This window comes from Lemur catta, chromosome 22, assembly GCF_020740605.2.
Source record: "Lemur catta isolate mLemCat1 chromosome 22, mLemCat1.pri, whole genome shotgun sequence".
Lineage (NCBI taxonomy): Eukaryota > Metazoa > Chordata > Mammalia > Primates > Lemuridae > Lemur > Lemur catta.
Window position 1 is genome coordinate 21,982,515 of NC_059149.1, and position 121,896 is coordinate 22,104,410.

General features: G+C 43.4%; 2 protein-coding genes across 8 annotated transcripts; one reads left to right on the top strand and one right to left on the bottom strand.

Moving 5' to 3' along the window:
- Window positions 1-35,920: 35,920 nt before the first annotated feature.
- Window positions 35,921-40,133, bottom strand: DOK2 (docking protein 2). Of its 3 annotated transcripts, XM_045535343.1 has the most exons (6): window positions 39,869-40,113; window positions 39,262-39,354; window positions 38,605-38,892; window positions 38,318-38,405; window positions 37,442-37,626; window positions 35,921-36,980 (listed from the first exon to the last, which is right to left on the bottom strand). In XM_045535343.1, exons 2-6 carry the CDS (start codon window positions 39,298-39,300, stop codon window positions 36,381-36,383), a joined length of 1,200 nt encoding a protein of 399 aa, XP_045391299.1. In that variant the 5' UTR covers window positions 39,301-39,354; window positions 39,869-40,113; the 3' UTR covers window positions 35,921-36,380. The 3 variants fall into 3 exon arrangements, with proteins under 3 accessions (XP_045391299.1, XP_045391297.1, XP_045391298.1); XM_045535341.1 differs by lacking the exon at window positions 39,262-39,354 and having other exon boundaries at window positions 39,869-40,133; XM_045535342.1 differs by having other exon boundaries at window positions 39,262-40,113.
- A 5,445-nt stretch (window positions 40,134-45,578) lies between these two features.
- Window positions 45,579-120,693, top strand: XPO7 (exportin 7). 5 transcript variants are annotated; one of them, XM_045535650.1, is made up of 28 exons: window positions 45,579-45,699; window positions 85,282-85,428; window positions 87,864-87,957; window positions 88,502-88,668; window positions 90,448-90,540; window positions 92,865-92,969; window positions 94,572-94,737; window positions 95,533-95,606; window positions 97,189-97,308; window positions 98,579-98,725; window positions 99,751-99,923; window positions 101,759-101,952; window positions 102,415-102,520; window positions 104,552-104,687; window positions 105,155-105,228; window positions 106,379-106,459; window positions 107,370-107,433; window positions 107,799-107,907; window positions 108,903-109,009; window positions 111,169-111,257; window positions 111,987-112,094; window positions 113,067-113,149; window positions 113,391-113,605; window positions 113,815-113,953; window positions 115,805-115,965; window positions 117,227-117,325; window positions 117,880-118,007; window positions 118,982-120,558. In XM_045535650.1, the coding sequence occupies exons 1-28, from the start codon at window positions 45,682-45,684 to the stop codon at window positions 119,073-119,075; spliced, it is 3,291 nt and encodes a 1,096-aa protein (XP_045391606.1). In that variant the 5' UTR covers window positions 45,579-45,681; the 3' UTR covers window positions 119,076-120,558. The 5 variants fall into 5 exon arrangements, with proteins under 5 accessions (XP_045391606.1, XP_045391608.1, XP_045391604.1 ...); XM_045535652.1 differs by having other exon boundaries at window positions 90,448-90,513; XM_045535648.1 differs by having other exon boundaries at window positions 45,592-45,699; window positions 120,407-120,693.
- Window positions 120,694-121,896: the final 1,203 nt, after the last annotated feature.

Consider the following 121,896-nt stretch of genomic DNA (forward strand, 5'->3'; position numbering starts at 1 on the left):
TTTCCCTGGTCGGCTCTGGGGACAGCTGTGCAGAGGGGGCCGCTGAGCTTCCGGGAAGCAGCCTGCAGCTGAGATTGCAGAGGCAGGTGGAGGCTAGGAGCCCCTCTGGGGCCAGGAGGGCGGGAGAAAGGCTCTTCAGGCCAAAGAGGAGATAGAGCTGAACACAGCCAACCAGTCTAGGGGGAAATCACCAAGGGCACACCTGGATAATGAGATGCAAATTGCCAGGGCTAGGGGAGGAGGAGAGGCTTATATGCAAACGAGCAGACCCGGCCTCTATCAGATTAAGCTCAGTTATATTTTTTAACCTCCTTTGGACAGAATTAGTCCTCAGGCTGAGGGGCAGGGAGCAGCAGTCTCCATTCTGCAGAGTGGGGAAGTGAGACCTGGCCCTGTCTGGAGAGTGTCCCAGTGGGCTACGGGGAAGCAACCAGGTGCCAAGCTCAGAGGGAGTCCAGACCCCACCGCAGAGCCTTGCAGCCAAAGATGCATGGTTGCAGGGGGCCAGCGCCTGCCCAAGGGGCCAGGCCTGCGTCCGGCAGGAGGAGTGTGGGGCCTGAAGGACAAAAGGACCAGGAAGAGGAATCAGGAAGACTCCGGGGAAAGGAATGAAGTGGCAACCACTATGAAGAGGAGGAAGAAGATAGACAAAAAGGGCAGAAGGCGCCTAGAGCAGTGTCTCATGAACCAGCTGCTCGTCCTGCAGCTCCTCAGAGGGAGTTTGCCTAGAAGGACATGGGTTCCAATACCCCTTCTGCAGTAGGTACATGACCTTGGGCAAGTCACTTAACCTCTGGAGGTTTGGTTTCATGATCTATAAAGTAGGGAAGTGTGATTCCAGTCCTGCCTCCCTCACAGAGTAACCAAGGCTCGAATGAGATAATGGATGTGAAACAGTGTCATCAAGCCACGCATTACTCCTAGACAGGGGATCGGCCCAGGAGCTGGGGCCAGAAGCTAAGTGCCTTCACACCACCGAAAGCGATTAGGCATGCAGGGCTGTGCCGGCTTCACTCCTAATGCTTTCTCCCTCCTGAGTTCCCATGCCTGGTGATTTGGGGTGAGGTCAACCCCAAATGACCTCAGAATCGGCAATCTTAGCTTCTGTGCCGGTTCTGGCACCAGTCACTTGGGTGGCCTTGGGCAAGTCACGTCTCTTCTCTGGGCTGCCCCACATGGAAGATGAGAATGACAACTAGGGTGGTTTTCAAGGGACATCATGGAAACCTGCTTTTTATGCAGAGCAGAGGGTCCCGCTGAACCCTTGGTGGGTGGGTGACCCATGAGAACTCAATTCGTGTTTGATTTTAGTTTCTGCTGCTATAGCAAGAAATTCTCCTCTGCATCACATGGATGGATGGGAAGCACTTTCACTTCCCCCTCAAAGAGAGGACAGGCTCTTGTGTTTCTAAGAACTGGGCCTTTCTTACCCTGAAAAGTGGGTAAGCAAGTGTTTTTTGGTGACATGGAAGCCGGTCCTTCCTCTCTGGCTGTCAAATCCTATCGTGGAAGAAAAACCGGAGGCGCTTGTGGGATGGGCCTAAGGAAAGGTGGGGTAGCAACACGATGCGGGGATGGAGGGAGGAACTGGGAGAAGAGGCCCTGGATATGGGTTTGGACCTCAGGGGCCCATCCCCCAAAGTGCTCCAGAATGGTCTGTGACCCAGAAAATGCCAAGCATAGTGGGCCCAGACTAGTGGTGCTACAGAAACCACACAAGAACCCTGGCTTCCTCTGCGTGGAAGTGACCCAGATGCAGGCCGGCCCCAGCTGCAGGCACGGACACTCTGCCATCACCTTAAAGTGGCATTTCTCCACCTCAGCAATATTGACATTTGGAGCCAGATAACTCACCGTTGTAGGGACTGTCCTATACAGGGGCGTCCATGGCCTCTACCCACTGAATGTCAATAGTAAGCCCCCAGCTGTGACACCAGAAATGTCTCCAGACGTTGCTAAATGTCCCCTGGGAGGCAAGATCTCCCCCAGTTGAGAACTGCTGCCTTAAATGTTCAGAGAGGACAGGCCCAGGAGAGAAGTAGGCTATACCCGCCCACAAGGAAGGCCTGACGTTTGCCGTTGCAGGTTTCCTCTCCCCCAGCCCTCCCAGGCCCACCTTATCGAAGACCAGGACATGTGATGAGTTTCCGAGGGATGATGAAAATCATTCTTCCCCTGGGCACCATCCCGCACTGCAGCGCCAAGTGGACCTTGTGATGGAATCAGCTGGTAGAATCCATGAGCCTCAGATATAAGACATGCTAGAATCCGATCTGGGGGCCAGCAGGGAGAGGAGGACAATTTCAGATCTAAGGGAAGGGACTCAGACACAGAGCTGGCCCCACTCCACTCCTGGGCCCAAATCAGAGCCCAATTTGAGTTCAATCAAGCTGCTGCCGACAGCCGTGTGTCCAGCGGATGCAGCCTCTCAGCAGGAGTCCTCACTGACTTCAGAGAGCTCTGTCTGGGTTTAAGCAGAATCCTAGCTCACGCCTGGAGGTGCAGGAAACAGCCATGGCTGCCATAGAGCTGGCAAAAGTTAGCCAGAGAGACAGAGCTCCAACCAACAAGGCTAGGAATGAGGAGGGCATCATTCCATGCAGCAGCTGAACTGCAAACCAAGACCACAGCCAGCCCACTGGACCAGTCACGCACAGCAGAGCTTGGAGGAAGGCCAGAGCTCACGGGCACCTGGAGACACCAGGGACTCGCCCAGGACACACACGCTGGTGGGGGAGGAGCTACCAATGTCCTAGGTTGCCCCTGATTCAGTGGCTGGACCCAGTCGGAAGGACAGGGCCTGGTGCCGGGCTGTAGGGCAGCGGCACTTACATCTCAGAGCCGTGCCATCAGTCTCGACGCTGCAGTCTGGGGGATTTCCTGGCTGATAGATTGCCCATCCCCCTTGAATGTGGAATTCACAATAAAGTCCTCCACTGTCGCCTCTTAACTAAATCAAGTTTGACATTTATGGGACCCAAGGAAAGACTTCAGCCAGGGAGGCTGCGGGATGCAGCAAGAGGCATCATGACACAGGGCACCTCCAGAATCAGTGAGCACACCCTCCCAGGGCTCTTCCCACCGCCCTCTGGCGTGGCAGTTGAGGGCCAGAGTGCACGTTCCAGACTGCAGCGCCCAAGGTACACCCATTGCCGGAAGCAACCTCAGATCTACAAGGTGATGCCCTCTGGGAGAAGCCACCCAGACAGGGCCAAAGCTTCTGGGGAAGGAATCAGAGCCCTGGATTTGTATTACAAAAGCCCAACCAGAGGACAGTGCCAGCAAACTGCCTCAAATTACCTCCGAGAGGTGGGCATCTGTGAGGACAGTCAAGGCCAAGGCCGCCTTGCAGTAAGAACCCATTGTTCACCTTCCTTTCCTTTTCACAACCCTCATCACGCAGTCTTGATACCCTCCGTCTCCACCACTCAGCCGTGAGCTCCATGAGGGCAGGGATCAGGTCTGACTTGTTCTTTGCTGTATCTCCAGCACTTACCCCTGATGTTTGATGAATGAATATTCATCAATCTATCTTTAGAAGACAGAATGTTACAAAGCATGGACTATCATTAAATCAGGTGATCTGGAAACATTTCATAAACCCAATGAGTATGGTTGATGCTAATGCCTAACGGTTTGCTAAGACTTGGTAGAGACCACAATGCCCTGTGATGGAGGCGTTTAATCCAGTGTAGCCCTGCAATGAATCGACCTCCCCCTCTAGCTGGACCTTGCCTCAGCCTATTAAGAGTGAATCCATAGAAATACTTCTGAGGACCTTCATACAACTGTCACTGACTGAGGGGCATCCACAGTTGGGCACCTTAAAATGTAGGACTTGTGCTGCCCCCAGAACTTCCCCATGCATCCAGAACTCCAGGTGGGGAACCATGGTCTGATATTGCCCTGATCCTGAAATCAACAGAAGACAAACTCATAAGGAGCCTTCATGAAATCCTACACCATCTGCACACAGGTGAAGAGAAAAGAAACGTGGAATTGGACCTCACTGCCACCACCTTAGACCACCATATCGTTGTGCTCTAATTAGCCGCTTCTTGCCTCTCCCACCACGAGGCTGGGTCTATACCATCCATGGTGTGTTTGTTCTCAAAACAAAGCAATAGCTTCCAGCCTTCACGAGGCAACTCCATTTCTACGATGTGTTCCATCCTGGAGAAGCAACAATCCCAAACCAATTTAACGCCTGCTAGGACAATGTCTTGTGGTATTGGACTCACCATCCTGAGGTCACTTCCAGAAATGTCAAGCCATTATGGATCTCTAAGTCGGCACCAGGCTGTTACAATAAACATAAACCATCTCTGACCAGGGACGCTCCCCCCACCCCACTGGGGCTGTACACAGCCACAGGATGCCAGAGAGTTCTGATAAGTCAATTGCTTATGACTTAAGAGCAACATTCTCTGGCCATAAATTGATCAAGAAGCCCTAGAGGTTATTTCCAAAGTCAAGAAGTCTTAAAACTACTTCTATGTCCTTGCAATTAGAAGCGCTTTTGGAAAATCCTTTGCAAGGACAGGCCTTCATTCTTAATTATGCCACAATGTATGCATCCCTGAAATTACAGGCTTCTGCTCGGCACTTATGACTGTATGCGTCTCTTCAGGCTTGAATATGCACTTTGACGTGCTGATGTGCTGAACCATCTACGGCCCCTGAAAGCGGCCTAGAGAGAGAAGGGATGACCGCAAGCAGGCAGGTGTAGATTAGACATGGTGAGGAGTGGAGTAATCACAGTGCGCTCCAGAGAGAAAGGATTAAAAAAGGAACCTACTCCCTTAAAGGAGAAAAGACCCCCTCTCCCAGCAGCATGAACAGCAGAGCAGACTGGGGGAATACTGAGTGTAGGGGCAGGACAGAAGCAGAGAAGTGTAATGCTTGTCCCTGTTTTTGAGGCCCCAACAAGCTTATGGGGGTAGGCAGTGCACACACAGGTTGCAAGTTAAATGTCCAAATAAATGACACAGAATAAGGGCTCTAGGAACGCAGGAAAGGGTTGACCATAAGTTTGGGTGGCCGCAAGGGACTTATAATGAATGGGAACTGGATGAGAGGAGACCAGGAGACAGGACCTTCTAGAAGCAGTTTTGCAATGGAGAGAGGTGATGCTAAGGCCCTGGGGTGACTAGAAAAGGGCCCCAAGCCCGTCCCAGGCAGTGGGGAGAAGGGGAGCACACAGGTAGGGTGGACACTGGCAGAAACCAGCAAAGCAAGACAGAGGGTAAGGACCAGAAATGCAAACTCCAGAAGCAGAGTGACCTGGTTCGTCCTGGTTTGTCTGAGGCAGGCCCAGCTCACTTCTGTTGTCCCACTGTCATTATTAATAGTTTCCCCTCACACTGTCAAGTGTCCCAGTTTGGGTGAAAAATTATATGGTCACTCTAGTTGGTAGGACCTTTGAGCAGCCACCTGCTCTACCCACAGGTCTCTGACAAACAGATCCAAAGGGTCTGAGATCACGCAATTCCCACGCGTCCCTGTCTAGCCCAGATCTAGAACATCCCATTCCAGATCCCGCGTCCTTGTTCCCACAGAAGCCTCCCTCTCCCCAAGCACCCAGGTTCTTTCTCTCTCCCATCACCATCCTTCAGAAGTCCTGGCTTTCCCTGAAAAATGAAGAAGTTTAATTTAAATTTAGAAAAAAAACATTTATGCAGAGCAAGAGACTCCATGAACAAATGAAAAAATAAGCCAGACACTACAGGCAACCGGGAGTGGATTTGTAGTCAGAACGTGTAAGAAATCCCTACGTATCAGTAAGAAAAAGACAAAAACCCCGATGGGAAAATGAGTAAAGAACACAGATGATTCACTGAAGTCCAAATGTCAATAATCACAAAAAGATGTTTAGCCTCACTAATAATGTTGAAATATTTAAAATTTAAAATTTAAGGTACTGTTTTATAGTCACCAGACCAAAAAATAAAATAAAATAATTGAAGTCTGACAATGGCAAGGGATGATGGACTAATAGCTACTCTCACGTTTGACAGGCGGTCACTTGGAAGAACAATTCAGCTCTCTCTACTAACCCAGGAGATGGACGTCCTCCGCACCCAGCAATTCTACTCCTACGAACATGTCCCAGAAAAGCTCTCTCACCCACAGCGTGAGGACACCCCACATCCCCTTGCACGAATGAGCACTCAGGTACCCAAGAGTGATAATGAAAAAAATTGGAAAGAATCTAAACATCCATTAACAGAAAAATGGACAAATTTTGTATAGCCATATACTATATATTTGGTATAGCCGTACGTCATATATTCACACAATAAATATTAATATCACACAGTAGTTAAAATGCATGAACCAGCATCAGAAGGATCACATAGAAAAGTCTCAATCATGCTGAGGGGGAAAAAGCAAGTTGCAGATTTATATAGTATAATACTGTCTATATACATTTTTAAATATGTAAACGTTTATGTGTACACGTATATGTATACCTGTGTGTTTCTATGTGTATATATGTGTGTGTTTATATAATAATAGTTTGTGGAAACAAATATGCAGCAAAAGTATAAAATTATGAGTGGGATGATGAACTCCAAAATCAGAATAGTGATTCCCGAAGGGGAAGAAGGTAGGATAATGGGATTGGGGAGGGGTATTCAGGGGGCTTCCAGTGAATCTGTAAGATTTTGTTTTTTAAAAAAGATCTGGTAGAAATATGGCAAAATGTTAAAATTTAACAAAACTGAGTGACAGGTAAAGGAATGTTCCTTATATTATTAGATGTATTAGTAGCCTCCCCACTCTTCATATTCTTCAAACACTTCACCATTGATAGTGGATATAGGAGGGTTGGGTAGCAGAGGTGTCTTAAGGAACAAAGGTTAGAGGACTAAGAGGCCCCAGGCAGGGACAAGTGTGGATGTTGGAAGCCCCCATCCCCCTGCAGGTGGAGCACCTCCTCTATAAGCCTGGTGGAGTCCAGGCAGGGTCAGGACAGCACTCCAGCCTCAGGCTGAATGGGGACAAGACTGGCAGGTGGGGAATGTGGTCCCCTCAGTCCCCCTTTCCCTCTTCTGTCTTTGATTGGCCCCTGTAGACCCTTTTCCCAGTTGGTCCTCATCACCTCAAAGCAGCTACTGGAACAAATTTCCTCTTCCCATGGTTGTCTCAGGAAAGAGCGCAGTTTTCAAGCCTACCAGACCGACAAAGATTAAAATATTTGATACAGCACAATATAACAGGTACGAATTTGTTCAGCAACACTCTGGTGCAAGAAATGTCACATTATCATTTGTCTAAATCAAACTAAACTCGGCTATGAGGCCCCCTCTCCGGAATCGGCAAGAGATTCAATCTCGGTCATGGTTTGGAAGGTTTCTGTCCCACTTGAAGATCACACTAAAGTGCTGGGAGGATTGCACATTCCAATACAGGCACCACTGAGACACCCATCATCCCAGCTGCCATGGTCCTTTCAAAAGCACCGGCTCCTCTCCCTCCGTGCCAGACTTAGACACACTTATCAGTCTGTCTCTGAGAATCCAGAAGCCTCCCTATCAGAGGTCCAGCCACCTCGCAAGGCCCTGTGTAAGTTGAGTGCAGGTCCCCAGGACTCAAGGCATCCTGGCACTACAACCCCACTGCAGGGAGCTGCCCCCAAGGCCGAGTCACTGTGCCATGTCGAATTCCAAAGCAGCATGACACGGGGGATGACGGCCCCTGTGGACACCAACCCTGACATATTGTCAAGCTTTGGGGAAAAGGGCTAAGTTTGCATGTGAACTACCAGAACTATAAGCCCGGAATCCAGGAGGTGGCTGTGGGGTTTTCACTCTGCTTGACTTTGGGATCAGGTTGACCTCTTTACACTGAGTAAACCCCCGGGGTGGAAGGAGGGGAGAGATACTTGATTTGCTAATATAAGAGAGGAACTGATGTGACCACATTTTAATCCCAAGCTCAAAAATGTCATCAAGGTTTACGTGTGGGCCACGGGCATTATACAGGGATTGTATTTTCTTCTTCTGATTTATTTGTGTTTTTTCAATTTTCTAAAATGAACACGTATTGCTTTTATAATAATAAAAAGAATAAGCTATTCACTTTAAAATTTTCTAAATATTTTGAAAGTAACCATTCTTCTGGGCCCAAAGCTGAAGCCACTTTCTCCACGTGCTGCTCCCGACTGCCGGGTGAGCGCGTGAGCCTCTCCTACTCTGGAAGCCCGCAGGGACGGACATCTCTGTGCTTCCTCTGTCTGGACTGTGGTTACGTATGTGCGTGACTTTGCTCCACCACTAGACGCCACCTCCCTGCACCCCTTAGACAACACTGGCCCACTCAGTGTGGCCCCTGTCCCACACTAATATTAGGCACAAAACTGGACAATATCTATTGTCTTCCCGATTTTGTAGATTAGGAAAGCGAAGCTCAGAGATTGCCAAGCCACAGGCCTTGGGCAGAGGTACATTAGAGGCCAGGCCCTTCTGACCCCAGGTGCTCACAGCAGAACCACAAATGTCACTTGGGATCAGACCCCAGTAGGAGACACCTGAACTCGTGTCTTTAGGGGGGGCATCCACTTCACCTCCCTGAGTCTGGGCCACGCTGCCTGCCATTCTAGGCAAAGAGGCATGGGGACGGAAATTGGGCATGCGTGGCTCAAAGCAGTGAGTGTTCCCTTCCTCTCTCTGCCATCTCAGGCCTGTGTTTTCGAGGGAGATAAATAAATCCAATTGAGGGGTATAGAATTAACAATCTCCCCCAAATAACAGACTAAGGCCCTGTTCTCCAATAGTTTTCTGAGTAATAAAGGAAGTATTTTGATCTCCTGCTGCCTGATTCATGGTCAGGACTTGGGCAGAGAAGACAGGGTGTCATATGAAAACCCCCTCAAACCCCAGCAGAATTCAGCTGACCACGGGGAATGCAGACATCCCTCCTTCTGTTAAACGTGTTGGGTTAACTCCAGGGCAAGGTTTCTCAAGCTCAGCACTATTGATATTTCAAACTGGGCAATTTTTTGTTGTAAGAGGCCGTCCTGTGCATTCTAGAATATTCAGCAGCACCCCAGCCTGCCAAAGGATGCCAGTAGTGCCCCCTCAGTTGTGACAACCATAAATGTCTCCGGGCACTGCCAAAAGTCCCCCAGGAGTCCCCCAGGAGTCCCCCAGTTGAGAACCACTGCTCTAAAGTTCTTTGCTCCCAGAGCTATGCCAGGATATTAATCGGAATATCAGACTGGACCCTTTGCCCTCACACAGCTCATCTCCCCTCGGGAAGACAGATCCTGTGCTCTGAATGGATTTGCAAAAGGTGAGCTCAGGGGCCAGAAAAGGACCCTCTAGATCATCTCGGACTATAACATCTTGGCCTACCCAGAAAGTTACCCTTGCCCCACCCCAGCCGCCTCCCCACCAGGCTCAGAAGTCTCCCTTCGGATTGGAAGCCTGGTTCTGACAGCCGTCACCTGGGACCAGGTAGGACCCGCAGTACTGAGGGTGTGTCAGGATCCAGTTGACTTTGCTCCCAGTTGTAACTTTTGATTCCATTTTGAGCCAGCTAAGGCCGCGGTGTAATCGAATTAGGCAAATATTATGGGGAAGAAAATGGGCCTGTAAGTAGCTTAAAGTGATGGAAATGACCTGAAGGTGGCCATGCAAATGGTCTGTATAATATCCTGTAATAACCCTGTCCAGGCAGCCCGAGGAGGCAGGCTTCCAATAATGAGGTGTCTGATTAGAATAATGTTCGGTGGGAGAATGTGTGAGTGTCCGCATAAATCAGGCCTGGAGAGCCTCCCCAATTAGCCGGGAAGGAGACAGGCAAGGTGGGTGCCAGCTCTGAGCCAGGCGGCTGCCAGGCGAGCTGCAGAGGTGGGGGAGGGAAACTGATCATAACAACCTCTGACATTTTATAACACTTGCCTGTTTATAAACCTTTTTCCTGGGCAATATTTCATCCGATTCTTACATGGTTTTTCGAAGATTAAATAAGATAACTTATCTTAGGAGACAATGTTCAATTTGGGTTGTGATTCCAGCCCCAGCACCCAGCATGGTGCCTGGCACATGGTAGTTGTTCAATAAACGGAAGCTACTGAGGGCCATGAGTTCCAAGCATCTGCTTTTCTTCTCTGCTGCCCCTGGGGGTGGAAGGAGGCTGCAGCGTACAGCCTCAGAGGACTTCCTTTCTCTTCCTCTGCTCCCCAAACAATGGAGGAGAGATTAGCGTTGTTCTCAAAAGAAAGCTGCTCACACAATGTTCCTTTCCTTCCTTCTCCTCCTTCTCCTCCCATCTCCGCTCCAGCTGATAAGAACACGGCCTAGGTATAAGGCCCCACCTGTCCAAGCCTCCTCATTCCATTCAGTAATTGCATTTTGAGTGTCTACCATGTGCCATTCATTCATTTACATATTCAAAAATAATTATTGGATGGGCCAGGCTCAGGCATACAGAGGAAAAGGAAAAAACAAAGGCAGTGGACAGCCACTAGTGGTCACGCTTCCCCTCTAGGTACCAGAGTCAATAAGCCCCAGTGGGTAGGGCAAGGGACTGTCAGTAAGCAGGGCCAGGCCACACAGCCTCGGGGCAGAAAAGCACCTGGACTCTTCATATCTGGGGACAGCTGTCCCATTGACAGGGGTTTTCACACTCCCTCTCCTGTAATCCTCACAGCTCACCTCTAAGAAACACTTCCATCCTTGCTGTTTCACCATGGAAGAAACTGAAACCCAAAGAAATTAAGTACCTTTTGTAAGATAACATAGCTGAAAAGCAAAACATTAGTTTCAACCCAGGGTTTCAGATTCCCAGTCTAGTCTTTTATATGTAAACAAGTGTACGTGGTACTCAAACCCCTGGGCATGCCCACAGCCCCACTGTGCAGATGCCTATGCGACACTTTGTTCTCACTTGTCCACAAACACAAGCCCACACACAGACTCAGCTCCACGTCCCTGTGTGCACCCAAGCAGCTCCCCAGAATGACACCTCACCTCTTGGGCTTTTTTTCTTTTGATGCCAAAGAGTAGTAATTTGGAGGGAATAGTTAAAGGGCCAAAACGGAGGTAGAATAACTGTACGCTAAAATTCTGAGCTGGACACGAGACTTCCGGAGAAGTCTGGACCAAGATAGGAAAAACTTGACACACAGTGACCTTGATGTGATCACCCAAAGCCTAGACAAGTATAAAGACTCCGTACAGGTAATGCACACATACAAATGTGCTTCCTGCTTGAGTGAACGAATGAATGAATGAATGTTCCTTCCTATCTCAGTCAGCTCAGGCTGCCCTAACAAAATACCATAGACTGGGTGGCTTAAACACCAGACATTTATTTTCTCCCAGTTCTGGAGGCTCCAAGTCCATGATCAAAGTTCCAATTTACTTGGTTTCTGGTGAGGCCTCTCTTCCTGACTTGTAGACAGCTGTCTTCTCACTGTGTCATCACACGGCCTCCCTTGGTGTGTGTGCACAGAGAGAGAGATCTCTGGTGTCTCTTCTTATAAGGACACTAATCCTTATCAGATTAGGGCCCCACCCTTACGACCTCATTTAACCTTAATTACCTCCCTAAAGGGCCCTATCTCCAAGTACAGTCACACCGGGGGTTAAGGCTTCTACATATGAATTGGGAGGAGGTGGATGTCACAATTCAATCCATAATGACTTCATCCTGTGAGCTGGAGACAAGCTTTGGAGCACAGGAACACATAGACAGATGCACGTCACATTCACCACTTGAACAGCCCCTGTGGGTTCTTGGATGCTGCAAATCTCAGACACAGCTTCCTTCTGTTCCAGAGCCCTGTAGCACAGGCCCTTGGAGGAGACAGGCTGTCAGGATCCAGGAAGGCTGGGATGTAGACTCTTCCCTGGGTACTCAGAAGCCTTCCCTCCTGGCCCCTGCCAACGTCAGAAGACGGGGCTGGGGAAGCATCTGGTCCAGGAGCAGCAGAGAATTAAACCCCTGACCCCCTGGGTGACCAACTGCAGCCTCAGCTAAGAAGCAGGCCTGAGAAGAGAAGAAATAAATAACCATACCTGGGCATGAATTTAAACATGGGCAGAGAAGCCTGGCATGGTGGGTGGCTCACACCTATAATCCCAGCACTTTGGGAGGCTAAAATGGGAAGATTGCTTGAGGCCAAGAGTTTAAGACCAGCCTGGGCAAGATAGCAAGACCTCATCTCCACAAAAAATGTATTTTTAAAATATTAGTCAGTTGTGGTGATGTGCATCTATAGTCCTAGCTACTCAGCAGGCTGAGGCACAAAGATGGTTCAGAACTCAGGAATTCAAGGCTGCAGTGAGCTATCATGATGCCACTGCACTCCAGCCTGGGTGACAGAGTGAGACCACATCTCTAAAAAAACATAAATAAATAATAAAATTAAATTTAAAAATAAACAGAGGCAGAGCCATTGAATTCTATCTTGCAGGGCTGGAAGAGCCCCCAGAGCTGAGCCCATCCAAATCTCTCATTTTATAGATGAGGACACAGAGGAGAGGGACTTGCCCAAGATATAACTAGTGTCCACGCTAGGTGCTGCCAGCTTTCATCAACCCATACTCCAAACTTCTTTCAGCCTGCACCTCCAGATTGGTGTTTCTCAAAGTGCAGGCTGAGGACCCCTGTGCAGAGCACCTATGGGCTGCTCATTTCGAAGGCAGAGTCCTAAGACCCTCACAGGAGAGTCTGTTTCATTATGTGTGAGAGGCACCCCAGGAATCTGCATGTTAATAAGCTCCCCAGGGGGAACTGGTGTGCTTCAAAACTTGAGAATGATGCCCCAGAGGGTTCTAGTCTGCTGCAGCAACTCAGAAACTATCAAATGACACAGGGACAGGGAAAGGGAGAAGACCCAGTGGCAGCATCTAATGGTGACAGGGGCAGGTAGAGACAACCCTCCACCTGTAACCAGCACAGAGCTATGGACAGTGAGGGCAGAGTGGGACCAACCCTTCCATCAAGTTCAGCCACATCCACCCTAGCGAGCAAGGGGATGCCTGCCCCACAGCCAAATTGCCCTTAGATCAGAAATGCAGGCACACCATTTCATTTTGCAGGGGGAGGAAGGACCCACGATTTGGTTCAAAGAATAGCAATAACCAGCCAAGCATGGAAATCCGAACTCTTGGAAACCTCATATATATAGAAGCATCTTGAACATTTGCACACCGCCTCTCCCAGCCCTCCAGAAGTCACACCAGACCACAACCAAGCTGCGCTGGTGCTACAAGGCCACCTGATGGCCATAAGAGGAACTGTCCAGCCTGACCTGCTTCCTGACTCAGAGATGACGTATGACTCCCCTCCCTTTTCTTTTTCTACCTTTTCTTACTGCTCCTTTCAGTAGATTCCCGTTCAGATTATTTCCCTCATGCAGTCACACCCACATTCTTTTTAATCTCTCCCTCTTACCAAATGACATCACTTGGGGCTTTCAAACTCAAATTCCTACAGGGGCTGAAAAGGAAATATTTTTGTTAAATGAAGTAAGGCTGGTCTGATGAGCAGCTTCGAGAACAGCTGATATTCAGCAACAGCCTGTTGTCATGATGTGAAAGTTCAATACCATAGGCCCACGTTGCTAGGTTCCTCAAAGCCAGAAATCTGGGTATTTTTAAATGAAATTTTTATATCCTGGCAGATCATTTTTTTAAAACTTTAAAGTGGTATGTGAGCCAGCATGGACAGCCCAAAGAGACATGTCTGAGGGTCACCAGTCTGTGCTGTGCAGGAGAATTCTTCTCTCTCCCTCTCCACCTTCCCCTGATAAGCCCAAATCATTGTAACAGCCATTAGACATGAGAGAAAGACTTAAGTCGATGCCATCTCAAAGAAAAAATAAAGTGGTACCAGAGGAATCCTTAAATTTTTAACCAAAATCAGACATTTCGAGAACGTGTATCATCAGCCCTAGTCTAAATCCCTTGAGAGAGCTCAGAAGAAACATTGCAGATTCTCCCCACACACATTTCCATAAACCTCTTCCCCTTTTAAATTAACCTGCTTCCCTCAAGCACCAGGATTCTAGATAAATAAAAAATGAGTTCTTCTTCAATGAAATTGTTTTTCTGTTTTGTTTAATTACTAGTATTGTGGCAGCATTGTTTCCTGCCATTTCCAATGCAAATGTGTAGTGTCTCTGCTTCATTGTGGATTGAGCAGGGGTTTATGAGCCAGCCCTGCAAAGCTAACCACCACTTAAAAGACTACCCCTATGGGAACATATGTGCCAAATTTCAAAGATCCAACTTTAACAGATCAGTTCCGGGAAGCACAGTCTCTTACATGCTTAGGGCTGCCTGGGAACGTGCTGGGTTTTGAGAGGTGCATTTTGCTTTTCACACCACTCTTACTAGCATCACAGACCATGAGGGTGAGAAACATCCTTAGAAATCACTTAGTCCACCCCCTCGTTCTACAGATGAGGGAAATGTTTACATGTGAGAAAATAGCAAGATGAAGTAACATGCCCCAATTCTCTCAGCTAGACAGTGACCTGGGTCCCCAGACAACCCGTGCAGAGACTGCTGCCTGTTCAGAGGATGGAAAACGCCATGGCCATAGGGCAGCCAAGAAAGAAAAGAAATAAGACAAAAGCATCCAACATTTATCGAATACTTGGTATGTGCCAGGCACTATGCTAGGCACTTAGACTCATTTAATCTCGTAGAAGCTCTACCAAGTGGTAAAATTCTCATCTCCACTATGCAGGTGAGGCTCCAGAGGTGAAGCTATCCATCCAAAGCCACACAGTGAATAAGAGCCAGAGTTGGGATGGGAATTCAGGCAGCCACACTCTTAATCAAGACACTGCTCCAGAGTTCCCCAATTTATCCCCCTGCCCCACTGTGTCAGTCCATTTTGCATTACTTAAAGGGATACCTGAGACTGAGTAACTTACAAGCAAAAGAGGTTTATTTGGCTCATGGTACTGCAGGCTGTACAAGAAGCATGGCGCCAGCATCTGCTTCTGGGGAGGGCTTTGGAGAGCTTCCAATCAAGACAGAAGGTAAAGAAGGAGCAGGTGTGTCACACGGCAAGAGAGGGAGCAAGAGAAGAGGAAGGGGTGCCCACGCTTTTTTAAACAACCAGCTCTTGCATGAACTAATAGAGTGAGAACTCACTGATTACCTTGGGGAGGGCACCAAGCCATTCATGAGGGATCCACCCCCCACCAGGCCTCACCTCCAACACTGGGGGTCAAATTTCAACATGAGATTTGGAGGGGGCAAACATCCAAACCATATTACTCCTCATACCCGCAGAGGAAGACCTTTGCAATCCAGTCATCTGGTGGAGGTAGTACATCTTTCTTTCCCTGTTGAAGGAGAGGTGGCTTCTAAGGTGTGGGATTTCTCTGTTGAGAAGTACCAGTAGCACCTTTCATTTTCAGGTCCTATGACAGTCTAGATGTCCAGAAAATCCTCCCAGTAAAGAACACCAAAAATATGATGAGTGAAAATAAGTGACTTTCCTACATGCATAGCTGAGCTTATGAGAAAAATACTCAAAGTCCAAAAATCACAGGAAAGCCCAATCCCAAGATGTATGTGCCTACTGAAGGCTAGGGTGGGGTGAAGGGTGATTCGATGACCCCTGCTGACCTGGAGCTTGAGTTTTAATGGACCAACATGAAGGCAAGGGGTTCCAGAGACAAAACCTGGGGAAACAGATGAGAGAACGTTTGCTCTCACAATCAAAAACTACAGGACACAACAGGAAATGAGAAGTACCTATAGGGAGAAGAAGTGCAGTGGGCTTCAAGCTACTAAAGCCAATTCTAGGAAATGAGAGTAAAACTATCAACAGTTACACGACACTTACTATGAGATGCACCCCATGCTAAAGGCTTTGCATGGACATATCCCTGTAACCTTTAACTGCACATTAAACCAATCAATCACTGACTGGCTTAGAAATAAGCCTAAAATATCAGAATTGGAAATGGCATTATCGATCACTTAATCTCATGTTTTTCAAACTGGAAGTCTTGCAATTTGGGGTTCAATTGAAAGATTGATAAGTCTGATAGGTAGATATATATTATAGATAGATGGCATGCACACATATAAGTATACATAAATGTATATGTGTGTATCCATATATGCACATACAGATATGAATGCATATCCTGGGTCCAGTGTAAAATTTATTTCTTACTACAGATCAAGGTAAAAAAATCAAAAGTCTTAGAAAACACTGATAAAACCCCAAGCCATCAATATCTTTTGTGGGAAACTGAGGCCCAGAGAGGGTGCAGCCAAAGTTCCTCACCTGGTAGAGCAGAGCCCAGATGAGGGCCATTTTTCCCCCACAGCAGTAAGGTGGCACTGGAGCCTTCCCCCTGCACAGCCCTGGGCTGGGAAGCTCCCTGCTGTGCCTCTCGGGGAGGGAACCCCAGAGCAAGTCCAGCTCTGCACAAAACTGAGCAGTAGGTAGTTTGCCCTCAGTGCCTCTAACTCCCTGGTGGGGCCTCCTGCATGTCTTCCTGCTGTCTCTACTGTCCTACGACCAACATCTGGCATCAGGAAAGGATTTAGTAACAGGCACAGAAAGCTAGAAATTACTCCCATGCTATTTTCTCCATGACTGTTTGTTCTTGTCCAAAAGGATTACAAGTTTAAGCCAAGACAAGAATTTCTCATTGTAGAGTCTTTCCCTCATGTCAGAAAACCAGCAGAAGCCTGTAATCCTAGCACCGTGGGAGGCCAAGGCAGGAGGATCACTTGAGGTCAGGAGTTCAAGGCCAGCCTGAGCAAGAACGAGACCCGTCTCTACTAAAAAATAGAAAAAATTACCTGGGCATGTTGTCGTGTGCCTGTAGTCCGAGCTACTCAGGAGGCTGAGGCAGGAGGATTGATTGAGCCCAGGAGTTTGAGGTTGCTGTGAGCTAGGCTGACACCACTGCACTCTAGCCCAGACAACTGAGTGCGACTTTGTCTCGAAAAAAAAAAAGAAAACCAGCAGAGAAGCCACTGGGGCAGCAGTAGGGGAGGGGAAGAACACACTGGCCTCTTGGGTACATGGTGACCCAGCTAGGTTATCAGGTGCCACCAGGAGACATGGGTGGCCCCAGGGGTGACTAAGGGGGTGGCATTATTCTTCTCCCCAGGATCTCCTTCAGTGCTCTTTTCTTTGACATGGAATCTTCTAGTCCTATTTGTTGCAAGGTTGGTAAATAGAATAACAAATAAGATTATGAATCTGCATTTTTAAACACACTTAGCAAAGTTTCTAATTCTAGATCAAGTATGTCCCTTCAAAGCCATCCCCTTGGGGGACACATCACTTATTTCAATAATACTTCCATTCATTTCAGGGTCTCTGTTTTAGAAATATTAATAATTACCTATCACGAAAGGCCTGCTATGGATCAAAAACTATGCCAGGCACTTCGCACACTATACCTTATTAAATCCTGTGAAAGAATTGTCCCCTTTTAAACAAGACAAAGCTAGTTTTATTCTACCTGTATCAGACCTCATCAATGGCCAGAAAAATTCTAATCCCTAATTTTAGTCATCACACTTAGCTCTAAAAGACTTCAGACTGTTTCCAGAAATCAAATCTACCCTTGAAATGCAAAAAAATGATCCCCACAGAGAACAGTCAAGAGAATGTGTCACATGCTCAGTTAGATTTCCCAAAAAGGAGTTCCAGGAATATTTTTGTTCCATGGGAACATCTTTGCGATAAGTTCATGGCCTCCCAAGATGACTACTTTGATGTGTAAACTCGTGTGTGTGTGTGTGTGTGTGTGTGTGTGCGCGCGCGTGTGCGTTTAACCAGCCAAAGTACTTTGGAGATACAGACTATACCCTTAGATCTGCCTAAATGTCTGATCTGGTACTTTGAGAGGAGAGGGGGCAGGAAGAAGGTGTCACAGAAGTTTCTTTCCTGATGGGTGAGAGGCGTGGCCGCCACATCCCTGGTGCCTTCCTGTCTGGTTCTGCACCCTCCTTCTCCTCCCGTGGGCTGCATCTCTGGTGACTGCACACAGCTAGTGACAGAAGATGCTTGGCACCAGGCTGTAGGTCCCCCTCATCTCCTCTTTTCCTTGATATGAACGACTGAAGTTCTCTCGACCTTATGTTGGTGTTTTGTGAGTTCATGGTCAAGCTTCCTTCCTATCAGACCTGTGGCCCCTCAGTCCCTCAAATACAGAAATTCCGGAGTTGCCACTGGTCAGGGGAGCCCTTAGTGCAGCTCAACAACTGCCACATTTCCTGAAGCCACTTTCTCTTCTCTTCTGTCTTCAGACTGCCAGCATCTCCTCCTTCTCAGTCTATGATCCTTGAAAAGAGACGCGACGGACTCCCCAGGCTTCCGCCACTGCGTCTGTCATTCCACCAGCTGCCGAGCCCACTGTCCCTGCTCGCCCTCCTGTCGCAGTGACTGCTCAGCCACACTTAATGAACAGGGTGGATCACGCCCTCCTCCTCCACACACTTCCTCCAGGACCACACTCCCTGGTGGTTCTCTCCCGTCTCCAGCAGTCTTTGCTGACTTGTCCCCATAGCCCTGCTGATGGAAGTGCCCCACGGATCAATCCTTTCTGTGCTTATCTGTTCAATAAACACTCACTTCCAAAGTGAGCTCATTCTGTCTCGTGGCTTTAAAATACCCTCAACACTAATAAGGAACTCGTAAGTTTCTATCTCCAACGGCCCACCCACCACCCTCCCTTGAACGTCACATCTTATCCTGGACTCACCCCACTCAGAACCCTTGAGCTTCCCCCCAGATCAGCTCCCCTAGCCCTCCCCGTCTCAGTAGGTGGCCACTCTATTTTTCCAGTTGCTCCTCCAATCAGTAAATCCCACTGGATATACTTTCCAAGGAGATGCAGAATCTGACCAATTCTCACCATTTGCCACCCACCACTGCCGGCCCCACACGCACCGCCTCCCCTCGCCTGGACATTGTGGGAGCCTCTCTCTGCTTCTACTCTTGCCCCTCAAAGTCTGTTATCCTCAGCACAGCAGCAGGGTGATCTGTTTAAAATCAAGTCAGATTACTAAACTCAACAGCAAAAACCAAACAACCAGTTTCAAAAATGGACAAAGAACTTGTATAGACATTTCTCCAAAGCAGATATATAAGCAGCCAAACATGCACAAGAAAAGATGCTCGATATCACTAATAGTTAAGAAAATTCAAAAAAAAAATGCAAATGAAAACTACGATGATATACCACCACACACTAATTAGGATGGCTACTATCAAAAATAAAAACTAGACAATAGAAAAAAATAAAAACTAGTCGGTGAGGATGTGGAGGAATTGGAACACTTACTTGTGCACTGGTTGGTGGGAATGTAAAATGGTGCAGCCATTTGGTGGAAAACAGCATGGTGGTCCCTCAAAAAATTAAAATATGGCTAGGCTCACATGCCGGTACTTTGGGAGGCCAAGGTGGGAAGATCATTTGAGACCAGGAGTTCAAGGCCAACCTGAGCAACATAGTGAGACCCTATCTCTACAAAACATAAAAACAAAAAAATTAGTTACACATGTTGGCACACACCTGTAGTTCCAGCTGCTCGGGAGGCTGAGGCAGGAGGATCACTTGAGCTCAAGAGTTCGAGGCTGCAGTGAGCTGTGATCATGCCACTGTACTCCAGCCTGGGCAACTAAGCAAGCCCCTGTCTCTAAAATAAAAAAAAAATTAAAAATAGAACTACCATATGATTTGGCAATTCCCGTTCTGGGTATGTATCTAAAAGAATTGAAAGCAAGGTCCCAAAGAGATGTTTGTATACCTATGTCCACAGCAGCATTATTTATTATACAATAGCCAAAACATGGACACAACCCAAGTGTCCAACTATGGATGAATGAATAAGCAAAATGTGGTCTGTGCGTACAATGGAATGTTACTCAACCTTAAAAAGGAAGGACATTCTGATACATGCCACAATGTGGAGAATCCTTGAAGGCATTATGCTAAGTGAAATAAGCCAGTCACAAAAGAACAAATACTGTACAACTCCACTTATCTGATGTGACCCAAAGGAGTCAACGCATAGACACAGAAAGTAGAATACGGGTTGAATCGTGTCCTCCCCAAAAAGATATGCTGAAGTCCTAACACCTAGTGCCTCAGAATGTGACCTTACTTAGAAATAGGATTGTCACAGACATAACTAGTTTAGATGAAATCATACTGGAGTCGGTGGGCCCCTAATCCAACGTGACCACAGTCCTTACAAGAAGACAGCCAGGCGAAGACAGAGAACCACAAGGACAGTGTCATGTGATGAGGAAGGCAGAGATTTGAGCCCTGCAGCTGCAAGCCAAGGGACACCCATGATTGCCAACCAACTCACAGAATCCATAAGAGGCAAGGAAGCCTTTTCCTGTATGCTTTTCAGAAGGAGGTGGTCCTGCTGGCACCTTGATTTTAGACTTCTAGTCCCTGGAACCGTGAGACAACAAATTTCTGTTGTTTTAAGCCTTTCTGTTTGTGGCAGCCCCAGGACACTTAATACCAACCTTGATGACCTCGAGGAGAAAGTCTCATTTGGGGCTAGCAGGTTTTCAACGCCTTTCCAGCACTTTCTAATTTCTCTTTTTACAAAGAGAAAACAGTCCTCAAGCTAAGTGCTTTCAGCAGAAAAGACACCTAACTCAATTTTAATAACATTCTTTTGATTTCATTATATTTATTTTTATGATTGCCATCTATTTCTGGCAAGTGATAGCTGGTTTTCCTTGCACAACAGTAAAACAAAGTTTCCCTTTCAGATAAATAAAGTTAAAAAAATGAGTTGATTTAAAGAAAAATATTACGTCACATTAAAAGAAGTGGCATAAAAATATGGCAAAAATCGTGAGGGCAGGGATGGTAACTGAAGTTGGGCATATACCATCTTAAGGAAAGCCCAGAGTGGATACTCGCTATTGATCTTCCTTTAATGTCCCAAATCATAAATGCAAAATAGATAAAAATGAAAATGACAACACATACACTAATTAGGAAAAATTGTAAAGTAGGCAAAGTTGTCTTCCCCTTAGTGTTGCCTTTTCACACCTTCCCCACCCTCCTTTGCCTTCCCTCACCTGGGGACCCAGGGCCTGCACCTGGCCAGGCTCCTTCATCATCAAAGCAAACCGATCTGATAAACCAACTCCAGCTGAGCTCAGAGCTAGAGGACTTGTGGTGACAGCCACATCATTGTCACTAACATGATAAGTGACTTTGGGCAAATCCCTTAGTCTCTCTGGACTGCAGTTTCCTCTGTACAAGAGAAGACGAGAGAATCTTCAGGGTCTCTTCCTGCTCTGAATTCTACGCTTCTGGGATGTTAGTGATTTAATGTGTTCCCCTCTTAGGGACTCACATTTCACTTTAAAAAAAAAAAAGCCCTCAGGAAAGGGATGAATAAATCCATAGGAATGAGTTCCCAGTAGTGGAATTCCAGGCTCAGTGGCACATGGGGAAGAGAGATTTTTTTTAGGGTGTTTGGGTGGGGTGCTTCTAAAATCACACAGTGGGACACCTCCGCCTCTATGTGAGGCCGGCTTCACTCCCAGATGACAGGCCAACCATCATCTCAGACCCCCACCTCCACACAGGGCCTGCCCCTGCCCCTGGGGTCGCTGCCTTCCACTCCATCAGGAATCAGGACGCCAGACCTCTGACAGGGCTGAATACTACATTTTTAATTTTGGGGAAGCAAAATATAGGTGTTTATTTACATGCATGTCCGAGTACACACACACACACATACACGCACACAGAGTTGGGGGCAGGAAAGGGCCAAGAAGAAAAATCAGCTTTGACAGCCTAATAAATGTCAATTTCTGAGGGGGGCTGAGTTAGAAGATGAATCCTCGGAACTTTAATTGGAGACATGATGCTCGCACTTTGCCAGGCAGCCCCGCCTCTGCGGCAGATCCCGCCACAGATAGCAAGGCCCTGCCTTCCTCTAATTGACAGGAGACCTCTGTCTGCCAGGATTTGGTTCTGGGATGTCAAGAGGCAGGGGGGTGGGCTGGGGGGTGCTCTAATGCCCCTCAGAGAGGAGAGGAGAAGGGCCCCAGAGGACTTGGGCCCAAAGGCAGAGAGCCCAATGGGCTGACCCGTCACACACTATGCCTGCCCTGCATGAGACCCAGCAGACAAAGGGTCCCCCCTGACTAGTGATGTCTGCTTCCCACCCAACAGCAAGTCAGGAGGCTCCTTTCTGACGCCATGATGGTGCCCTAAGCCAGGCGCAATGGGAGGGGGAGAAAACACGCGAGAGGAGCCCAGGAACCAAGGGTTCTACCTGGAGACACAGTGGCTGGGAGGATTGTTCCAGAGCCAGGCTGCCTGGAATTATGGCTCAGCGCCACCACCACTGGACCGGGTCAAGTGCTTGTCCTTCCTGTGACTCAGTTTCATCCCTCAAAGCACTGTGAGAGGATCTGAGGGGCTAATCCAGGTGGTGTGCACACTCACACTCGCACCAACACAGCATTACTCAACAGGAGAAAGCTCTTCTTCAGCGCACCGTGCCTCTCTCTGCCAGAGCGTTGCAGCCAGCACTCCTGAGCTAACTGTGGAGCCCCATCCCCATGGCCCAAACAAGCTGGATGTCATGCCGGGGACAGCTCAGCTAGGACAGACGGCCACCGTAGCAATCTAGCTGGAAAAGCAGCCATCGCCACCAACTCCTGGGCCACCACCACGCTCTTACCAACCACTGTCTAATAAAACACCAAGGACCATGTTTCCTTCCAGAACCCCCAAGCATTCTCTTTTTGGCCACCTGCAGCCCCTATCCTAGCCATGCAATTTTGTTGTGTTTATATTAGTAACTAGCATCTGCACAGTCCTTTACAAAGCAATTTTTAATTTACATGTTTGAATTGATAATGCACTCACATGGTTCAAAAATTTTTAAATCTATATTAAAAGGCAAATAGTGAAGAATCTCCCTGTTATTCCTGTTTCCTACCTTTCCAGACTCCACCCTTGCCCCCCCCCCACCCCAGGTAACCACTATTATTAGTTCCTCAGAGATCCTTTTAGAGTTTCATTCTGTATGCAAAGGCAAATATTCCTATGTCTCCCCTTTTTAAATACAAAATGTAGCATACTATCCACACTGTTCTGTACCTTGCTTTTCTTCACTTGATGATATGTCTTATATGTCAGTACAAAGCTTTCTTTGCTTTTCCTTTTCACAGCTGCGTAATACTCCATTATGTGGCTAAAACAAAGTCTCTTAAAGAGACCCCAGTTGGTGAGCATTTACATTGTTTCCAACTTTTCCCATGGCAAGCATCATGTAACAAATAGCTATAAACCGATCCCTTGCACTTATCCAAATATATTTACAGGATAATATCCCAGAAACAGAATTGCTAGATCAGAAGATACTTGTATTTAAACTGTCGAAAGTATTGCCAAATGGCCCTCCCTAGAGGTTTTACGAATTTATCTCCCCATGAGAAATACTAGATGGCCAGTTTCTTTACAACTGCACAAGTATTACAGGGTGTTATCAACTTTCTGGACTTTTTCCAATCTGTTAGGTACAAAAAAAAGTCTATCGGTGTAATGTTAATTTACGTTTCTCTCATTTGGAATGAGGTCGAGTGTTGCTGTATGTTATACATTTAAGAGCCAGTTGTATTTCGTTACTTTAGATGGACTTTGCTATCCATTTATCTCCCTTGTCTTCACAATCCCCCTGCGAGATATGTGAAGTAAGTATTAATAACATGTGCACTTTAAAATGCTATAGCTAAGACTCGAAGCATTTAAGACACTGGCTCAAAGCCGTAGGCTGGTATGGCAGAGCCAAAATACCATTTTGCATTTTTTTTCCAATTGTTTTATGTTTTGGATCTTCCCAATTGAGCAGTACACTTCTGATCCGCCTTTGAATCAGCCCCATGAACCTAGAACGGTGCTGTGAGCTGGGACCAAGTGTCCAGACCCGGTTTCCTGCTGTGGCACTGTGAGTCACTGGCTGTGTGCCTCAGGGCCAGTCCCTTCACTCTCAAGGCAGACTTTCCATATCTATAAAGCCAAGATTTGAACTAAATCACCAAGGTCTCTTCCAGGAAATGAGTATAGTGGGAAGCACTCCATGAATCTTTTATTATTATTTCTTTTTGAGCGGATAAAATAAAACAGTTTTCAGACCTCCCAAGTTGAGATCATTCACATCATCCCCATTGATGATTAATCCCAGTTTAACCAGAGGTGGAGGTGGAAGGGACTAGGGGGGCTCCAGGCCATGTCAGGACGGAGAGTGCCTATCACAGTGGTATGCTGCAGTCAGCCTGTCCTGAGAGCCGACCGTGAGATCTTTCCAGAGTTTTGCAAGCCAAATGACGTCCAACTGATAGTTTAAAACCGACCATAGTGGGAAAATTTACACCATGGGAATCAGCAAACGCAACATAGGAGAGCATCCCTGTCCCCCAAACCCAGAGCCAGCTGTTCGCTGGTGTTCATTTGCCCCCATGTCTCCTCCAGAAGGTCTACAAAACATCACAAGCAACTGGGTCACTGGGGAATTGGCAAGACTTTCAGGGAGCATGGAGGGTTCTAGGACTGAGAAGGGCTCACCCAGGCCAGAACCCCAGCCCTCCACGTCACCTCCAGGGGTCAAAGCACGGACCCTGCAGCAAACTGCAGGGTTCAAATCCCTGCTCCCCACAGCCCAGCTATGTGACCTTGAATACAGTTGCTTAACTGCTGGGCCTCAGGCTCCTCACCTGAAAAATGGGGAAGTAATAACCATGGTGACCACCTCAAGGGGATTTGTGAAAATTAATGCATTAACACCTAGAAAGCATTTAGAACTGGCACAATTAAACACTCAGTAAGCAATTGCTATTGTTGTTCTTTTACTGCTCTACAGGCCAAGAATGGTGGCTGAGAGTCTCAGGGCCGGGCTTCTGGTCCTCCCCGGTCTGTAGCTGTGGGATCTTGGGAAATCTCTTCATCCCTCTCAGCCTGTTTCCTTATTTATAAAGAAAGAGAGCGGATAACCACTAGGATCTGTTCTGTCCCTCCCGTCCTGTCATGCTGGAGTCCCCTGATCCCACTGGGTTCTCGTTAGGGGTGGCTGCTGCTGCATCACCCCTCTGGGAGCCTCCCCGGGTGCCCTGGCAGAGCCGGGCCTCCCTCCCCTGGGCTCCCGCGCCCCAGCACTGTGCCTGCTGGTGGCCCCACAGCCCTTACATGCCACACTGTGGGTGACTGTCCACCCGTCTCCCCACTAGACACTAGGGATGTGCCTCTATCTTCTCCATCGCCTTCTCCAGCAAGAGAAGACCCTCGATAGTGGAATGAGGAAGGGAGGAGACCAGGCACCTTCTGAAACAAGCCCTTACCCACCTAGCCTGTACCCTCCCCAGCCCTCACGACACCAGCCCAGGTCTGGACTGTCGGCTGCAGAGAGACCCCCGGCCAACCGGCAAGGCTGCACTGCTCCCCCTCTTTCTTGGTGTGAAGAAAGAGAGAAGCCGCTCAGATTAGGGCTGGGGAATGAGCCGGTACCACATTCCCCACTGGCTGGTCCAGAGCCTGCCAGCCCAGGGGACATTTCCAGCCGGCAGTCTGGCAAGGGGCTGGCTCCCGCATGGATCCCTCTGCTGGGACCCTTGAGCTCTCTAACTCCTGGGCTGTTGGGTGGAGGAAGGGGATGGGCAAGTGCAGAGGGCAGGTCCCAGGGCACTTGTAGCCCCTGAGAGCGGGCGAGGATCCCCTCAGTGCTGGGTCCTGGGCACCTTGCCCACTTCACCCTTGTCCGGGTTCTAGCAGAGATGCAGGGGCTGGTCCTTCCTGCATAGCCACGCCCTCCTCTCTGGAGACCTCCTCCCTCCCTGCTGTAGTTTTCTCCATGGCACTTACTGCCATCTGACATACCATAAATTTTATTTGTCTTTTGTTTATTGTCCTGCTCCCCACCAAAGAAGGTAAATTCCACAAGGGCAAAGGTTTTTGTTCTTTTCTTCACTCTATCGCCGGGACCAAGAACACTGTTTGGCATTTCATTAGCGCTTGATCGATATCTGTGGAATGAATGAAAAACTACATCTCCAACCCTCAACCCAGAAACACACACACACACACACACACACACACACACACACACACATACACACACGATACTTCTATCCAGATCAAATTTCTCGCTGTCACCTATTTCCTGCTCCAATGATAATAATTGAAGGGTTGACTGGTAATGAACTTAAGGCATGACCACTTTACAGAGGTATTTGCATTTTATAAGGGAGGCTTTTAGAAATGATAAAATCATTCAGGAGCCAAGGGAGTGAAGCTCTAATGGGTGAATTATATGAAGGAGGTATTTTGGGGCCCCCTCCTGCCCAGCTCAGATCAGCATGTAGGAATCAGGCCCCCAAATCACACAGCCACCCGCCTCACCCCCTCAACACAGTTCAACTGTCTCTGATTCCTGGGGAGGAAGTATCAGCTGTCCTGACCACTGGAATCCCCCGCTGGCTCCCCTGCCCCAGCCCAGCCCCTGCACATAAGGACTCGTTTTGTCTTTGTCCAAACGGTCCAATGGAGCTGCCAGGTTTGGCGTTGGTATGCCAGGAAGCATGGCTTTCTGACACGGGGGTTCCCGACCAGGGCAGGGATGGCCAGTCCTCAGCTCCCAAAGGCCACCTGGCATTTCAGTGATGTGTCAGGCACCCACCCAGAAGAGCCAGCATGCTGGCGCTCTGGGTGTCAGACCCCACAGCACAGGCCAGAATGATCGGGGATGAAGCAGGGGCCCCTACAGAGTGAGCGGTCAGTGGGTCTATGAATGGAGTTGTCCCCATCGAGCATCTTGTACATGCAGAGCATGCGTTTAGGCTCCAGGCAGAGGAACATCTCCAGGTCCCTGTCTCCTACCCCCATAGCTCTCATCGGCTCTGATCTGGCTGGACATGGGCTGCTTCAGTGGAACCAATCACAAAGCTAGTGTTGGAGAACCCCTGAAAACAGAGGGTGTCCTTCAGATTGTCCCTGCACTTAGAAGAACCTGCATGCGGGCCAGATGTCTGAGCTTTCGCAATGGGGACCCCAGCCTGCTGAGCCAATCCTACCCCACCTTGAGGGTGCTCTGAACAGCAGGTGGAGGGAGTGTTCTGAACGGAAGCGGGGACATTCTCAACAGTGGCTGGTCCCGGGTCCAGACCTCCTGAAAAAGGAGCCCATGGTGTAGCAGGGCTGCCCCTCGGCAGCCCCATCCTGTGGACAGGAGGAAGGCCCAAGCCAGCAGTGACCTAAGGATACCTGCAGGTGCCAGCAATGACAAGCCTGGGGACATTCAGAATGTGACCTCATGCAGACACTGCAATAGGAGTGCACCCTCTCAACCCCACCTGCTCAGTGTTGTCGGGGCCACACCTTAAACTGCCAGCACATTCACTCAGATCACAACCCACAATGTCTTGGACAGAGCCTAGCTGGGGTGGGTTCAGCAGGGAGGGCTTCTGGGCTGTCCTAAAGTCAGGGCGAGGGCTCCAGCCAGAACTGTTCTCGTCTATGGGGGCAGGGCAGGTATAACAGGCTCCAGGGAGCCCCAGCACCAGCCGCCGGCCCCTAAGTGCAGGCCCTCCAGCCAGATGGTCTCCATTGATCTGCTGGAGATTTTGCAGACTGGTCAGTTCTCCGTCCCATTCTTCTTCCAGCTCTGATCCCCTCCTCCTCTGGCCATCCATCATCTGTCCACCTGCCTGGATCAGCAGGAAGGGGCAGCCTCTTTTATTTATTTTTATTTTTTAGAGACAGGGTCTTGCTCTGTCGCCCAGGCTACAATGCAGCGGCGCCATCATAGCTCACTGCAGCATCGAGCTCCTGGGCTCCTCCAGCCATCCTCCTGCCTCTCAGCCTCTCTGCCTGGCTAATTTGGGGGCAGCCTCTTAAAGGAGCCAGAGGCCAACCCTCGGGTGCCTTGCAAGCTGCCTACAGACACCAAAGCCTCCCTGTGCCCTGGGTCACTTGCACATGGTCTGTGCAGCCTCTGGCAAGCACCAGAGGAAGGTGGCTGAGCTAGCAACAGGTAAGTCTAAGACTCTCATACCCCGTCCCCTCGGTGGGCCCGTCCTCTGTCCCATCCTCATTGCTCTCAGTCTGATGCCTCGTGGAAGCTCCGATGACCCCTGAGACGTGAGCTGAGAAAAATGTAGGCATTTGCTTGCCATCAGCGACTCTGGAGAATGACAATCACTTACAATTGAATAGAGGTGCACAATTTCCACCTTCCTGTGATCTTATTTAAGCCACAGGACAACCACATGAGGTCAATGGGTGCCACTAACCCTATCTCCCAGAGGAGAAAACCGAGGTTCAGAGCAGTGATGTAACTTGTCCTGTTGCACAGTGGTCAGGGACAGAGGCCCTGGAGGCAGTTCTCTTGCCACCCTGCTACACTGCCTCTTGGAAGTCAAGTCACAAAGGAACAAGCAGCATTGGCTGGCAGGCTGCCTGCTGTGCAGGGAAGGGCTTGGCCGAGTCCCAGCATGGCCGCTTATGAGCCTGGGTGGCCAGGGCCAGGAATCCTGTCTCTCCAAACTCAGTTTCCTCATCTGTAGAACCCAAATAACACCCATGTCTTGAACAAAGGAGAACGGAGGATGCCCTGGACCCTCAGAAGCCCTGTGCCCTGGCAGGGGTCATGGCCACTGCACCCCCAGGCAGCCCTCTGAGTGTTGGGGATGATGTGACATTCTGTGAAAAAAAGCAGCCTCCGCAGCTAATTGTGACTTCCATGAACAAAAGCTGCTGTCTCCCTCTCCCTTCCTTGAAGAGAGACCTCTGTGTCCATGACTCCCTTTGTAAAGGAACAAAGAGGACCAGGCCCAAGGTGGAGAGGAGCGACAAGGAAGAATGCTGTGTGAAGCCGGAGAAGGGTCCGGCCAGGGATGATTTGTACTTGGAGACAGACATTCCTGGTAGCTGAAGGACGGGGAGCCCAGCTGGGACAGGAGGGAGAAGATGCAGCTGGACTGGGGGACAGCTCTAAGCCCAGCTTTCAAGGAAGGGTGAAGCCTGATTTCACAGCCACCTGCAGGCACCTGCTAATGAAGGACTCTAGTCCATGAAAAATGCCTCCCAGGTGTTTGTGGCTGTCCCCAGGGGCTGGCTGTCTGCCTTCTGGAACTGGTGCCACCTCCACCAAGAGCACCACCTCTAAACTTCTATGTCCACCAGGCACCACAAACTCCCAGACTCCTGAGGTTGCCTGAGCTTGGATCTACTGACAGTACCTCGAATCTCGTAGTAAAGTCAAGAAATTGTCACCTTCCCTTTTCTGTCTTAACCTCAACTAGAGGAGTGCCCGAACATGCAGCAAGTGCCCAGAGGCCTTAAGAGCTCTAAGTGAAAGAGGGCTGCTGAGAGACAAGTCCCAAAGACAGAAACCCAGATACAGCTCCACTGTGGGCTAATGGTGCCTCCTCGGTTTGTGCAGTATACAGCTCATACAGTTGTACCTGGTGGCCCTATAGACACTATCCATCCTCAGGACACCCCATCTCCCTGACAATTTGCTCTTTATTCCTTGCTCAAGTTTGTTGTGCTTGCCTGAGCCCTCATTGCAAATGGCGCCTCCTAAAGTTGTTCATTGTTCAACCTGCATAAGCATGCACAGAGAACCTGCAATGCTATCTCCTTCCTTTAGGATAAGTTCTTTCCCAGGGAGCTCCTCTGTCCCTCACGCTATTGGACCCACCCTACCATTTCTCCAGACACGTCTGAATGCCACCAGTGGGCCCCAGTACATGTTCAAATTAAGACTCTGAACCCATATTTTCTACACTCCCTCCTGGCAAAGTCATTTCTGCTGCCTTGCTGTGCTGATGAGTTCCCCCAAACAGAGAACTAACCATAGAGTTAGCCAGTCAATTTTGCCCGGGTTACCCCGAGGGCACAGACCCTGGAAGTCTGGCTCTGAGACTCCCATAGGTGACACCCAACCCATCACTGTGGGACCTCTGGGGCCATTCCCAGTCTCTGCCCCAGTTGTTCCTTCATATGTCCACACCTGCCTGTTCAACCAGACCTGTCTCAGCTCACCTCTGCGCCCTCCCATCAGCCCCAAGCCCCAGCACCCCATACATCCTGGTGCACCAGTCTTTCCTGTCTGAAGGTGGAAGCAGGAACCGGAGCTGGGAGCTGGCTGCAGCACCCTGCTTTGAAGTTGCCTGCTGAGGAAAGCTACTCCCTGGGGTCAGGGCCAAGAGCCACACGGGGGGGTAGTTATCAGAGGCAAACGGAAAGAGTCCGCACGGCTTTCCTTCCAGGATGGGTCAGCAAGGTAACCAGCAGGAGGAGAGCAGCTCGGTCTCAGTGGCCCTCGACTAACCTGGGCCCCTCGCTCGCTCCCCCAGGCACCAGCTCCCAGACTTGCAGGGCTGGCATTGAGGGGAAGGAATCTTTGCTCAGAGCTACTGGCTCTGGCAGGAAGGTAGAGTAGGCAATCTGGAATCCCCTACCAGTCTGCTCCTCCACTATCCACATAAAAGGTCAAAAATGATCTCCCTGTGCATGGAGGAAGCCTCAAAATCACTGATTTAGTCCTTTGTGTCAAGCACAACCATAAACAAGTCTTCATAAAATGTAAATACATCCAAGAGGGATTTAAAAAAGATTTTTAAAACTTGGCCTCAGTGTCCATAGTGGAAAATAAGGACTTAGTGTTGCTAAGGCCCCTTCTGGCTCAAACATCTAACTCTTTGAAATCTCAGTGATGAGGGGGTTTCTCAGCCCTGGGGCCCCCGGAAGGCCCAGCCTGTGCAGAAGGGGGCTGCAGCGAGGAGATGGGCACAGGGACAGAGGGGTACACAGGCTGGGGAAATGTGCCCATGCCCAGCCCCTGTCGGCACCTCCTCTATCCACAGGCTTGGCTGCCAGGCTTTTAGGGTATACTAGAGGTGCAGCACCAAATGGCCCCAGATTCCAGGCCCTGGTCAGGGCCATTCTCACCTTCAGCCCCTCCTGGGGACCCTAGGGACCTCATTTAATCCACTCATGCCCCACCCCAGGTCATTTGCATTTTAAAAGGGAGGGAAGGAATCCCACCCAAAATACAAATGGTGGGATTCTTGGCGTCAGCAGGGCAGATGTTTCTGGGTGGTGGGGAGTCTCCAGGGCACTGGCCACAAATCATTCCACATTGGAGAGTGCCTGTGTCCCCCAGCAAGCAAAGTGAGCTTTGTTTATTCTTTCAATCAAGAGCCACTTATTTGTGCCTACCTTGTGCCAGGCATTGTGCTAAGTGTCAAGGACATAACGATGAATTATGTAAAGAATGAAGCCTGCCCTTTGGACATCTGCAGTCTCGTGGGGGAGATGGCAACCCTCCTTCAGAATGTTCTCTTGGCTCCTTTCTGCCTAATTGCTCCCCAGCTTCCTCCTCTTAGAACTGTTTGTATTCCCAGAGCTCCTCTTGCAGGTGGCAGGGCAGTGGCTGCAGGGGCAACTGGACCAGGTGCTCCTCCCCAGCAAGGAGCCTGCGTCCGTGCCCTGAAGTGCCCATTGCCAAGCCAAGAGTGGATGTGGCAGCTCAGATAAGGAAGGAGATGTCCCCTGCGGCTGCCTGTTCTCCACCCTTGCCTCAAGTCCAAGGTCTTCTAGTCCATGAAGCAGCTTCCTGTCCAAGCTCACCCATTTTGGGGCAATCGAGCATCGCCTTGTCCAGGTGTGCAAACTTGCCCGAGATAAGAGACCCCCCCTCCCTGTCCAGTAGCTAAAGGGCCATTGACGTGGCCCTCCTCCCCTCCCCTGCAACACCCTTCTGCTTTTCTTCCTTCCCAACCTAGTCCTTCCACCTCCACAAAGCCTAAGTTCACCCTCCAAAGACAAGGAGGAGCTCTGCTCTCCACCCCTCCCTTGCCTTGTTGGTAAAATGCGGATGTCTCACCCTGAACCCCTGGCAGAGCTGTTGGAAGTAAAATGAGACCATGAGTAACACCAGAGCTCTGTGTGTGTCAGGCTCTCTTCTCAGAGCTGTGCATTTATTCAGTCATTTCACCTTCCCCCCAAGCCTCTGAGACATGTTATCATCATCTTCCATTTTTGTTTTTTTTTTAAGACAGAGTCTCCCTCTGTTGCCCCGGCCAGAGTACCATGGCGTCAGCCCAGCTCACAGCAACCTCAAACTCCTGGGCTCAAGCGATCCTCCTGCCTTGGCCTCCCAGAGTGCTAGGAATACAGGTGTTAGCCACCGCCCCCAGCCCATTGTCTTCCTTTTCCACATGTAGAAACAGAGACGCATACCCAAAGACACAGCAAGTAGCAGAACCAGATTTTGGATCCAAGCAGCCAGACTACATACAGTCTGTGTGCCTAACTGTGGACACTCAACTGCCCTCAAAGCAGTTTGCAAACAAGGTCATGCCATGCAAGCTCAAGAACACTCTTTTCATTTTAAATGCTGGTGCCCCTTGCAAATACCTCTCACCCCAACCCCACCCACGCCGCTCAGCTCAGACACCTGGATGCCCAAGGCTGACCCTGCCCTGGGTGCCAGTCTCAGAATTACTTAGCCCAGCACTGGCACCTCAGCTCCCCCACAAATCCAGCAAAACCCAGCGCTCCCCTAGCCAACCCCCTCGGCCCCCACCAGCCTCTGGCCCAGAGATCCAGGAGCTAGTGCCAAGAAGAGGGCTCCAGAGGTGGGGGCAGGAGGGGCAAGGAGGACGGAGGCAGGCCTGGCCAGACCCTGGGGAGCAATGCAGTCTGCTCTGCGCCGGCCAGCATGGGATCTGCCTGGGAGTGGAGCCGGGCAGTGATGGACAGCGCCTGCCATGGGCAAACCAGCCTGACACCTAATCAGATCAGACCCCCTCTCCCAGCTCCTCTCGTCCCTCCGCCTCCTCCTTCCAGCTCACTGGCCTCCCCACTAGCATCCCAGCCCCACCCTGCCTGAGATCCCCAGCTGCCCAGTCGGTTTCATAAATGGCCCTTGCAGGAGGTGGGCACCTTGGCTAATTGAATCAGCACCCGAGAGGCAGGAGGCCGGAGGCTGGTTAGCATCACAGCTGAAAAGTGGTGGCAGCCACAGCTTGAGTGGAGCTATCAGGGAGGAGCCTGGGAGGTAGGGGAGGGGGAGGCCCCAGCAAGCTTGGCCTTTACAGATTCTGAAGCTCCAGGTGGGAACTCACCAGAGGGCCTGGCCACCCCCACTGTCACAGGCTTACCTGGTACACCCCAGCCCCACCCCACCCCCACACACCACTCATGCGCTCTGGAAAAAGACATTCCAAGGGGCAGCAAGAGAGACAGAGAAGAAAAGAAACAAGAAGGGTGATGTAGCGTGCTCGTGTGTGCACACCTGCTGTCTAGGAATCTGTGCGAACGTCTCTGCTGGGTACCAGGTGTGATGCATGCTTACCTGCCCGGATGTCACCTGTGCCTAATAATTAGCCAACGAGACCAGGTCGCAGGGAAGCTTCTCATGGTATCAACAGGTGCCAGGCAGCAGACCCTGGAGCCAAAAGGCCCTACCTGTCACTCGATCTTACACTGCCCTGTGCCTGCGGAGGACGGTCTGTCTCCTTACCTGGGGACTGGCCGCGGCCGGCCTGGGTGGCCAGAAACCCGCCAGGCAGGGCTTCACCTCCGGGCGTCTGTTTGGGGACGCTGACCCCTCAGGGGAACCCCTTCGTCCGCAGACATCCGCCCTGTGGGCCCCCTGAGGGTGGGGACGGGTCTGTGTCGCTCCCCAGCTCCTGGCCGGGGCTGGTCCACGGGAGATGCTCCTAGCGGCACTTGTTGAACGAAGGAGTGACGACGGGCACACGGCGGGTGACAGCAGCGTCTGCGGTGGCGCTGACCCCCCACCGGCCGGCTCGCGTCTTCTGAGGGAAACTTTGACGGCATGGTCAGCGTGTCCTCCACAACTGTCCCGAGAACTTTCATTCCCCGCCCCCCAACTTCCCCAAACGTCCTACTTCCCCCGTCCCGGCCGTACCCCACCTTTCCCGCGGGCCCCAGTCCCCGCTTCCCCTCCTGAGGGAGAACGCGGAAGTCCCGCGCCCCGGGCGGTGGGGGAGGGGCGCGAGGGGACAGGTCCGGCCTCGGCCCGCGCCTCCTGCAGGCGGCGTCCGCACGGCTGCGAGCGGGAGTCGCAGGGTCTGAAGGGACCAGCTCCGACAGGCAGGTTCCTCCGATTATCCCCGAGCCCTTCGGGCAGCGAGTCCTTCCTTCCCTCGGGCCGAGCCCCCAGCCGCCCCTTCCACAGGCGCACACTGCCCCCTGCTGGGCAGAGCCGGGACGGCCACGTCTAGCGCCGCCCGAGGAAATCGGAAACGTGCCTCGACTTCCACCCCAGGCCTGAAGAGGGGAAAGACTGAAATCCTTGGAGGCATCGGGCTTTCCTGCCTCCGGGGTGTCCTGGGCTGGGAATGGACGGTGCCAGCAGGGGCAGCCTTTCGGCAGGGACACGAGATCCAGGGCAGGAGACCGCTCCCTCCAGCCCACTCACCCACTGCTCAAATTCCTTCGAAGAGGGGCAAAGCCACAGTGGGAGACAACACTTAGGTCACGGCACACCTGAGAGGCTGGAGTCAACCTGAACGTCTACACCTCACTCCCTCCTACGCTCTAGCTCCTCTGTCCGGGTTCTGCCGTGCTCCTCTGGCCGCATGGATCCCAGCCACCCTCACCTTGACACGCCAGAAACCAAGCTCATCTTGGCCTCGAAACCTGAGTCTCTCTGGAAACCCTCTTTCTCTGTGTTCCACATCCAACATATGACTCCAGACCTGCAGGTGCCACCTCTATGACATCTTTCCACCCTGTCTTTTCTGAATGTCCCCCTTTAAATTCAGCCCCAACCTACCCTATCCCACCCCAAGTCTATCTTCTCCAGGGCTATTGGGGTTACTGCCCCAAAGCTCAGCTCTTACGGGACTCCCTGTGCAAAAGCCATCGCTGTTCCTTCCTCCCCTCTGATGAAGTACAAATTCCCCCGAAACATGGTCAGAATCTGCATGCCCGAGATTCTTGCACGTTCCCTCCACTCTGAGCGCAGAACTCCGTCCTGAACATACCTGCACCTCCTTCGTGGCTTCTGTCTTACTTCTACCCAGAACACTCCTTCACACCCCCTTAATCTCCATTGATTTCCTTCCCACCCACAAAGGTCCATGTTAAATGCCACCTTCAATATGAAGACTTTCTAATCTTGAACTTAACACATGTAGGGAAAAATGAAGTCTCTCTTGGGCTCCCAAGAAATTATCTCTCTAAAGCTCACAGCTCTGTTTGGCCTCTCGTGGCACTTAGGTCCCCCTCTTGTGACAGACACCTGTGCCTTGTCACCTCCCTTTCTGGGCTATATGCAGTCTAGCCTCACACAAACAGTGCTGTATTGGCTGGCCGGGCTGACAGCAGAGGTCTGTGGGAATGCCCTTCCAGGAAAGCAGGTTTTGACGAGGAGAGACAAGGACAGAGGCTGACCTGTGGCAAAATGGGACATGCTGGGACCTGGGATCCCCTATAGCTGATGGGGAATCACAGAGCTGGAAGGGTTCTCAGGACCCACACAGTGCAACCCCCTCCTTTTACAGACAAAAAGGGGGGAAAAAATCTCAGGGCAGGGAAGGGTTGGCCCAGGACCACCCAGCAGGTGAGCCCCATTCCTAGCACACAGAGAATCAATAAATCCCAGTTCTGTCCTTTCTTGCAGTCCAACTTCCCCCACACCCCACCCCCGCCATTTTTCTGGCGTTGACCTTGTTCTAGCACAGAGCAGACAAGCTTGAATACCTTTCCCAGGGCACCCTGACTTCCACAGGCCTCCACCTCTGCGAACAGATGCTCAGGACCAAGCCGAGGCCCAGGGAGGACCTTGCAGCTGGGAGAGGAGGTGATCGGGGGTTGATTGGGGCCTTCGCCCCAGGATGGTGTGGCTGTCCCATCCCCACCCCCACAGCACTAAGGCTACATGAAAATGTTTCAAAAATGCTTTAATGTCACAGAGAAATCCAAAACCTGCAGAAAGCTGCAGCCATGTCCTGGGTGCCTGGAGCCAGGGTGGCCCCCTGAAGGGGCCAAGAGCAGGCAGGAGGCCTGCACAAGCCAAGGAACCAGGGCGATTTGCTGACATCCTTGTGTCCTCTGCCCTAAATGCCCCAGCTTCCCTCTAAGCCCGGGGAAAGAAAGAGAAGTGGGAAAGGAGTAGGAGGAGGGTGGGTCTCTCCAGAGCATTCTTCCTGCTTCAGGTGGTGACTCACCCAGCCGGCCCTGGGAGGGACGGCCCATCAGACCACACCACACTACAGCAGGCCCAAGAAGGAGCAGAGGAGGTTTTTCTGATGCAGTGGCCAAGAGAAGTCACCAGAAGAAGACAGAAGGGGAGGTGGCTGTCTCCTCCTCCCCGGTGTACACTTCAGTGTGGCCTGCATCTCTGTCACTTTGGGCCTTTCTTAAGTACAACATTGTCATACTCGGTTCCCGGCTGCCAGCCAGAGAGAGAGAAATCCTTCCTGGCTGGGTGGACATGCTGGAGGCCACTAGGGTCCCCTTCAGCTGTGGCCTGCCTCCTCTTCGCATTAGGCCTGGGTGCCTGCGGGCTGTCATACAGGGACAGAGCAGCCACTCCCTCAGGCTCATCATAGATGTGGTCAGGTTGAGGGCGTGGGTCCTCTTCAATGCTGTCGTACAGAGGGTCGGCCGGGATCTGGGGAGGGCCTACCACAATGCCCCTGAGGCTCTTCCCCAAGGACCGGGCCACTGCATCGAAGGGCACCGCGTACTCTCCCTCTGGGCCTGGAGGCTGTGGGGCAGGCACCAGTGTGTTGGGCGAAGGAGGTGGCAGCGAGTCATGGGGCCGGGGCAGCGCGGTGGGGATTGTGGCTGGCTGGGGGTGGGGCCCAGAAGGGGCGGCATTCTTCTGGGCAGAGATGGCCTCTTCCAGGGCCAAGAAGATCTCATTGCCTTGCCGGGTTTCAAACTCAAAGTTGCCTTCTCCAGAGACGCAGCGCCGGCCTGCCTCAAAGGAAAACGTTACCTGGGCCCGGGGGGAAAGGAGGTTACTAACCGGGACACAGGCAGGGTTGCTTTCCCCGGGCCCCACTCCAACCACAGGCCCTTGGTCTCCCGCTTACCCTGCTCAAGACTTCTCCCTCCATGGTTTTTCCTTCCAAGCAAAGACTTCCCTCTCTCCCCCACTCATGCTCCCTTCCACTCGTTCAAGTTCAAGTTTGCAGCTTGGCATCAGTTCAGCCACCATTCACCCCTCTGACCTCTCCACCTCTGTTCATTCACCTTCCTGCTCTCCAACCTGCAGCACCTCATCGCTCTGCCCTCCCACACGTGTGTCTCTCCTTGGCCTCTCCTCTTTCTCCCTGCTTCTTTGCCATCCCCTTCCTTTCTTCTTCCCTCACCTGCCCCCTCTGCCCCTCTCTGACCACCTCTCTTTGTTCACAGCTCATCCTTTCTCTTGGCCTGCCCCTCGCAACCGCCCCTCACCTTGTCCCTCCCGAAGCGCCGCAGAAACCTGTAGGGCCACTCGTACAGCCGGGAGCCTGGCTCAGGGCCGCCCCACAGCTCCAGGGCACTCTCCCCAGCACGCAGGGTATAGGATCCCCGGAGGCGGCATCTCTCACTGGCTTCTGTAGGTCTCATGATCACGGCAAATGCCTTGCAGGGGACCACTGGGGAGGAGAGGAGAGAGGAGAAGGCAGTTAGTGGGAAACAGCTGGCCTGCCTCATACCACCCAGTTCTAAATGAGCATGCCAGAAGGTTTCTAGAAAAAGTATTATCTGTGTGTCCATGACCCCCAGCCTCGATGTTGAAGGCCGAGCTGCTCCCTGCCGGGTCACATTCCCCAAAATGCCAGGTACCTCTGCCCCCTACCCAGGTAGGTACCATGCCCCTGGCCACATCCACCCAAACTCAAGCCCACATCCTTCCTGCTGCTGTCGCCAGAGCCACAGCCTGTCTTCTCCACCCCACCTCTCACCGCACAGCAGCCGCCTCCCCAGTCCCTACTGCCACAGCTGCGGGTGAAGCCTGACCCTGCCCTCCCACTGCCGATGCCCATCATGTCCCCTGTGGGTTGAGCTTGGGTGGAAGGCTGGGGACAGTTTCTCCTCTATCCACCAGCTCCTCACCTCTCTCACCAGCAGGGCCTGAGCAACACGGGGTGCACAGTGGGCAACATGCAAGGCAGGCCAGGCTCCCTGACCTTGGGCCACACCCGGAAGTGAGGGGGAGAGGCTGAGAAGAGGGCTGGCCCCAGGTGGGGGCAACCACAAGGCAGGAAGACCCAAGCCTGACACCTCCTCCCAACCTTGCCCCGAGGACAGCGCCCCAGGGAGCACAGGGCAGCCCCTGCCCCTCACCTGAGACGGCACTGCTGTACAGTTCATTCTCCTCCATGCAGGGCTGGCTGCTCCTCCCCTCTGGCCCCAACAGCTCCTTCCTCTGCCCCTGGAGAGGAAGCCCCAAGTCTCACCACCATCCCCAATCCCAGGGCCCACCCCAGGCCCAGGCCTTCTCTCAGGACACACCCAGCCTGCTGGCCCTGCCACATCCTGACCTTGACTCTCCTAACCCCTGCCCACAGGAAGTATCTAGTGCTCCCACCCCGCATGCCCCCGTCCCCTTTCTGCAGCCCTGGTTGACTCACGGGGAAGGCCAGCAGGCAGATGGCCTGCATCCAGTCGCCACGCTCTGCAGCCGGGGCCGCCAGCAGGTACAGGCGCTCCTTGGTCTCCAGGAAGAAGGCGCTGGTGTCCCGGGGACTGCTGGCCTCTCCATCTGCCTTGGCCACCCGCAGGCAGTCACTGAGGCGGATAACCCTCCGGGCAGCCTCTCCTCCCCGGCGTGGTGGCTTCTCCGGGCTGTCCTGGAGCTCCAGCCGGGCCAGGGCACAGCCCGACCCTCCGTACAGCACGGCCCCGAACCGGCGCCATTTCTGAGCCCAGACGCATGGGCGACGGGGTGCCAGGAGGGACACCCAGAGAGGGAGCAATTGTGAGCAAAAAGGAGAAGAGGAGCTAGGGGAGAGGGATGGACAGGACACCCACGGAGGAGGACAGGATGACAGGGACCACAGGAATTAGAAAGTGGAGATCAGCCGCAAGCAACCACGAAATAGAGCTGCAAGAGCAGAGAGATTGCCCAGGATGCGACACAGCACAGCAACGAGCCCCACAGGTGCAGGCTGCAAGCCGGCCAGGCAGGCCCAACCCCAGCAGACACTAGTCTAGAGGAGAAAAGCCAGTGAGTCACCGAAGCCCGGAGGAAGGAGGGAGGAGGGCAGCGTGGGGCCCAGGCTGGAGACCTCATTCTCGATCTGTGTGAAGTCCTGAAGGGGCCTCATCTCCAGGGCCTTCTCTCCACCCTCCTGAACCGTTCTGCCTCACTGCGTGACAGACTGGGCCACAAGACAGAGAGAAAGAGGTTCCTCCCTGTGCGTGTCAGCTGAGGGACGAGGACTTCCTCCTCCAAGGAGGCCAGGGAAGGAGGAAGGAGGACAGGCTGGGGTCCCGGCTCCCAGAGGCCCCTGCCCAAGCTTCACACCAGCCAAATGCATCTCACAGAGGTGGGGAAGGGAGAGGGAACCTCCACTGTCATCCCAAATTGTACCTCCAGCTGTTCCTTCCATTCTCTTTAAGTTGCCCCCATGAGAAGAAGTCAACAGAGCAAGAGAGCCAGACAGAGGCAAGAGGTTAAGTCACTACCCTCCCCCCACCCCCTAGGGCAAACAGCCATCCGTAAACAGCACAGTTTGGGGCCTAGTTTGGACCTGGTTTGGAGGCAACATCGGGTAAGGAAAGAGCCCTGCTGAGGTGTCTGTCTAACTCGGTGGAACCTATAAAGGTTCTGGGACACCCAACTCCCTCTCCACCCCTAGAGGTTTCTAGCAGCCCCAGCCTCGCGGCTCCCACCTTTCCAAACGTCTGCTGCTGCTGGAGGTACAGGCAGCCGAGCTTCACCGCCTCCTCGCCCATCCTCTCACCATCTCGCTGCCCCGGCTTCAGCTCTGTCCTTCCACTCCCGCCCTCTTTCCTCTCTCTTCTCTGCTGTGTGTTCCCCTTCTCTCAAGTTCATTTCCTCTCTGCCTAGAGTTTTCTGCTCTATTCTAGTTTGCTCGATGACGACAGGCTGATAGGCCCTGTGGTTTCTTGTGTGTGCGCCTTTTTTTTTTTTTTGCTGAGTGAGTTTCATGCTCAAGCTTCCTGCATTTCCAGTGAGTTAGAGACAATTTCCAGAAAGCCAAATGCCAGCTCTTCAGTGAGCAGCAAGTCCAGTGCAGAAAGCCAGCACGGGGCAGGCGCCACCAAAGAATGGCTGCACCACAGGGAGGAAGAGACCCAGAATGCAAATTGCACGGTAAAGCCACTAGCAGAAGTCCCCTCCCTGTGCCCCCAGGCTGGATGCTGAGCAAGACAGCTGGAAGGGACAACCACCCAACACGCTAAACTCAAAAATGAGGAAGCCAGGGCTCAGAAAGGTCTACCTGAGGGACTTACCCAAGGCCACCAAATTGGAACCCAGGTTTCTCAACTCTAATAGCTGAACCTCACACACAGCACTGCACACAGAGACACATGTGCACACTAACCAATACCACTTTCTCTCACACTCACACACACACACACACACACACACACACATACACAGATGCAACTGTTTCACTGCCTGGGAGCACCCTCTGCCTGCTGATGGCAACATACACTTACACCACCCCTGTGAAGATTCTAGAAACATGAACATCCCTTCTGGAGAAGGGATTTACTCCCAAGTACATCTAAACTTTTGGATTTTGCCTTCTTTCCAGCTTTCCTGAGCATTAGAAAGACACTTGGGTTTCATCTGGAGATTAGCTCCAGTTACAAAAGCAATGACTTTAACACATGAACTGTCATGTGAGTTGTATTTAACTCACGCTAGTTTTGAGCCCGGAGCCTCGTGAAGCATATGTAACTCACACATCTCTTCACCTTGGGAGCCTCCTGAACTATGTTTCAAGTTGCATATAACTCACACACAGAAAACAAAGTAACAAATTTTTCATTAAACTAGAAAGGATTGTTTTGTTTTTGAAGTTTTTATTCTATTTTTGTAATTAAAAAACACTGTGGCCCCAAGGAAAAAATTTTTTTTTCTAGTGTGGCAATGTGTTAATATATATTTTTAAAATGCTTCATAGTTACTGAAACAAAAGTGCTTCATCGTTACCAAAGCTTGCAGACTCACAGTTTCGCCAGCCACACTATTCCTTGGCAAAGGCAGGGCAGGTATGAACACACCTGTTTGCAACTTCCCTGTGGGCACAGAGCTCGTGATGGGCAGAGGAGAAAATAAAACTCAGGGCTCCTGGTCTTTAGTTCAACATTTTGCTTAGTGGAATCCCAACTCCACACAAGATACGTTGCTTTGGGGACATGCAGGCTCCTCGAAGAAATTTAACTTAGAGCCAGACAGCTTAGAGAGGCAATCTGGATGGAGGCACAGTGTAGAAATGTTGGGGAAAACTGAGAATTAGACCCACACTCTTGGGGTTCATCCCATGATGGGTGCTTATATTAAAGGGCCCATTTCCTCTACCACAGGGGTTCAGTTGCCCTGGTGAGGAGAGCAGAGCCATGCACATCTCAGGCCTTCTGCTGCACATGCTATGTGCTGGACCAAAACAGCTTGAAAAGATTAATGTTATGAGCCCTGGGAGTAGCCAGCTGAGTCACTTCAAGCTCACGGCCCTCAGCCCTGCTGTCTGGCTTTCAATAGGTTGATCCAAAGCCCAAGGGAGTACCAAGAATGTTGTTGTGGGAAAAGCACACCTTGGGAAGTGGTTTGGGGTATAGAAATGGGACGTGGCCTATTCTGTCTCTCTAGTCCCTAAGGACAGCCAAGTATGCCTGGGCACTTGCATGGTCTTTAGCTTGTGGACCGTCCTGGGGGCTGCCAGAGCAGTGCCTTTCAAACTGTAATGTGCAGATCTCGTTAGAAGTGCAGATTTCAATCAAGTAGGTCTGGAGTGAGCCCTGAGATGCTGACGCTGCTGCTGGGTGGGCCAGACGGCACTTTGAGTAGCAAGGCAATAGCGGATGTTCCCACCACTGCTCAGATCGCCTTCCCTGAAGGCAAGCTGGGCATATTCCACCAGGAACCACAGGGGGGCACCCGAGCTTACCAGATTACTTGAAAACTGTTTAAACCTGGAGGCCTGAACCCCAGGCAATCCAGACACCCCCCACCCCAATCTCATCCCTTGTCAGGAGAAGCTGGAGAAGTTCTCCTCCTGTAGCCATAGTCTACAGAAGATACGATAGCAAGAGTGTACCAAGAGCAACACCCTTGAGTCCTTCAAGGCCCCTTCCACTTGCCCTAGCAGGATTTATGGGGACTCTGAAGTGGAAGCACTAACCCCAGCACTACCTGCCTAGCCACGGGGGAGCCCTGAGAGCAGGGGCCCAGAGACACTGCTCCATGACACAGCAGAGGGGCAGAGCATTAGAGGTCCTTAGGATCCCCAGGCACCAATGATGGGTGGAGAAAGGATCCCGGTGGTTTATATAGAGGCACAGGTGGGGCTTGGGGGTGCCTCTTGGCTTCTCTTTGCTTTCATGGGAAAGAAAGGGGCACCCCAATCCCATCTCTGCCTCAATATAAGCCACCCGGACCCTTTCCTTGACAATGGTTTCTCTCAGTAAGAGTCACAGGAATCACAGACCAGAGACCACAGCTCCATGAACTTTGCAACTTTTGGTTACTATTTTTCTGCAGCGATTAGCAACAAAATCCTAACACAAAAGGGCTTGTGAGCTTGTCTTTGGGAGGAACAAAGGAAGAAGCAGCAGAGGCTGTGTCTGACTCCTTGGGCAGGCTTCTGAATTAGGTAACCCCAAACAATGTACAGGTGAGAACAGCTGCCCAAGAAGTAGCTCTGAACACACGACGGGAAAGTAGGCACAAGGTGGGCAGGGAGCTGATGTAGGCCTCAGAAAGAGGAAGGACTGAACAAAGAAGTGAGCAGAGATTCTGAAAAATCCCATCCCTGCCTCCCTGACTCTGAGGGGTTTCTGACTGTGGGGGAAAGGAAGACATTTGTATCTTCCCCTCCCCTTCTCCATTAAGTACATCACTTTTCTCAGTACTAAGAAAAGAAAGAACCCAGTTCTGGAAACCCGCTGAGAGGAAGAGCCTATGACATAACATAACATAATGAATATGAATGAACACCGAGTGCCAGTCCATATATCCACAACAGAAAGGGTGTGTAATTGGCATCATTTGCATCACAGGTTGTAGCCCCCAGTAAATACAAACTTCAAACTTAACATTGATATAACACTGAAATGCCTTATGTTCTCATATGAGCCCCACACATGTCCTAGAATAAGACTACAAGTTCATTCATTCAGGTGAGGGGACAACTTTCAATAGGGTGGTGAGAAAAGCCTCTGGGAGGAGGTGAGGACTGAACAGAGAAGTCAATGACAAGAGAAAACCAGCCATTTAAAGATCTGAGGGGAAAAGATTCCAGGCAGAAGTTACTACAAGTGCAAAGGCCCTGAGGCAGGAGCACCCTGGATACCAGGAATTGCAAGAAGGCAGGAATGACCAGTGCACTATGAGCAAGTGGAGGCAGGATAGTGATGAGGTCAGCTCATGTGACCTCTTGGGACACAGCAAATATTTGGATTCTCAGTGCAATGAGAGGCCACTTAAGGATTTTAAGTAGGGGTGTAAATCATCTGAATTATAATTTTAAAGGAATGTCCTGCAGATCTATAGGAAATGGATTATCTAGGGGCAAGACAGGAAGCAGGGAAACTAGTTCAGAATCTATTACCAGAGCACGGGAGAAATGTGATGGTGGATTAGACCAGGGTGTTAGCAGTGGAGATGAACAGAGTGGCCAGATTTGGATCTATATTAGATATAGATTCTACAGGACTTGCACGTGGATTGGATGTGGGGGACTGATAAGATATAAGGAGTAAAGATGACAACTGGGTGTTTATTTGGAGCGACAAGATGAATGATGGTACCATTTACTGAGAAGGGGAAGACAAACGAATAAACAAGTGTCGGGTGGAACGGGCAGGGGAGACAGAGATTGGGACCTGGCCCACCAGGAAGCTGTTACCTCTACCCAGTCAAGTAGGGAATCCAAAGACTGCCATTGTGATTGTGACTCCAAGAATAAATATACACAGGAAGCCCCTGAACCCACTACTCTGCCTCTTTATGCCCTCAGAGCTCATGGTTTGACACTGGAAGGTTATTGAAAAAAAAAAAAAAAAAACAAAAACAAAAACAAAACCAGTCCAACTTATCAAGGGCTAGGCTGATCAAAAAGAACAGTCAAAAGCTCTACCTCACTTCTGCCTCCTAAATCTCTGAGTCAATCTAATTAGCACAGCCTACCTTGCATACAGAACCCTAGCTCCAAAGAAGTCTGGGTAATGTAGTTTCAGGTGTCCTACCTCTGCAAATCAGGAAGACACATCAGGAGGATGGAAGTGGAAATGAATATTGAGTGCCTGTCCACTATATCCACAACAGAAAGGGTGTGTAATTTGCATCATTTGCATCACACGTTCTACCCCCCCAGTAAATACAAACTTCAAACAATCATTGCCGTCTGAATTTAGCCAAGATCTAGACTGGGGGCCTTGAATGGAAGCCAGAGAAGAGGAATCCAGTGGAAAACAGGAATTGGCATTATCTAATAAAGATAATTCCTAGTAGGAAAGACGGGAATTGGCCTCCGCATGCAGCAAGTGACCTCATGTGACCCAGAGGGATGGCCTTCCCACTCAGATTCAGCCCGGGGGTCCTAACCACCAGCACCACCACCTCTCCCAGCATCTGACCCCTCTCAGGAGACAGTCTAGAGGACTGGTTAAGATAACAATCTCCTTGGGAAGACAGAACTGTGCCTTCCGTATATTTTGATCACCACCACTATTTGGCCGCTATTTCCATGAATGTTTTTCAAGAAGAAAAGGACATAAATGAAAACAAGGAGATCATTATTGGGGTTGCTGGTGAGACCCCAGATCAGAAAGCAATGGCCCTGGTCCGTTAAGCTAGGAAGACGCAGACACAGATTCGGCCCCCCTGAGAACAGGGCCCAGGAAAGTAAAGAATCCTGCAGGCATCCTAGGTGGATGATTACTGGCGGTGGGTGCATAGCAAGACCTCTCCCGGGTCCGGTGTCACCATAGCGGCACGGCGGGGTGGGGGCGGGGAGGGGGTCCAGGGGCAAGGCAGGGGGAAGACACTCGGGAAGAGAGAAAGGCACGGGGTGCAGGAGTCCCGGGCGGGGACAGACCCCGGCCCATCCAGGAGCCCGCACCACGCAGACCTGCAGAAGGCAGCGCCAACTCCTACGCCAGCGCCGCCCGCCGGAGCGAGCGCGGCCCCTTTAAGAACCATGTAAACAAAGCTTTGTTCCCCCAGCTGCCCCTCCTCCGCGCTCCCCCAGCCCGCTCCTTCCTCCCACCCGGCGTCTCCGGGCCGCTGACGTTGCCCGCGCCTCTACGCCGTCCCAGCGGTGCTGCGCATTCTCCAACCGCGGCCCGGGCCGCCGGGGCCTGCGCAGCCGAGCGGCGCTACGCCACGAGCGTAGCGCGACGGGCCCCCAGCGCGCAGGCGCAGCGGCGACGGCGGCGGCGGCGGCAGCGGCCCCGGCCGAGGTGCGCGCTGGGGGGGAGGGGGGGCCGGAGAGGAGCATGAATGGAGCAAAATGGCGGATCATGTGCAGGTGAGAGGAGCCGCGGGGGGGAGGGGGCGGCCACGGAGAGTGGGGAGTGGAGTCGGGGGCGCACGCGGCCCACAGGGCGCGGGCCGGCTCGGGGCTCGCCAGGCCCGCGCCGCCACCACCCGGGGCTCCGGAGCCGCCGCCCGTCCCGGAGCTCTGGGGCCTTTCCCGCCTCCCGGGCCGGGGGCCTCCTCCATCCCCTCCCACCCGGTCCCACGCGTCGCGCGCGGGGCTGGAGGGGCAGCATTGGGCGCCCCGGCGCGCTCAGCCCGCCTCGCTTCTCAGTCACTGTCTCCGCGCGGGAGGGAGGCCGCCGCCGAGTCCTCAGTGACCCCCTCCGCCCGCCGCGGACGGGACGGCCACCCCCTCGCCGACTCTGTCCTGAGGGCGACTCCCCCATCACACCCGCCATCCCTCAGCAAATAACAAAAAGGAAACCTCACGCCGATAAACCTCGCTGTCCGGAGTCTTTCCCGCCGCCTTCCTCTCACGCCCCCGAATACGAGAGACCCCCCCTCCGGCCTCCGTCCCTCTCCCGCGGGTGCGCCCTTCGCTCCCGCCCTCCAGACCGCACAGCCCCCAGGGCCGAGCTCCCCAGCCCTCCAAGATGGGTGCTCAGGCCTCGGCCCGCCTCCCCTCGCGTCCCCCTATCCACAGTGAAGGAGTTGAGCGCCCACACCTCCTGCGAAACACGGGGTGGAGGGGGGTGTGTCTGAAATGAGAGACGCGGGGTTGGGTGCAGACGTTGCTCGGGAGGGTCTCGATCCAGCTCGAGGGCTGCCCCGGGCGTGTTTTGGGGGCCAGGCCACTTTTCCTCAAAGACACGGCACAGGCCCTACAAGGGGGACAGCACATACCAAACCCCTTCGTAGCTGGAGGAGTGCAGGGTTATTTCTTGCAAACTAAAGTTTTTCCTCTGTGTGCCTTAGATCTGATATTTTTATGGCAGTTACTGACACAAATCAGTTGTCGGGGACCTTCAGATTTTCTTAGGTAACAATCGCACAGGTTATGTGTTGTGGGAAGTAAAGATTAGAGAGCAAGATGGGTCGCCTTTATTTTGCATACTATGTAGCATCATTCCTCAAGTAAAAAGAATGATCTCATTCCTAATATGTCTACAAGAAGCCGGAGTGGTGTGACTTCTACCCCTTTCTTTGGGAGAGAAGGGATTAAGTAAAAGAGTCGATTTTTCAGGCCAGGCATCAGTAAGGTAGATCTTTGGAGTGTGCAGGACAAGTTATCAGAACAGAATTATAGCAAGCAAGAAACGTAACCACAGATGGAAAACCACAAGATTTGTGTTTTAAAGCCAGTGTCAGCCTAATTCAGAAGTAGCAGTACTTGATACAAGGTGATAATAGTGTAGCACCTTGACTTTTATAATAGCCATTTGTAAGTGTGAAAGATTTTATGTGATTTTTTAAAATTCTTGTATCTTAAAAGGGTAAGTAGGCAGGAATTACTCCTGTCACCTAAAGGAACAGAGCCAAAGCACAAGTCTGATAATGAGATTTGCTTAACGTAAGGCCAGGTGGACCAAAGTCTTCGGAGTTTGGGCCTAGTGCTTTTATTTACCGAGGAAAAAGTGTCCATGAACATTCCAGAACATGCTTTGAATAGATAGCTTTTCTGAACGATGCTTTGGAATGCAGAAGAAGTCAGTACTTTTATGAATCTGTGTTGTTCTATTTCCTGTAAAGAAATATCTCTTAATGTGATCTCTCCCACAGTTTTGAAGCAAAAAGGTTGTCATTCCTAACTATTTGAAAGTCAAGATGCATCAAAGCAATCTTCATAGCATTTTTGTGCTCAAAAGAAGATGTAATTTTTAGTAAGGAGATGTTTTCCTCCTACCCACCCAAAAATAAATCTACCAAAGTAAGAATTTATTAACTTTTTAAAACAAAGGCAAGCATGTTGGATGATGTATTATTTTTACCTTTTATTTACTTTTAAGAGCTGTAATGTTACTTTAAATTAGTGCTTAGTGGTCTTTATATCAACAGGATAAGTGCGTGAATTTTTTCTCTTTAGAGATTGGAGCATATTGCTTTTCTTTGTTAGACCGCTAAGTTTTAGTACTATTGGATACTCACAGACTTTAAGGTGGTACTTTATTGTGACAGTAAATCTTCCTATGAAAAAAAAATACACCTACCCCCAGGTAAAGTGAGTAAATAAATAAATGACAGGATTCATTAAAGACCAGTCTGAAGTGCGTTGAAGGGGAAATATTTTTCTCATAACATTCTTCAAATATGAAGTTTATAAAGCAGTATATTACACTTTCAAGACAGTGATGATTTGAGAGTTGCATATGTGCAACTAAATAGTTGAGTCATTATATCTAGTGCTTTTCTGAACCACCAGGGTGAGCAGTTTTTTCATAATTGAGGCTAAGCAAGTGTCATATGATTCTCAGGTTCTCTCCGGCTGAAGTCTTACACATCTCTCTTCTAAGGATATGTGTTTTATGGAGGATCCTAAGTGCCATAAAACTTTAGGAATGGAAAAATTATAATAGTTTGGTTTGTCTTTTAGCTCTGTTGATGCCTTAACTGTCTTTACAAGAGGAGCCGTAAGCTACTCCTTGATGTGATAGGTTTCTTACTCTTCCTCTTAGATGACCTTATCTAACTCCCACCCCGGTGGTTAGAAAGCATTGCCTGGGTGGGGGAAATCAAACTTATTTGTATTTAATGATCTGCAGTTGCCCTTCCTTCCCTATATTTTAAATATGTAAAGTTAAAGGAAAATAGTGAGGAGTCAGTGTCATCCTTTGCTGGCTAGTAATGGCAAAAGATCTGAGGACAAACACTAAGCAAACAGTGGTAATGAAAAAGATTAAGAATCTGATGTTAGCTGGTGTTAAGGAGCTTGAGAGGAAAAGGAAAGAATATAAAATAATTAATATATATTGAATATGCTATTTAACATATAGGTATATAGAATATACAATAACATAAAGAATAATTCTGGGGTTTTGTTGGATTTGTTATGTGCTTATGCTGGGTCTTACCCCAAATCTTAACTGCATTACGACTATGTACTAACAGAGTACTATTTTCAAAGTAGTCATAGTTTGTTTTAAATTCCAGGCACAGTAATTAAATATTGACTGCCAATGTAACTCTAAGGAGTTGTGAAGAATCATTACAACTGGCAGGTTGAAATTTAACAGGGTGCAAAATTTAGCCTGATTATAGCAAAAATGATAGTTGTCTTTTCAGTTTTTAAAAATATGCAAGGAAATGATAGGGGCTATGGGTAATCTGTTTTGAGAAGGGAGTTCTATGCAACTTTTGAGAATTTTAAATGGAAATAAACAGTAACTTGTAACTTTTTTCTAGTTAAACTAGTACCAGAATCCTTAATGTGTGCAAGGCCCTTGCTGTGCTGGGCACTGCAGAGGATGCAGAATGAGAAAGACACTGGAGCCAGACTGCTGAAGTGTCAAATTCTGGTGCTGTCTTTGGGCAGAGCTTCAGAAGCACAAACATAGATACAAGAGTGAATATGTTGATTTCAAAACATTTGTGTTGGATAATACTGGAATAGCTATATCCTCTCACCTACCCCTCTTTTGTGAATTGGTACAAATAATATGTCCGTATTTTAAGAGAATATATTTACTCGTTAACTCTGACTTCAGTACATTTCCTCTCTGAGGGAAGCCTTGATGTATACATATGCAAGTGGTATCATTCAAAACCCAGTAAAACACAAAATACAGTACTGTGATGGAATAATCTCTAATTTAGATGGGAATAGTAGAAAGCATCATCAAGAAGATCGCTGTTCTGTATCTTACAGAGAAGTTAGCTTTCATTTGACCCAGAAATTGATGTTCATAATCACCAGCTGTATTTTCTTTTTTCTTAGTTGGCTTTTGAAAGAAATATTGTACCATGGCCTTTGGGGAGGGAAAGTTGCCAATTTAGACCAATAAGCTTATCTCTCTTTGTAGGTACAACTGTTGAGGCTACTTTGCTCATTTCAATATGTGTCGGGAAGATAGTGTTTTGAATTGCATCTTTTTTTCCAAACACCAAACATTTGTTATCTCACAGATTTTCTCAGGGTCAGAAATCTGGGAGTGCCTGAACTAGATGGTTCTGGTTCAGGGTCTCTTATTCAAAGTCAGGCTGTCACCAGGGGCTGCAGTCAGTCTCAACATTTGACTGAGGATGGAGAATCTTCTTTCAAGTTTTTTTGTGTGGTCCTCGGCAGGCCCTCTGTTGCTTGCAGGCCGGTGGACTGAGGGCCTCAGTTCCTTACTGGCTGTTTGTTGTCCAGAGGCTTCAGTTCTTATCACGTGGCCCTTTCCTAGTGCATCATTCTTAAGGACTTCTTTACATTCTATAATTATGTCTGCTCTGTATAAGTGATCTATCTTTATTTTATTTCACAAACTTTTTCTTTAAGGCACAGTGACTCATGCCTATAATCCCAGCTCTTTGGGAGGCCAGGAGTTCAATGCCAGCCTGGGCAATATAGTGAGACCCCATTTCTACAAAAAAAATAAATGTAAAAATTAACCAGGCATGGTGGCACACACTACTCAGAAGGCTGAAGTGGGAGGATCACTTAAGCCCAGGAGTTTGAGGCTACAGTGAGCCACGCCACCCACTCCAGCCTGGGTGACAGCAGGACCCTGTCTTTGCAAAACTAAACAAAATGTTCTTATTGAAATATTATATACCTGTAGACAGGTGCAAAAATCATAAGTGTTTAGCTTGATGAATTGTCACAAAATGAACACTCCTCTTTAGCTAGCCCCCAAGTCAAATCAATATTATCAGTACCCCAAAAGTCCCTCTGGTGCCCTGTCAACAGCTACTTATGCCTCCCTGCTCCCCAGTAACTACTGTCCTGTCATTTTATTTTTAATTATGCTTTTAGAACTCAAGCTGAGTAACTTGAGAGTTTTAACTTCAAAGCTGGGGGGAGTAGTATAGAGCAGTGATTATACAGCTGGGGGGAGGGATATGTATTTATTTATTTATTGTAGAATGTGATGGAAGCTATGTTACTGCTCTTCAGCTGCAGTGGGGAGAGTGTATGTGCCTACACAAAATTTGGCAACAATTTGAAGACTTTCATAAACTTTAAAACTAGAGTTTGAAGATATGTTCCTTATTAGATGAATATAGTCACAACACTTTATTGAGAAACTGATTTGCAAGTGTTTCTCTTTTGACCTATTTGGAAAGCTAGTTCGGGGCCACAGCATGTGTTTCTGGAGAGTTACATGCAAACTGCATTTTTAAATACTGAGTTAAATTCTTGAGGATGATTAATAGCGACCAGCAAGCATGTACTAAGGTCCTAAGTTTGTTACTATGCAGACACATGGAAGGAAGTACGAGATGTAGTATCCGACTTTCAAGGGCCTTATGTTGAATTGGGGAGAACATAAGAAGCCTGGGTTACTGAGTTGTGAATTTGTAATGAGACTGATTTTGTCAACATGTTCCTGACTGGGGGGCACAGTTACTACCCCATTACCTTTTTCCCCTACTCCAGTGCATTTGAGGAATATATTCACTCGTATTTATAGTGACTTGGGAGCAGGGAATTCTCAATGGAATGAGGTTGGTACCAGGGAATATATCAAAATCTTGGGGGAGAAAGGGGAATTGTAAAAAACTAGGTCCTAAATATTTCTGATGTTTGCATCCACAACTCCTCACCCCTTCACACGTGTGTGCACATACACACACACACAAGGACACGCACATACTCCCACTGCCATAAAATGAAAAGGATGTGTTTGAGAGAAGGCAGGAAACTTCATGCTAGCATTAATTGGACTTTTAGCTGCTTGCCACTCTACATGATCTTATTTAGTCCTCAAGCAACTTTATAAAATGGGTATTACAGAGATAATAGTGATGGAATTTTTCATGAAATGAGTTGTTTAAAAGACCTGGTAACCCCGGAAGACTGGAGAACTAATTGTTGGAAGATTTAGATGATGTTTCTGGTGGTGGTTATAATAAAACTTACTAGAGTGAAACCTTCGTTGGGCATGGGGAAAAGAGGATACCAACATTTATTGAGCATCTACCAGGCACCATGTTAAGCCTGTTATATGTATTATGCCATTTAATTGGGAAACTCATTTGGTCTCTAGCCTGGGTTAGATGATCTGCGAAGTCCCTTTTACTTTCAGCATTCTGGACGGGATTTTCAATTGTCATCCTTACCAGTCTCTCCCAAATGTACCACCGTGTTCTCAGTTCGTATGTACATACTTACAAAATTTCTAAGTAGATTCATGCTCATACTAATATTTCCATTTTACTTGTCTTAGATATATCTTCCTATACTCCACCCCTGTAATTTCTAAAAACTCCCAGAGTTGTTTTCTTTAGGATCTAGTAATCTGTAGCACTTCTCACAAATTGAGCTCTGTTATCCTCCAGACAGTAAGTAAAGAGGGACCAGGTGGTGGATTACTCCTATAATCCCAGCTCTTTGGGAAGCTGAGGCAGGAGGATCGCTTGAGGCCAGGAGTTTAAGACCAGCCTGGGCAATATAGCGAGACCCCATCTCTACCAAAAAACAAACAAGTAAAGAGTTCTCTTAGTTGGACAATAAGCCATGAACATTTCTTATGGGGCAAGAAATTGACATTTTTAGTCGGAAATTGATGCTGGTAGACTGAGAAATGATTCTCACCTCAAAGTCCTTGGTTTAAAACTCTTTTAGAAAAATAGTAGATGAGAAACAATCAAATTGTTTGCCTATGAAAACAGTTTTCTTCTGAAAAACAAGTTTCCCCTGAAAACAGATTATTAAAATATCCTTTGTACTACTTCAGGAAGTTATATTCTTATAGCTGTGTTGGCCTTTTGACTTGTAAGTATATGAACTTGCGCTGGACACAAATGCTGCCACATTTGTACTTTGTATGATAAGAAATTATGGTATTTGAACTGTGCAGTCTGAGAAAGAATTGAGAATTATACTGGACATTTGCCCTAAAATTTGAGTCAATTGTATGGTTAAAAGGGGTATATTTAAGGCTAGAAAAGGGAAAGGATGGCTTTTCTTAGGATTTTTTCCAATTCTATTTAGAATTGTTTGCAAGCATGTGTCATGAGTTTGGCAAAAATAATTTCAAGCTTGGTTTTTTAACCTCATTCACCTCCACTGAATCCTGATTTGTGTTGCTTTATTCCTCTCTTCCAAAAAGACATTGTGTAATAAGTCAGTCATGAAATTTAATTTGGCTCTAGGAACCTGTAACATATAGTTTGCTCTGAAAAGAATCTGGGGAAGCCAGGTGGGTATTTCACAATTTTACATATTTTGTACTCAGTTGAAAACAATGCATCCCATACACACATACACACACACACACACCACATATATATTTTGTTTTTAATTTGTATGTAATATATAATATATATTAAATATATATTGCCTAATATATAGCCACAACATATTTAGAATGTAATGTTTTGTGTTAGTAAGTGACATTTTTATGTTCAGCTTGTCCTTGACCCATCAAAGGAATCCCTATAAGGTCTTGTCAAAAACAAGTCAGACATACCTAAGAATTTCAAAGATTAGATAAATCTTATTGGAAAACGAGACCTTGTTTTCCTTACTCTTAATATTTTGAGCTGATAATGTTCCAGTATTGAGTAACTTTCTTCAAACCTTAATAAAGCCAATATTAAATTATTTTTAGACAAATTGAACCCAAGCAACAGTGCACATTTAAAATACAGACAAACCAAATGCAGAGACACTCTGCTGTAGTCCCAGCTACTTGGGAGGCTGAGGCAGGAGAATTGCTTGGGCCGAATTTAAGTACAGCCTGGACAACATGGCAAGATCCCATCTCTAAAAAAAATTAAAAAATAAAATAAGGACATAATTTCAAAGGTATTACAAGTGAAAATTTGTTCTCATGTAAAGGATAATTTACTAATTCTTGGAATTCTACATTTTAGTCTAACTTAAAAGCCAGATTACAAATAAGGAGATCATAATGTTGTGAACAGGCAAGTTTTCAATTCACAGAATTCCTAAAACCTGTTCATCCAAACTCTTTACTTTGGATTATGATTAACGTTCCCTGGAGGTTCCCAGGAGCACATTTCCCATCAACAGTAGTAGCGTGAGACTTTAAAACTGATTTGTTATCTATCCCTCCCTTACCCATCACCTCAAATGTAAATAGCACTCGTAAAAGTGGAATTTTGAATTGATAAAGATTGCTATTGGGTAAATCTGATGCCAGTGGAATCAAATCTTTTTTAAGTAAATTTTATGTGATAATAAATCACATCCATTTAAAGTGTACAAACTGACAAATATATACACCTACAACTCCTTCACCGGGACCAGAATACAGAACATTTCTTCCTAACTCTTTGCAGTCTCTCTCTCCCTCAACCCTCAGCCCCAGGCAACCCTGATCTGCTTTCTGTCCTGATAAATTAGTTTGCATTTTCTGGAATTTGATATATTGGACTTAACTGTGTACTCTTGTTGTCTGATTTCTTCTATTCAGCACAGTGATTTCGAGATTCCTTCAAGTTGTTGCATAGTATCTATCAGTAGTTGGTTACTTTTTATTTCAGAGAAGTATTCCATTATGTGAATATATCACATTTGATGTATCCATTCACCCCTTGGGAGGTATTTGGGTTGTTCCCAGTTTTTAGTCATTGTGAATAAAGGGGCTGTGAATATTCATATGTAAGTCTTTATGGATGTATGTTTTCATTTCCTTTAAATACCTAGGAATAGAATGGCTGAGTCCTATGGTGTATGTGTTAATTTTTTAAAGAAACTGTCAGTCTTCCAAAGTCATTGGACCATTTTATTGTCCCACCAGCAGTATTCCAGTTGCTCCACATCTTTACCAACATTTGGTATGGTCATTCTTTTGCCATTCTAGTGGGTTCTTGTGTTTTTACTCGCGTTTCATTCATGATTAACGATGGTTACCATCTTTTCACATGCTTACTGACCTTTCGTGTATCTCAGGTTTGCAAACCAGGCTGGTGGTTTGGGTGGCCTCACAGCCTTTTTTTGTATGGGCTGCAAACTGAGAATAGTTTTTATATTTTAACTGGTTGAAAAAAATCTAAAAGAATAATTTTCTGTGACACATGATAATTACATAAAATTCTGATTTCACTGTTTATAAATATTTGTTGGAACACAACCACATACGTTCACTTATGTATCCCCTATGGCTGCTTTTGTACTACAGGGGCAGAGTTAGATAGTTTTGAGAGACTTTTCGGTCTAATGACCCTCAGAATGTAATATTTTCTTTCTGAACCTTCACAGGAAAAGTTTGCAGGCTCCTGGTATATCTTTGTTGTTGACGTGTCCTTTACATCTATTGCCTGACTTTTTGGGGGAGAGGTGCTACCCCAGTGTGCTTCTAACCCAAGCCCGGTTTGAACGGAGCCACATCAAACTCCAAAATTACTTTACATTTTGCTGGCTGTGGCATTCTGGGATCTCTACTGCACTGTCCAAAATGGTAACCACTGGCCACATGTTGCTGTTTAATTTTAATTTAGTTTAATTTAAAAATAAGTTCTACAGTCCTTCAAGTAAAGATGTCTGGGGGAAAAAATTAAGTTCTTCAGTCACACTAACCACATTACGAATGCTCAGTAGCTACATGTGGGTAGTGGCTACCATATTTATTGCACAATGTAGAAATAAAATATTTCCATTATCATGGAAATTTCTATTGGACAGTCCTACTCTAGGATAAGAAGCACTTGTCACTAAACCAAAGGGATTAGAAGCAAAAGTGGAGCATAGCTTATAGAATTGCTTTCCTGGATGTCAATGAAAATAAGCCAGAGCCTCATCCTCCCAGGCGTGTGTGAATGCAAATGAATATACTAAATAATTTATTTAAGATTACTTCTGTTCACACTTTTAACCTATGATATGTTCTGTTCTCCTGGCCACCTGATGAGAGGAAACAGTTAACTCATAAAAGAAATTCAGAATTTTACTGATAGGAAGTAGTGTTTTAAGGAGAGAAATAGTTGTAATGTATTCTTTCCCAAAGCACTTTGCAAAACCAAAGCTTCTAAAATTCCTGTGTATTTGTAACCATTTTACAGATAAGATGGAGAATATTTAGGAAGATATTAAGCCATGAAATAAATCATTTATTTGTGGTGCTAAGTACTGATATACTAACAATCCTGGTTCCTTTCAGCTTCTAATTTTAAAATATTATTTACCCTAAAGTTTTCGTAATGATAGCATTAGCTTTGAAAATAATCCGGAAATATTCTGAGTTAAACTGGCTAAAGATAGCCTATTTGACGATTGAATTTAAAGGATTTCCTTGCTGAAAACCGTTTTCTGTGGTTCTACTCTGAGGGATGGTCATACTGATTCTAAACAGTGAAGTGGAGGTCAATAAACATTATTAACATAGTCATTATCTTCTTTGGCAAAAACAGTAATTATTATGGATTATTTTGTTCGTAACATAGAGTTTTTTATAAGTTTTCAGTGATTGATTACTCATATCAGTATCTTCCTGATCTGTCCTAGAGATAAATGTTTTGCTGAGGTAGGAATCTAAATGCACCAACTAACACTGAGAAAGTGGAGGAAATGTATATAATGAATGGGTATTTTAGAAGTTTCCAGACAGATACATTTTAAAAAAACATCTGCCATTTCTGGTTTCAAGCAGTTTTTGTCACATTCTCTAATTGACCTGATGTCTCTCATACACACCCAAAATGTATTACCTATTTGCTATTTACCAGAATGGTATTATTTAGAATAGCATTATCCACCTGGTAAGTAAATACACATATCAGTAAACATTCCTTCATTCGACTGGTGTTTTTTGATCACATGCTGTGTGCCATGTTGTTAGGCAGTGGGAATATAAATGTGAATAAAGTACAGCATCTTTGCTCGAGGACCCTAATAGCTGGAAATGTATACCAATAAGGGTTATAGAGTGATACCAGTGATGTGCAATGTGTGTGCATAGAACATAATGAGACACAAGTGTCAGTCCTCCCTAGGAGAGCTAGGCTTCTAAAGTGGTGGATGATTAAGCCAGATCTAAAAAGACCTGGTATTCTCCAGGTTGATGAGAACACACTAGGCAAAAAGAGTACTATAAGCAAAGCTATACCTGTTCACAGAACATTCTGGGAAAATGCAAGCAAATATGGCTTCTGTATAGGAAATAGGAGCAATGAGAAATGAGATTGTATTGGTAGGAAGGGACCACAACACGAAGAGCCTGTTATATTTTATCATAATAAGGAATTTTTACTATAGGTGTGTAGTTAAAGGTTTTTAAGTAGAAGTGATGGGATAATTACTGTGGCAGTGGCATAGGAAATTGATGGGATGTGGACAAAGTAGGAGATGAAGCGTTAGTCTACGTTAGAAATAACTGGGGCTTGAACTAAGGTAATCGCCCCAAGGATAGAAAATGGGAAATTGATATTAAGGAGGTTACACTAGGCTAGCACTTGGTTGACAGTTGAATGTGTAAAGTAAGAGGGCAGGCTCCCACATTTCTGGGCAGCTAAGTGGAGAGTAAAGAGGATATTGAGAAAGGTAGGAAGGTCAGTCTTAAATATACAGTTTGAGGTACTTGTATACATTTGAGCAGAGATGTCCAGTAGGCAATTGTTTATCTGTTATCAAGTTGAATTAGAACTCACATTTTCATAGCGAAAACCCATTTCAGTCGCCTTCAGATGCTGTAAATATGTAAAATGTTAGCTGCTCATAGTATGTACCTATCTTATTAATTTATAGCAACTGTAAGACTTGAGTAAAACTCCAGTATTCTACTTTGTTTATGGGAACAACCTCACATTCTGTCACCAGTGGTGAGAATAAAATGCTTTTGACAATCAGCAATGAAATTGGCGTGCATTTAGTTTATTGACATGCATTTTTAATGCAAAAAAGAAGAGGTCATATTCTCAGGAGTTTGAATAAACCATACAGTGTTGACTGCTCAGGCCACCAAAACCTCTTAGCTATTTCTGCTAATTCTATTTCATTTGCCCTTGGTCTGTTTTGTCCCTCCATCCATTTAACTTTTGGAAAACCAGATTTGTTTTTCTTTATCTTCCATCAACTATTGCTTCAGGGATCTCCAGAAAAGACTTCTTTTTTTAAATCTTCTATTAGAAGATTCTTCTAAATCTTGTATTTCGCAGCTTGCCTAGTCCTCCTTAATTGCTGGCTTGATGAATTCCTAGAAAGCTTTTTCCATAGATCATACAGTAGTGTAAACTTGAAAAGCAAATTGATATTTTACAAAACTGTTAGGGGAAAATGATTTAGCATTCCAGAGCATGAGAAAACCAGCAACATGTGGACCATGTATGTCAAAACTTCTAAAGAAACGTTTACTTAGTCTTTTCTTTTACTTTTTTTTTTCAGAGGGTAAATACAGTCCTCTGGATTCTTTGCCTCTCCTAATCAAAGTTCAGGGTTCCAAGATTAAGTATTGTGATTGCTTTTATCTTTTTTCTCTTTAATGTTCTGTTTTGAATTTCGTATGCTTCTTTCTTGTTGAGTCTTCTAAAGGAGTACATACATACAGTGTTTGGGGTTTTCTCGTGGGAAAAGAGATAAGGAGAGCTGAGAAGCTTTCTTCTGAATTTTTATGCCAGTGAAAACTCTGTCTTCTTCCTTTATGCCTATATTTCTTATCTCCTCTTTCATTCTTCCTAACTTTTAAATGTTTATATCAGTAGTTAGACTGTAAGTCAATAGGGCAGAGGAGATGCTAAGTCTTAACACACTAGCAGCTAGTCTAATAACCATTAGGCTGTTCATAGTTTATACCTGTGATATACAGGTATAAAAAATACACAAAATGGGGATTTTCGAGGAAAGTTGACTAATGTATATTTAATATTCACATTGACCTCTGTTACAGAATTCAAGGTATGTTTCTATAGGGCATGAAAGTATTTATTGGCATGTGGCATGCTGTAGTACTTTACTACCAGGATTATAGGCATATGTCGCATTCTGAGGTTTTAGAAAATAATTGAAATTTCTTTCTCCTTTTGCTGGATTTTACAATGTTATTGTTCTTACTGTTATTTAATATTTTATGTGCTACAGTTTGAAAATTCCTCTAATTTGAAGCTTCAGGGCTATATATACCATTAGTTTCCGGATCATATATACAAGTTTGATTAACATTGGAATATGACCCTGGCCCTTGTTTTTAAACAGAGACAGGACTATTCTAATTATGTACAACAGTAGCTTCGTTCACGTATTGTATTATATTTTATTTATGTGGGTGTTTTAAGAAAGCATTTTTAAGCCAGTTAACATTTCTCTACCAAATCTACTGTTTTTGTTTACCCATAGCTGATTATTTGGAATGTTTCATTTGTGAATGCTATAATTTTACTGTATGTCTGTGGTATTCAGAATAATACTGGTAGCAGGTTAATGAAATGGCATTAGAATAACATAATCTTTAAGCTAGAAAAAAATCTTATAGGGTGATTATACAATAAAAAGAGTTCATATGCCCTTTTTTAAGAGGGTAACTAACAGTATATTATTGTTTTTTTTATAGATAATGTATGGATTTTAACTTTTCTAACAATTAAAATTTTAATTTTGTTATATAGTTAGCATAAGGAAAGAAAAAGTACAAGTAAACATGCTTAAGGAAGGTTTGGACAAGAAAATAGGTTTGTTTTTTTTTTAATTGTATGTTTCACTTTTATGAGGCAAACACTGTGCTACATACTGGAGGTAAAGCAGAGAACAAAATAGGCATGGGCCTTGCTTTCATAGTGCTTTCAGATATTTAACAGATTATACCAATAAATATATATTTACAAATTGTAATGAGTGCTGTGAAGGAAAAGATGGTAATGAAATGTTGCATTTTTCGGAGTTTAATCTTTATTCAAATCTGCCTGTTCTTTTTTTCATAGTGCGTTTTTCTCTTAAGGTTTTGATTACCTCAGTGTTTCTACTTAGCTCTGTCATATTATCCAGTTTCTTGAAGTCTTAGGTTATGAGCTAAACCGGAATAGAGATTTATCCGTGGGAACCTTGTGTGGCCTGGATTGGAGGTGCCCTCATCCAGAGAGGTTTTGCATTTAATTTGCCCTAGCACAAATATGTTGTTGGCCCAATGGCAATATGTTAGTTTCTTGATCTGCAATTTCCTGAACCAGAGTGTGACACTAGTCCTCACTGACAAAATCTCAGGAAATTTTTTTTTTCCTTTGCTCAGAATTCAGATCAAGACAGGCAAGCTTTCTTATTATCTTTCTGTACTGGTGGGTAAATTTTAAAACTTTTAATATCATTCTTATATTTTTAGTCTGCCCTTTTATTGAGATATTTTCTTTTTTTGTATAAATCCAGAATCCCTAGGGTCTTGGTTCCAGCTTCTTAGCTCTTGCAGGCCCAGAGCATCTCACCCTTGCAAAGATGTCAAAAACACAAGCCCCTAGATTACCAAGACAAAAACCAACACTCCCCATCTGCATCAGGACATTCACAGGTTAGCTTTCCTGCCTGACTACTCTAGTTTTCAGTTCCCTAGTTGATTTCCCGTGCTCTTTAGTTAGTGCAGCCATGCATCTAAAAGGGTTTTTGTGTTATTTAAATAGCAGCTCTATATGTTTGTGGCAGGAAGGTTTGAAGATAACTAGTTTGCGACATTGCTGGAACCAAAAGTCTCAACCTAGTTTTCACAGTATTTTCAAATGCCTTATTTCTTTTGATTTTTATATCAAGGTGCAAGCTTCTTCCAGGTGAAGAAACTAATTGGAAATTAAACTAGTTTGGAACTTTATGCCCAAAGTCACACAAGTGAGAGTCAGGATTAAAACTCTAGTCTTGAGCTTCAAATTCAGGTATCTTTCCAATAGTCCCTCCTTTCCATTAAATACAGATAGTCTTAGCTCATATATTTGGTGTGTACATTTGTTTTCACTGACTAGCTTGGCCTTTTGCTTCCTTCTCGTAGAAAGATTTTAAGAGGAATTTGTTTTCTTTTTCTTTTTTTTTTTGAAGCAAGATCTAAATTTTAATCCATTTAATAGTGATGTGACCTTGGGTAAATAACTTTAACCTTCAGAGGTTGAATTATCTTGCATGTAAAATGGTATCTTATATGTAACTTGGTGTTGGGTCTTTCTGCTAATTAAATCCACAGCCCCTCTCATGCCACTGCAGAGTCCACATAAGGGGTATGTATGAGGCAAGATCTCTCTTTCTCACTCTCTTATTTCTGCAAGTCCCAGGGACTCAGTGTGCTTTCCTCATTTTTGGTAGTTGCCACTAACTATTCTGTCTCTCCTTGGGACTTGCTGCCTTTTTTTTTTTTTTTTTTTTTGCAACAGAGTCTCACTCTGTTGCCCTGAGTAAAGTACCGTGGCATCAGCCTAGCTCACAGCAACCTCAAACTCCTGGGCTCAAGTGATCCTCCTGCCTCAGCCTCCTGAATAGCTGGGACTACAGGCACGTGCCATGACCCCTAGCTAATGGCTTTCTTTTCTAAAACTTTTTTGTGGAGTGTTTCTCCCCAAAACAACTTTAGGACCGTTTTTCCCCCCAACAGTTTTACTTCTAATCACTGCTGGAAAGATTGACAGAGAATAACAATAACAACAGTATTTATTGAGCTCTCCTCACATACTGGGCATTTTGCTAAGTGCTTTGTTTATATCATCTAAACCTCTTGACAACACAATCAGGTATATACTGTTATTACTTTCATTTTATAGATGAGGAACCTGAGGCACTCAATTTTATCACAGCTAGTAAGTTAAGGAGTAGGAATTAGAACCAAAATCTTAACTATTCCAATGATACAATCCTGCTATGTACACTAAAGATCCAAAAGATACCAAATTCTTATAGTTGTGGTCCATGTCTTATGTTTCTTGACTCCCTTCTGTGATGGCAGCTACAGGCATCTCTGCCCTCTCATTTCATCCTCCTGGAAGTCAGCCTCCAGTCTCTTCCATCTATCTGCTAACCCTACCTCTGTTAGAATCACCTGGGACCCCACCTCAGCCTAGTATCAGAAGTTTGTGGCAATTTGATTTTTATTTTTAAGGTGAGCACCCCTGAGTAATTCTCATCAACAGCTATTTGGGATCACTGATAATTTTTCTTTTCCTCTGGGCTATCTTTATGTCCATAAGATACAGTCAACAGAGCAAGTTTTTCCCTTTTGTTTCACAGAAGCAATTTGAATCTCAGAGTCTGCAGTCTTGCACAACACCCAGGTCACTAGATTTTTGCCCTGTAAAGAATGTGTGATGCCTGTTTTCACCAATGTTAGTATAAGGATTAAATAATACATATTTTAAAGGTAGTCTCAAAGATTAATGTCCAAACGTTTATGGATCTTCAAATTTTGTGAGGCCACAAAAGCAGCATTTCCTCATTATTTCATGATTCCTTGGTCCATCATCTGATCCACACAAAAAAGGATGATTTGGTCTTAGCTGGGAAACTATATATTGTATCTTTCTCTTAGAAATTCATGGTGTGCATTAGCACACTGAAGACTCTTAGCAGTTCTTCTGTTTAAAAATGCTTTTACTTTAACTTGGCAGTTCTTAAACTGGAATTTCTTTTGTTCATGTAATCCTATTAATGGCCAGTGTAAAACACTCACTGCTCTGTAGGTGGAATTTTTCTGGGGTGTTTTTTTTTTTTTTTTGGTTGTTTTTAAATTTTTTTTCCCATTTGAAAAAGAGAGGGATACTGGCTACTTGCTATAGGGTGGTTTTGAGGATGAAATGAGAGTTGAGAGGTAAACATTGTTGAATGGTTAACTAAGCTACTCACTACATGTGTAAGTGCCTTGCTATTGCACTGCCAGTCTCAGCAAAATAAAAACTTACTCTGCCATCAGCCTTTAGAGTAACATGTATAATTTACATAATCACTGGTAGGTTATAAATTACCACCCTAGAGCATACACAAATTCATATTGGTAAATGAATCAATCAGTCTTATTTGGGTTTTATTTTATTAAATGTATTTCCAGAACACATTTGAGTTTCCTCACTAAACTACTTATTCACTTTTTAAAACATCTTCATCTGTTATGTTTCATGCCGAAGCACTTTTGATCTCTCCACTACGAAGAAGATTAAACCTCTTAGTACTCATATAGTAGGGAAGACTTCTAATTGATGTTTTGCTGGCGGACTCCACAGGAGCTGAGTTCAGTATACTTTTCAAACTGTGCTTGTCTAGTTCCCTAGGATTCTGAAGTAGCTTGAAGCTATTTCCTTCTGTTTCCATCACTGCTCCTGTCACTGCAGTGTCCCCGTCTATTACAGCCTGCCAGTTGCCAGCACAGGGAAAGTATTCCTTTTTTGAGTTTATTAAATACCAAAAGGCTTGCTAAGATCACGGGAAGTTATTGACTGTGACTTTGTTTAACTGTAGAGGGTCAAGCAGAAACTGACATACCCTGGATCAACAGGGAAATCAGTACCTGGTTCTTGGCATCGTTGTTCGTATTTTATAAAAACTGTATATTTGTTAAGCAGCTATTATGTTCAAATTGATATTCAGTTTTTACAAATAGAAATGTTACTTGGGTACATGAAAATCTTCAAAGGTCTTGGAATGATTTATAAAGAAGGTATAAATTTTGCATTAAGCTCCCGAGTCTCAGTAACCTTCAGAGGTGCATGGACCATATCTTGAGAGCCACTGAACTAAAGAACTTCGTATAGTCTCACTGGCTCTTGTACTCAGCACTCATCTTGTTTATTTTTTGAGAAAGATGTGAAAATAACTTCTTGTGTTTTTAAGGCATTGGCACACAATATGGCTTTCCCTGACTTGTCGAGAATTAAGAACCTGATATTTTATGGCAATTCCTTTTGAGTGTCATCAATTAGATAAAATATTTAGGACAGTAGTGTTAGGGTGCTAGGGTGATTGACAGTCTGTTTCAAAATATTCAATTTCACATCATCTGAAAGATATATAGGCCCTTTTATTCTTTGAATTGCTGTAACTGAATACATTTTTCTGAGAAGTGTTTGTTGGTGCAGTTTGTTTAAAGAAATAAGATCTAAGGGTATGAAAGCAGATTTTGATAGTATTTAAGAGTGAGCAGTTTTATTTAACACATACAGCATTCCTTATTTCCTTCCCTTGAGGGTAACTAAATATAGAATCCTTTTTCTTCCCTCCCATTTTCCCCGCTAGTAAGGATGGGGCTAAGATGAGAGTTCTCATTTTCTCCACAAATATCTTACAGATTTAAAAGACATTCTCCTGTAAAACAGCAGTAATTGCTGGGCACGTAGCTTGCACCTATAATCTCAGCAGTTAGGGAGGCCGAGGCAGGAGATGTGCCTGAGGTCAGGAGTTTGAGACCAGCCTGGGTAACATAGGGAGGCCCTGTTTCTACAAAACGTTTTAAAAATTACCTGGGAGTGATGGCATGCACCTGTAGTCCGAGCTACTTGGGAGGCTGAATGGGTGGGAGGATCGCTTGAGCCCAGGAGTTCGAGGTTACAGTGAGTTATGACTGGGCCACTGCACTCCAGCCTGGGTTACTGAGCAAAACTCTGTCTGTTTAAAAAAAAAAAAAAAGGCAGTTATTTATTGGCTGCTTGCTCTGCATTCAACACTGTTAAATATCATGGGAAGATAAGTTATAAACTCTCATTAAAGAGTCAAACATAGGCCAGGTGCCGTGGCTTACGCCTGTAATCCTAGCACTATGGGAGGCCAATGTGGGAGGATGTGTTGAGGCCAGGAGTTTGAGACCAGCTTGAGCAAGAGCAAGAGCAAGACCCCATCTCCATAAAAAAATAGAAAAGTTAGCCAAGCTTGGTGGCTCGTGCCTGTAGTCCCAGCTACTCGGGAGGCTAAGGCAGGAGTATTACTTGAGCCCAGGAGTCTGAGGTTGCAGTGAGCAAGTTGTCATGAGGCCACTGCACTCTATCTGAGCAACAGAGTGAGACACTGTCTCAAAAAAAAAATGTGAAAGAGAAAAAGGCAGCATATGGTTAAAGTGTAAAAATGTATATTGCTGAGTTCAAAGGAATGCTAGAGAAATCAGAATGGTCTGAATATTCAGAAAGGCTTCATGAAAGAATTAAGACAAGCCAGTAATTTTAGTAGAAAACAGAAATGCTGTAGACAAAACGTATCTAGATTTCAGCAAAGCATTTGATAAAATTTCTCAGAATACTCTCATGGATATTAGGTAACTGGCTAAAATGTAAAATTTCGTATAATCTCAAGTATTTGCTGAGTCATTGAATAACTAGTTGAATGTCCAGACCCAAGAGTGGTAATCAGTGGATCACTGACAGCTAGGAACAAGGTCTCTCTTATGGCCCAGGACTCTGATCATAGGCTTGTCTTGTATTTTTATTGAAGAAAATTTTTTTTATCAGTAACTTAGATAAGGACATTCATTCAATATGTGTTTATTGACTACTTCCTGAGTTATATATTCCAGCATGACCTCAAAAATAAAAAATACCTAACATATATCCTATCCTTAATTTTAAATTGTTTAATCTCAAAGGAATTATCCTTTAATCTTTAATCCCAAAGGAAACTCATATAAACAGCTGCTGGAATAGAAGTTTAACATGCTGGTCTTAGGGTAAAGGGGTGGATTGTTTGATAAGAGCTAGAAAAATCTTACTAGACTGGAACAGTTATCCAAATCTGACAAGATAAAATTTTATACAGATTAATGCAAGATCCTACATGTGGGTATGGAAAAATTACATAGCTATAAAATGGGAAATATCTAGTTTAACAACATGTTTCAGGGGCAAGAGGACTTCTAAAATTATTAGCAATATGGCACGGTACAGTTTCTGAAAATCCTGTACAATGCCCAGGAATACTTAGGAAAATGTTAAATCCTTTTAAACACATGGTCGGCCTTACTCAAAAAAATTAGGAAAATCCCTTGGGAGCAAAAATGAGTAGGAAGAGTTCCATTTCCTATTGTATGGCAAACTAATTTTTCTGAAGTACCTTGTTACTATAATAAAAGTAGATCCTGTTTAAATTTGATTAAGCCTCCTTTTTAATGCATTGACAGGCTTGTAAGAAATAAGGGAAATCTTAATATCCCCATTCCCATTAATTAATTTAAATGAACCTTCTCAAATTGGAGTGTGAGGAGGAGTGGTGAAGTCACAGTCCCTGTAGGGTCAAGTACCAAAATGAACCGCCTATGTCCATGGCGTTTCAAGCTGAGGAAGCTGAAGCTGAGACTTTCACGTTAATCCAGGGGCCCAGAAAGAAACTGGAGTTGTTAGCCACTCTGACCACTTAGCAGAAACAGAAAAATGTAGATAGATGCTCAGGATTTCCATAGGTTTATATCAATCAATTATGAGCTTGTAAACAAAGAATATCCCCCCCCACACACACACACACACATGCTCAGAAAAAGCCATCATAAATGAGATTCAGCACAAACTCCAAGCAACCGGTTTAGATTATCCCATCCTCCCGTGCACACACTTCAGATGCTGACCCCAGATATTGGAAAATCATCAGATATAAACTAAAAAAAATAAATTATGTATAAAATGTTAAACAAAATGATCTTTAAAAGAAAAAGCAAGCAAAAGTGACTGTCAAAAACTGAGGCACATTTGAAAAAGAATCAAATAGAATATAAGTTAAAAATATAATAATTGAAATTTTAAACTATGTGAATAGATGACATATTAAACACAGCACAGAAGAGAGAAGACTAGAAGATCTGAAGACACTGTTCAGAATATAGCACAGGAAGACTGAGAGCATGGAAAGTATGAGAGGTTAAGACATGGGAGAGTAAGTTATCTGACATACCTAGAAAGAGAAGGAGAAGGACATATTTGAAGAATATAGCTGAAAATTTCCTAGAATCGAAAAACCATGAATCTGAGTTAAAAGAGCTCCACATATACAAAACAGGATATATTTTTAAAAATCATACCTAGACTCATTGCAGTAAGGCCACAAACCGTAAAGACGAAGACATGGTATTAAAATCAGAAAGAAAACATCACCTACAGAGAAGAGACAGGCTGAGAGCGACATCTCAACAGCAACTGGGAAGCCAAAAGAGAAAAATGTCAACCTAACCTTGTGTATACCCAACAAAATTATCTTTCAAGAATGAAGGCACTTTAAGTCATTTTTAGATAAACAAAAATTGCGTTTACCACCAGCACATCTTTACTTAAGGAACTTCCGTAAAGGATATAGTCTAAAAGGGCAGTGTCATAGAGGTGTTTGGCTATGTAAGAAGTAAAGGTGAGCAAAAAACTTGGTAAGCATCGGTAAATCTAAACAACCATTGTATGAAATAATAGTAATGCCTAATTTTTAGGGCTAAAAAGACACAACCAAAATAATGGCCAGTAACAATGTAACATAGGAGAGAACTGGTAAGAGTTCTGCTCTAAAGTCATTGTGTTATTCAGGTGGGGAAAAGATATTGTCTAACTGTGGACTTTTAAAGAATGTATGGTAACTAGTATTGGGGAGAAAAATGGAAATCAAACAAGCAAACAAAATTTTTTTAGAAACAAAAAATCAAAGTCAAAAAGCAGAGAAAAGTAGGACACATACAGCACAAAGGAAGAAAGGAGTCTAAAGTATATCAGAAATCACAAATATTAAGTAACTTTAAAGTTAAAAGCCAGTTTGAATTAAAAACAATTCTATAGAAGAAATAAAACTTTGCTATCACCGGTACCCGCCTTCGTACACACATATCATACACAGTATCAATAGGCTTTTAGGTGTAAAGATGAAAGTAAAAGAAACAAAGCTTTTAAAGATATAGAAGAATATATTTACGACTTTATGATAAAGATTCCTAAATAGGGCAAGCAAAATGCTAATCTTAAAGGAAAATAATAATAAATCAGGCTCTGTTAAAATTGAGATCTTATGTTCACGAAAAGACACTGTACGAATGAAAAAGCAATCCACAAAGTTGTAGGAGAGACTTACAACACATAACCAACAAAGGCTTTTAGGCTTCGGAAGAGTCACTAAATAACAAAAGATTCAGCTCCTGAGCTTGTATGTACCTCATGACGTAGCTTCAGAATATATAAAGTAAAAAACTGATAAAACTGTATATAGGGCAAAACCACAAACTCAGTATCATGGTGAAAAATTTTACTCAGTCTTTGATAGGCCAGGAGCCAGAGAAATAACGATATAGAAGATTTGAACACAAGTTAACAGGTTGGAACAGGTTGATGGACATTCTCAGGCACACATGGCACATTTGTAGAAATGAACAAAAAGCAACAAACTGGAGTGGTAAGCAGACCCTCAAAGCCCAAAAGAATGAGGATGATGGATTTGAAAGCCATAAAGACCAGAGGGTTCTTAATGAAGAATAATGGAGAGTGGGTTTACAATAGGTAGATTTGAAGTCAGATTATTTTCCAAATTGATAAATAGATCCTAGCCTCCCATATTGACCTAAAAGTGAAACTCAGCCCTTAATTAGAAGCAGAACACAGATTTCAAAGTGCAGTCATGTGCTGAATAATGACATTTCCATCAACGATGGACTGCATATATGACAGTGGTCACATAAGATTATAATGGAGCTGAAAAATTCCTGTCACGTAGTGATGTGGTCCTCACAGTGCAACACTTACCTTTTCTGAGTTTGGATCTGTTCAGATACACATGCTGTCTTACCATTGCCTATAGTATTCGGTACAGTAACATGCCGTACAGGTTTGCAGCCTAGGTGTGTAATAGGTATACCATCTAGGTTTGGGTAAGTACACTCTGATGTTTGCACAGTGAAATTGCCTAACGTCGCATATCTCAGAATGTATTCCTGTCGTTAAGCAATGAAAGACTATAGTCTAAAGGAGTTTTTAAATGTTACTTTTATATACAAGACTGACCCATATAAAATTGCCATTTTTACAGGTCAAAAATGATGGGATATTTGACATTTTCATGTGGTTCAACCTAATACAAGATGCGGAGTTGAGCTTTTCTAGTTTTATTTTTTTTTATTCACCCTTCTCCAGAAAAACAAGTGTTAGTAGGCCAGAATTCAACATCCTATCAAAAGCATCTGTGCCAGAATCTTCCTGAATTCATTTAATATTTTACACACCAGAAGGCGTCACAGGCTTTAGTAACAACATGTTCTCAGACTAGAAGTAGATGTGGGACTATTTCAAAGAAACCATTTGCTTCCTCCAAGGATCCTTTAAAAAGCCAGTAAGTCCCCTAACAAATATGTGTGGACTCATCTATAGTTATTTGAGTTGTTACCAGGAAACACTTCCTAGGCCTTTGGGCTTGCGGGAGCAAGCACATTAGGGGTCCTGAGATGGGAACAGATCACATTAGTTTCCACAAGTCAAACTAATTATCTAAAGGTTTGCTAATCTCACTGTTCAAATGATACCCTGCTTCTAGTTTTCTACTTTACTATTAACCTTTTCAGAAAATTTCATAAACTGACACAGTAGTTCCAGAAATTAACATTATAGGCAAAGTTAGTTTATTCTCAGCCTGTGAGGCTTAATTTCCACATTTATAATTCACTTTTCTTCCTAGTATAGCACAAGTCTTCCTGCCTTAACCAGCTGTTGCTCTTTGGGATTCAGTAGTTTTTCTGGCAGCTGTCAAAGACTGACCTGGACATCCTTTGCTTATTGCCTACCTAGAGGCAGTTGCCCACATAGCTGCCTTTGTCTGAGGTCTACATATTGATAGCATGACGCTGACAAGTAACTCTTTGATTCTTACTATGTGTGCTACTTCACCCATTATTGCCACTCTCATGGAAGGTGCTTTATGCATTAATTGCGCCAAAGTAGTTACAGAAAGGTTTACCGTTGGAGAATTAGTTAAATTGAATGTAATGGGGAAAATTTTTTTAAAGAGCAGTGTGGTGAAAAAGGTAGCATCAACTGTAGCGTTTAAAGGCCAAGTGCTTCCTTCCTTTCTTCCCGCCCCCTGTAATGACTAAGGCATTGTAGACTAAAGTATTGCCTAGGCTGCTCTAATTCTTTGCCAGGAGTCAGGAAAAAACACTCGACCTCACTGTCTTTAGTCTCTTACTTTCATTTATTGTTCGGTTCTGAACTTTACTGAACACTGTTGATTGTTTTTGGCATAGACTTGCAGATAGATAATTAGTTTATTGAAGTTTGAGAAGTCTAACATTTCTGAAGAAAATGTAGATAGTTATGAGTACTTTGCTTTAAACCTAATTACCAAAGTAGGAGAAGAGATATAAGTTCCATTATGTGTGTGTGTGTGTGTGTGTGTGTGTGTGTGTGTGTGTGTGTATGATTTTGTTTTTTTGTTTTTTTTTTGAGACAGAGTCTCGACTCTGTCGCCCCAGCAACAGTGGTGTCATCATAGCTCACTGCAACCTCAAACTCTTGGGCTCAAGCTAACCTCCTGCTTCAGCCTCCCAAGTAGCTGGGACTACAGTGTACCCCACCATGCCCTGGCTACATTTTTGTAATTTTTTATGTAGAGACGGAGTCTCACTCTTGCTTAGGCTGATCTCGAACTCCAGAGCTCAAGTGATCTTCCTGCCTCAGCCTCCCACAGTGCTAGGATGTATTACAGGAACCAGGCACAGTGCCAGCCCCAAAATGTGTTTTAAGGTCATTCTTATTGGGAAGTAGATTTTGTTTTGTTTTGTTTGAGGTTTTAGAAAAATTAGCATACTTATTAGGTGGGTTTGTTTTTGACTTAACACACTGCCATACGCTAAAATATTTCAGTTATCTAGCTGAACTGAATGGATCTGAAGTTATATCATTTCCTTAGTTGTTTCTTTAATCTCATGTGTTTCATAAGCTTTTGAGGATGTTTTCAAAGAAACATTTGCCTGAAGATTTAATTAGCATTAGTCCCATTCATTGAAGGAATATTTCATGTTCTTCAACTATAGGAGCTAATTTTTGTTCCCCTAAAGAGAAGAGTAAATTGTTCTCCCCATCAAATGAGCGTTGGTGAAGTTATGTTGAGCTATTTAGGTTGCGTCGTGTCTGTTTTGGGGAACATTACTGTTGTTTTCACTTCAGCTGCTAGATTGTCAGGTTAGTTTCAAGTTATCTTTATTAGTCTGCAAATGTTACATGGACTTTTCTTGGATAAATTTAAATTGCGGTATCTTGCAACACATTGTTAATATAAAAAAGTCTTCTGTGAATTAAGTATATATAGTACATACACATATTCCTATTTCTTTTTCAGTAGCCTTTCCTTAAATTAATTCATGTAAAATTTATATTTGCCTTTTACTTTTTAAAAAAGCATGATTAAGCTGCAGGAATTTACAGAGAAAATGTTTTCAGTTGAAGTACGTCAGAATTGTGTTCAGAAATTGAAAAGAGGGCAGAACACCAGACATACTATATAAAACAGAAGACCCATATGGCAAATTAAGGTGTATTTTGCTGACCTTTCCCATATAGACATATATTTGGGTGAGTGGTAGGGGATAATTTAGAAAAGTAACAGTGGGTTTTTTAAATATGAACATTACTTTGAAATGACTTTACAAATCTAACTATTGAAGAACTTTCCTATATAGATCCTCTAGCAGAAGAATATTTCATACCAGATAGGTACAATGTAGATTCTAATCTCCATCTGCAGAGAGCCTTTCTCAGTCACATAATATTTGACTGTGAATGACAGTGTTATAATGCTTGTGTATTCAATTAGAGAATTTTAACCATTCTATTGCCTTGTCAAGTGACCTAGGGGTGAGGATGGGGTGTGAAACCTAAGATGCAAATGTCATGTTTTAGTATAGAACATTATTTAGTAAACCACACATTATTAAGATAAAATTGGGTAAGGAAGAATAGGACTTTTTAAACTGGCAAGTTATATTTGTTTTTGCTAGACTTTTCCCCCCCAGTTTTAGATTGATAGAAAAATGAGCAGAAAGTACACGAAGTCCCCACACACCCCCTTATTCTCTGCCTCCCCCCAACACACACAGTTTCCCTATTATTGACTTTTGCATTGGTGTAGCATATTAACATTTGGTGATCCAATATTGTACATTATTAACAAGTAAAGTCCATTCTTGGTGGTGTACGTTCTGTGGGCTTTGACAAAGGTATAATGACATTTATCCACGATTACAGTATCATACAGAATAGTTTCGCTGCCTGAACATCTCCTATCATCCTTCCCTTCACCCCCGAAACCACTGGTCTTTTTCTTGTCTCTATGGTTTTGCCTTTTCCAGAGTGTCATCTATGTAGTTGGAGTTATACATTATGTAGGCTTCAGATTGGCTTCTTTCACTTAGCAATGCGCATTTAAGTTCCTCCATGTCTTTTTGTGGCCAAGTTTTGGCAATTTTGAATAAAGCTGCTATAAACATTTGTGTACAGGTTTTTGTGTAGACGTAAGTTTTCAAGTCATTTGGGTAAATACCAGGGAATGCAATTGCTGGATCATATGGTAAGAGTATAGTTAGTTTTGTACGAAACTGCCAAACTGTCTTGTAAAGTGACTACCATTTTGCATTCTTACCAACAGTTCCTGTTGTTCCACATCTTTGCCAGCATCTGATGTTGTCAATGTTTTGGATTTTAGTCATTCTAATAGGTGTGTAGAAGTATCTCATTGTTGTTTTAATTTGCAATTTCCTGCTGGTGTATGATGTTAACCATTTTTTCATATGCATATTTGCCATCTTTATACCTTTGGTGAGGTGTCTGTTCAGATCTTTTGCCTATTTTTTACCTGGGTTTTATCGTTTTTAAGTGTTCTTTGTATATTTTGGCTACCAGCCCTGAATCAGACTTTTGTGAAGATTTTCTCGCAGTACATAGCTAGTCTTTTCATTCTCTTGAGCAAATTAGATTCTGTTTGTAAATGCAAAATCTATCAGTCCTGGAACTGGTAACATAGAAAGAAGGGAGGAATCTCAAAGATTGCTGAAGGTCCTTGAATATTCTCCAGGACAGTTTGTATATATTTGGCTAGCCAAATAATAAACCTAAGTATAATTGCTCAAATCTAAAATCCATTTTATCTAGTCATTGTAATCATAGTGATGGAACTTGGTCGTTGGTGGCCTTAGAGAATTGGTGTGATTGTGTATTTGATAACCTCCATTGCTCTACTATATATAATAATTCAGTGTTTAAACGGAGCTTTTACTGTCTTAATAGGGTTGTGTAGAAAATACCCCCAATAGTCTGAAGTTTGAATGTTGTGCCAAATTGATATTAAGAACATAAATTTAAAATAATAAATGTGCACAGCCCAATAGTATCCCTCTGCAGTGTAGATTACATAATAAAGAACTCAAAAGCAAGTAGCTATTGGAAACCAGGACTAAATGAAGTAAAAGTTTACATAACTCTCACATTTTGTCTCCTTTAATAACTAACCAATAGGCTATCAGTTTCTGGACTTTAAGAATCATTTGTTTGATCGTGCTTGTTGTATGGTAAAAAATCCCTATTAAGTTTGTAAGGCAAAAAAATCGGATCTATCAAGACAGTTATCACATCGATTTAAAATGCTAGAGACATTGGTTAACACTCTTAACGGGAGTATTGAACTATTATAAGATTGTTCTCCCAGTGTAGACCTGCTTATAAAAATGCAGTTTTCAGGGAACTGGTAACATAGCAGGAAAGTTTATTTACATTTGTGATAGTTTCAGACTGCAAATTTGGGTTCCCAAATAGCTGGGTGTTGGCCTCCTTTCATCAGGTGATCTGCCTAGCCTACATCATCTACTTTCTTACTCAGCCATTTTCACAGTGGAGTACATTGTTTTGGTCTTTTAATACTGTCAGCATGGCGAATCAAGTTCTATAAAAAAGGCATTTGAGAGACAGACAACCTTCTTTTTTATAAAGGAGGAGGTGAAGGTGGCAAAAGCCAAGTGTATATAAGTTCTTTTTTTGTTTTTTCCTTATTAGAACTCCATTTGTAAATTACAAGGTGCAATTTTTTTTTATGACTAAAGCTTATTATGACTTTTAAATGCTGTAAGTAACCATGCCATTTAATACCAATTTCATAGCCAGCCTTTAAGGTTGCACAACTGCCTTTGTCTTTGGAATGTTAGTTAAAAATGATTCTGCACCTCTGTAGAAAAACTTTCCAAAATTTAAACGGGAGTGATTTGTTAGTTGAGGGCTTTTTTATAAAACAAAACTTCAGCTTTAACCTGTCCTCAAGTTAAGAGGGCATTGGTGGCAGGGATCTTGGTGACAACCCTGTGAACGTGATTTGTCCCTTCCTTGAGCCACTCTGCTTGAGTAAGGCCTGGTGGCTCTCGATAGCCAGCTCACAGTTGTCCTGGGATCTCCCTTCACCATCCTCCCAGGGATTTTCTTTTCTTTTTCTTCTTTTTAAAATTTTTCTTATTTTTAAGAAATATTTCTTAATTTTAATATTTCTTTATTTTAAGAGACTGGGTCTTGCTATGTTCCCAAGACTGCAGTACAGTGGCTATTCACAGACACAAGTCCACTACTGATCATCACCGTTTTCACCTGCTCCATCTCTGACCTGGGCCAGTTCACCCTCCTCAGGCAACCTGGTGGTACCCCACTGCCTGGAGGTCACTCTACCGATGCCAGACTTAGTGTGGACACCTGGTTGGCATAGCACACTACACCCCAGAACTCCTCCCGCCTCAGCCTCTTGAATAGCTGGGATTACAGGCACGTGCCACTATGCCTGGCCCAGGGATTTTTCTTGATATCCCTCTTCTGGTTTGGATTTCCCATGTCCTACATTCCATGCTTACCTTTTTATGGGATTACTTTGATCTTTATTTTAGGGTAAAGAATGTTCTTTAGTAACTCCTTGAAAAGGGGAGCATGGGAGGAAGGATTTTTATGGCCTTACATTCCCCAAAATAGCTTTGTTCTGCCCTCGAACTTGATTACTTCTTTGAGTATAGCCTTTTGTGTCGAAGACCATTTCCCTCAGAATTTTGCAGGAATTCTTCTGTTGGCTTCTTGTTTCCAGTGTTGCTTTTGGATGTGCAGAACTGTCTGATTCCTGATCATTTATGTTTTAGCTGTTGTTTTGTTTTGTATGTGTGTGTTTCTTTCTCTAGCGGCTTAGAGAATCTTCTTTTTGTCTTTGGGTCTCCAAGATTTCATAGTGATGTGCCTTGGGCGTGGGTTGACTTTCTTCAGTATGGTGGGCATTCAGTGGACCTTTTCGTCTGGCAATTTATATTCTTCAGTTCTAGGACGTTTTCTTGAATTATTTTGTTGGTAATTTCCTCTCCTTCACCATTCTCTTTTCTCTCTTTCTGGAGCTCCTGTTAACTGGATGTTATACTTGGGCCTCTGATTTTCTTAACTTTGCTCTCATATTTTCTATTTTGGTCCTTTTGCTCTGCTTCTGTGAGATTTTAACTTTATTTTCCATCTTTCTGATAGATGGTTGTCTCTGGTATCATATTTTTATATTCTAAGATCTCTTTTTTTAAGCAAAGTTATGATCTTTAATATTTTTCTTTTTTATTTCAAAATGTTAAGGGACTACAAATGTTTTTGTTAGATGGATATCTTTTATAATGCTTAAGTTGGCACTTTTAGTGTGCCCATCACCTGAATAGTGTTCATCATACCTGACAGGTAGGTTTTTACTCCTCTCCTCGCCTCCCCTCCCCCCCTTCTCCATTTTTTTTTTTGTTTGTTTGTTTGGTTGGTGTTTTTGTTTGTTTGTTTGTTTGTTTTTGAGACAGAGTCTCAGAGCCATGGCATCAGCCTAGCTCACAGCAACCTCAAACTCTTGGGCTCAAGTGATCCTCCTGCCTCAGCCTCCCCAGTGGCTGGGACTACAGGCACATACCACCATGCTCAGCTAATTTTTTCTATGTTTAGTTGCCCGGCTAGTTTTTTTGGGTTTTTTTTTCTTCTTCTTTTTTTTTTTTTTTTTCTATTTTTTTAGTAGAGATGGGATCTCGCTCCTGCTCAACTGGTCTCGAACTCCTGACCTCAAGCAGTCCTCCGGCGTGGCCTCCCAGAGTGCTAGGATTACAGGTGTGAGACACCATGCCTGACCTCCCCCTTCTTAATTTCCTATGACCTTTTTTTTTTTTTTTTTTTTTTTTTTTTGAGACAGAATGTCACTTTGTTGCCCTGGCTAGAGTGAGTGCCGTGGCGTCAGCCTAGCTCACAGCAACCTCAAACTCCTGGGCTTAAGCGATCCTCCTGCCTCAGCCTCCCGAGTAGCTGGGACTACAGGCATGTGCCACCATGCCCGGCTAATTTTTTCTATATATATTTTAGTTGGCCAGATAATTTCTTTCTATTTTTAGTAGAGACGGGATCTCGCTGTTGCTCAGGCTGGTCTTGAACTCCTGACCTCGAGCGATCCACCCGCCTCGGCCTCCCAGAGTGCTAGGATTACAGGCGTGAGCCACCGCGCCCGGCCTCCTATGACCTTTAATATCTCTTTGTGCCCATCAGTTAGCTTCCACTAAGATCTTTCTATGTTCTTTGAATGTCTCCTTTTTTAGAGCATCATGTTATTCCACAGTTGCAATATATATTTTTAATCTCTTAGGTGGGCATTATGGTATTTTTTCACTTTTTTCTTCCTTTTTTTTTTTCCAAGTTTCCTTCTCCCTGAATAGTTTCTGTTTGTTCCAGAGTGCTTTTTGTGTGCTTGTTTTGCTCTCTATCTTCCATGTTAAATGCTTTCTACAGATTTCTGATAATCCTTGATTATTTGCTTATGATCAAGATTAAGAAGATACAGAGCTGATTGGAAGCCCTGAGTGTGGGTGAGGCTAGTCTGCTTGAGGCATCACTGTAGAGTAATTGAGTGTGCCATGTGTTTGATAACCCCAAAGTCAGTATATCTTCCACTGTTTCCTTAGAGACTGATAAGGTTCTCAGGGGAAAATCTCCCAAACTCCTGCCTAAAGAGTATGCCAACATTTATGGGCGGAACCAGTGCAGCGTTCAGTGCATGTAGCCCCTTAATGGACCTGTTTGTTGTATAGTGCCCTTATCCTCAAATGTGCTTTTGATTGGCTTGTTGTCTCCCAGTCCAGAGAGATGGACAGTCATTCAGAGGCTTAGAGTAAGGAAAGATATTTGGGAATCCGAGTTCTCAAAAACTTCCACTCTGTTCTTCCTTGTTTGGGAAGGAAGAACCTGCACCTTGACATCTGAGCGTGTAAATTAGGCTGATTTACAGCTTTTCTTACTGCTGGCAAGGGATTTGGCTTTTGGGGGTCATTTAGGTCAGTTACCATTGATTTTTTTTGGATTCCAAAATTTTGTTGCTGTTGTCTAAGAGATCCTTGTGGGATTATGTGGTTTTGGGTTTTGTTTTTTTAATCCCTTTAGTGTTGTGTGTGTTGTTTTGTTTTGTTTTAATCAGCTTTCTTGGGTTGGATCTTTAGTGTTGTTTTAGTTAGGTTTGGGGAGGGAATAAAATTAGGTGTGTGGTCAATCTGCCATTTTAAATTTTAACCCAAAGTCCCTTTAGAAGCTTTTTAAGAGTTAGACTTATCTAAATGTTAAGACATTTTTATGAAGCTCCTACTGTGTACCAGACACACTCTTGTCATTTCCATCCAGTGTGTGCATTAGTGCTCATTAAAGTCACAATACATACATAATTAATATAAATGGCAATTTAAGCAAATGTTTGAGACAATTGTGCAAGAATTTGAGACAACGGTAGAGACATTAATGTGGAAGTTCTATAGATTAATAAATACCTCCATTTGAACAAATGCCTTTAAATGATCGCAGTACATACAGTTATGTTTCTGTAGGGAAATATGTACTGAATACCACCTGGTGTCACCAGAAATACAACTGATCCTCATTATTCCTTGTAGTTATGTTCTAAAAAGTCACCGAGTACACTGAATTAGCAAATACTAACCCACTGCTCCTAGAGGAAATACAGGGTTAGGTTCCTGCCAACCTCTGGTCACATGTTCATCAAAATCAATACATAACTTTGTTTTATTTGTGTTTCTGCTTAAAGACAGTTTATTTAATATATATCATTTATTAACATTAAACGCATGGCCAAAAGCACTATAACTCATGCCTGAATGATACTTATCTAACACAATTTCTCCATAAGGCACATCACAGCCTTCTTGCAATTAGGAACACTAGACAGTACTTCAGTGCTATGCCATTTTAAGCACTGGAATCACCAATAAAAAGCACAAAACTCCAAAAAACATGGCTTTAGATAAAACACAAAAAGGACCTTACACTTGTTTACAGTGTGAGAGCTGAAACAAGAAGTTAGAGTATCACAGTGTTCAACCTCAGCTGGGAATGTGTGAATCAGGTGACTCAAAGTTTTCACCACTCTGCACATGTCCCATGAATGGCCGTGAAAGCAGCATGAGCGAATGTTGATTTGGGGATTACAAATAGATTTTAGCAAGTAGGTGAATTCTCAAAACAGAATATACAAATAATGAGGATCAATTGTATATCCTGGCCCTCCAGGGAAGGGCATTTATAATCCCTTTAGGAGAAACAGTGCAGACTCTGTGTGCATGTATGCAAGCATGTATAAAGGCTGCTGTTCTCCAGGGCTTTTTTTAGTGGCCAGTGTAATCCATAATAGCCGATAATAAACTCAGTAATTAGCAGTTTACATGCATTACTTCATTGACTTTTACCACCGTGTGAAGTAGGTGTTATTTCTATTTAAAAGAAGGAATAACTAGTTTGGGTGATTTGAGTAACTTACTCACACTCCCACAGTAGATGGAGGAGTAGGGATTTGTCTGTCACCTAAAATCTTAACCATTAGTCTGTTGGACCTCAACTGCAAAAGAACCCTTGTCCCTGCTGCCAAGTCACTGAAATTGTTTGTGGGCAAAGGTCTTGTGCTACAGTGACAGGGATGTGAGTATTATGTGATTTATTTTTAAGTGTAATTCTCACTTTAAAAAAAAATTGTCCTGACTCTTGTTTTCATGATCATTTTAACATTTGTTTCCTTTTAATTCTGATTTATAGAATTAAAAATCATATAATAAAGTCCATTTACTTTACACATGAGAAAACTAATCCTCCTGGACATTAACCTGCCCAAAGTCACACAGCTGCTAAGACCAGTATCCAAATTGCTTAACTCTCAATCTGTCTCTTTTCTCTGAGTTTTATGTAGCCCCTTGTACTCAAAAGATTGTTTTAATCAAGTTGGCAAAGTTAGTACCCAGTTATGACAAAATCTGTTGTCCAGTTATGCTCATGACTTTTTTTGAGTTTGACATCCTGGAGTGAACCGCTAATAGGAGACAAAGTTGCCAGAGAGCAGGGGGAGGCACCGCTCTCTGCAGAGCAGTCCGGGTTAGCTGGAGATAGCTTTCCCAAGCAAGCACTCCCTCAGCATCATGTGACCGGTAGCACTTCAGAATGCAGGTCTGGCATTTTCAGAGCCTCTAATTTTTCATAGGAAGCTGGAAAACCAGATATTATAATGAAATATTGGCAACCGCCAAACTTTAAAACCACACTGCAAGACAAAAAATGAAAATGTCTATGGACTGGTTTCAGGCTGCCAGATTGAAACCTCTGCTTTAGAGGATTCATTTTACGCTGTGGGTTTCATTCCTCTGCACCATTAGTGACTATGAGAAGGAACCAACCCAGTTTCTAGTGACAGGTTACGTGTATGCTGTTGGGTCAGACTTCAGTAGTCACTAAACCATTAAGTGACCAGGCACAGTCTGGCTGTTTACTCTATGAAAAAATCTGTTTACATGTGTTTTGGTCGCGTATTAGTGTTTGTTCCATGTTAGAATTGATTAGTATTTTGAAGTGAAATGTAGAATTTTGCAGTCTCATGTGTTAGCAGACTTGCCACCCTTATCTGAGGCACACAAGGTTCTGACGTAGCATTATCACTTGCTGAAAATATGTGTTTTATCTTGTTTTACGCCTGTAGACATTACACAGCATTCACATCCAAACAGTGTTACTCATCCTCTTAGTGCTCTCAGGAATAGACTGTCCCCAGATGCATCCAAAAGTCTTACCTTAGTTCTTTCCCTGAGAAGCTAATGGGAGTCGTGGTTCTAAAAGCATGAAGTGATGTAAAACTAAAGCATTCCAAATCTAAAGTGCAGCTCTAGGTTATTGGTGAACTTCTCCATTAGTATCAGAAAGTAATAGATAAATACCTAGAGAATTTGAGGAGAACTATGGCATTCATCCATTCATATAGAAAAATATTCAAAGGATGAAAATACAAAAATTATGGAAACACAAACTCAGTGAATTTTCACAAAGTAGACATGCCTGGGTAACCAACGCACAGATTAAGAAATGACACATTTATCCATAATACTATTGATGGGCACTTGGCTTTCCATTTGGGAACTATTACATTTAGTGCTGCCATAAATTTTCGTGCACATTTTTTTTTGGGTGGGAGGGGGCGAACTTAGTACACATCTTTATTAAGTATATACCTAGGAGTAGAATATCTTGGTCATGGGGTAGCCATATGTTTAGCTTTAATAGATACTACCAGTTTTCCCATGTGTTTGAATCAATTCAGACTCTACTGGCAACATATGAGTTCCAGCTGTTGCACATCCTAACCAGCACTTGATCTTGGTTTTTTTTCATTTTAATCATTCTAGCATGGTTTGAATTTGCATTTCCTAAAGATTATTGACATTGCACACCTTTTCGTTTGTTTATTGGCCATTTGGATATTTTTCTTGTAAGGTACATGTAAGTATTTTGCACTGGCTTTGTAAACTTTTTTCTTAAACTAACTTTTAAAAATAAATAGTTTTCATTTATAAACATTCTTGTTCAGAGAGCGAGCTAGTTTGCTCCCTTGACTCCACCACAGTAAATAACTTTTGAGAGTTGATCTGATACATGTGTAAAACCAAGATGACTGTGGCCCATTCACATTGCCTTCCAGATTAACTTTATAAACAAGAGGAAACCTTGAGAGTTCTTTTCAGGCCATTTAAATTACCAATATTGATAAGAAAGAACGAAATAGAACTAGTAATAAACACAAACATTTTTTTAAAAACTAGTCTTTGGAATAGCTTTTTGCCTTTTTGGTTTTATGAATTTATTTTATGAGTTCTAATTATTAAGAGAATCAGCTATTATTAATTAGTAAAATGTTACTTATTACAAGAGTTAACTTAGAAAAAAATGTAGCTTAATTGCCCTTTTAAACAGTATTTATCTGTATGGTTGAGATTTTTTTCCTGTTTACAGAGTAGTGTATGGTTGTCATCAAAAATTCAAAAGATACAGAAATATATAACATAGAAATTGAAAGTCTCCCATTAGAGATAATTGGTTTGTATTCATCTAGATTTTCTTTTATAAATTTACTAATATATATCACAAATCATATTGATAATATACTCTGCATTCTGTTTTGCCACTTGTTTTTGTAACCTGACAATAATTGTTATTCCTGAATTTTTAAGAGTTTTTTATTATTATATGTGATAATTGAACTCTCATTATTGACAATAAGAATTCCTTATGGAATAGATTCTAAAAAACAAAATGTGGCTGGGCGCAGTGTCTCACGCCTGTAATCCTAGCACTCTGGGAGGCCGAGGCGGGTGGATTGCTCGAGGTGAGGAGTTCGAGACCAGCCTGAGCGAGACCCCGTCTCAACTAAAAATAGAAATAAATTATCTGGACAACTAAAAATATATATAGAAAAAATTAGCCGGGCATGGTGGCGCATGCCTGTAGTCCCAAGCTACTCGGGAGGCTGAGGCAGTAGGATCGCTTAAGCCCAGGAGTTTGAGGTTGCTGTGAGCTAGGCTGACGCCACGGCACTCACTCTAGCCGGGCAACAAAGTTTCATTCTGTCTCAAAAAAAAAAAAAACAAAATGTAATGGGTATGTCAGTTTTATTAACCTTCTAGGTCCTTAAAATGGTTCATTTTTCTGGCAAGTTTCAGAATGCATCTTTTAATTTACTTAACATGATATTTCCTAGTACACAGAAAAATTCTAAGGGAATCTAAATTAATGGGGTTCATGAAGAGATTGAACATGGCTTGATTTTTCAGCAGTTTTTTTTTAATATTTAAGGCATCCTAATTATGAAAATTCAGCTATAAAATTATTAAATCTACTCTGTGTTCATTAGCACTTCTCTGGATTGCAGCTATACTTTGTAATATGATGGTAGCTTCTGCTTATTTCAGATGGTTGGTTGGCAGTCGGGTTAAGACCTGCAGATAGGACTGATCGTCGTCCAAGGGTTATTCTTGTTTCCAGTTCAGCACTCCGTGTTACAGGGATTGTCTTCGAGTCCTTCCTAAAAGCCAGTCTGCTAGTCTCTGATTGGAAATCTCCAAGTATATATAAATATATTTTTTAAAGCAGTCAGGCTAATTTAAAAGTATATCTACCATTAGGGTATCTAAAAAGTAATATTACACAAATTAAAGTAAATTCCAAGGTGGAATTACTTTGTGGAATAGTATAACATCTAATGTACAAACAAAATCTTCATTTTCCTATAATCTAGAGGCAACTTGTCAGGTAAATCATTATATTCTGAGGTCTATACTCTCAACAAATTGTGCCTTATATTGAAATGAAAATAACCGAGCTGCATTTTCTTTATCCAAATTGAAAAGACTGTATAAAATAATGTTGTTAAATATTAAAGAAGATACATTCTTTTAATGCCTTCATGGTGATTATTGTTGTTGAAATCAGTCTGGTTCTAGATTTGGGAGTTAATCGTCTTGAATTTCTTGTTCTAAAGCAGTACTTTGCTAGTTGAAGATCACCTTCCAGTTTTATAAAGCATTTCCCCAAATGTGCTTCTGTGTTCCAGCAAGACCAGGTGGAAGTTTCTCTGTGGATTGTAGATTTGGCAATCTCAGGAACAGAAAACAGACATTCTTCTCTGGAGGCTTTTCTGTGACCAAAGTGGCATCACATAATAGATGTCCTTAATAAGAACTGGGGAATAGGAAACCGTTGAACATCAGTTTTATAATGCAAACGAGGAGAATGCTGTAACTTGTTTGCCACCCTAAGTGTGAAGTACTAGTTTTAATAGCTAATCATATAATTGTGTAGGATAAATTATTTCATGCTAGGTCCAAAAAAAATGGTGATTCAGAATAACCTAACCATTAGATTTGCTTTGGAAACACTAACAACCAAAAGAGGGTAAATGTAAACATCTTACTCAATTCTCTCTCCTTCCGTGGGTAATATGGGCAACTCAAATAAAATGACCCTGTGTTTTTTAGATGTTTCCACTAATTGTTTAGGAAAACAAAATTGTTTCCCATTTCTTCTTCTGGCAACAAAGAAATGGAGCTGTAGTTCTTCAAATTGTTTGTGTAAATGGTCAAATTACTTTTTTGTTTTTTAAACAGTCTTGTTTCCTGAGCTGAGAACTCATTACCAGACTTACCCTGCAGTATGTTTTGTCTGCTAAATTAAAGCAAATCAGAACAAAACAATAGCAACCAAAAAAGCCCACCATAACCTGCATTTAGGTTTTTAGTATAAGGCACTACCTGTGACAGATGCTTAGCCATTGTCATGTGAACAGCTTTGTTGTAATAAACATAAATGAGAGTTGCAGTGGGGGAGCTATGGGAACTGATTGATCAGACTTTGAGGAGTGTCATTATCCCTTAGGCAGCGGGACTGTTTAGGGAGTGTCTGTTGAGGAGGTTGGAAAGCTCAAAGTGTGTGGTGGCTGCAGAGGTTATGGGACAGCTGCTCCTCCCTCATACCTGGTACCAGAGTCTATAGCTGGCTTTTCATGTTAGTTACGGTGTCCTGCTGGTGATGTCTTCTGTGTTACCTATTTTTTAAAATAATTTATTCCTTTTCTTTTAAGTGAATCATTTTATAGGAGAGGAAAACCAGGCTTCACAAACGAAACCTTGTGAAGGAGATTTAATCCCGTGCTTAGGAATGTGGGGTTTATAATTAAACTGATTCAGTTTTTAGTAGGGTCTTGGGCCAGTACTGCCAAGCATAAAAATGACTTTTACATGTATTTCATGGAATATATGTAATAGGCCTTATCTTCTATTTGTTGTGTTTATAAGCTGTATGAAAAAACCAGGCACTGCTTGTAGAGCTTCACTGTTTGCCATCTGACTTTGCAACTGCAGTTTTCTCTGTGCTTTTGGATTGAAGGAGGCAGTGAGTGGGACCCCTAGAAGTCAGAAGCAAGTTAAACATAAGCCTCATCAAGTCCTAAGGTGTTTTTGAAGAGGGGGTTATTTGTTTTGTTTTGAGGGCAGGGTTGTTTTTGTCCTTTTGGGGGCTCTCTGGAGTGAGACTTAGGATCTTAGAGTGTCAGTATTCGTTTTTCTTGTTTCCTTTAGGTTAATGTTGGAAATTTATTAATCAGGTTGAGTAAAATAGGAATCCTACCCAAAGGGCTTTCCTGCTTAGTGGAGAAGCTGTGATTTATAAAGTCACAGCATAATGAAATAAAGTGATAATGAAAAGCCTTGGGCAGAGTGGCTGTGTAATATATTTTAGGCAATTTACACAGGTTGGTTTGTTTAATTATTATTATTTTTGTTCTTGTCAGAATTGTCATTTCTAATAGTAGGATCCCTCAAACTGTTTAAACCAAATCTTGCTTGCTACTGGTGAATATAGCCACCAATTTCTTCTTAAAGTCCAAACCATTCCTTTAAAGTCTAACAGGTGTTTACTCTCCTATTCCGTCAGTGAAAGGTGATAGTTAAGCATGTTCTTAACTAGTTCCTTCTGTCTTCCTTTAAACACCACATTAAGTGGAAGTAGCTTTGCATCCCTTTGGCTTTTTTGACCAAAGCACACACCCATACCCCTCCCTGTCTCCCTGGAACTGGTTCAAGGTTTGGAGAGAAGGATTTGCTTGGGGGTGTTTCCCTTGTCTTATCTGTGAGTGAGCATATGCTAGGGTTGAATTTATTTTGACCCTTTAAATTTGGAACTGAAGCAAGAGTTTAAAGTACAACTGAAGAAGTCTGCTGAACTTTAGACATGAGGGATCCGGGGAGGAAGGTGCGTACGTATATTCTGAAGCTTTCTTATAGATTTTCTCATAGAGGTGACCATCTTTATACGTATATATCATTGTAAGCTAATAACTGCTACTCAAAGGGAAGATATTTTAAACTATATAAAGATATATGTGGCACTTACATCATGAGTTTATGTGCCTAATATTAGTAGCAATTGCTGTAGGATGGCAGAATAAGTAAATTCTAAATTTTTATTTGAAAGCCTTTTGGAAAAGCTTAGGAGGATGGGCATTTGCCAGGGGGAAAATGTATTATTTGTGATTTGTCTCCAAGGGAATGACTGAAAAACTACGTAGATATTTTAATCATTCTATCATTTTGTCTTCTAAAGCATCAAATGAAGAGAGCTACAAATGGTTATTATTAGATAAAGACTACCCAGGTTCTCCTCAGAGTTGAGAAGCTATTCTCTCTTCACTGATTATTATTTATCTTTGTCCAGTAATTTCGAGCACAGTTCCTTGCATATGTAGGAGGCTGGACTGATTTCTTTCCTGACTGATCTTTTTCAGAGCCTGGCCCAACTAGAAAATCTGTGCAAACAGCTATATGAAACAACAGATACAACCACTCGACTCCAGGCGGAGAAAGCTTTGGTTGAATTTACCAACAGCCCTGATTGCCTGAGCAAGTGCCAGCTACTCCTCGAAAGAGGAAGTGTACGTAAGATTTAAAAAATTCTAAAGGATCCTAGAGGCTTAGCAAATGGTATTCTGTTCTGACTTTAGGGATGGATTGGGCTAGTTCTGTTCCCTGATTCTTGTAGGTGTCCCTGACTTCTTAATTTCACTTTTGAAAAACATCGTACCTGCCAGTTGGGCAAGGAAGCCCTCACAGCCTCATCAGGAAAATCTTGGAACATAGTCCTGCCATTTCTCATCTTGAATCAAATTTCTGGGACTTGTTTTGTGTGTTTACGCTTAAGCGCCACCTCCTGTCCTTTTCAGAAGAAGACAGGGCTGTATATAAATGACCTTTTGTATCCAAAGTCCTTGTCATTGTGCAAGATTCTCATTCTTGCTGTTTTTCCTCCTCTCTACCATAGCTGCTGCTTAGTGCCTTACAAGTCCAGGAAAAAATGACCTTGACAATAAAAATTATAAGGTATAGGATTTAAAATGGAATTAGAACCTCCTCCAGCTTAATAATGGCATCGCAGTGATAAAATAATGCTTCTAATGAGACATAATTTGATAAAATTACTATTTTTGGTGAGATGGAAGTCTAAGGAAGTGTAAGATCTCCCCAGGGTACCATGAAAGGGCACCGAGAGAGTCAGAATCCCAGATAGACAGTAGCAGCGAGTACCAGCCTTGTTTCAGCAAAGTAGTGACATGATCAGGTGTCGTCCTCCTGTTTTTCCTAATGCTCAAACAACTTTCCAGGCATGTATTTATCTTGTTTCACAGATGAAAGGGACAACAGTAAAAAAAAGTACAAATGTTAGTTAGTCATTATTATTATGAAGAAGTGATAATACGGTATTATATCCTGAACAACAGTGTAGCCCTAAAGCATTGGTTAATAAAAATTTACTTTTGAAAAGGTATCCTTAAGACCAGAATGAAATGTGAAAAAACGAAAGCACTTAATTTGTTGAGAGGGTGGAATTCTAGATGACTTCATTTTTGAATTTTCATTACTATTATAATATTGTTTATGCAATAAATAGAACAAATTATAGTTGGCTAAAATTATCCCCTGGTAGCTGAGGGATCTAATTCTTTTTTCAGCTGTCTGAATAATACAAGGTCATGATCAGAGATTGTGTAGTGGTCTAAGTTTAGGATATGTAATTTTTTTGTATATTTCTTTTAAATCACTTGGTCTTTGGATTAATCCAGTGACACTTGTCCTATGGGAGATGCACAGCTAACTCTTCAGCTAACCCTTGCTGGAACCCCACAGTAAAATCTCTGACACTGTGCTCCAGCTCCTCCTCATTGACAGTCAGCAAGCTGGAAGAAAATTGGATTGGTGCAATACTAAAAGCACTTAATTATGGTGAATTCTTACTTTTAAATCTCTCTATTGACTTCTTAGTGATTCGGTACATTTATTGAAATTAAACTACTTACACATTATGTAGTATGTAGTTATACGTTACATACTATAACTACAGTAGCCTCTCTTGCATATTAATGTTTGACACACCTGCTTTAACGAATCAGTCTAAGCCATGTTCAGGTGTGTTGAACAAAAATCACTTGTCAAAGTCACTTTTATAGATTTTTTTTTCTTAATCTTAAATTTTTATACTTAGTAGTATTATGTAATACTAACATAAATGGATAGCCTACTGTGTTAAGAACTTTTACTTTCATGGAAAATTATCCTTGACCCCTGAATAAATTATTTTTAATGGTTCTTAGTCTGTTCCTGTTACATGACATTATACAGTATAGCCACATGGAGGAATTCATACATGGTTCCTTCTTATGTATTATGATCAACTGGAATGCTTTGAGTCTCCATAAAGTTAAAATTCATTAAAAACCACATTTGAGAATGTGATGATGCCATCCCATTTATTAGAGCATACTTTTTCTTTTTCGCAAGTAATTGTTAGGGAGTTTATTTCATTCCCCAGCTCTATAGCTTATTGATAGCTGTGCTGATGGGAAGATCTAACTTGGGGGTTAACTCTACAGCATAGTGCAGTGGTTCCCTCTAATACTTTTCTTTTTTTTCTTTCTTATACCATACTATAGAAGTATTTTGAGGTGAAATATTTTGAAACATCATTTTAACAGATACTGAAGGAAGGAGATTTCTTGGATTAAATGAGAGAAGAGATTTTTGTTGTAAGGATCTGATATCTTTCTGAATGTCCCCTAGGGTCCATCCCTCAGAGTGAAGCAGATACCCACATTGGTTTTAGAGCCCCTTGTTAATGGCTAAAGTCAGCTAAATAAGCATTGTGCTATGTGGGGCTCATTTTTCCTCAGAGTTACAGACCCTCCAAAATCCAGAGGATCAAATATAGAAAAACTGAATGCCTTTTCTTAAATCTGAGCACAGATCTCCAAGTAAAAAACCCTGTGACTAACTTACCCAATATAATTCTAAGTCCTTTTTCTCCCTCTTTTCACAGTCATCTTACTCCCAGTTACTGGCAGCTACATGCCTTACCAAGCTTGTATCACGCACAAACAACCCCCTACCATTGGAACAACGAATAGATATTCGTAAGTAGAGAATTTACCATTCTGTCTTGAAGAAATTAGTTTAATTAATGGTGTGCTGGTAATAGTTCACTTTGTGTGCTCGTTTAATAATATGCTGACATTGCTAATCATACAGAATATCTAGAATCCGGGTTTTTTCCAGAATTTTGGGCTTATGAAAGTGAAAAGGACCCAATACAATTACTTCTAAATAAAGCCTAATGATTCCTTTTGTTGTCAGGAGATTACTTTCATACAGTCTTAGTGCCACTAGTAACTAAGTAAAACATTGTTAAGGATTTTGAATTCTGGGTAGACCACGTTATTTAGCTATGTAGGGGTAAATTCAAGGCAGCTATACTTCAAATTCTTCATTGTGACAGTATAAGATTCTGAGTTAGAAAAACTACTAATAGTCTTAAATTTGAGGTCCCACTTCAGGAATTAAGAGAGCTTAGGGTAAAAATAGCCTAAATTTACCATTTCTTGGCCATTTAGCATGTTTAAAGATATATACCTTTCTCTGACAGAGCTTTCTATTATGTGGATTGTTTTTGCTTTATAGGGAACTATGTGCTTAACTACCTTGCCACTCGGCCAAAGTTGGCTACTTTCGTGACACAAGCGCTTATTCAGTTATATGCCAGAATCACAAAACTGGGCTGGTTTGACTGTCAGAAGGATGACTATGTCTTCAGAAATGCAATCACAGACGTCACGAGGTTTTTACAGGTATGATGTATATATTTGATATAATAGGAATGAGAGAAGCAACATATATATACTTATAAGCTTATCTGCTTTTTGAAAATTACACAAAGTAGAAGTATCTGATATATTCTCTTCTGCATCTTTATTACCCTTAATCTGTCTTAGGAGTGTTTGCATGTCAGGACAAACAAACCCTACCTCGTTCTTCTGAACGCCTACATACTATTCCAAGCTATAACACCATAATTTAATTAATCTTTATGAATGGGCATTTACTTTGTTTCTGTTTTTTGGCTGTTAAATATTTAAGTGAATATCCCAGTACTTTTTTTGTGTGTGTGAGGTAGGGTCACACTCTGTCACCCTGGCTAGAGTGTAGTGGTGCTATCATAGTTCACTGTAACCTCAAATTCCTGGATTCAAGCAGTCCTCCCACCTCAGCCTCCAGAGCAGCAGTTGGGACTACAGGCATGCATCACCACACCTGGCTAATTTTTCTGTGATATTTTGAATAAGTGTGTTTGTAGGGTGAATTCCTAGCCTTGGAATTATTCAAAGGGATATGTATTTTTTTTTTTTAACTTTCAAAAACATTTCCAAATTGCCCTCAAAAATATTATACAGCCATACACTGCATAATGATGTTTTGGCCAGCGACAGACGGCATATGGGGCAGTGGACCTGTAAGATTATAATGAAGCTGAAAAATTCCTAGTGATACTGCCATTATAGTACAACACATTACCTTTTCTGTTTAGATACACAAACACTTACCATTGTGCTACAGTTGCCTATAATACCCAGTATAGTAATACACTGTACACATTTTACACAAACACCATTGTGCTACAGTTGCCTGTAGTACTCAGTATAGTAATACACTGTACACGTTTTACACAAACACTTACCATTGTGCTACAGTTGCCTATAGTACTTAGTACAGTAATACACTGTACACGTTTTACACACTTACCATTGTGCTACAGTTGCCTATAGTACTCAGTATAGTGATACACTGTACACATTTTACACAAACACCATTGTGCTACGGTTGCCTGTAGTACTTAGTATAGTAATACACTGTACACGTTTGTAGCCTAGGAGCAAAAGGCCGTACCACATAGCCTAGGTGTGTAGTAGGCTGTGCCATCTAGGTTTGTGTAAGTGCAGTCTGATGTTCACACAATGATGAAATTGCCTAACCGTGCATTTCTCAGAGCAATGCATGACTGTACCTAATTTATTACTTCCACCAACAGTTTGTAAGAGTGCCTACTTTCCTGTACCTCAGCTCTGGAAGCTAAACTTTATTATTTTTCCAATTTAATAAGTAAAAAGAATTGGTATCTCATTGTTTGGGTTATGAGTGAGACTGGACAAATTTCCATGGGTTTATTTACTGCTTATATTTGTTTTTCTATGAACTTCCTATTTATATCTTATACACATTTTTTCTTAGATTCTTTACCTTCTTACTATTGTATATAGTCTCTTTATAAATTGTGTTACTCATTTGTCATTTCCCTTATGAATGTGTTTTGAAGTTTATCTTTTTAAAATGTGTATGCTATAATGCTGATGGGAATTTTTAAAATATAAAAGTTTTAAATGTTGATGAAGTCAGATTTATCAGTCTTCCTTAATGTTACTTAGGTTTTATGTCCGACAAAGCAACAGTTTTAATCTATAATTTCTTACTGCCTTGTCTAGGTGGTTTTATTAGTGACATAGGAATCTGTTATTCAAAAGTATTAGTACATTGCAAATGCCAATTCTTTCTACCTTACTTTTTTTTACCAGGATAGTGTTGAATACTGTATCATTGGTGTCACGATTTTATCTCAGCTAACCAATGAAATTAATCAAGTAAGTGCTACAGCCTTCCTCATTGAAGTAAGTGCAATATTTTTTCTTAGTATTGGTGTTTTCTGCTGTGTGTGGGATGATCTTTTTTGGCAGTTGTGTGCTTTTGCGGTAAGTGATTAATGCCCTTTTGAAACAAAATAGTTCGATTGGGTTTTCCTCTGTAAGTGCAACCTGCTTCACTTTTTGTCCTGGTCCCCTTCTGTCTTCAGAATATTTTACCCTCCCATCTTAGCTTTCTTTATTGGTATTAATATTCATTTTAGAGATGAGAGTGATGTTCCTAAGTCAAAACCATAGTGAAATACTACCCTGCTAATGAAAGAGAATAACTCCAAAAAAGGGATTATAAAAGTGGAACCAGCATCATTTGTGTGCCCTTTCTGCTCCTTTGTACATTAATATGTGTTATAATCATTTAAAAATCAGTTGCCATGTACTACTATTAAACATTTTGCTGGTAATCTTTTCAGAATGGATGAAACATTCTGCTAAATACCAATTAATTTTTTAGTCATTGATGTCACAGAATGCTACAGAGGAAATACCAGTGGCTTTCTTTTGCTCTGGCTATTATTTTTTCAGTCATTTACTTTTGTATCCCACTAAAATTTTATAATTATTGAACAAGCCAGTATTAATATTAGTTGTAACATCTTACCCATGGCAGCATATTAATTACATTAGCATTACTGTTGCTATTGCTCATAATTATGCAGACATTTTTATTAATCCTGAGAAATTTTAACTGTGAACTGGTGCTATTTTAAATGTATTAGCTTATAGTCTATTAAAATCTGGAGTCCACATTATGTTCTCTGTCACATGCAGTCCCCATTGTGATCAGTAATTATCACAATAATAGTAGTTTACACTTTGGAATGATTCCTATGTGCCACTGCTTCTTGTAACAGTCCAGTTAGGTATGTGCTATGGTTATCTTATTTCTGGATAAGGAAACTGAGGCACATAAAGATTAAATAATTTGCCTATGGTTTCCCAGTTAGTAAGCAACAGTATCTGAATTTGAACCCAGACAATCTTATTTTAGATCCTGTGTTTTTAACAACTAACTTACTGTTTAACCACTGTTACTTTGTAGTAGGAGAGCGCATGCATTAACTAAGCACGGAGATTGTGAGCTTAATGTTATCCCCTTTCAAGCTTGTCCTCACAAACTACATCAGTGTTGGTATTTAAAAAAAAAAAGACCATTTTCAAGATTTTACTTGTCTTAGAAAATGATGAAATTGTGTGTAACATACTTAATGTGCCAGCATTCTATTATGATCAGTGTAACAGATTATATACAATTTATAATCTAGAAATACCTTTATTATGGAAGACATACAAAATCACATAGTGACACTGGAGCTAGAATCAGAATATTTTGAACTTCCAAGTCACTTTAATTTTCCACTGTTTTTTGGTTGTCCGATTCAAATTAGAAAGTATATTTCTGTCACCATTCCTATTTGAATTTAGAAATAAAATCAAGGAAGACTTTATTGTCAGAAATCTTGTTGCACTACTCTTTAATGTGGCAAAAACAAAATGAGCCTCCTCTTGGTTGAATTGATGACATATAGGAGAGATTCAAGCTTTCAATAAGTGGTTGAACTAAAAATACCCCTGGCAACCTTGAGATTCTTTTATTCCACATGTTGAGTGCCTGCTATGTGTTAGGAATATGGGACATATTAAAGAAGTAAAAGATTTCATTCTTAGCCACAAAAACATTTATAATTTAGCTGAAAAGACAATAACAGGGGTGAGTGAGAGACCAATACAACCATTTAAATTAAGTTTTCATTTCTCTGGTATAGACTATATGTTGAAATAGGTTAGAGAAGGATGAAATATTACAGGCTACTGTCATTTATCTTAAGTTCGTGGCTGTTAGTTAATGACTGTTTCAGGAAATTCTCCGGTAACTTCGGCTTTGAGGGGATGTTTTTTAAGTTGTTTTTTTACCAAAATCCAAGCCTTTTTACTCTGTTTTTGAAACTAAGCCACAAAATGACATGACAGCAATTATTAGCAATGTCTGCCAACAATTAGTTAACGTTTTACCTCCCTGCGTACAGAGGAAAATAAGGATTTGCAGTTAAGATACTCATCCTTGCTTTTGCTTTTCCTCCGTAAGCTAGAGAGAAGTAACATCCTAGCTAGCTGTTAGCAGCCTACTGTCCTCTGCAGCCTTTCACTAGACATGGCTTCACAATAATTTAAATGTTTAAAATGTGTTTTGTATCAATGTTGCTTTTATTGGAAATCTTTCTAGTTTATGTGACATCTACATGAAAAATTCTTTTTTTACAATTAATTCTTTGTATTGGTTTATTCTTGCACAGGCAGACACCACCCACCCTTTAACCAAGCACAGAAAAATAGCCTCTTCTTTTCGAGATTCATCATTATTTGATATCTTCACACTCTCCTGCAATTTACTAAAACAGGTGAGAATGTAGTTCGGGTCACACTTTCCAATTCCTTTTAAAAGGATGATAATGGGTGGGAACTCATTAAATGTCAGCTCCTAACTAACCCCATGGGAGTTTATACATCTCTTTCATCCTCATTGTCTCTCACATAATACACCTCTCAGAGCTATTGGAGAAACTTGCCAGATTGACCACTGAAGTTAGAGAAGGATTGAAATTTCCCTATTTCAGCTCTAGTCCCCTAGGCAAAGAGCAATAACTAAGCATTTATCCCATGCTCCTATGTTAAAGGAACCTCGTTTACTGCAGAGTTTGAAACTTTGTTGCTGGTGGTTTTTTGGTTTTGGGTTTGTTTTTTTTTTTTAATCACATAAAATCTTTCTATACAGAATGAAAGTATGTTAGTTTTATGGTGTTTGGATTCTTAGTGCTTTGAAAGCAGGTTTAGACTACATTGTTAGCATACAAGAACTAGGCGGGCTTCTCTGTCCCCTGCTGAGTTAAAAGCAGCAAATAAACAAGCAACATCTGTAAGGAAAAGTAGAGTTTGAATTTTTAACATCCATTTAGATTTAATAACCCTAAGGGGTAGACAGTACCACATAAGGAAATTACTTGTTTTAAAATAGAAAGTTGGTGTTTCAATTCATTTATTGATAGAGTTAAAGAAAGAAATGTTGACCTAAGAGCTCTACACATTTATATCCAAGTTTGAGTGCTTTGTCCCTGTAGAAAGCTAAATGGGATTAGCCTCTGGCTTTTTGTTCATTTTGGGGTTTTTGTCCTCTTTTTACAGTATTTCCCAATTGTAGTTTTAGAAGCCAAGTTTGGATTCGTTCTGTTGTCCCAGTTAATGATATCCATCTTTTCCTTAATTACTTAGTTTTACCTCAGAATTCCCAAGCAATCCTCAGGTCAGGCGACCTGCCTGCCGAAAGCTGTCATTCCCCCTGGAAGGGAAAACTTTTGACAAAACTAAGGATTGACTCTTCTTAATTGGTACTGATATCAGGAACAAATATTTAGCCAGCACTGAGGCTTAGCCGATCTACCCTTGGAATCTGACAGCCACAGTAGCTGTGGACCAGTATTTAGCTATAGTCTGCAGGGACACTGCAGATGAGTACATAGAATTCAGTGATGATTTTGTTTTAATTGTGGTTTGAAAGTTTTTTGGTGATGGTGCTGTTAAAAAGAGGAAGGAAGGTAGGGCAGGGTGTCAAACTCCCTCAGAATTCCCTCCAGAGTTTAATGCTAGCCCTGTGTAGAAATAACTAGGATCTCTCATGCCAGTGAAATAACCACACATCCATATTGTTTCAGAATTCCCTAGGGCCATTATGTCTACCACATGTGAAGAATAAGTGTTAAAAGGGGGCTCTCTTTAAATACCAGCTTCATATTTTTATAGTATGTATGTTTTAATAGTAAATAAGGAGCTAAGTATTTTTATAATAACATTAAGGTGACAGAAGTACAGCGTCTTTGACTGGAAGCATTTTACTGTGCTGAAGTAGAGCCCTCCTTTTCTGGCTTAACAGCTTTTTCATGAGTCTGGGAGCAAGCTAGGAAGAGAGGAGTGATTGTTTAGAGCTCATTATGTGGTAATTTTTACAGGCTTCAGGAAAGAATCTAAACTTGAATGATGAAAGTCAGCATGGCTTGCTCATGCAACTGCTCAAACTCACTCACAACTGCCTAAATTTTGATTTCATCGGCACTTCTACTGATGAGTCCTCAGATGACCTGTGTACAGTACAGATTCCCACCAGCTGGAGATCAGGTAACAGAACATGCACCACCTAACACAGTCTGCCACTCAGCTCTACAGTGTCCATAGGAGGGATGATCTAAAGAACCCCTGGCAATCCCTTGTTTATTCTGAGAGGGAATTTAGAATTTTAATGTCTATTTTTATAATGTGGGGGCAAGGTTGTTGGAGGAATCCTATATATCCCCCAGTATGGGAGAACTCTTTACGTTACTGATTAACACAGTGGTCCCCAAGCTTTTTGGCACCAGGGACCAGTTTCATGGAAGACAGTTTTTCCATGGACTGGGAATGGTTGCGGGGGGAGGGGGTGCAGAGCTCAGGTGCTTGGCCCATTTCCTAACAGGCCATGGACCAGTAATGGGCCGAGGCTCACGGGTTGGGGACTGCAGTGTATATTATATTTCACCTTCTTGCATTATCGCCTAGAGACTTCTGTTTTCTGTTTATTTAGGGTAATATCTATCTTTAAAAACACAATGAAGCAAAAGAATTTGTACTTATGTTTGTTTTTGTGTTCCAAAAGGATAAAATTTTAAATTCTTGCTGTGGACAAAGGTGCTTGGATTGGCTTAAGTTCCCTGAGAATCAAAAGAATGAATCTGTTTTTTAGAGGAGCTAAAACCAGTACTTTAAAAAAAAGGAAAACCAAAAAGCCCCTATTAGCTTATTACTTTCTAAGGAAATAAATATTCTGTAACATAAGTAAGCAGAAGGAAATGGTCTCTAATATATAGTGCCAGAAGTATGCCAATAGCAATATGCATGCATAATAAAGTTATGTCTTTTATCCTTTTTTTCCCCCAGCATTCTTAGATTCTTCAACTCTGCAGCTGTTTTTTGATCTGTATCATTCCATCCCTCCTTCATTTTCACCTTTGGTGAGTCAGGACCACAGTTTCTAAAGCAAACCTATTTCTATGAAGTAGAAATGGTGAACCTTATGTTCATTTTGTTTTTTAAAATCATAGAAGTAAAGCATAAAAATACTAGGTTTAGTTATCTAGCCTTTTGAGATTAAGCTTGTAGCCTAAAGGTTCTAGCAATAAAGTCTCATTATTTTTAAATTATTCCTGTCTGATGGTCAATTCCTACAAATAATCAAGCTCTTTCGGTCTCATCTTGTATCTGATTTTATACCATGCCTCAAATCGCCACAGGCTACAGTGTGAGGATTCACCTAATACTGTCTAGTTGAACCATTAAGATTGTCCTGACTGAGAAAATCCCTCAGGCATACATTAGTGATAAGTGGAAACTGTAATAGGAAGGCTAATTTGCATACTTACCCTGAATAACATTTGAAAGCCATCAGGAATGGTGTATTACTCCTCTGAAGCAATAATTAACCTCAAATCTCAAAATGCGTACAGGTTCTAAAATACTGTTAGTCCAGTATTCCAGATTGTTGGTCTAAAATACTGTTGTATACAACATATATAGAGAAAATACAGTAAAGTAATGAATGCTTTCATGGAGTTTCTGCAGTAAATTACTTTCCTGGCCATTGTAGTACTTTTCCAAATTAATATAGACCTTTGCTTTAGTAGAAACATGAATGCAGTGTTGTCTTGTGTATCATTAAGGTTACTACAGGAAGAGGTAGTTTAGTTAAGAGGGGTAATTAATGAAAGGACTATTTGCAAAGGTATCAGGAAAATTAAGAGACTTCCACAGAGAGTGGTGATGCTCGCCTCTGGGGGTGGCAGTGGGGAGCCTCAGAGGGCAAGTGAAGGAAACCCCGAAGCTGTGGCTCAGGGGAGGGCTGTACAACAAGAGCTACAGCCATCAGAGAAGCCCTGGCACCCCATAACCAGCTAGAGAGTAGGGAGAGGGTCCCTTTTTTCTTCTGCCCTCTCATCTGCTGGTACTTTCCATTGTTTGAAGCCAGCTACAAGCCAGAGGGCGAGGGAGCTTGGCTGTTGTCCTGGACAGAGGTCAGCCTCCCAGGGAACAGCAGAGAGGAGAAGGCTAGAAAGTGGATCTGGAGGAGCAGAGAATATAAATATCCAGCACAGTGAGGGAAAGGGGAAAATGTTTTCAGTGTGAAAGCTGTTTTTTTCAGGGCATAGATCTAGTGTGGTTATTTCATTATAGGAATACATAGCAAAGCCTGATTAGTCAAAGGCCTTAATAAAACAAACCAAAAAATCTCTAAACCTACAGCTTTATTTAAAGTGTAAAGTACTTGATACTTTCAAGCCTTAAGTACATACCTTAGCAAGAATCAAAGAAGCCATTGAAGTGGTCAAAGAGTAATACCTAAGGGAATTTCCAAACTGTGAGTTTAACTAGTTGCTGTGATCAGCTTGGCTCTAATGCTCTTTTCTTTTCTTTCTTTTTTTATACAAAGCTGTTTCAGATATCCTAAAGAAGAGTAGTATTATAGGAGGGGGAAGTTCTGGTGAAAATAGCTGTGCCATCTTTTTAATCGGTTGTGTTGGGGTTATGCCCTGCTTTCAGGTATTATCCTGCTTGGTGCAGATCGCCTCAGTCAGAAGGTCCCTGTTCAACAATGCAGAGAGGGCCAAGTTTCTCTCCCACCTTGTTGATGGTGTTAAACGAATACTGGAAAATCCACAGGTAAGCTTTTTGGAATTTCTATACATATGCAATTAGTACATACCTAGCCATTATGAGTCAGAAGGAATTCCATCCAGAGGCCACACTTTGCAGAAATCCCAGAAAACAGTTTGTTGTGTTATTCTTCGGAAGATATATGTAAATCTGTATTTGTAGACAAATTTTGAGAATATTTGCCCAAAAGAGGAGCTTGTATCCTCCAGCCTCAGAAATACAAGAGTTGTGGGAAAGGGATCACTTTGATAAAGGAAAGTAAGGATGGAGCTAATCGTTTTCCCCTAAGAGCTAAAGAATCTAAAATTTGTTTTTTATTTTTGTTTACCTTTTTTAAAAATGTATATTAGTAACCTAAGTGTGTAAGGCTGCTCTTAGGTGGAAGGAAGGTAGATATTTCTCTCTCAGATATTCATTCTGTAACTCAACTGCGTTTTTTTTCTTTTTCAGTCCCAAAGATTCAGCCAACATATACCTTTTTTCAAAGTGTCACATCTCTACACTAGAAAAAAATCATAAAAGCAGTTTGTTTTTGAATATACTCAGTTCTTTCCCTTTTTTAAAAAATAAATTTAGTCATTCAACAAACTGTACTGAGCATCTAGTATGTGCCAGAGTATACAGTGGTGACCAAAACAATCTATGCCTTCATATGCTAATAGAGGAAGTCATACATAAGGAAACATAAATTAAATATACTAGTATAATATGTAAATAAATAAATATTTGATATAAGTATAGAATAAAATCTATAAACCTATCAATATATGGATAAATTTATTATATTAATGATCTAAGTATATGAAACATTTGTATTTAATATAACTTTGCCACTGTAGGTTAGTTGTGCTTAATGGTCAGTTTGACAGATGTGAAAATGAAAATTTCATTAGATTTCGTTTGTGAGAAGCAAACGGGCCAGTCATAGATTTATGTTGTGCCCATTTCAGCCACCGGTCAGCTTTACAACCTTAGACAAGTCATGTGCTCCTTCTGGGCTTCCTTTTCAAATTCTGTCAGTTGAGGCTAATAATCCCATCTCATGGCATGATTATTATGAACAGAAGAAATAATAAATGTGACTGTTCCTTATAAAAGTGACTTTTAAGAAAATGTTTTTAAACATTATACAGATATATTATTCTGAATTATAACCTGCAGCCGAGAAATTAAAAGTAGATTCCTCTCGTTCCCCCATGCCATCCCAGATATATGTCATTCTTGAAGTATGGTGAATCCCATTTTACATTTTATTTTTCTCCTGTGCTGTTGCCAGAGTTTATCAGACCCAAACAATTACCATGAGTTCTGCAGACTACTGGCCCGGTTGAAGAGTAACTATCAACTGGGAGAACTGGTAAAGGTGGAAAACTACCCTGAGGTCATCCGATTGATAGCTAACTTCACAGTGACCAGCCTACAGGTTTGTCTCTGATGGCTTATGGCTTTCTTCCTAAACATGGGAATCTATTCTCTTGCTCATTGGTTTTAACTTTATAAGAATATTCTTTTTTGAGGGACAGGTGTGGTGGCTCATGCCTGTAATCCTAGTACTCTGGGAGGCCAAGTCGGGAGGATGTCTTGAGGTCAGGAGCTCAAGACCAGCCTGAGCAAGAGCGAGACCTCGTCTCTACTAAAAATAGAAAAATTAGCCAGGTGTGGTGGTGTGCACCTGTAGTCCAGCTACTTGGGAGGCTGAGGCACGAGGATCATTTGAGCCCAGGAGTTTGAGGCTGTGGTTATGGTGACGCTACTGCACTCTAGCTCAGGTGACAGAGCAAGACCCTATCTCTAACGAAAAAAAAAGAATATTCCCTTTTTTCTTGGCAGAGGTGACTATAAGCATAGGGTAACCCTGCAGCCTGTCATTTATACTAACAAAAGTGCAGAAAGTGTGGTCAGAGGAACAAGTGGGAATTACAAGGATAACATTTAGATTTAAGGCAGAGAGAATTCCCTCCTAATCACTCCCCAAAGGCAAGGTTGGAATAGGGAACTAGACAAAAGAGTTAATCCCCTCTCTTTTTTAGTCATGTAGTACAGGACAGTGGATTTCATCAGAATCATCTAGAAGCTTGATGAAAAAATACAGGTGCTTGGGTCTTACCCCTGTAATTTCTGGTTCACTAGGTTCAGGGTAGAGCCTTGGCCTCTGTGTCTAACAGGTTCTCCAGGTGACTCTCACGCATACTAATGTTTAAGGATCATTTTTGTAAGGCTCTCCTTGTGGTGAGGTTTACACAACCAGTGTAGAACAGCTCTTCTTACTAGATGCTCAATCTCTGAAATACTGATAAACACATTAAACTAGTTGCTATACACAGAACAAAGCCCGTAAAAATCTGTTCTCTTTTTTTAAAAGAGGTCTTTATGCATTGTGTCAAGTGGTATGGAACTGCAGTGCACAGAAATGAAAAATATGTCTTCTGCTCTTTTGGTCTTCCTTAGCACTGGGAATTTGCCCCAAATAGTGTGCACTATCTTCTGAGCCTATGGCAGCGGCTGGCAGCCTCTGTGCCATATGTCAAAGCCACAGAGCCTCACATGCTGGAAACTTATACTCCTGAGGTCACCAAAGCCTACATCACATCCCGGTTGGAATCTGTGCACATCATACTGAGGTAAGGAAACTTGGGAAGCCCTCTCATTTCCCCACCAGTAGCCTGTTGTCAGACTTGCTAGAGATCAGACGCCTAGTCGAGATTTTGATAGGGGTCTTATTGGAGCTAATACTGTTAGTGGTTCTTTTTCCTTGTCAGCAGAGTAGCAAGCATAATGAGAGCACAAAGTCTGACGGAATGTTCTTACCTCCTTACCCTTCTATTCCTGTCCCCTTTTTGCCATCCATAGCAGTATCTTTGAATACAAAGTATGTCTGTGTAATGTTTGTCCTTGCCACTGATATTCTTTAAATGTGAAAAACATTTATAGGATGTAGATGATAAGAGTTATAATGTATAAGTTATAGGTACTTAATGTGAATTCCTAAAGAAATAAGTGGATAAAGATTACACAACCTAGTTATCAACTTGAATTCCAGAGCTTACTAGAACTCGTAAGAATTCTAGGCAACTGATTATTGATTGCATTACATTAACATGGTTTCTGTCTACCTTGACTATTAACTGGACCAGAAACCTGTAACTAAAGAAATGTCAGGCCCTTTCATAAGTGACCTATATTATATGAAGTTATCTTTGTTTAGGGGCCTTTCCTGTATAGTTTTTCATTGGCTGTTTCTCAGGGGAATTTATTTGGACTCTGAAGATCAGGTCTTTTTAAAGTCAGATTCTTAATTTGCTCTGAGTTAAATGCATTTAATTGTCATGAATTATAGTCTTAACTGTTTAGGACTTGAATCATTTCAAAAGCTGAGTATCCGTGTAATTCACTAGAAAGTGTTGTTCTGTCAGCTCCATAGCTTCTGTTCCTGGCTTCCGTGAGGGCTTGCTGGGGAATGGTTGAGTGTGTGGGCTCTGAATCCAGATAGCCAGTTAATAGCTGCCTGCTCTTAGGCAGGTTTCTCAGTTTCCTTATTTGTAAAACACAAATAATAATAGGCCCATCTCACAAGGTTCTCACAAGGATTAAATTAATATGACCTGGCACAGTGTGTAGCACATGGTAGGCACACAGTCAGCTGCTGGTTGTAGTAATGGTGGTAGAGGTGCTGCTGTTGGCATTGTCATACTGTGATATACCAGTAAGGAATGCTCATCATTGGACAAGACGTTAAAATCTAGGAGCCAGCGATAAGGCAAGACCTGGTACAGATCCACAATGCCTCCTCTGCAATTCTGAAATCCAGGATGTGAAAACTAAATTTTCTCATTGGTTTTGCACCAAAATTCACTTGGCGGCAAAACTTGACATGAGCTGATTGATATGAGACCATTTATAGAGTTTTTTTTTTTTAATCCTACTTGGTATGATATTTCATAATATTCATACATTTTGCTACAAGAATACTGAGTTTGATATGCCACAAAGCCCATCAAGGGTTTTACATTACATGGTGGAAGCATCATATTGCCTTCCTCAAATCTGAAAATTTCTGAATTCCAAGCACATCTGGCCCAGTGGCCTCACACAGAGGACTGTGTACTTATAGTCCCAAAGTTTACTATAGTCAAAAACAGGTGAAAGATTTAGAGCTAAGAGCTCAGAGAGATGAGAAACATGGGCCTGTGAGGTTCAAGGCAGACAGATGTTAAGGGTGGGGCATTCACATGGGAAGATTTGATGCCACCAAGCAGGACACAGACTAATTCTAGGGCAGAGACATCTGCCTTCTGACTTAATATTCTTCCTTGGGAAAAAGGAATGTTGGGGTATGATACGGGCCTCTACTGTTGGAAATGGTGGCTAAATTAAGAAGAAAGGGAGCTGCTGCATCAACACTGAAATCAATAGGCATATTTTAAGAGAGCTGCTTTCCTTATCCCCTTGGGAGTAGAGATGGCCTGGAAGACCCGCTGGAGGATACAGGTCTGGTCCAGCAGCAGTTGGACCAGCTGTCTACCATTGGGCGTTGCGAGTATGAGAAGACCTGTGCGCTCCTTGTGCAGTTGTTTGACCAGTCGGCCCAGTCCTACCAGGAGCTGCTCCAGAGCGCCAGCGCAAGCCCGATGGACATTGCAGTGCAGGAGGGTGAGTGTATAGCGTGCAGGGAACTCTGGACCTGGGAAGGGATGTTGTCAGACCCCTTCTCTCATTGCCACCTCTTTCCTGCCTGGCCCCCCCAGAAGAGGCTTCTTTCATCATCAGTTATTTCCATATACACAAAAGAATATTTATGAATGAATAAATGCCACAGGGGACTAGGGAAGAGGAACCGAAATCCTATCTGCAATGTGTGTTTTTAACTCTAAAGAAATACTGCAGTCTAAAAATAATAGCCTTGTCTGATACAGGAACATTGATTAGCTAATGAATTTCCCCCTTGGCGTCACCTTTACCAGAGCAGAGTAGTAGCTATCCTCCATAAAAAAAAAAAGTAAGACTTTATGGCTTTACCAAAGTGTTCTTAAGGTTTAAGGAAGCTCATAGTGCGGAATGTCTTCACGAAATTGTCACTGGAGGTGACACTGATGGGTCTTCCTCCTGCCGCAGGGAGGCTGACGTGGCTGGTTTACATTATCGGAGCGGTGATCGGTGGCCGGGTTTCTTTTGCCAGCACTGACGAGCAGGACGCTATGGATGGTGAGCTTGTCTGTCGGTAAGTGCTCCCACAGCAGCTCTCCGTTCCGCTTCTCTGACCACTCTCCCACCCCCTGTTCTGGTCCTCTTAATGCTTTTCTCCCCATTACAGAACACAGTCTTGGGAAACTGATTGGCCATGAAAACGAAGCCTTCAAGTCTTTTATAAGTACAGCAAGAACTCTGCCTATGATCCTTACTGAAAAAAACATTTTGGCAGTAATTCAGCAAGGAAATGATGGGTACAGAATTAGGAAAACTAAATTGGGGAGTAGCTGTTAGTTCTGTTTAAGGACAATATCTCAGAGTTAGTGAAACTTCTTTTACCATACCAAAAGAAGTCTAATAGGCAACTGTGGTTCTTCAGAGATCGCCAAAGATAGAATTACAGAGTTTCTATAGCCTTTCAAATCTCTTGGCCATAAACTTGTCCACCTACAGGATTTAAAGTTATCTTTTATCTGTGGAATTCTCATTTTATTAAAACCCTTTAAATGAGCATCAAAGCTTATTGAAAATTTATCTTTCTAAGTTGAAGGGGGGAGAAATGAAACATAGTCAGTGATTTCTAAAAATTTACCTAACAGCAATAAAAAGGCAGAATTTGTTAGTACTCTGAAATAGAGGTTCTCAAACTTTTTGATCTTAGGACTACTTTACCTTCTTAAAAAGTATTGAGGACTTCAAAGAGTATTTAGTTTCTTTAAAAATATATATTTATTTTAAAATAATAGCCCATTTCATGTTAACATAAATAATATATTTTTATCAAAAATAACTATTTTCCAAAAAAATTACTGAGTGACATTGTTTTACAGTTTTACAGGTCTCTTTAATGTCGGCATAACAGAAGTCGGCTGGATTCTTATGTTTGCTTCTGCATTCATTCTGTTGTGATATCACATCTTGTAGCCTCTGGGAAACCCTACATACTCTCATATGAGAATGCAAGTCCAAAAGGCAAAAGATGTTTTAGTATTATTATGAAAATGGTTTTGTGACCTTACAGAGAGCCACTACCTTAAACGGTTCTAAACTTTGAAGTGTTCTCCTTGGAACTGAATACATTTTAACATGATGCTTTAGGCTTTATTGGTTTCCACACACCTCAGTCTGTAATTCTCCTGTTCCAAAAACTCCCCATTTGTCTCTTTCTGCCACCATTTTGTTCATCAGATGCCCATTTGCCTTAGGAGCCTTAATCCTGACAGAAGTTTCCATGGCATTGTCCCACTTGCATTTTTTGAAGAGTTGAGCAAAATTGTAATAAGAATGAAATCTAATACCTTTCTGATTCTGCAGCCTGGTGTGACACTGCATGTGTCATAATATAAATTTAGTTTAGGCGATGTCTTGCATACTGGTTGTCAGCTTGCATGTAACAACACAGTGATCAAGTCTAATTTACTCATAATATGTCATAAATAGTTTGTTACCTATTCTCACACTATCAAAATGTCAAATGACTCACTGATAACATCATGCTCATTCAAGATTCACTCACTTGCATGCCAATATGCTTTCTTTGGGGGAGAGTGAGAGAGGGGACAGGGATGAAGTCACAGGCAGTGTATCTGCTGTTTGTCTCCGGAAATTTCACCTGCGTGTGAGCATCATCCTTCATGCATCTCCGTTCCTTTCGTGGCTCTGTGAGAGAAAAGATTGACAATTACTGGTCTAGCCCAGTCTCCTGCATTTATATATTAATAGATGAACTGGAATGCAGAAAATTCCTGTACCCAAGGTCTCACAGAAGTTTCAGGGAAGACCATTACCCCTCATGCCGGCATTTTTTAAAGCTGATTATGAGTTCTGACGCAATCTACAGTCTCAGTGGATAAACATCTAACCATTCATTCCTCAGCTGTGGTTTCTGTTGTGGAGCAAGAAGAATTTTGTTCCCTCACCAAAGTTTAGAACCTGCAGAGCATGCCTTTCAGATAGGATGGGTAAGGAGAACAGGCATATGCAACTATTTTGGGGTCCTTGGATTGTCTAGACTAATCCAGATGTCCTGCTGTTCAGAGAATCATTGCTCCTCTTCCTCTAGGGTGCTCCAGCTGATGAACCTAACAGATTCTCGCTTGGCGCAGGCGGGTAACGAGAAGCTAGAATTGGCCATGCTGAGCTTTTTTGAGCAATTTCGTAAGATCTACATTGGGGACCAGGTGCAGAAGTCCTCTAAGGTAACAGACTCTCAGATGGCTCCATTTAGCTCTCACTTGTCACTTGTGGGATTGCTGTTGGGGGAAATAGTTGATAGTAGATCACATAGCCTCCAGAGTTTAGGTATTGGGATAGTCCAAATGTTTTCTCTTAGTCTGTAGAATTCTGGGAGACTTGTCAAAGAATTGGGTTGGTTTCTCTAGTGCTCCATTTGTTTAACAAATAGTCAAAATGTTGTTCTCCCCTAAATTGGCAATTCCTAGTCTCCATACATGAATTAATATTTAGAACAGCGGAAGGGGTTGGGCAGTCATTTTATAACCTCAGGCTTGAAGGGGACCAGTAAGATAGCTCAACATCTATTCAATGTTTAGTAATACTTAGAAAGTAGCTCATCCCTTCAGTGAAGTCTTCCCCAGGATTGTAGTGTAGGAATGTGATTGTTCTAATTCATATTTCCTGGTTACTTTCTCTTCCTTAATACCAGCTGTACCGCCGACTCTCAGAAGTTCTGGGCTTGAATGATGAGACCATGGTCCTAAGCGTCTTCATAGGCAAAATGTAAGTGTTTCAGCTTGCCATCAGCAAGAGTCCCTTGCCATCCTGTTGCAACTGTAAAATGTGATCTTGGCATTGTGCTGCCAGTGCCTTGGTATTCCAGCATCGATCGTTTGCGTCAGAAAATTGTGCATTTGAGTGTGTGACAAGCTGTGCTTAGAGATATGGCCCGGCCCCAGAGCATTCCAGGCTTGTATAGGCAAGGATTTAATTTTGTTCTTACAGAACCTTCTCTTTAGCCTCTGTAATGACAGGTGAAACCCTGTCATGGCATTAGCAAAATGGACCTCCCTCCCCAGCAATTGGTGCTTGGTCTCTCACTCGACCGCCATGCCAGGGATGCCTGGAGCAGGCATTCACTCTTTGGTGCTGATTTCCACTAGTTCTGTCCCCCAGGAGGAGAGCCCCACTTTAAAAGATGCTTATCCCTCCCAGGAAGCATCACAGCCCTTAAGAGTTTTGTGTCTCCAACATCTAGTGCCATTTGAACTGTCTTCAAAGTTGGAGTTCCTAATTGGCCCCCACCTTTTTTTTAAGTTATACCCCTTAGGTTACATTTTCCTCTTTTTAGGAGCTCAATTTATCAAAGCACACACTAAGAGCCAAATATATTACCCAGGGCTGTGTGCAAAAGGACATTTTGCCTTCTTCCAACTATCCCAACCCTAAACACTCATATCCATGAGCTGGTTAATTAAGATGGAAAGAGCAAAGGGGGTCTAAAGGACTCTCCAGCCAAGAATCCAGAAGCAAGGGCTACTAGAATTCTGCAGCTGACAGTGGATGGTGCAGGTGCAGAATTGCATACGTCTGCATGTTATCACTGCCGCAGAAATCTCTTACCCTTGCTGCAGAAATCAGCCCTGGAGTGCCCCAGAATTCCAAGGGCCTGGGTATGGGCCAGTGTAGCTTTGGAACCAAGTAGTGAAGATTATCTGAAGGATAATTTTTCTAGTCAACCAAATGTAAGTACGGAGATTTCCTACCCTTTTTTTTTTTTTTTTTTTTTTTTTTTTGTGGTCGTGATGTCTGTGTATCAGTGGTGCAGATGTGTGGTGACTTTTGATGAATGACTTTCTTCTTCTCCTAGCCCTCAAGAAAACCAGGCAAATCAAAAGAGTCTCTTCCCTTTTTTTTTGTTTTTGTCCTCCAGTATCACCAACTTGAAGTACTGGGGCCGCTGTGAACCAATCACCTCCAAGACACTACAGCTCCTCAATGATCTCTCCATTGGATATCCTTTTCTAAGCTAGCTTCCGTGCACAGCACAAACTGTGGCAGGCCACAGTCTAGAAATCATAGCCTCCTGCTATTTCCACTTTAATTTAGCTTTAGTGTGTACTCGGGTATCTTCCATTTTCCTAGGAGTCAAAGGCAGTGCCCACACAGAATCCAGGAATAATTTTAAACTTCAAAAATGAGGTGAGACACCGACCCAATAGTTTACACATTTATCTCTGGCTATTCCTAAGGTCCAGAAATACATAATAGATGCATCTCATAGGTACACACTCTGTGTGGTCAAGGTTGTAGTATCTTAGTGATGACAAAGCCCTTCTTGGGTTGTTTGTCCTGTCAGCTAGCTGATTGGTAGAAACATCCTGATTCTAAGCTTCATGATAAAAGTAGTGGCTGTGCTTCCTCTTGACTTAAACTAGGTCTGCTACAAAGTTTTAATTGCTCTGGGACAGCTTTTCCCAACCAGGGATCCACAAGAGGAGTCAACCCTGTAAAATTATTGGTATGACTTTTTTTTCTCAGTTCTCCTGAAGATCGTACATAGCTAGTACCATTCTAAGTAGTAAAGTTGTTCATTCATTGTACACAGTGGATGCCTTAAGCAGAGCTTTAGGGCTTAATTCTTCCTTGGACTCCTGCTGAGAAAAGCTACCCTAGGATATTCATGATGCTTTGGGGAAACTTCTGGGTTTTATCTATTTTCTTACAGATAAGAGTTCTCTAACTGATCAGTTAAATGTTACTTAGAAGAGAACACATTTGTTCCTATCTGGCAGTGGTATACTCAAGTGGTTTAGAAAAATCAGATATTCGGGTAAGCTGTACTTTATCCTAGACAGTTTCCATCTGCCTTAAAGATTCTTAGTTTGCTTCACACTTTCCTTGACCTTCTTCTTTGTCTTTACGTACAGTAGTGTAAGGAAGCTGGTGAAGCTTAGTGCGGTACAGTTCATGCTGAACAATCACACGGTGAGTAACACTAGCCCCTCTTCCTGGGCCCCTCACCCCCATCACCCACACATTCACTTTCTCCACACGTAAAGGAGATGTTTAAATTGGGGTCCCGGTTACTGCTACGGCAAAGGTGGAAGTCAGGTGATGACATACTTACTGTCATCAGAGCTGGTCCAGATGATCTGCGTTATGGTGAAGTCACCTACTACTATTCACACTGCAGTAAATTAGTAGCAGGCAACAACAGTAAGCAAAACAAAACACCTTCAGATCCTTAGGAATGACCATATAGCCATTAGCTTGAAAGGGCTCAGTAATTCTCAAATTACTCCCTCTAACCATGTTTTTACCTTTTTAACTTGTTTTCTTTTTTTCAATAGAGCGAGCACTTTTCATTTTTGGGTATTAACAATCAGTCCAACTTGACAGACATGCGGTGTCGGACTACGTTCTACACAGCACTTGGGCGTCTCCTCATGGTGGATTTAGGTACTGCAATAAATCCTAGAGGCTCATGAAGTAATCTGGCACTGTTTAAATTTTGATTTGAGAACAGAAAACTAGATGCAGAGGAAGTCTTTTCTGTTGTTTCAACAGTAACAAAATCATCTGAAATGACAGTCTGATTTCACCGAGAACAGATCATGCTGTCATGATCCCTGTAACTGGACGAGAATAACAGCATGCCCCTGAAGTTTCTTCCAGTGTCCAGTTCTCTTTATGTTCCTTTAAAGTTCTCTTTATGTTCCTTATCTATAAAATAAGGGAATTGATCATTGAGATTCCTAAATGCATCTTGTTGGCCAGATAACTTCACCCCACATTGAGGTGCAAACCCACTTCAGACAGTCAGCAAAAACTTTTTGTTATCCAGTTCTCTAGCACATAGGAACCAGGAGGGCTTAATCCCTTTTGTAGCAATAGTGTTGATATTTTCAGTTTTAGATCAACTAATAACCGAAGCTCAGTGGTATCATTCTCATTTTGAGCTATTTATATTTAATCATACTAAAATGACATTATAAAACTTTTCTAAGTTCATCAAAGATTACTAAAAAAAAAAAAAGGAAAGTAAGTGTGAATGAGCCCTCCACAAGCACCTCTTTCAAGTTTGAATTTCATCTAGTTCTCAGACACCAGACATGCATGGTCCTTTCTGGACTGACTCTAATTCTCACTAAGGCAAAGTAAGTAAATAACATAGTATCTTAATACACACAGGAATCACTGATACTGCGGGTCAACATCAGAAAACTTAGGACATTCTCAGACTAGATGGTTTCTGTCATTTTCTAGTTTTAAAATTCTGTTTCTGTATATACATTTTATTAAATTGCTACTAAAACCTGTTGGGATGATAAAGGGACCCCCTCCCCTTGAATTACCTTTGGGTCGCCTCATCTTTCATCCCGTTTTATCTCCTGTGCGTACACAGCTTTGAATTCTTTGTGTTGGGGTCACAGCCTGGGTTGTTTTCCTTACAGGAGAGGATGAAGATCAGTATGAGCAGTTCATGCTGCCACTCACAGCAGCATTTGAGGCTGTGGCCCAGATGTTTAGCACTAACAGTTTCAACGAGCAAGAGGCAAAGGTGAGTCCTTCACCCACTGATTGATCAGCTGTTGGTTTAGGGCAGTCCCTGATAGAGCCGAGGTCAGCTAGCACGGCAGAAAATATTGAGTCCATAAACTATCCACTGCTTTAGCTTTCTACTTACTCTCTTGGATTCCTGGGATTTTGGAATTGAAGAACCATATAAACTATTGTTTTTATATTAAAGTATATTTTTAAGCAGTTCTTAGGATTTTTTTTGGTCTAAGTTTTGAAATGAATTAGGATAAAGTTGTTTATGGTTTTTGTATTGCCTTTTTAATCTGTTATATCTTTAATTATGGCCCTTTTCATTTTTAATACTGCTTATTAATGCTTTCAATCTCTGTCTAGATCAGTCCCTGCCAGAGACTTGTCAGTTTTATTAGTCTTTGCAAAAAACAAAACATTTATTGGCTTTGATTTAGGTCTTTTTAATGTATTTTCTGTTTCATTCATTTCTACTCTTACCTTTGTTTTCATGTATTTTCCTTGGAGTTAGTCTGTTGTTCTAACTTCTTAACTGTTTAGCTCTTCTTCTTTCCTAATATGATTATTTAAAACTATAAAAGTCCCTCTAGGTATAGTCTACAAGTCTGGGGCTTTTTTTTTTTAACTGTGGCAAAAAGACACAAAATTTACCATCTTAACCATTTTTACATGTACAGTTTAGTAATGTTAAGTATTTTTACATTGTGTGAAACATCTTCAGAATCTACAAATTTTAATATGTCACATCTTCATTATCATTCAGTTCTTTGTAATGTCTCATTTCCGTTGAGATTTCTTTGATGTGAGTCATTTAGAAGCCTTTTCAAATTTCCATATATATGGAATTTTAAGTTACTTTTAGTTCTTGATTTTCAGCTCTCAGAAGTGTCTTGATTGTTGCTTTCCTCATCTTTTTTACTTTATACATGCCCGCTCTCCTGACCTGTACAACTCTGCCAAAATCTAAAGACAACACTATGTTAATATTGGTAGGACTTTTTGCCGTGTTCCTAAGGGCACTGAGGCTGAATGGTAGAACCACCAGATAGCCAGGGGTATCACCAGAAAAAATGCCAGGCTTTACCTGACATTCCAGTGTTCTCCTTTTCATCTTTAGAAAGCCTCTTAGTTTTCCCTCTGCAAATCAGCGGGTAGTCAGAGAGCAACACCACTTTGTCCAACGCTGTCCCTCTGTCCCACACTGTTTGTGTGTTGGGGTCTGAGATGGGTACTATTCAAATCTGGGGTTAGTGTGGAACATATCAGTAACTTAGGCTAGAATACCAACCAATATCAAGGACTTAGGGTGAATTTATATGCTTTCTGTATATCCCAGTTTGATAATCAGTGAATATCAGCCATTTCCCCGTAAAATATTAGTCCCATACAAGGCAAGTAAAATTAACCAAAGGTACCATTTTGGCAATGGACTACAACCATCACCCACATCTTTGTCATATCCCATGGCTGGATTTTAAAAGCAGTCTTATTGCTCAGGGCCCCAAGTAAAAGTTCTATTGAGAAAGAGAGTATTACATTTAGAGTCTTAGTACTATGTATAAATCCTAATCTGGGCCCTTCTACCACCTATTAGCATGAATTTGGGCAAGTTATTTGGCCTCTTTGAGGACTTAGTCTCTTTTTCTGTAAAATGAGAGCACAGTACTTTATAGCTCCAACATTGAACAGGTCAGTCTTATTTCCTGACAGCCCAACCAGGGGGACAGGTACCATGGAGACTCCCCTTTGTCTTCCTCTTGGCAGGATTTGCATTTCAGTTCCTTGGGGCTACAGACTATTAGGATATATATGGCTTTTCTATGTCTTCTTGTATGGGCTTTTTTGCTTTTCCACTTCGTTTTTTGCCCCCCAGATGTGCTCAGAGCTTTTCTAGATTTATTACTTTAATATCTTAAAAGCTTGTCAGCTTCAATTTTTGCTATGATGGGCCAGGAATCATCCTATTTTCTTAGTATAACAAGCTTCCAAAACTAATTTTCCAAGTGAAAAGCTTCCATTTTAACATGGAAGAGATTGATTCAGGATATTTGGGAAAGAGTATTTGTTGAACTGCGGGAGGAAGAATTTGATTACAGATGTGTGAAATCCCCATGAGATGGTTATAGGTTTGGTTTTTCTTCTGTTTTAATATATTTTTGCCCTCTACAGCGAACTCTAGTTGGCCTAGTGAGAGACCTGAGAGGAATAGCTTTCGCCTTCAATGCCAAGACCAGCTTCATGATGCTCTTTGAATGGATGTATCCTAACTCAAGCTAGGAGCACACCACAGCAGGCCTTACCTGGGGTGTGATTGGTGGTAAAGTCGTAAAGCGGGTAGAGCGGAGGGCAGGAAGGTGTGATGAGGCAAAGAAGATGGAGAGTTACCCGTGTCCTGTGGTCTGACACGTGCCATTCCACAATGGTCTGATGGCATAATGTTGTCTGAGATTAGGACATGAATGAGGTAGTTTCCCAGTTCCTCTTTTGGGTCCCAGATATAAATACCTGTGGAACTACATACCACTGTGGAACTGTTGATGTTGCTACACTTAGAAAAGAGAGACATTTCAATCTACTAAAATATAGCAGTTTTTAGGAATTAGGAAGTCTAACTTTACTGACTTCATAACCTTGTACAGACCATTTTAAATCCAAGTGCCTCTATTTCTCCAGAAGATACATAAAGGGAATAGCTGATCCCTGTCATATCGTAGAAGTGGTAAAGGGATAAATAACTATGAAATACATTGTGCTCTTCAGAAGAAAGGTGCTATGTAAATTAAAATGTATTACTAGATGCCTTTTACAGGTTAGAGGACACAGAGTCACTTTAGCATCTTCTGGTTAGAAAGACTCTAAGATGCAAGGAAGAGACAGGAAATTGGAGAAATGTAATTTGACAGTTTTGTGCTTACCTAATGCTGAGAAACTTTTAAATTCTGTACCTTTCTGGATTCAGAAATCCTTCCTTAGCTTCTCATTTACAGATATCCATCCTACATGCCAATTCTCCAACGGGCAATTGAGCTCTGGTACCATGATCCAGCCTGTACCACACCAGTGCTCAAGCTGATGGCTGAGTTAGTTCACAACAGGTAAGCAGGAGGCAAACCTTTACGGGGCGCAGCTGCCCTTTTATCTGAGAAAGCCCTGAGGATTTGCTTTATCTAATGCTTTAGGCAGATTGTGGGAAATAATAAGGTTCATGGCTATCAAAATTTGAAAACTTCTAAAAGTCTATGTGGGTGTGTTTTTGTTTGTTTGAAAGAAGGATATTCCCAGCCACACAAAGCCATAGCTGACTGAAGAAAACAAATCACTTTAAAAAGAGTTTCAAGGCCAGGTACGGTGGCTCACGCCTATAATTCTAAGCTACTTGGGAGGCTGAGGCAGGAGGATCACTAGAGCCCAGGAGTTTGAGGTTGCTGTGAGCTAGGCTGACGCCACGGCACTCACTCTAGCCCAGGCAACACAGCGAGACTCTGTCTCAAAAAAAAAAAAAAAAAAAGGTAGAGCAGACAAAAGAAGAAGAGGTGTTCTTATCTAATGAACACTCAGGAGCTCAAAGCTAGGGTTGTTACAGATCTTTTCCTTCTCCACCTGGCTTCTGTGATAGCCTTCCAAGTCCCTTTGCATCTTTTCTTTTTATAAAGTGGCAACAATGCTTGTACCCCTCCGGTAGTTGCCACTGAAGCCATAAAGGTAAGTGTAGAGTAATGCCTGAAGGGCAGTGAGTGAGTACCAAGAAGTGACTGGTAGAAGCTATATTTTAATCAAATAAAATTGCGAGTTTTAAAAGTAATTTTATCTGCTGCCACAATTTTTTTTTTTTGCTTCTTTTAAATGTTTTCCATTTGAGCAGCAGAACTTGAATCTAGAATGTTGGTCTTCAAGATATAAGCTACATAGTATGGGTTAAATATCTGTAACTTGGTTATTCTCACATTATGATAGGCAATCTGCATATCTTACTGCACAGTCACCCAGGGTACTCAGATGAGAGCCTGATACCCTAGTCTTCCAAGAAAACACCTCTGACTTTTTCTCCTCCTGTGCTCTCTGCTCAGATCGCAGCGACTCCAGTTTGATGTCTCTTCTCCCAATGGCATTTTACTTTTCCGAGAAACCAGCAAGATGATAACAATGTATGGTAAGTGCTTCAGAGGGTCATACCCCTGGAAGTGAATTTCAGCTCAGTCACCACACTGTAAGCAGTGTGGGGGTCTTTGGCTAGCCCTGGCGACAGCCAGGACAGCATTCCCCGGGCATGCCGTGTTCCTCATACGTGTGTGTCAGTGTGCCAGCTGTCACCACAGGCCTTTGTATACCTTTGGAATAGGAAGGCTGAGTCGACTCCAATATGGTTGAATAAACAATATGTGTCTACTCAGGCAATCGTATCCTGACACTAGGAGAGGTCCCAAAGGATCAGGTCTATGCCCTGAAGCTCAAGGGCATCTCCATCTGCTTCTCCATGCTGAAGGCTGCCCTCAGTGGGAGTTACGTCAATTTCGGAGTCTTCCGTCTCTATGGGGATGATGCCCTGGACAACGCCCTACAGACCTTCATCAAGCTGCTTCTCTCTATTCCCCACAGTGACCTCCTGGTAAGCCTGGAGCTTTGTTGACAGCGTCTTGCCCCTTAGCATTCAGTTTTTTTCACCCAAGACCATGATTGAATATTTCTCTTAAACTATAACCTATCTCCTTTCTACTGTAACTCTTTTGTTTTCCAATTTTATTTAAGATCTTCTCCCTTCACGCTGAAGTGCACAAAGCCTAAGAAGCTGACTTTCTTCCTCCTCCTCTCCCACAGGATTACCCCAAGCTCAGCCAATCTTATTATTCACTACTGGAAGTCCTGACCCAGGACCACATGAACTTTATTGCAAGCCTGGAACCTCATGTCATCATGTATATTCTCTCTTCCATTTCTGAAGGACTTACTGCACTTGGTAAGCACCTGGGTGGGTTGGTTAGTTGGCTTTTACCCACTTAACAGAAGAGAAGAATCTTGCTCCAGTGTCCAAAAGGATTACTGCCTGGGGAGTTGCCACTAACAACAGAGTACGTAATTCGTAGTACTTTTTCATCCAGCAAGTCCTTACTGATTCCCGCCTAAGTACCAGGCACTGTGCAGGGCACTAAGGGTACAGTAATTGACAACACAGAGTCCCTGTCCTTAAGGAGCTTTTTTATCTGGTGGATGAAACAGACACATGAACAGACTACTGCCTGTTTACCATGGTTACACTTACGTGCTACCACGGGGATGAATGCCAAGTGCTACACGGCCCTCGGGAAGAATATCTGAACTCCTGGTACTGAGGACATGGGATCAAGGAAGACTGGCTGGAAGACCTAGCATCAAAGTGTAACCCTAAAATCTGGATAGTTGTTACCCAGGTTAGCAGGGGAGGATTCCTAGCAGCAGGGGCAGCAAAGACTAGCACCTGTGGGCAAGAAGGGACCAGGAACTCCAGATGGCTGGCACACAAGCACAGAAGAGTTAGGCATGAACTGGAGCTCTGGAGATAAGTATTAGCCACTGTGAGGATCGTGAGGGCCGGTACCCCGAGGCAGGGTGTTTCGACTCTACCCTGAGGCAGTGGGAAGCTGTGGGAAGATTTTTCACAGCTAGCGCCTTAAGTTTTTTCATTCTAGTTCATATGGTTCCTGTCAACCATTCTGTTTCTAGGCTGCCTTCTAGCAGTCTTAACAGGTATGCGTGTTGAGACAATAAAACATATTTTTATATTAGGCCGAGCAAAACATAAATAAAAAGATTAAATCAACTGCAGAATAATCATGACATAATGCAAATGCACGTAGACTCCAAAAGTCATTTTGGATCATCTACTCTGGTGAATTATCCCTGCCTCTGTGCCACACTTCATTAATGCACATTTATTTCCATCAAGCTGCATAGCCGTGTCTGGTACAATCCAGTCATAGCACCAGACCTTGCTCTGGGAGGCTATTTTATGTCGTCTTGAAAATAAAGGGACTTTTGCGTAAGCTGTCAGTCCCATAGAAATCAGAGAAGTGTTCATCCCTTGATGCTGTGGTCTCACTTCGTGTTTACAGAGGAAACACTGCAGGTGGTGCGGCAGTGTTCCATTTGTGAAATGCACATAGACAAATCTGTGGCTCCCTCGGAGATGCTTTGGAGATAAACAAAAACATTACACCCCATTCTAGCAATTGTAGGTGTGTATAAGCCATATGAAGCTGGGTTTAATGATATCTCTCAGGTAATGCAGAGCATATAGGCTCACAGCTCACACTTGTGGATTCTAATCACAACTCTGCAATTATTATCAGCGTGATCTTTAGGCAAGTCACATAATCTCTCCAAACCCTAGTTTCCTCATGTGTAAAACGGAATGCCTCCTTCCCGGAGTTCTTGAGAGGATAAATTAGAGATAATATCTATAAAGTGCTTAGCATAATGTCTGCCACAAAAGAAGTACTTGCTGAACGTAAACTATTTGTTAGTTTTTGTGAAGCAGAAGACATCCATCCATAACACATTGAGCCAGTAATTTCAGTATTATTTTTTTGTATTTATTTTGCATTTATTATACCTACTCACTTTCAAACTTAGAAATTGGGCCTTGCTGTATAATGAGGGTAAGAGATGAACTGGAAGATTCTGAGTGGTGGCCCTGGCTGAAATGGCCACAGTTCCCGGTCTGACCAGGTACTTCTATGGGATCTGAGCTAAGGGTAATCCATGTTTGCCCAGGTCCCCATTGGCAACTCAGTGTGCCTGCTCCATCCCACCCTGCCACTCTTCCTTGCAGACACCATGGTATGCACAGGCTGCTGCTCCTGCCTGGACCACATTGTGACATACCTCTTCAAGCAGCTGTCACGGAGCACCAAGAAGAGGGCGACACCCCTGAATCAGGAGAGTGACCGCTTTCTGCATATTATGCAACAGCATCCAGAGATGATCCAGCAGGTAAGGAAGTGGAGGGTTAGGAGGCAGTGACAGGGTGGCCCACAGTGGAGGAACCTCTGCAAGAGAGGGGAGGCCACACAAGATAATGAACGTGACTAACATCAGGTTCACACTGCTGAGATCAAGTTTTTGTCTTAAACTTGCAGTGAAGGCCAGGCATGGTGGCACATGCCTGTAATCCCAGCACTTTGGGAGGCCAAGGCGGGAGGGTTGCTTGAGGCAAGGAATTTGAGACTAGCCTGAGCAACACAGCAAGACCCCATTTCCAAAAAATTTTTACATTAGACACACACAGTGGCGTGGACCTACCAAGCTACTTAGGAGGCTGAAGTGGGAGGATAATTTGAGCCCAGGAATTCAAGACTGCAGTGAGCTGATTGTGCTCCTGCATTCTAACCTGGACAACACAGAGAGAGAGATCTCGTCTCTTTAAAAAAATTGCACTGGATTGTGAGTTTACTGAGTAATCATTGGATATAGAAAATTAGAAAAAATCAAGATCTGAATTGTTGTTCTGAATGTCAGGCCAACCCCTATTCCCTGGGCCTATCTCATGAGCACTGTCTTCCTCCTGTGTAAATTACTTTGCTCACCCATTGCTGTAAATGGAACATGAGTTAGCAGTATCCAGCCTTCTTATAGCTTATTTTCTCACTTGCAAAATGGGAACAAGAATGCAGGACAGAAAAAATTAAGTGACCACAGAGATAGACCATATGCTCGCCCTTATTTTATTTGTACGGAACAAAAATAAGACTTTAAGCAACTTGCAAAAATACAAGTGGAGTTACTAGATAAAAATAGGTAAGGAAGTGGGATCAGCAGAACTACTGAGTTAGCCCATAGTATTTTAGCCAATCTCACCTTTGTCCATATTGTTCTCTATAAGAAGCAGTGAAATAATTTATAACCCCATCACATCTACTCCTCTGGGACCAGTACCTGGCAGGGATAGTGCATGGTATTTTGCCTACTTTAATTTTGTCTGCCTGACCCCATCCCATTGCCCACAAGTCTGAGTGAACTGGGAAGGTCCATTTGTAAATGAAATTATCAAACCAATTTAAAGAACAGGAAAAGAAATATCTTAGAAGAAAAGCTTACTTTGAAATAGAAGACGAAAATGAAGCTTCACAAAATATTTGTCTGGTTTACCCTACACAGAAAAGGCCTTCAACCTAATACACTCCTCTCTTTGGAGTCCGTCATTTTGTCTCGGTTGCCATACACTAGGTCACTGACTCAGATTCTCCATTTTCAGATGCTGTCCACGGTGCTGAACATCATCATCTTTGAAGACTGTAGGAACCAGTGGTCGATGTCCCGACCGCTACTTGGCTTGATACTACTTAATGAAAAGGTAGGAGAGCCAGCTCCCTGACACCAAGCCAGAAGAAATGGTAGGCATGCACTTGGCTATCACTTTCCAGGCACCGTGAGAAATGCACATAGAAACACCCCAGGATGGCAGAACAGAGAAAATGGGCCCCTTACTGAGCATGTCCTATACATGCTGTGACCATCATGTAATCACTTGATGTTGGACGTCAGCACATGTGGCAGTTCAGGGAGACAAAGGATAAAAGTTGAGGAAGTGTTTTCCTCTAGGTAGTAAGAGAAATCATTTAACAGGAAAGAATGTACCTGGGTATCAAAGTATTTACGACCTAAGTTCTAGTTCCAGCTCTGCCATAAGCCAAGTCTTGAGATTCTTATAAAAGAAGGGTCCCTTAAAGTACTTTATAAATTAAAAATTCTTGGTCCTGTAAGACCGGAATTTTTTTTTTTAAGTATCCAGTTTTAGTAGATATTCCATTCCTTCTGGGAAAAGAACATTCTTCAACTCTCCAGTGACAGAGGGCTAATCTGCCTTCCCCTGTTCTCTTACCATCTATTTCACTCCTTGCCCCACAGTATTTTTCTGACCTAAGGAACAGTATCGTGAACAGCCAGCCACCAGAGAAGCAGCAGGCTATGCATCTGTGTTTCGAAAACCTGATGGAAGGTATTGAGCGAAATCTTCTTACGAAAAACAGAGACAGGTGAGTCTAGAGGGCCCTGCCAAGGAAACGTGGGTGACTGTTATTTTTCAAGTCATTGAAAGAAGAGTGATTCCTTAAAGTCTTGGTGTATCCATGTTTAGAGGCCACATAGAGCAGCGCTGTCTGACAGAAGAGCAGGCCACGTTTAAAAAAGTTGAAAGAAAGAGGCAAAATTCATGTTATCAATATATTTTATTTAACCCAGTGTATCTAAAATACGTCAATGTATAATCAATATTTAAAAATTGAGAATTCTAACATTCTTTTTGCTGCACTGTCTTCAAAATCCTGTGTATTTTACATTTAACAGTATATCTCAATTCATGTGTTAAATTTTCGTCAGAAATACTTGAACTGTATTTAGATTTCATAAATTTACAGTTGACAAAGCAGATTCCCATACCCAGCTTGTTCCAAACATACTTATAAGTTTTCCAATAACTAAATTGAATATCTGGGTTTTTAAATTTTTATTTAATTTAAAATTGATTAAGGTGCAATTGGGGAGCGAATTTTAAATTTCATTCAGTTCGTTTCCACAGTCACACTGGCCACAGTTCAATGCCATGTGTGGTTGGTGGCTACCATCCTGGACAGCACAGCTCTATACTACTGGTCTCCTGGCATTGAGAAATGAGACAGCTTCATTCTCTTACTGCCCTCACTTTGTGAGGGTTACTTCCCACCCATTAGTGAGATTTCTTTTGTGCTGCCGTGAGCCCGACACGGACCACAGGGCCCCGGATTTGACCAGATCTGTAGGCCTGCCCTGAAGTTGCCAGGTAGAAAGGGGGAGCAGAACTAAGCCAAGTTTCCCGTTGAGTCTCAAGACTGAGGTTAACTGACCTTAGAAACAGAACCCATCAATGCATATGTTCTGCTTCCCAGTGGCTACTTCCCTGCTAAAAAACATTTTAGGCAAAAACCTTTCCCTTCCACCCTCCTCCCCCAACCCACATGCATCCTCTCTGCAGGTTCACCCAGAACCTGTCAGCATTCCGTCGAGAAGTCAACGACTCGATGAAGAATTCCACTTATGGCGTGAATAGCAATGACATGATGAGCTGACACCTCCTTGGACTCTACCTGTACAGAGCAGCGTCCCTTTGGTTTGGCCCAGGGGGATGAACAATTGCAAGGGGGAGGGCCTGGCTGATCTTGGCTCCTTCCTCCAGGGGTGTGGGGCAAATGGCAAAGGTCAACTAGCTACTTCCCCAGGGAATAGGGGTGTGAGTGCACTCACTAGAGGGCAGGGCGCTGCTGGTTCCTGGGGACTGGGTAGGAAGGGTGGTGGGAGGAGATAGAGTCACAAACGTCTGAGACTCCAGCCCCCTCCTCCTGGGGCCACCCGAGGGGGAAGAACCCCCAGTGTCCTGCCACAACCTGCCTTGTATAAACATGTACATTTTTTCATAACATTTTGAACAAGGTTTATATTGACTCAAGTTTAAAAACAAAAAGTGTGACTGAAAAATTTTTACAGAGTCTAGTGCACCAATGCTGATGTGAGGGGTTGTGTATGCGAGTGAGGAAAACGTGTATTCTGTGGCCTGAAGCTTTACTGGACAAGGATGTGTGAGAGTGCAGAGATATATTTAGTGACACAGTATAGAGGCAAAAAAAGTAAAAATCCCAAATGTATATTTTTTCTTATTGCCCTTTCCTCACCCCAAAATGATCACTTCCTGTTACTGTATTAACCCTTGTTATTAGGAACTCTAAGCCATGCCAGAGCACCACCCTCCCCCCATAACCGTAGACGCTGCCCTAGGTCCCTGGCCTCTTGCAGTGACAAGTAACTCCAGCTAAAAGTGTTTGGTGTTCTTATCTCCATCCTTTTCCCACTTTGCTTACCCTCATCCTCAGACAGATGCCTCTTGCTTTTAAAAGTTGGATTTAACTATGTGTTGCAGGGTTTTTGGTCTCTGCAGAGACCAGAGAGAAGGAAATGAGCCAGTTGCTCTCCTGTTGCGCAATCTGGATGAGTCCACCAGAGGCCCAGCTGCGTGTGGCCAATAACTTTTAGTCTTCCCCAGCCCTCGAGGCAGTGTGTGTGGCTGTGTGCGTGTGGATATTTATATATGTACCCTGCACTCATGAATGTATGAACTGGAGGAATTTACTACAGTGGAGGGTTCTTAATAACAAGGTCTACCTAGCATGAAGTATTTAACATTCTCCCACCCCTTTAAAAAAATATACATTTTTATAAAATGAAAACCATAATAAATGTTTTGAATATTAAAAAAATTAACCTACAGAGGAAAATTAATGGAGAAAGCTATTTGCCTTGTACTTTTTCCACAATTGCTGCTAGTTGTACACATCTCTAGTTCAGCTCTTGCCCACGGGACACTCATCAATTAGGTTTTATTTTTATTTCTCTCCTCTACCCCCAGAAACAAGCCTGTTAATTTTTTTTCCTTCTCCTCTGGCGACTGTGTGGTGGATCCTTTCTTGCGTGATCAGGTTGCGGATAGACTTGTAAGGGTGTTTGCTGCATACAGTGTAAGCATTGTGACCGCCAATAAACTTCAATGGTTTCTACTGACCTGGTTTCAGCCATCAAGTCTAGTGTGTGTCCAGGGCCATGTCTCTCTAAACACATGAAGATCTGTGAAACGTGTATTCTTAAGAGCCAGTGGATGACAGGGGCCCCTCAACCTGATAAAATTGTTTCTCACTGGACTAAGCCTGACTCAATTTCTTTTAAAAGTCTGATTGGTTGGGTTGAGATACATATAGCATAGATTGTCCACAGCTGTAAAAGTGAAGCCACTCTGCCTCTTCACTAGCTTCCAGGTAATAACATGGCTACCAGCAGACAACTAGTAATTGAAGAAAGCCCAGTTTTGTTAATGTTCTGACTTCGCTCCTCTGATGTGGGCTGGACTTCATTTCATTTATCAGACCTTGACAAGTGCAAGGGCAAATGTTATCCCCTGGAATACTGTGCAGACATCACAGGCCAGATTTATAAAATGAAAAATACTAGCTAACAGGGACTACTTCTAACTTAGGTACTATGTAGTACCTAAGTATGAGGAAACTCCATTGCCAGGAACATGGAAAAGTATTAAGGTACAGCTAGGTATATGTGCTTTAATGCAGACGGACATCCCGTGATTCCCGGTCCCAGAGGGCTGCTCTTGTCTGCTGTATCTACATGTACTGCTCTTTGTCTGATGTTTCAGCCTTCTGGGAACTGGCATAACCTTAGTCCTAAGTTAACTTCCAAAGCAAAAAACTGTATTCTAATGGCTAGAGGCAAATGGAATTGACTCATCTTAGCCAAGTTCCATCTGTAAGGCTAATAAAAACATAAAATTATCAGGTTTCATTGATACGCAAAACACTCCTGGCACATGCTCCACGATTCTAATTCTTAGTAAATGAGACAAAAATAATTATCTCACGGGTACTTGGAGAGCTTCCCTCTCCCCCACCTATTAATATATTGAGATGCTGATTGATCAGCAAAACCACAGAGCCCTCCCTTCCACAGAAACAACCTACAAGCTCACCAAAGATGGTGGGCTCATCAGTGCAGCCCTGAGCACAGTCCAGTCAGGACAGGCGCCATGGTTAAAGTCTCCCACAGCCCTGTCCAGTTTTAAACAGCGATGCTGCTCCCTTCTTGACTAATTAAAATAGGGGCACCTAAAAAAAAGCCTTTTTTTCCCCCCAGAAATGGTCAATTAGCAATCTCCTATGATTCAACCTAGTAAATGTGAAAGCCAGTTTTCTTTAAACTTCATTTTCCTGAGAAATCATGTGGAAGTTTTAGTCAAAACTTGAGTTTATTTGGGAGTTTCTAGGCTCTAGGCACTATTTTCATCAAATCAAGTGTCTTTAGACACTGTTTCTGACACAAACTGACAAACTGTAC

Bases quoted from the DNA above. Each gene is read 5' to 3' on its own strand.
- DOK2 (XM_045535341.1), bottom strand. From the start codon at position 39,931: ATGGGCGAGGAGGCGGTGAAGCTCGGCTGCCTGTACCTCCAGCAGCAG. The intron at 38,893-39,868 runs GTGGGAGCCGCG...GTCTGGGCTCAG, and splicing joins AGCAGCAGACGTTTGGAAAG to AAATGGCGCCGGTTCGGGGC. The intron at 38,406-38,604 runs GTGAGTCAACCA...CTTCCTCTCCAG, and splicing joins TCTGCCTGCTGGCCTTCCCC to GGGCAGAGGAAGGAGCTGTT.
- XPO7 (XM_045535648.1), top strand. The intron at 107,434-107,798 runs GTGAGTAACACT...TTTTTTCAATAG, and splicing joins TCATGCTGAACAATCACACG to AGCGAGCACTTTTCATTTTT. The intron at 117,326-117,879 runs GTAGGAGAGCCA...CTTGCCCCACAG, and splicing joins TGATACTACTTAATGAAAAG to TATTTTTCTGACCTAAGGAA.